We start from the raw sequence: 109,082 nt of genomic DNA, 5'->3' as shown, positions 1-109,082 counted from the left end.
CGAATCTACAGCGTGTCCTCACCACGAGTTTTACCGCCGGAATCGACCGAAGAGTCCAATTATGTCCGCATACTCATTTTGTTGTCAACATTATCCTGCCAAAACAGAGCCTTAATAGTGTTTCGACACCATTTAGTTAAAACGTTCATTTCCAGTCACGAAAACAGACTTGGATTAACAGCGCCAACCGAGGAGCTCGTCACTCTCAGATTTCCGCTCCACCTATTAAAGCATAGCGTGTTATATTTCTAGCGCTGTCAAGAGTAGGGTTTAAAAGAATAGGCGTAATCATTTTTGTAGAAAACCAAGGGTGCGACTTGTTCACTGATTACTCTGAGTGGCTGGTCCCTCGACGCCAAGTTGGAATAATTACTTTTTGAAATGATGTCATACGCGACAAGCAATCACGGAGTGTTATTAAAGTCATTTTAGAGTCCGCTTAGTTTTGCACGCACATTTGGGAAATCGAAACTGTAAAATGTTTCATTTCCAAAGGCCTATTTTCAATCAAGATTTTCTTGAACAAAATATAAACCTTTGCGTCAAATGTAATGTTCAGTAAAAAGCGGAAACGCAAATTGTAGATGGTTTTCGAACAAGTTTCAAATTCAAATTTTCGTCTTCTCAGGCTTTAAACCTTCGAGAGTTTGATATTTGTTTCTCATTTTCTTTAAATTTTAGCGGCTCAAAGTAAGAGCAATTGCGTTAATACGCCTTCTATAGTCAATTTTATTGATTTGATGCTTGTTTAATAATAATAATAATAATAAGAAAGCCAAATTCTTGGAAAACGTTGATTGAAAATGGCCCTTAATTTAAAGTCGGGAATAATATCTCATTTTACAGGCGAATAGTTGCAACAATAGCTTCGGTAATGATTGACCAAATTTCAATATAATACAAATTTCATCGAAAATCATGTTTTCTAAGGGTGAATCCGACTTTTTGGTGAGAAACACTAAATTTTCCCATAGAGATAACGTCGAAATTTATTTTCCAAGGGAGGGTAAAATAGGAGGTATAGTCCCATTGGACCGAAACCGCTTTTTGGTTTTTTATGGAGAGTATATTTAAATTTCCAGCCCAATGGCGGGTTTCTGCTGAATGGAAATTTATTTGAAAGAATTAGTTAATTAAATGTCTGTGAGGATTTCGAATCACCGCAGCAGCATAGTAGAATATCAGGCTTTTAATTCAGAGGCTCCGGTTCAAGCCCAGAGAAGGAAATTGTAAGTTTGGTTAGGTTAGGTTATTATCCTATTAATTATCTGCCACCTTTTCCAAAACATTCTCCTACTAATTAGCTGCTACCTTTTCCAAAATATTCTCCTAATAGTTAGCTGCCACCTTTTGCAAAACAATGGTTCCAATAATTCGTTGCCACCTTTTCCAAAATATTCTCCTATTAATTAGTTGCCACCTTTTCCAAAATATTCTCCTATTCATTAATTGCCACCTTTTCCATAATATTCTCCTATTCATTAATTGCCACCTTTTCCAAAATATTCTCCTATTCATTAATTGCCACCTTTTCCAAAATATTCTCCTATTCATTAATTGCCACCTTTTCCAAAATATTCTCCTAATAGTTAGCTGCCACCTTTTCCAAAACAATGCAATTCTCTCCATTATGAATCACTCTTAAAATTAAATTTTGCATTTCACACATCAATATATATATACAACGGAAACTGTAGGGTAAAAAAAATTCCTTAAAAAAAGAGAAAACGTTTGCTTTTTAAATTTTGATATATATTTTCCCAAAACCGCACATTTGGGCTGTTTTCGGTTGAATGGGAAACGCGTTCGGTTGAATGGGAAACGCGTTCGGTTGAATGGGAAACGCGTTCGGTCGAATGGGACACAAGGAAATAGGAACAGTTATGAAGACAAGTCACGTAAAAAATATTTCCGTATTAGCTACGTGTGGTTGGGGGTGGGGAGGGCGTGTTAGTTTCGTATGAGCTAATGTAATACATTATTCGTGTTATCTCTTTCCCTAAGGTAATATTCGAGATTACCCAACAGTTGGGGTACTTTAAGTTCTTACCACGCCTAGCTAAAAAGGTCTTTCGTCTATCCAGCCTCCACACACAATCCACAAACATACACACTCACAGATCATAATCTGAAATATCTTTCGTAGCTAAAAACCGATTACAACAACCGATTGAAGGGTCAGCGACAACTATAATAAATAACAGCAACACAGCCATTATAAATAATGAGTGCGTGATAACTGTTTATTTTGGAGAAGACGTTGTTGTATACGGGCATAAAAAACACTACCAAAGTAGAGCATAAAAAAATCATTCACTAGCTGTATTAGAAAAACTTATAACCATTGTATATACAGGGTGTTTGTGAAAGGTCTATCAATAATGAAAGGGCGTATTTATTGGGCCATTTTGAGTCGAAAATGTTCTATGACATTTTGCCGTCCGAGCCACTGTTTTCAAGTTATGATTGGAGTAATTTACGGATGACCCCTTAAATTTAATTAAGAAATTGAAAGACAGCGCTAATTTAATGAAGGGGTCATCCCTAAAATATTCAAATCATAACTCGAAAACCGTGGCTCGGACGGCAAAATGTCATAGAACATTTTCGACTCAAAATGGCCCAATAAATACGCTCTTTCATTATTGATGGACTTTTCACAAACACCCTGTATATATATGGACTCGCCTCTACAAAGAGGCAGTGGAACGGGAACGCAGATGTAATAAAGTCAGAGTTAATTTTAAACCAATCGCTGTATTATTATTGGGGGAACATGACTACAACAGACGTAACCTTAAATTTCACAAGCAACAAACCGTTAATTTAATGTCAATTATTCCATAATAATTAATATAATTTAATCATAGACTTAAATACGTTAAAGCGGTGAATTTAATTCCTGTTTGTATCGCTTTTTCTGTATCATTTCGCTTCGGTTAATTTTACGGTAATTTCTTAAAGTGTACGGACAAGATTAAATTTGTTTTTGCTTAGACGCGTATTTGAAGCAATTATTAACAGCTGAGAATTGTACTCCACTTCCATTTGCTCTTGGTTAACGGTTACCTGGCATACTTTACCGGAGATGTTTATTATTTTCAAATACGTAATAAAGCATTCTTTGGACAGAATATTTAGGAAAATCCCAAAGCGGCTAGGAAATTAAAATTTATTATACAATTAAATCTTATTTAAAAATTTTCAATTTCATTCAAATAAGAAGATTAAATTTAATATGTTATCATAAAGTTCACAACTATAGTCTGGAGCGCGGAATCTCAATGCGAAATTTCTTCAAACTCAAAAATCTCCGATGCACTATTTCGACAATCTTACAGCGTCAAGTTAACGTCACAACGAACACTATCTGTACAATATTCACAACTAAAACGTTTGCAGATATTGATAACTTACCTTTACAGAGTAAAGTTGTAGACGTCTTCTTCCATACGGAACGGGACATTTGGGCGCCGAAATTTAGGCGCCGGTCATTTAGGCACCGCCACTTAGGCGCCGGGACAGTTAGGCGCCGCGACATTTAGGCTCCGCGACAATTTGGCGCCGCGACATTTAGGCTCCGCGACAATTTGGCACCGAGACATTTAGGCTCCGCGACAATTTGGCACCGAGACATTTAGGCGCCGAGACAATTAGGCGCCGCGACATTGCCGTAAAATTTTCTCGAAAGATTTGAGATATTTAATAAAGGAACATGACAAGTACTTTAAGGCTTATATTCTTTTTATTCAACTGACATCAGAGTTCAACCATGTTGTTGTTTATCTTCATTGACTTCCCAAAATAATATGCCTTTTCCAAAATACTGTTGTTTATCTTCATTGACTTCCCAAAATAATATGCCTTTTCCAAATTATTGTTTATCTTCTTTATATGCCTTTTCCAAGATATTGTTGTTTATCATCCTTGACTTCCCAGAATAATATGCCTTTTCCAAAATATTGTTGTTTATCTTCATTGATTTCGCAAAATAATATGCCTTTTCCAAAATATTGTTGTTTATCTTCATTGACTTCCCAGAATAATATGCCTTTTCCAAGATATTGTTGTTTATCTTCATTGACTTCCCAAAATAATATGCCTTTTCCAAAATATTGTTGTTTATCTTCATTGACTTCCCAGAATAATATGCCTTTTCCAAGATATTGTTGTTTATCTTCATTGACTTCCCAAAATAATATGCCTTTTCCAAGATATTGTTGTTTATCTTCATTGACTTCCCAAAATAATATGCCTTTTCCAAATTTTTGTTTATCTTCTTTGACTTCCCAGAATAATATGCCTTTTCCAAAATATTGTTGTTTATCTTCATTGATTTCGCAAAATAATATGCCTTTTCCAAAATATTGTTGTTTATCTTCATTGACTTCCCAAAATAATATGCCTTTTCCAAAATATTGTTGTTTATCATCATTGACTTCCCAAAATAATATGCGTTTTCCAAATTATTGTTTATCTTCTTTGACTTCCCAAAATAATATGCCTTTTCCAAGATATTGTTGTTTATCTTCATTGACTTCCCAAAATAATATGCCTTTTCCAAAATATTGTTGTTCATCTTCATTGGCTTCCCAAAATAATATGCCTTTCCAAATTATTGTTTATCTTCTTTGACTTCCCAGAATAATATGCCTTTTCCTAAATATTGTTGTTTATCTTCTTTGACTTCCCAAAATAATATGCCTTTTCCAAAATATTTTGTTGTTTATCTTCATTGACTTCCCAAAATAGTTTGCCTTTTCCTAAATATTGTTTTTATCTTCATTGACTTCCCAAAATAATATGCCTTTTCCAAATAGTGTTGTTTATCTTCATTGACTTCCCAAAATAATATCCCTTTTCCAAATTATTGTTGTTTATGTTCTTTGACTTCCTAAAATAATATACATTTTCCAAAATATTGTTGTTCATGTTCGTTGACTTTCCAAAGGAGTATGCCTTTTCCAAAATATTGTTGTTTATTTTCATTGACTTCCCATCTTAGGTTAGGTTAGGTTATGTTTGTTTTTTTATTATTTTAGGATTGTTTTGTAAAAACAAGTAAGTTTTCGTGTCCTTTAATGGAGATTGCGATCATAGTCATGCAGTGACGCACAGGGACAATACACGGGTTGCCAATTGAGAGGTCATTACGGATTTTTAGAAGAAATAATGGAAAAATTATTGGCACGCAAATGTCTCGACGCCTAAATGTCGCGGAGTCTAAATGTCACGGTGCCTAAATGTCGCGGCGCCTAAATGTCACGGCGCCTAAATGTCGCGGCGCCTAAATGTCACGGCGCCTAAATGTCGCGGCGCCTAAATGTCGCGGCGCCTAAATGTCACGGCGCCTAATTGTCTTGGCGGCTAAATGGCGGCGACTAAATAACCAGCGCCTAAGTGGCGGCGCCTAAATGTCACGGACCGTCTTCCATATTTTAAGCAAATAGAAGCCCCTTGTCAAACAGCAAATTTATGCTAAACTTGAATACGCAAAATGATCGAATCTACAGCCTGTCCTCACCACGAGAAGTCAAAACGAGTTTTACCGCCGGAATCGACCGAAGAGTCCAATTAAAAATGCTCATTTTGCTGTTATCACTATCCATAATAGTGTTTCGACACCAGTTAGTTAAAACGTTCATTTCTAGTCACGAAAACAGACTTGGATTAAGAGCGCCAACCGAGGAGCTCGTCACTCTCAGATTCCCGCTCCACCTATTAAGGCATAACGCGTTATAATTCTAGCGATGTCAAGAGTAGGCTTTAAAAGAATAGGCGTAATCATTTTTGTAAAAAATAACGAGGGTGCAGACTTGTTCACTGATTACACTAAGTGGCTGGCCCCTCGACGCCAAGTTGGAATAATTACTTTTTGAAATGATGGCATACGCGACAAGCAATCACGGAGTGTTATTAAAGTCATTTTACAGTCCACTTTGTTTTGCACGCACATTTGGGATATCTAAACTCGACAGCGTTACGACGCCATGAAGTTAAAATGTTCATTTCTAAAGGCCCGTTTTCAATCAAGACTTTTTCGATAAGAAAATAAGTCTTTGCGTCAAATGTAATGTTCAGTCGAAAGCGGAAACGCAAATTGTAGATGGTTTTCGAACAAGTTTCAAATTCAACTTTTCGTCTTTTCACTGAGGCTTTAAACTTTCGAGAGTTTGATATTTGTTTCTCATTTTCTTTAAATTTTAGTGGCAATTGCGTTAATACGCCTTCTACAGTCAATTTTATTCATTTGATGCTTGTTCGAAAACGGCCCGAGTTGCGGCTATAGATATTCATTTTGTCTTAGGAAGCGCGACAAAGGTTCGAATAATAAAAAAACCAAAGCCAAATTCTTGGAAAACGTTGATTGAAAACGGCCCTTATCGGTAATGATGGCTCAATATTATAACAAGTTGGGAAACCAAAATAAACCTCTCCGAGCCGAGACGAATTTACTTTCCAAACACAGTTCCGCAAGCCAATGAGGCAAACCGGAAATACATAGTTCTAATCGGCGAGATATTGCCATGATCATTTAGTTTAAAGCGTTTTAATAATTTCCTGCGTATCCACAATAATTCTAATGAGGACCTAATATCTATCACTTAAATGTGTATTTAACTTTCGGCTCAATCTGAACCGTTAAGACCTCCTATAAGAGGACATGAAACAAGGTCAATTATGGTTAAGATCTAGGTTATCTTATCTCATAGACCCAGTCGTTTCAACACGTATGGAGAAATGAAGTATTAACATCCTTATTATTAAATGAAGCTAAAAGTTACGTTTACACTATATATAAATGTAGTAAAGATGAATTAAAAAGTAAACACCAAATTTTAAATGTTAATATCAAAAGATGTTCTTGGAATATTGAGATGAAACAGAGCTTTATAGCTACACAACTACTAAAAGAATCGTAATGCCGAAAAATATTTAAGTATTTCCATTTAATATTCTGCAAAAAGAAAATGTTATCGTCTTGTAAGAGATCTTTTCACCCTACTCGCTTTATATTAACTTTGATATGCGCGTACTGTTTCGATTCAGATGCAATCTTCATTACTCGTTCTATATTAACTCTCACTTGTGTCAGTACATAGAAATAAGTTTATCTTAAAAAATTAATTAAATATAAATGATATTAATTATTTTAATCGCCAGTAAATAACTTTAAAAATAGTTAAATCGTTTAAAATAAAGTTGTTCTTATTATCTTTCGAAACTTTGCTAATATTGACGTTTAAAGTGAAGGGTACCCCTCTTGCCCGCTTTCTTTAAATTTTGGGGTATATATACGATTCGTTTCCATTATAATAATAGATAAAAACGCATTCGCTTCAACCGATGGTGGAAGCCCTGCCATTGGGAGACTAGACGTTTCTCGTAACCCTAGGCGATCGCCGCGTATATCTTGAAACCAAACGTTGACGAAAGAAAAGAAGCCAGAATGGACTGACTGGCGTCCATGTGGAATGGACAAAGACCTGAAGATGGTGGTGCATAGAAGCTGGTGTCAATGTGGAATTGACGAAGAACAGAAGATGGTGGTGCATAGAAGCTGGTGTCAAGGTGGAATGGACAAAGACCTGAAGATGGTGGTGCATAGAAGCTGGTGTCAATGTGGAATTGACGAAGAACAGAAGATGGTGGTGCATAGAAGCTGGTGTCAAGGTGGAATGGACAAAGACCTGAAGATGGTGGTGCATAGAAGCTGGTGTCAATGTGGAATAGACGAAGAACAGAAGTTGGTGGTGCATAGAAGCTGGTGTCAAGGTGAAATTAACGAAGAACAGAAGATGTTTGTGCTTGGAAGCTAGCAAGTACAGACTAGTGTCCATGTGGAGTGGACGAAAACCAAAGCTGGTGGTGTTGGAACTCAAGTAGAATAGCCAGAGGAGACAAACCCAAATTCCCGTGAACTGTCAATGCAGTCCGGAAATTGGGAACACGTTTGCTCCGATACGAAAACTGCGAACGCGGTCACGTGGGGTCTGACAGACAGACACACACACAGACACGTCCGGTGTAATACCTCTCCGTGACGTCATCGTCACTCGGAGAGGTAAAAATAGCTATCATGCCGGTAACATGGATTAACTATCGCTAGGGATTGTTCACTAACTGTGTTTTCCATGTTTTTCTATCGCCAACTACATGTTCCGAATTATTCCTTGATTCCCCCTCTTCATTCCCCCAATTTATTGGACCAAAACGGATGTAGATATAACGCCATCTCTTTGCAAGAAAAAAATCGTTTTTGCGGATTTTAAAGATGGCAATGCCCAATTTAGGCGGGATTTTAATTTTGACGTGACATTTGGTCCAATTTTCTTATAACTTCCTGTTAGGGATTTTAGCTGCTGTTAGGGGGCGTTCCCCCTCCCGCTCCCTTGGGGTGCCCCCCCTTGGGCGCGGAGCAAAAGGCCTTGTCGTGGCGGAGGGGGCCCGAGTTCGGTGTGCCGGTTAGGATGGTTCCTTGGGCTTGCCCTTGGTTCGGACCTTTCCCTGCCCCGTTCCGCGAACGTTTTGCTCGGCCGCTTCGCCCCCGCCCAGGTGTTGCTATGGCTCATTCCCAGCTCTTGGCAACCCTATGGGGGCCGCGGATACACTTTTGGACCGTATGGCACTGCTGTGCTCGGAGGGCGATCCCCCGGCCCCTCGAGCCTTCTGCTGCCTTAGTCCGAGCCCTGTCACCGACCACCTCCTGGCTGGGCTCGCCGCTGACGGTGTCCCGCCTCTGTCACCTGCTTAAGGGGCGTTGCCGGGTCCGCTGGCCGATCCCGTATGCCTTGACGGCGGTTCCGCAGGTACCATTTTGTGCACAGGGATGAAGGCAGGAGGGGGCCGCTGTTGATGCCCTCGCGCGCAGGTGCAGCGCCTAATCAAATGCATTCTGAGTGTTAGGGGGCGTTTGGATCATGCATACTTCATTTTTTAAGGGGAACGTTAATCCATGCTCAAGGTAAATTTTAAGTGGCTTGGATTTTTGAATAGTAAAATCGAAGTCACAAATTTATCAAACTAGGGAAATAAAAATATTAAATGCATATCTTAAGTGAAGTCTTTTACGGACACGCTTTTAAATTTTTTTCCTCTCCGAGTGACGATGACGTCACGGAGAGTTATAACACTGGGCATGTCTGTGTGTGTGTGTCGCTCTGTCCGTCACCGTGTTCGCAGTTGGCAAATCAGAACAAACGTATGTGCAATATCCGGATCGCGTTCGCAGTTCACAGAAATCCGAAATTGTAATGTTAATCTCTATGGAGCTTAATCATTACGAGGTGGATAATTTTTTGCGAGCTCGACCCGAGGTTTCGCGACCAAGGGGGTACACTTTTTTAACAACCTAACTTTACAGCACTAGCAAAGACTGAAAAAGTATAGTATCTCATTTCTCGTAGTGTAAAGTTAAGTTGATATTTTTGTATGGGTTTTAAGAAAAAGACTTTTTAAACCAAGCGCTAGCTCACGCGCCAGCACGCGCGTTAATTTATTAAAAAATTCAATTCAAATGTCGCGCTTAATTTCACCATTTCAATCAAATTGAGATCACGTGATTTTTTCAAACCTTGTTTTTCCCCAAAAAGGGGGGTTTTGCTTCGCAGTACTTTAAAGCTGCATTTATACACAACCCCAATGACAGGGCTTCCACCAAAGGTTCACGTGACGCAATTGCGTCTTTTCTTATCATTTACAGTGAATCAATCGCTTTAAATACCCTGAATTTACAAATATTGTTAAAAAGGTGTTCTCTAGGAGTCATTCAAGTCAAACGTTAACAATAACTATGTTTCAAATGGTTTTAAGAATAATTTTCTTAAAACAACTTAACAAGAATTAAGGTAAATTACTGACAATTAAAATAATTAATTATCAATTATATTTATTTAATTATTTTTGAAAAATTCTTAATTGGGTAGATCACCCTCGTCGAATAGGTTTTTTTGCCTTCCCAACTTGTTAAAATGTGTTAAAGCAACAATGTTTTGAAATTCATAAATTCGCAATTTTATATTTTAAATTTAGAAGTTCAAATTATTCCCTAACATTCTAATAATCCCTCAGTCCCTTTCTGGGTTTCAAATTTCGCGGGGAAAACGAAACCCTTGCGGACCAATTTTTTTATTGCAATAAAAATTTTAAATTAAATAAATTTCGCGCCGTTTTACATTGGTTTTCCAGCAAACCTACTCCGTGGCCAGGACATAGAGATAGGAACATATATATAGGTATATATGTTCCTATCTCTATGGGGTCACTGGTCCCAAGGACTAGTTTAAAAATTATCCTTATTTCCCAGACTGCTCGCCGATGATGTCATTAAAAATGACGCAGGTTTCAATATGTCGTGTTGCTTAAGAATAACATCATCAAGCTGACTGGAACGGTGTTAATTTTAAAATACCTTTAAAATGATGAAAATTTACATTAAGTTGATTATAATCTGCCTAAATTTATTGCTTATTTTACGAGAAACATTGGGCTTACCCGATCAAGGCCAATGGACTTTTACTTTCAATCAGGTAGAGTCATCATTTGTTTTGGTCCAAGGCTTAGCACCTGCCACTATCATTGTATATAAAGAATAAGTTATCACTTTTTGACATTATGACATAAATTAACACGTGATCGTTTATTATATCATTTCGTGTCAAAATAAATGATTAATTCAACCTTATTGTCATTGAAAATTAATGTTACCTTTCAATATTCGTGTGGTTGCTTTTCGTTTTAACAGCAGTCGTCTTACGAGGGAGTAGCGAAGTCTCTTTACGAGGGTTCCGTAGTTTCTATTTCAAGTAAATACTTCTGGTTAAATATGGATTAAAAATTAGTCCTAATTAGTTTTAATTAATTAAATAAACATAGTTACGTGCACATCAAATAAACACGAAAATAATGATATAACTTTGGGTTGGATGATACGACAAACTCCGTGTTTCGACGAGTATTTGTCCCTCAAAAATCAGGTTGTAATATTTCTGTACCATGGAGTAATGGCACCCCATGTTATTTCCCCATAGAGATTAATACAGTCGAAGGCAGAGGGCTGCCATTACCCTATATTTCTGTACCATGGAGTAATGGCACCCCATGTTATTTCCCCATAGAGATTAATACAGTCGAAGGCAGAGGGCTGCCATTACCCTATATTTCTGTACCATGGAGTAATGGCACCCCGTGTTATTTCCCCATAGGGATTAATACAGTCGAAGGCAGAGGGCTGCCATTACCCTATATTTCTGTACCATGGAGTAATGGCACCCCATGTTATTTCCCCATAGAGATTAATACAGTCGAAGGCAGAGGGCTGCCATTACCCTATATTTCTGTACCATGGAGTAATGGCACCCCGTGTTATTTCCCCATAGAGATTAATACAGTCGAAGGCAGAGGGCTGCCATTACCCTATATTTCTGCACCATAGAGTAATGGCACCTCCCTGCCTTTGGCTACGTTATGTTATATGAGAAATTAACATGTAGTGCCACTACTCTACAGTATACAATCAATATTAACCTAATATGCATTTCAAGGATTACGAAGCGTATTACAACTGTCCTTACGCCAGCGTTCAATCAAAGAAAGTTCGTTATTTGAAAACAGAGTTAACGACAGTTCATTGCACACCAGCTGTCGTTCTCAAACCTTTAAATATTTCCTTCCAAGTTAAAGAAACCGGGGTATCCTAACCTAAACTTATTAATAATTAATTAATTTTAATTTCTTATGTTAATTATACTTTATTTTTTAATTAATTAGCCCTGCACCGAATCTTCAGGATTACGTTGGTTTGATAATCATTCAAAATCCGATTTGTCCCCTGAGAATGCGGGCATTGAAAAGGTAATGTTGGGGGAGTGCCATTACTCTAGAGAATAAATAGACTAATGGCACCCCATGTTAATTCCCATAGAGCTTAAAAGGGCCAAAGGGAGGGGCTGCCATTACTCTTGAGAATAAATAGACTAATGGCACCCCATGTTAATTCCCATAGAGGTTAAAAGGGGCCAAAGGGAGGGGCTGCCATTACTCTAGGGAATTAATGGACTAATGGCACCCCATGTTAATTCCCATAGAGCTTAAAAGGGCCAAACGGAGGGGCTGCGCTTACTCTAGGGAATTAATGGACTAATGGCACCCCATGTTAATTCCCATAGAGCTTAAAGGGCCAAAGGGAGGGGCTGCCATTACTCTAGGGAATTAATGGACTAATGGCACCCCATGTTAATTCCCATAGAGGTTAAAAGGGCCAAAGGGAGGGGCTGCCATTACTCCAGAGAATGAATAGACTAATGGCACCCCATGTTAATTCCCATAGAGCTTAAAGGGCCAAAGGGAGGGGCTGCCATTACTCTAGGGAATTAATAGACTAATGGCACCCCATGTTAATTCCCATAGAGCTTAAAAGGGCCAAACGGAGGGGCTGCCATTACTCTAGGGAATTAATAGACTAATGGCACCCCATGTTAATTCCCATAGAGCTTAAAAGGGCCAAAGGGAGGGGCTGCCATTACTCCAGAGAATGAATAGACTAATGGCACCCCATGTTAATTCCCATAGAGCTTAAAGGGCCAAAGGGAGGGGCTGCCATTACTCTAGGGAATTAATGGACTAATGGCACCCCATGTTAATTCCCATAGAGCTTAAAAGGGCCAAAGGGAGGGGCTGCCATTACTCCAGAGAATGAATAGACTAATGGCACCCCATGTTAATTCCCATAGAGCTTAAAAGGGCCAAAGGGAGGGGCTGCCCTTACTCTACGGAATTAATAGACTAATGGCACCCCATGTTAATTCCCATAGAGCTTAAAGGGCCAAAGGGAGGGGCTGCCATTACTCCAGAGAATGAATAGACTAATGGCACCCCATGTTAATTCCCATAGAGCTTAAAAGGGGCCAAAGGGAGGGGCTGCCATTACTCTAGAGAATTAATAGACTAATGGCACCCCATGTTAATTCCCATAGAGGTTAAAAGGGGCCAAAGTTAGGGGCTGCCATTACTCTAGGGAATTAATGGACTAATGGCACCCCATGTTAATTCCCATAGAGGTTAAAAGGGGCCAAAGGGAGGGGCTGCCATTACTCTAGGGAATTAATGGACTAATGGCACCCCATGTTAATTCCCATAGAGCTTAAAAGGGTCCAAAGGGAGGGGCTGCCATTACTCTAGGGAATTAATAGACTAATGGCACCCCATGTTAATTCCCATAGAGCTTAAAGGGCCAAAGGGAGGGGCTGCCATTACTCTAGGGAATTAATGGACTAATGGCACCCCATGTTAGTTCCCATAGAGGTTAAAAGGGCCAAAGGGAGGGGCTGCCATTACTCCAGAGAATGAATAGACTAATGGCACCCCATGTTAATTCCCATAGAGCTTAAAGGGCCAAAGGGAGGGGCTGCCATTACTCTAGGGAATTAATGGACTAATGGCACCCCATGTTAATTCCCATAGAGCTTAAAAGGGCCAAAGGGAGGGGCTGCCCTTACTCTACTTAATTAATAGACTAATGGCACCCCATGTTAATTCCCATAGAGCTTAAAGGGCCAAAGGGAGGGGCTGCCATTACTCCAGAGAATGAATAGACTAATGGCACCCCATGTTAATTCCCATAGAGCTTAAAAGGGCCAAAGGGAGGGGCTGCCATTACTCTAGGGAATTAATAGACTAATGGCACCCCATGTTAATTCCCATAGAGCTTAAAAGGGCCAAAGGGAGGGGCTGCCATTACTCCAGAGAATGAATAGACTAATGGCACCCCATGTTAATTCCCATAGAGCTTAAAGGGCCAAAGGGAGGGGCTGCCATTACTCTAGGGAATTAATGGACTAATGGCACCCCATGTTAATTCCCATAGAGCTTAAAGGGCCAAAGGGAGGGGCTGCCATTACTCCAGAGAATGAATAGACTAATGGCACCCCATGTTAATTCCCATAGAGCTTAAAAGGGCCAAAGGGAGGGGCTGCCATTACTCTAGGGAATTAATAGACTAATGGCACCCCATGTTAATTCCCATAGAGCTTAAAAGGGCCAAAGGGAGGGGCTGCCATTACTCCAGAGAATGAATAGACTAATGGCACCCCATGTTAATTCCCATAGAGCTTAAAGGGCCAAAGGGAGGGGCTGCCATTACTCTAGGGAATTAATGGACTAATGGCACCCCATGTTAATTCCCATAGAGCTTAAAAGGGCCAAAGGGAGGGGCTGCCATTACTCCAGAGAATGAATAGACTAATGGCACCCCATGTTAATTCCCATAGAGCTTAAAAGGGCCAAAGGGAGGGGCTGCCCTTACTCTACGGAATTAATAGACTAATGGCATCCCATGTTAATTCCCATAGAGCTTAAAGGGCCAAAGGGAGGGCTGCCATTACTCCAGAGAATGAATAGACTAATGGCACCCCATGTTAATTCCCATAGAGCTTAAAAGGGGCCAAAGGGAGGGGCTGCCATTACTCTAGAGAATTAATAGACTAATGGCACCCCATGTTAATTCCCATAGAGGTTAAAAGGGGCCAAAGTTAGGGGCTGCCATTACTCTAGGGAATTAATGGACTAATGGCACCCCATGTTAATTCCCATAGAGGTTAAAAGGGGCCAAAGGGAGGGGCTGCCATTACTCTAGGGAATTAATGGACTAATGGCACCCCATGTTAATTCCCATAGAGCTTAAAAGGGTCCAAAGGGAGGGGCTGCCATTACTCTAGGGAATTAATAGACTAATGGCACCCCATGTTAATTCCCATAGAGCTTAAAGGGCCAAAGGGAGGGGCTGCCATTACTCTAGGGAATTAATGGACTAATGGCACCCCATGTTAGTTCCCATAGAGGTTAAAAGGGCCAAAGGGAGGGGCTGCCATTACTCCAGAGAATGAATAGACTAATGGCACCCCATGTTAATTCCCATAGAGCTTAAAGGGCCAAAGGGAGGGGCTGCCATTACTCTAGGGAATTAATGGACTAATGGCACCCCATGTTAATTCCCATAGAGCTTAAAAGGGCCAAAGGGAGGGGCTGCCCTTACTCTACTTAATTAATAGACTAATGGCACCCCATGTTAATTCCCATAGAGCTTAAAGGGCCAAAGGGAGGGGCTGCCATTACTCCAGAGAATGAATAGACTAATGGCACCCCATGTTAATTCCCATAGAGCTTAAAAGGGCCAAAGGGAGGGGCTGCCATTACTCTAGGGAATTAATAGACTAATGGCACCCCATGTTAATTCCCATAGAGCTTAAAAGGGCCAAAGGGAGGGGCTGCCATTACTCCAGAGAATGAATAGACTAATGGCACCCCATGTTAATTCCCATAGAGCTTAAAGGGCCAAAGGGAGGGGCTGCCATTACTCCAGAGAATGAATAGACTAATGGCACCCCATGTTAATTCCCATAGAGCTTAAAAGGGCCAAAGGGAGGGGCTGCCATTACTCCAGAGAATGAATAGACTAATGGCACCCCATGTTAATTCCCATAGAGCTTAAAAGGGCCAAAGGGAGGGGCTGCCATTACTCCAGAGAATGAATAGACTAATGGCACCCCATGTTAATTCCCATAGAGCTTAAAAGGGCCAAAGGGAGGGGCTGCCATTACTCCAGAGAATGAATAGACTAATGGCACCCCATGTTAATTCCCATAGAGCTTAAAGGGCCAAAGGGAGGGGCTGCCATTACTCTAGGGAATTAATGGACTAATGGCACCCCATGTTAATTCCCATAGAGCTTAAAAGGGCCAAAGGGAGGGGCTGCCATTACTCCAGAGAATGAATAGACTAATGGCACCCCATGTTAATTCCCATAGAGCTTAAAAGGGCCAAAGGGAGGGGCTGCCCTTACTCTACGGAATTAATAGACTAATGGCACCCCATGTTAATTCCCATAGAGCTTAAAGGGCCAAAGGGAGGGGCTGCCATTACTCCAGAGAATGAATAGACTAATGGCACCCCATGTTAATTCCCATAGAGCTTAAAAGGGGCCAAAGGGAGGGGCTGCCATTACTCTAGAGAATTAATAGACTAATGGCACCCCATGTTAATTCCCATAGAGGTTAAAAGGGGCCAAAGTTAGGGGCTGCCATTACTCTAGGGAATTAATGGACTAATGGCACCCCATGTTAATTCCCATAGAGGTTAAAAGGGGCCAAAGGGAGGGGCTGCCATTACTCTAGGGAATTAATGGACTAATGGCACCCCATGTTAATTCCCATAGAGCTTAAAAGGGTCCAAAGGGAGGGGCTGCCATTACTCTAGGGAATTAATAGACTAATGGCACCCCATGTTAATTCCCATAGAGCTTAAAGGGCCAAAGGGAGGGGCTGCCATTACTCTAGGGAATTAATGGACTAATGGCACCCCATGTTAGTTCCCATAGAGGTTAAAAGGGCCAAAGGGAGGGGCTGCCATTACTCCAGAGAATGAATAGACTAATGGCACCCCATGTTAATTCCCATAGAGCTTAAAGGGCCAAAGGGAGGGGCTGCCATTACTCTAGGGAATTAATGGACTAATGGCACCCCATGTTAATTCCCATAGAGCTTAAAAGGGCCAAAGGGAGGGGCTGCCCTTACTCTACTTAATTAATAGACTAATGGCACCCCATGTTAATTCCCATAGAGCTTAAAGGGCCAAAGGGAGGGGCTGCCATTACTCCAGAGAATGAATAGACTAATGGCACCCCATGTTAATTCCCATAGAGCTTAAAAGGGCCAAAGGGAGGGGCTGCCATTACTCTAGGGAATTAATAGACTAATGGCACCCCATGTTAATTCCCATAGAGCTTAAAAGGGCCAAAGGGAGGGGCTGCCATTACTCCAGAGAATGAATAGACTAATGGCACCCCATGTTAATTCCCATAGAGCTTAAAGGGCCAAAGGGAGGGGCTGCCATTACTCTAGGGAATTAATGGACTAATGGCACCCCATGTTAATTCCCATAGAGCTTAAAGGGCCAAAGGGAGGGGCTGCCATTACTCCAGAGAATGAATAGACTAATGGCACCCCATGTTAATTCCCATAGAGCTTAAAAGGGCCAAAGGGAGGGGCTGCCATTACTCTAGGGAATTAATAGACTAATGGCACCCCATGTTAATTCCCATAGAGCTTAAAAGGGCCAAAGGGAGGGGCTGCCATTACTCCAGAGAATGAATAGACTAATGGCACCCCATGTTAATTCCCATAGAGCTTAAAGGGCCAAAGGGAGGGGCTGCCATTACTCTAGGGAATTAATGGACTAATGGCACCCCATGTTAATTCCCATAGAGCTTAAAAGGGCCAAAGGGAGGGGCTGCCATTACTCCAGAGAATGAATAGACTAATGGCACCCCATGTTAATTCCCATAGAGCTTAAAAGGGCCAAAGGGAGGGGCTGCCCTTACTCTACGGAATTAATAGACTAATGGCATCCCATGTTAATTCCCATAGAGCTTAAAGGGCCAAAGGGAGGGCTGCCATTACTCCAGAGAATGAATAGACTAATGGCACCCCATGTTAATTCCCATAGAGCTTAAAAGGGGCCAAAGGGAGGGGCTGCCATTACTCTAGAGAATTAATAGACTAATGGCACCCCATGTTAATTCCCATAGAGGTTAAAAGGGGCCAAAGTTAGGGGCTGCCATTACTCTAGGGAATTAATGGACTAATGGCACCCCATGTTAATTCCCATAGAGGTTAAAAGGGGCCAAAGGGAGGGGCTGCCATTACTCTAGGGAATTAATGGACTAATGGCACCCCATGTTAATTCCCATAGAGCTTAAAAGGGTCCAAAGGGAGGGGCTGCCATTACTCTAGGGAATTAATAGACTAATGGCACCCCATGTTAATTCCCATAGAGCTTAAAGGGCCAAAGGGAGGGGCTGCCATTACTCTAGGGAATTAATGGACTAATGGCACCCCATGTTAGTTCCCATAGAGGTTAAAAGGGCCAAAGGGAGGGGCTGCCATTACTCCAGAGAATGAATAGACTAATGGCACCCCATGTTAATTCCCATAGAGCTTAAAGGGCCAAAGGGAGGGGCTGCCATTACTCTAGGGAATTAATGGACTAATGGCACCCCATGTTAATTCCCATAGAGCTTAAAAGGGCCAAAGGGAGGGGCTGCCCTTACTCTACTTAATTAATAGACTAATGGCACCCCATGTTAATTCCCATAGAGCTTAAAGGGCCAAAGGGAGGGGCTGCCATTACTCCAGAGAATGAATAGACTAATGGCACCCCATGTTAATTCCCATAGAGCTTAAAAGGGCCAAAGGGAGGGGCTGCCATTACTCTAGGGAATTAATAGACTAATGGCACCCCATGTTAATTCCCATAGAGCTTAAAAGGGCCAAAGGGAGGGGCTGCCATTACTCCAGAGAATGAATAGACTAATGGCACCCCATGTTAATTCCCATAGAGCTTAAAGGGCCAAAGGGAGGGGCTGCCATTACTCTAGGGAATTAATGGACTAATGGCACCCCATGTTAATTCCCATAGAGCTTAAAGGGCCAAAGGGAGGGGCTGCCATTACTCCAGAGAATGAATAGACTAATGGCACCCCATGTTAATTCCCATAGAGCTTAAAAGGGCCAAAGGGAGGGGCTGCCATTACTCTAGGGAATTAATAGACTAATGGCACCCCATGTTAATTCCCATAGAGCTTAAAAGGGCCAAAGGGAGGGGCTGCCATTACTCCAGAGAATGAATAGACTAATGGCACCCCATGTTAATTCCCATAGAGCTTAAAGGGCCAAAGGGAGGGGCTGCCATTACTCTAGGGAATTAATGGACTAATGGCACCCCATGTTAATTCCCATAGAGCTTAAAAGGGCCAAAGGGAGGGGCTGCCATTACTCCAGAGAATGAATAGACTAATGGCACCCCATGTTAATTCCCATAGAGCTTAAAAGGGCCAAAGGGAGGGGCTGCCCTTACTCTACGGAATTAATAGACTAATGGCACCCCATGTTAATTCCCATAGAGCTTAAAGGGCCAAAGGGAGGGGCTGCCATTACTCCAGAGAATGAATAGACTAATGGCACCCCATGTTAATTCCCATAGAGCTTAAAAGGGGCCAAAGGGAGGGGCTGCCATTACTCTAGAGAATTAATAGACTAATGGCACCCCATGTTAATTCCCATAGAGGTTAAAAGGGGCCAAAGTTAGGGGCTGCCATTACTCTAGGGAATTAATGGACTAATGGCACCCCATGTTAATTCCCATAGAGGTTAAAAGGGGCCAAAGGGAGGGGCTGCCATTACTCTAGGGAATTAATGGACTAATGGCACCCCATGTTAATTCCCATAGAGCTTAAAAGGGTCCAAAGGGAGGGGCTGCCATTACTCTAGGGAATTAATAGACTAATGGCACCCCATGTTAATTCCCATAGAGCTTAAAGGGCCAAAGGGAGGGGCTGCCATTACTCTAGGGAATTAATGGACTAATGGCACCCCATGTTAATTCCCATAGAGGTTAAAAGGGCCAAAGGGAGGGGCTGCCATTACTCCAGAGAATGAATAGACTAATGGCACCCCATGTTAATTCCCATAGAGCTTAAAGGGCCAAAGGGAGGGGCTGCCATTACTCTAGGGAATTAATGGACTAATGGCACCCCATGTTAATTCCCATAGAGCTTAAAAGGGCCAAAGGGAGGGGCTGCCCTTACTCTACTTAATTAATAGACTAATGGCACCCCATGTTAATTCCCATAGAGGTTAAAAGGGGCCAAAGGGAGGGGCTGCCATTACTCCAGAGAATGAATAGACTAATGGCACCCCATGTTAATTCCCATAGAGCTTAAAAGGGCCAAAGGGAGGGGCTGCCATTACTCTAGGGAATTAATAGACTAATGGCACCCCATGTTAATTCCCATAGAGCTTAAAAAGGCCAAAGGGAGGGGCTGCCATTACTCCAGAGAATGAATAGACTAATGGCACCCCATGTTAATTCCCATAGAGTTTAAAAGGGCCAAAGGGAGGGGCTGCCATTACTCCAGAGAATGAATAGACTAATGGCACCCCATGTTAATTCCCATAGAGCTTAAAAGGGCCAAAGGGAGGGGCTGCCATTACTCTAGGGAATTAATGGACTAATGGCACCCCATGTTAATTCCCATAGAGGTTAAAAGGGGCCAAAGGGAGGGGCTGCCATTACTCCAGAGAATTAATAGACTAATGGCACCCCATGTTAATTCCCATAGAGGTTAAAAGGGGCCAAAGGGAGGGGCTGCCATTACTCTAGGGAATTAATGGACTAATGGCACCCCATGTTAATTCCCATAGAGCTTAAAAGGGCCAAAGGGAGGCGCTGCCCTTACTCTACGGAATTAATAGACTAATGGCACCCCATGTTAATTCCCATAGAGCTTAAAGGGCCAAAGGGAGGGGCTGCCATTACTCCAGAGAATGAATAGACTAATGGCACCCCATGTTAATTCCCATAGAGCTTAAAAGGGCCAAAGGGAGGGGCTGCCATTACTCTAGGGAATTAATGGACTAATGGCACCCCATGTTAATTCCCATAGAGGTTAAAAGGGGCCAAAGGGAGGGGCTGCCATTACTCTAGGGAATTAATGGACTAATGGCACCCCATGTTAATTCCCATAGAGCTTAAAAGGGCCAAAGGGAGGGGCTGTAATTACTCTTGAGAATTATTAGACTAATGGCACCCCATGTTAATCCCCATAGAGCTTAAAGGGCCAAAGGGAGGGGCTGCCATTACTCCAGAGAATGAATAGACTAATGGCACCCCATGTTAATTCCCATAGAGCTTAAAAGGGCCAAAGGGAGGGGCTGCCATTACACTTGGGAATAAATAGACTAATGGCACCCCATGTTAATTCCCATAGAGCTTAAAAGGGCCAAAGGGAGGGGCTGCCCTTACTCTACGGAATTAATAGACTAATGGCACCCCATGTTAATTCCCATAGAGCTTAAAAGGGCCAAAGGGAGGGGCTGCCCTTACTCTACGGAATTAATAGACTAATGGCACCCATGTTAATTCCCATAGAGCTTAAAGGGCCAAAGGGAGGGGCTGCCATTACTCCAGAGAATGAATAGACTAATGGCACCCCATGTTAATTCCCATAGAGCTTAAAGGGCCAAAGGGAGGGGCTGCCATTACTCTAGGGAATTAATGGACTAATGGCACCCCATGTTAATTCCCATAGAGCTTAAAAGGGCCAAAGGGAGGGGCTGCCATTACTCCAGAGAATGAATAGACTAATGGCACCCCATGTTAATTCCCATAGAGCTTAAAGGGCCAAAGGGAGGGGCTGCCATTACTCTAGGGAATTAATGGACTAATGGCACCCCATGTTAATTCCCATAGAGGTTAAAAGGGGCCAAAGGGAGGGGCTGCCATTACTCTAGGGAATTAATGGACTAATGGCACCCCATGTTAATTCCCATAGAGCTTAAAAGGGGCCAAAGGGAGGGGCTGCCATTACTCTAGAGAATTAATAGACTAATGGCACCCCATGTTAATTCCCATAGAGGTTAAAAGGGGCCAAAGTTAGGGGCTGCCATTACTCTAGGGAATTAATGGACTAATGGCACCCCATGTTAATTCCCATAGAGCTTAAAAGGGCCAAAGGGAGGGGCTGCCCTTACTCTACGGAATTAATAGACTAATGGCACCCCATGTTAATTCCCATAGAGCTTAAAGGGCCAAAGGGAGGGGCTGCCATTACTCCAGAGAATGAATAGACTAATGGCACCCCATGTTAATTCCCATAGAGCTTAAAAGGGCCAAAGGGAGGGGCTGCCATTACTCTTGGGAATAAATAGACTAATGGCACCCCATGTTAATTCCCATAGAGCTTAAAAGGGCCAAAGGGAGGGGCTGCCCTTACTCTACGGAATTAATAGACTAATGGCACCCATGTTAATTCCCATAGAGCTTAAAGGGCCAAAGGGAGGGGCTGCCATTACTCTAGGGAATTAATAGACTAATGGCACCCCATGTTAATTCCCATAGAGCTTAAAGGGCCAAAGGGAGGGGCTGCCATTACTCTAGGGAATTAATGGACTAATGGCACCCCATGTTAATTCCCATAGAGGTTAAAAGGGGCCAAAGGGAGGGGCTGCCATTACTCCAGAGAATGAATAGACTAATGGCACCCCATGTTAATTCCCATAGAGGTTAAAAGGGGCCAAAGGGAGGGGCTGCCATTACTCTAGGGAATTAATGGACTAATGGCACCCCATGTTAATTCCCATAGAGCTTAAAAGGGCCAAACGGAGGGGCTGCGCTTACTCTACGGAATTAATAGACTAATGGCACCCCATGTTAATTGCCATAGAGCTTAAAGGGCCAAAGGGAGGGGCTGCCATTACTCCAGAGAATGAATAGACTAATGGCACCCCATGTTAATTCCCATAGAGGTTAAAAGGGGCCAAAGGGAGGGGCTGCCATTACTCTAGGGAATTAATGGACTAATGGCACCCCATGTTAATTCCCATAGAGCTTAAAAGGGTCCAAAGGGAGGGGCTGCCATTACTCTAGGGAATTAATAGACTAATGGCACCCCATGTTAATTCCCATAGAGCTTAAAGGGCCAAAGGGAGGGGCTGCCATTACTCTAGGGAATTAATGGACTAATGGCACCCCATGTTAATTCCCATAGAGCTTAAAGGGCCAAAGGGAGGGGCTGCCATTACTCCAGAGAATGAATAGACTAATGGCACCCCATGTTAATTCCCATAGAGCTTAAAAGGGCCAAAGGGAGGGGCTGCCATTACTCTAGGGAATTAATAGACTAATGGCACCCCATGTTAATTCCCATAGAGCTTAAAAGGGCCAAAGGGAGGGGCTGCCATTACTCCAGAGAATGAATAGACTAATGGCACCCCATGTTAATTCCCATAGAGCTTAAAGGGCCAAAGGGAGGGGCTGCCATTACTCTAGGGAATTAATGGACTAATGGCACCCCATGTTAATTCCCATAGAGCTTAAAAGGGCCAAAGGGAGGGGCTGCCATTACTCCAGAGAATGAATAGACTAATGGCACCCCATGTTAATTCCCATAGAGCTTAAAAGGGCCAAAGGGAGGGGCTGCCCTTACTCTACGGAATTAATAGACTAATGGCACCCCATGTTAATTCCCATAGAGCTTAAAGGGCCAAAGGGAGGGGCTGCCATTACTCCAGAGAATGAATAGACTAATGGCACCCCATGTTAATTCCCATAGAGCTTAAAAGGGGCCAAAGGGAGGGGCTGCCATTACTCTAGAGAATTAATAGACTAATGGCACCCCATGTTAATTCCCATAGAGGTTAAAAGGGGCCAAAGTTAGGGGCTGCCATTACTCTAGGGAATTAATGGACTAATGGCACCCCATGTTAATTCCCATAGAGGTTAAAAGGGGCCAAAGGGAGGGGCTGCCATTACTCTAGGGAATTAATGGACTAATGGCACCCCATGTTAATTCCCATAGAGCTTAAAAGGGTCCAAAGGGAGGGGCTGCCATTACTCTAGGGAATTAATAGACTAATGGCACCCCATGTTAATTCCCATAGAGCTTAAAGGGCCAAAGGGAGGGGCTGCCATTACTCTAGGGAATTAATGGACTAATGGCACCCCATGTTAATTCCCATAGAGGTTAAAAGGGCCAAAGGGAGGGGCTGCCATTACTCCAGAGAATGAATAGACTAATGGCACCCCATGTTAATTCCCATAGAGCTTAAAGGGCCAAAGGGAGGGGCTGCCATTACTCTAGGGAATTAATGGACTAATGGCACCCCATGTTAATTCCCATAGAGCTTAAAAGGGCCAAAGGGAGGGGCTGCCCTTACTCTACTTAATTAATAGACTAATGGCACCCCATGTTAATTCCCATAGAGGTTAAAAGGGGCCAAAGGGAGGGGCTGCCATTACTCCAGAGAATGAATAGACTAATGGCACCCCATGTTAATTCCCATAGAGCTTAAAAGGGCCAAAGGGAGGGGCTGCCATTACTCTAGGGAATTAATAGACTAATGGCACCCCATGTTAATTCCCATAGAGCTTAAAAAGGCCAAAGGGAGGGGCTGCCATTACTCCAGAGAATGAATAGACTAATGGCACCCCATGTTAATTCCCATAGAGCTTAAAAGGGCCAAAGGGAGGGGCTGCCATTACTCCAGAGAATGAATAGACTAATGGCACCCCATGTTAATTCCCATAGAGCTTAAAAGGGCCAAAGGGAGGGGCTGCCATTACTCTAGGGAATTAATGGACTAATGGCACCCCATGTTAATTCCCATAGAGGTTAAAAGGGGCCAAAGGGAGGGGCTGCCATTACTCCAGAGAATTAATAGACTAATGGCACCCCATGTTAATTCCCATAGAGGTTAAAAGGGGCCAAAGGGAGGGGCTGCCATTACTCTAGGGAATTAATGGACTAATGGCACCCCATGTTAATTCCCATAGAGCTTAAAAGGGCCAAAGGGAGGCGCTGCCCTTACTCTACGGAATTAATAGACTAATGGCACCCCATGTTAATTCCCATAGAGCTTAAAGGGCCAAAGGGAGGGGCTGCCATTACTCCAGAGAATGAATAGACTAATGGCACCCCATGTTAATTCCCATAGAGCTTAAAAGGGCCAAAGGGAGGGGCTGCCATTACTCTAGGGAATTAATGGACTAATGGCACCCCATGTTAATTCCCATAGAGGTTAAAAGGGGCCAAAGGGAGGGGCTGCCATTACTCTAGGGAATTAATGGACTAATGGCACCCCATGTTAATTCCCATAGAGCTTAAAAGGGCCAAAGGGAGGGGCTGTAATTACTCTTGAGAATTATTAGACTAATGGCACCCCATGTTAATCCCCATAGAGCTTAAAGGGCCAAAGGGAGGGGCTGCCATTACTCCAGAGAATGAATAGACTAATGGCACCCCATGTTAATTCCCATAGAGCTTAAAAGGGCCAAAGGGAGGGGCTGCCATTACACTTGGGAATAAATAGACTAATGGCACCCCATGTTAATTCCCATAGAGCTTAAAAGGGCCAAAGGGAGGGGCTGCCCTTACTCTACGGAATTAATAGACTAATGGCACCCCATGTTAATTCCCAAAGAGCTTAAAAGGGCCAAAGGGAGGGGCTGCCCTTACTCTACGGAATTAATAGACTAATGGCACCCATGTTAATTCCCATAGAGCTTAAAGGGCCAAAGGGAGGGGCTGCCATTACTCCAGAGAATGAATAGACTAATGGCACCCCATGTTAATTCCCATAGAGCTTAAAGGGCCAAAGGGAGGGGCTGCCATTACTCTAGGGAATTAATGGACTAATGGCACCCCATGTTAATTCCCATAGAGCTTAAAAGGGCCAAAGGGAGGGGCTGCCATTACTCCAGAGAATGAATAGACTAATGGCACCCCATGTTAATTCCCATAGAGCTTAAAGGGCCAAAGGGAGGGGCTGCCATTACTCTAGGGAATTAATGGACTAATGGCACCCCATGTTAATTCCCATAGAGGTTAAAAGGGGCCAAAGGGAGGGGCTGCCATTACTCTAGGGAATTAATGGACTAATGGCACCCCATGTTAATTCCCATAGAGCTTAAAAGGGGCCAAAGGGAGGGGCTGCCATTACTCTAGAGAATTAATAGACTAATGGCACCCCATGTTAATTCCCATAGAGGTTAAAAGGGGCCAAAGTTAGGGGCTGCCATTACTCTAGGGAATTAATGGACTAATGGCACCCCATGTTAATTCCCATAGAGCTTAAAAGGGCCAAAGGGAGGGGCTGCCCTTACTCTACGGAATTAATAGACTAATGGCACCCCATGTTAATTCCCATAGAGCTTAAAGGGCCAAAGGGAGGGGCTGCCATTACTCCAGAGAATGAATAGACTAATGGCACCCCATGTTAATTCCCATAGAGCTTAAAAGGGCCAAAGGGAGGGGCTGCCATTACTCTTGGGAATAAATAGACTAATGGCACCCCATGTTAATTCCCATAGAGCATAAAAGGGCCAAAGGGAGGGGCTGCCCTTACTCTACGGAATTAATAGACTAATGGCACCCATGTTAATTCCCATAGAGCTTAAAGGGCCAAAGGGAGGGGCTGCCATTACTCTAGGGAATTAATAGACTAATGGCACCCCATGTTAATTCCCATAGAGCTTAAAGGGCCAAAGGGAGGGGCTGCCATTACTCTAGGGAATTAATGGACTAATGGCACCCCATGTTAATTCCCATAGAGGTTAAAAGGGGCCAAAGGGAGGGGCTGCCATTACTCCAGAGAATGAATAGACTAATGGCACCCCATGTTAATTCCCATAGAGGTTAAAAGGGGCCAAAGGGAGGGGCTGCCATTACTCTAGGGAATTAATGGACTAATGGCACCCCATGTTAATTCCCATAGAGCTTAAAAGGGCCAAACGGAGGGGCTGCGCTTACTCTACGGAATTAATAGACTAATGGCACCCCATGTTAATTGCCATAGAGCTTAAAGGGCCAAAGGGAGGGGCTGCCATTACTCCAGAGAATGAATAGACTAATGGCACCCCATGTTAATTCCCATAGAGGTTAAAAGGGGCCAAAGGGAGGGGCTGCCATTACTCTAGGGAATTAATGGACTAATGGCACCCCATGTTAATTCCCATAGAGCTTAAAAGGGTCCAAAGGGATGATAGAATAGGTAATAATTAAACAGGTTGTTGTTTGCAAGTTAATTTATAGTTTAATGAGTTAATTATTATAAACATTTCTTTATGATCCACTCTCGACAGAAGCAAAGTCTAGACTAACTTTTATATCCATAGTTGTTAGCAGCCGACAGTATCTATTGATATAGTTCAGTTCAGTTCTCAATATACAAAAATGGTCAAAGACGTTTTTTATAACATACTCTCCCTCTTTGCCATTTTTCTTATCACATTATACAATTATCGTTAATAAAAGTTTTATAAAAAAAATTAAATTAGTACTATTAAAGTTTAGTCTTAAGTATTATGATTTTATCCCTTTAGACCCAGTTTTGTAAGTAACGTTGTGATTGTTTGCTTGTGTAGGGCTTTCGTTAGGATATCTGCTAGATTCTCTTTCGTATTTACATACGATACTCTAAATATTTTCTGTTCAATTATATCACGTATAAAGTGATATCGTAAGTCTATGTGTTTAGACCTTTGGTTCTCGACGACGTTCTTTGCGAAATGAATAGCGGATTGGTTATCACAATAGAGTCTGGGCGTACTGTCATCTGTTGCACGAAATTGTACTTTGAGATCTTCTATAATGGGCATCAACCATAGTACTTCTTTCACGGCTTCTGACATGGCTATGTATTCCGCTTCCATGGTCGATAGTGCAATAGACTTCTGCTTAAACGAGCGCCAAGAGATAGGGGATGTCCCTATGCAACAAATATACCCGCATGTTGAGCGGCGAGTATCTCTATCAGCTCCCCAATCGCTATCGGAGAATATATTCAGTGTTTTGTTGACTGGTTCTTGTCTGTAGTGCAGACCAAAATGTGCAGTCGATATCACATATTGGGTCAAACAACATAAACGTTTCCAATGGCTGATACCCGGGTTTGAATTAAACTGTGAAAGAGTAATAACCGCATACAAGATATCAGGTCGTGTTTTCTGGGCAATAAAAAGCAACGCTCCAATAAGTGATTGATAAGGGTAGTCTTTCATTCTTGCTTTCTCTGCTTCAGTAGTAGGGCAATCGGCTCGTGTTAGTCCAATGCCAGGTGCCATTGGGAGGCCCACAGGTTCGTCCGTCAACTTATAAATGCGTTGTAACTCCTTTATATACGTGCTTTGATGTATTTTCACGCCCTTTTGTGACCATTCAAATTCCACCCCTAGTAGTTTAGTAATGGGTCCTAAGTTCTTGATATCATACACATTTGATATGGTGTTGTAAACTGCTTCTATTTCAACTTCGGATTTGGCTAGAACGACCAAGTCATCAACGTATACAAGGATAAGTGCTTCGTCTGGTATATAGTAAATGCAATTTGTTCCCAAGATTTTGTTAAAACCTAGCCGTCGAAACATTTTATCCAACTCCAGATACCATTGTCTTCCGCTCTGGGGTAATCCATAAAGAGCCTTTATGATTTTTACACATGTACTCTTAGATCCGGTATGATAACCTGGAATGTGTTTCATATACACAGGTTGTTCTAGTGTACCATACAAATAAGCATTTTTGACGTCGAAGTGTGCATGTGACCAGCCCATATACACAACGAATAGGAGGATGAATAGTCGGATTAGTGTGAAATTCACCACAGGAGAGAATGATTCCTCATAATCTGTGCCTGGTCTTTGATTGAAACCCTGCGCTACCAGTCGGGCTCTGTATCGTTTTTGCTTTCCTTCATTATTCTTAATGGCATATACCCAGCGACACCCGATGACTTTTCCCTTTGGTACCGGAACGGTTTCATTTCTCTCTCTAAGCATTGCGACTTCCTCATCCATAGCATCTACCCATTTGTCTTTATCAGGTGAGTGTAAGGCTTCATCATACGATTGTGGGACCGCCATTTCCATAAAATGTGCTTCATATGGTATCGCTAACGCCGGAAATTCAAATGCTTCGAGGTCGAACTGTTGGTGCGTTTGTTTCATGTACTCTTGTAATTCGTTTCTCGACCTTATTCGCTCACCTTCTGGATCACTGTAATAAACATCCATTTGTCCTTTCCTTGCCCCTCTTTTCCATTCCCCAACTACTTTCCGCCATCCCGGTGGTAGTCTAGGTTGATCGTCTTCGGAACTACTACTCCTAGGACTGCTTTCCTCTGACGTGGACTGTTCCGTGTTCTCTTGTTCATTCTCTGATGATGTAGCTGATTCTTCTTCTTGTATGGACTTATCTACTGTTTCATCTTGCTCATTAGCCCCTTTTCCTTTACTGCTGCTATTTTCCTCCTGATACCACCGACAGGGCATGATAGTTTCTATGCTCTTATCAAAATGATCCATTCCCAATTGATACTCGTCAAATTGGACATGTCGTGATTCGATCACTTTCTGTTCTGATGGTAACCATACTCTATATCCTCTTGTTTTGTACGAATATCCAAGCAGCACACCCATCTTGGCTCTATTATCCAACTTGTTTTTTCGTTTGGGTTTCGGCGTGTGAACAAATGCGAGACATCCAATGCGTCGTAAATGTCTCGCGCTAGGAATATGTCCAGTCCAGAGCTCACTTGGTACGTGGTTTTGGAGGCTCTTATGCTTTGATCTGTTCTTCAGGTAGACGGCGGTATGTACTATTTCTGCCCAGAATCGCAGTGGTAATTTTCCTTCTTCTAAGATAGTCAATGTGGCATCCATGAGTGTTCTATTTACACGTTCCGCCACACCGTTCATCGGAGGTGAGTAGGCATTCGTATATTCATGTTGGATACCCGAGTTGTCACAATAATCCTGAAAGGCCTTCGAACTGTATTCTCCTCCATTGTCGGTACGAAGACGTTTGACTATAAAACCTACTTGTCTTTCAGCATATGTGCGGTACGCCTTGAAACATGTTAAGACCTGGTCTTTTGTGGGAATTGTGAAAAGCCATATGTAACGGCTATAGTCGTCTATAAATGTGACATAATATCGTGCCCCCGCTGGGGATTCCACGGGAGCTGGTCCCCACACATCCGAGTGAACCAGTTCCAACGGTCGTTGGCTTCGAATTGCTCCGATGGGTTTATGCGGTTGTTGTGTACTCTTGACTAGTCTACATGATTTACAGGTCTGCATTGTACCACTTATTGGTGGCAACCCACGTAACATCTCGTGTTTTGACATGTATACAATATCTTGTTCCCCGATATGTCCCAATCTGCTGTGCCATAGCTCATTTCCATTTAGTTCCTGTTTTTCTACGGTATATGATTCGCTCTGTGGTGGACCATCTTGTAAAATCTTTGGGTGCAATGTGTAATGTAATCCATGCAATGCCGCAGTAAACGCTTCTGTCCCATCTGGTTTGTAAGCGATAAAGCGTTGATTCTGGAAAACTCCTTTGTATCCAGCTATATCCAGTAATCTAATAGCAATTAAGTTTTTACTCATTTTCGGGGTATAGATAACATTTTTGAGCACGTAAATGTTTGGTTGGCATTTAGTGCTTAATTGTATCCATATATCGCCTCTCCCTTCCGCCTGAGTAGCTCCTTCTCCTATCGTCACATGTTTCATCTCTGGTGTAAACGTGTGGAACCACTCTCTTTGTGTACAGAAATGGTGGGAGGCACCTGAGTCCAAAATCCAGCCTCCATCGAATTGTACAGTAAAGCATGCTAATGTAAAGAAAGCCCCATAATCAGTCTGTCTGCTTGTTACATATTGTTGTTGCCCTTGTAGTCGAGCATTGCGTTCTTTGCGACACTCTGCACTTTTATGCCCAAACCTGCCACAATTATAACACGCTCCAGGAAATTTTCTCTGTTTAGGCGCATCCCTCTTGTGTTCATTTATCGATGGCGGTTTGGAGTGTGCCGCGAAGGCTCCAGTCTGATTCTTTTCCTCTGATTCTTTCATTAATTCTTGTCGTCCATATTCGGCTTCCAGTTGTGCTTTAACATATGCAGATGTAAATGACGCCTTAGGCAATGCGTATAGCTGCGTAACTAGATGTTGATAGGAACTTGGTAATTGATCAATTAATTGATAAGCAAGTTCATCATCGTCAATCGTTTTTCCCGCGTTTTCTAATCTTCGCTTAATATTAGAGACTCGTCCAATAAACTGTGGCATGGTTTCACCAGGTTCCAAAGCGGCTGTGTAAAATGATCGCCGTAGAACAGCAATGTTGGCTAGTGTTGAAGGTTCATATACTGTTTCCAGTTTTTCCCAAGCCTCCTTGGCATTTGTGATGTTATCGATGACGTCACGAATCGTTGGTGATAAACCCATAGCTATTGTTGAAAACGCCTTGTGCTTCATTGCTTTATATCGGCGCACTTCCTCCAGATTCGACTCATCTGGGACTGGTTCTGTACCATCCACGACCTCCCATACACCTCTATCTTGTAGTAAAAGCCGCATACTATATTTCCAATCCTTATAATTCGTTTTCCCTTCTAATTTCGCAAACTGTCCAAATGGTATGTAACCCTCGGCCATCTCGATTGTCCGTATGTTTCAACCACGCTCTGCTACCATGATAGAATAGGTAATAATTAAACAGGTTGTTGTTTGCAAGTTAATTTATAGTTTAATGAGTTAATTATTATAAACATTTCTTTATGATCCACTCTCGACAGAAGCAAAGTCTAGACTAACTTTTATATCCATAGTTGTTAGCAGCCGACAGTATCTATTGATATAGTTCAGTTCAGTTCTCAATATACAAAAATGGTCAAAGACGTTTTTTATAACAAGGGAGGGGCTGCCATTACTCTAGGGAATTAATAGACTAATGGCACCCCATGTTAATTCCCATAGAGCTTAAAGGGCCAAAGGGAGGGGCTGCCATTACTCTAGGGAATTAATGGACTAATGGCACCCCATGTTAATTCCCATAGAGGTTAAAAGGGGCCAAAGGGAGGGGCTGCCATTACTCTAGGGAATTAATGGACTAATGGCACCCCATGTTAATTCCCATAGAGCTTAAAAGGGCCAAAGGGAGGGGCTGTAATTACTCTTGAGAATGAATAGACTAATGGCACCCCATGTTAATTCCCATAGAGGTTAAAAGGGGCCAAAGGGAGGGGCTGCCATTACTCTAGGGAATTAATGGACTAATGGCACCCCATGTTAATTCCCATAGAGCTTAAAAGGGCCAAACGGAGGGGCTGCGCTTACTCTACGGAATTAATAGACTTAATGGCACCCCATGTTAATTGCCATAGAGCTTAAAGGGCCAAAGGGAGGGGCTGCCATTACTCTAGGGAATTAATGGACTAATGGCACCCCATGTTAATTCCCATAGAGCTTAAAAGGGTCCAAAGGGAGGGGCTGCCATTACTCTAGAGAATTAATAGACTAATGGCACCCCATGTTAATTCCCATAGAGGTTAAAAGGGGCCAAAGGGAGGGGCTGCCATTACTCTAGGGAATTAATGGACTAATGGCACCCCATGTTAATTCCCATAGAGCTTAAAAGGGCCAAAGGGAGGGGCTGCCCTTACTCTACGGAATTAGTAGACTAATGGCACCCCATGTTAATTCCCATAGAGCTTAAAGGGCCAAAGGGAGGGGCTGCCATTACTCCAGAGAATGAATAGACTAATGGCACCCCATGTTAATTCCCATAGAGGTTAAAAGGGGCCAAAGGGAGGGGCTGCCATTACTCTAGGGAATTAATGGACTAATGGCACCCCATGTTAATTCCCATAGAGCTTAAAAGGGCCAAAGGGAGGGGCTGCCATTACTCCAGAGAATGAATAGACTAATGGCACCCCATGTTAATTCCCATAGAGGTTAAAAGGGGCCAAAGGGAGGGGCTGCCATTACTCTAGGGTATTAATGGACTAATGGCACCCCATGTTAATTCCCATAGAGGTTAAAAGGGGCCAAAGGGAGGGGCTGCCATTACTCTAGAGAATTAATAGACTAATGGCACCCCATGTTAATTCCCATAGAGGTTAAAAGGGGCCAAAGGGAGGGGCTGCCATTACTCTAGGGAATTAATAGACTAATGGCACCCCATGTATGTTAATTCCCATAGAGCTTAAAAGGGCCAAAGGGAGGGGCTGCCATTACTCTAGAGAATAATTAGACTAATGGCACCCCATGTTAATTCCCATAGAGCTTAAAAGGGCCAAAGGGAGGGGCTGTCATTACTCTTGAAATGAAAATTAACCAATAAGAATTGTTTTAAAGCTTCCAATGCCGCAATCTCGGAAAAAACGAGACGAAGAACCGAATGAACCTGCACGGGAAATGAAAAAAGATGAAGAAACTGCGGTTGCTAAAGATACTAAAGCCGTTAAGGTTAATAGTAGCGTTGAAATCGCCAAAGTTAATAAGGAAACACTAAAATCATCCGTAAGTATTAACTTAAGTTATTTTGTTAATTGAGTTTAGTAATGAATTAAGTAATTTGGATCTCATCTTAGAATCCCAAGGATGTAATGGTCATCGATCGAGATGGAGTTTATCTTTTGGTCATTTACGTCGGAGCCAACGAAGAAAATAACTTCACTGTCACTTGTGAGAATAATTATTCATTTTTTCTTTTTGTAATTAGTGGAAAGGGAATTAATTAAGGACAACTTCTTAATTGGAAATTTAATTTAATCAGGGAAGGTTTTTGATTGGGAGTCTTTGAAATTGAAATTTTAACTCTGGGAATTTGAAATTGTTACTCTGGGGATTTGAAATTGTTACTCTGGGGATTTGAAATAGTAACTCTGGGGATTTGAAATTTTTACTCTGGGAATTTGAAATTGTTACTCTGGGGATTTGAAATTGTTACTCTGGGGATTTGAAATAGTAACTCTGGGGATTTGAAATAGTAACTCTGGGGATTTGAAATTTTTACTCTGGGAATTTGAAATTGTTACTCTGGGAATTTGAAATTGTTACTCTGGGAATTTGAAATTGTTACTCTGGGGATTTGAAATTGTTACTCTGGGGATTTGAAATTTTTACTCTGGGGATTTGAAATTTTTACTCTGGGGATTTGAAATTGTTACTCTGGGGATTTGAAATTGTTACTCTGGGGATTTGAAATTGTTACTCTGGGGATTTGAAATTGTTACTCTGGGGATTTGAAATTTTTACTCTGGGGATTTGAAATTTTTACTCTGGGGATTTGAAATTGTTACTCTGGGGATTTGAAATTGTTACTCTGGGGATTTGAAATTGTTACTCTGGGGATTTGAAATTGTTACTCTGGGGATTTGAAATTTTTACTCTGGGGATTTGAAATTTTTACTCTGGGGATTTGAAATTGTTACTCTGGGGATTTGAAATTGTTACTCTGGGGATTTGAAATTGTTACTCTGGGGATTTGAAATTGTTACTCTGGGGATTTGAAATTGTTACTCTGGGGATTTGAAATTTTTACTCTGGGGATTTGAAATTTTTACTCTGGGGATTTGAAATTGTTACTCTGGGGATTTGAAATTGTTACTCTGGGGATTTGAAATTGTTACTCTGGGGATTTGAAATTGTTACTCTGGGGATTTGAAATTTTTACTCTGGGGATTTGAAATTTTTACTCTGGGGATTTGAAATTGTTACTCTGGGGATTTGAAATTGTTACTCTGGGGATTTGAAATTGTTACTCTGGGGATTTGAAATAGTAACTCTGGGGATTTGAAATTGTTACTCTGGGGATTTGAAATTGTTACTCTGGGGATTTGAAATTGTTACTCTGGGGATTTGAAATTGTTACTCTGGGGATTTGAAATTTTTACTCTGGGGATTTGAAATTGTTACTCTGGGAATTTGAAATTGTTACTCTGGGGATTTGAAATTGTTACTCTGGGAATTTGAAATTGTTACTCTGGGGATTTGAAATTGTTACTCTGGGGATTTGAAATTTTTACTCTGTGGATTTGAAATTTTTACTCTGTGGATTTGAAATTTTTACTCTGGGGATTTGAAATTGTTACTCTGGGGATTTGAAATTGTTACTCTGGGGATTTGAAATTTTTACTCTGGGGATTTGAAATTTTTACTCTGGGGATTTGAAATTGTTACTCTGGGGATTTGAAATTTTTACTCTGGAGATTTGAAATTGTTACTCTGGGGATTTGAAATTGTTACTCTGGGGATTTGAAATTGTTACTCTGGGGATTTGAAATTGTTACTCTGGGGATTTGAAATTTTTACTCTGGGGATTTGAAATTGTTACTCTGGGGATTTGAAATTGTTACTCTGGGGATTTGAAATTGTTACTCTGGGGATTTGAAATTGTTACTCTGGGGATTTGAAATAGTAACTCTGGGGGTTTGAAATTTTTACTCTGGGAATTTGAAATTGTTACTCTGGGGATTTGAAATAGTAACTCTGGCAATTTGAAATAGTAATTCTGGGAATTTGAAATAGTAACTCTGGGGATTTGAAATTGTTACTCTGGGGATTTGAAATAGTAACTCTGGCAATTTGAAATAGTAATTCTGGGAATTTGAAATAGTAATTCTGGGAATTTGAAATAGTAATTCTGGGAATTTGAAATAGTAACTCTGGGAATTTGAAATTGTTACTCTGGGAATTTGAAATAGTAACTCAGGGAATTTGAAATAGTAACTCAGGGAATTTGAAATAGTAACTCTGGGAATTTGAAATTGTTACTCTGGGAATTTGAAATTGTTACTCTGGGAATTTGAAATTGTTACTCTGGGAATTTGAAATTGTTACTCTGGGAATTTGAAATTGTAACTCTGGGAATTTGAAATAGTAATTCTGGGAATTTGAAATAGTAATTCTGGGAATTTGAAATATTAATTCTGGGAATTTGAAATATTAACTCTGGGAATTTGAAATAGTAATTCTGGGAATTTGAAATAGTAACTTTGGGAATTTGAAATAGTAACTCTGGCAATTTGAAATAGTAATTCTGGGAATTTGAAATAGTAATTCTGGGAATTTGAAATAGTAACTCTGAGAATTTGAAATAGTAATTCTGGGAATTTGAAATAGTAACTCTGGGAATTTGAAATAGTAATTCTGGGAATTTGAAATAGTAACTCTGGGAATTTGAAATAGTAATTCTGGGAATTTGAAATAGTAACTCTGGGAATTTGAAATAGTAACTCTGGGAATTTGAAATAGTAACTCTGGCAATTTGAAATAGTAATTCTGGGAATTTGAAATAGTAATTCTGGGAATTTGAAATAGTAATTCTGGGAATTTGAAATAGTAACTCTGGGAATTTGAAATAGTAATTCTGGGAATTTTAAATAGTAACTCTGGGAATTTGAAATAGTAACTCTGGGAATTTGAAATAGTAACTCTGGGAATTTGAAATAGTAATTCTGGGAATTTGAAATAGTAACTCTGGGAATTTGAAATAGTAACTCTGGGAATTTGAAATAGTAACTCTGGGAATTTGAAATTGTTACTCTGGGAATTTGAAATAGTAACTCTGGGAATTTGAAATTGTTACTCTGGGAATTTGAAATAGTAATTCTGGGAATTTGAAATAGTAACTCTGGGAATTTGAAATAGTAACTCTGGGAATTTGAAATAGTAACTCTGGGAATTTGAAATAGTAACTCTGGGAATTTGAAATAGTAACTCTGGGAATTTGAAATAGTAATTCTGGGAATTTGAAATAGTAACTCTGGGAATTTGAAATAGTAACTCTGGGAATTTGAAATAGTAATTCTGGGAATTTGAAATAGTAACTCTGGGAATTTGAAATAGTAACTCTGGGAATTTGAAATAGTAACTCTGGGAATTTGAAATTGTTACTCTGGGAATTTGAAATAGTAACTCAGGGAATTTGAAATAGTAACTCTGGGAATTTGAAATAGTAACTCTGGGAATTTGAAATTGTTACTCTGGGAATTTGAAATAGTAACTCTGGGAATTTGAAATAGTAACTCTGGGAATTTGAAATTGTTACTCTGGGAATTTGAAATAGTAACTCTGGGAATTTGAAATAGTAACTCTGGGAATTTGAAATAGTAACTCTGGGAATTTGAAATAGTAATTCTGGGAATTTGAAAGCTCATGGCTGTCTGGGAATTTTAGAATTGCCATAAACGTTAAAAGAATCTTGTGTGTAAAATGTTATGAACCATGACACTGTCCTTGTTCTTTTAATTAAAGTTTAATTCTAAACTATTTAATATCATTTAGGCGACATTAGTCTAAAAGGTCCTCATGGCTACTTATCAGCTGTTGATTGGCCACTTCTTCCGGTAAGTGTCTCATGATTGACACCCAATTACTAAATAGTTATTAAGACGCGACTAAGACCTTGAAGACCATAACCTTAAGGTTTCGCAAGCACAGTAGTCCGCCATGTTTCTGATGCGCGCGCCAAGGCTTAACGCTCAAATTTTAATTTCAATTCTGATGCAGAATTTGACCCATTTTAACTAGCAAATATATATATTTTACTGTCAGGCGGACGACTGGTCATTTCGACCAAGATTTCTGAGTTAAAATTGCAGGATGCGATAAGCCTTGGCACCTGCTATTTAGGGCCCCCAGATGTCCTATACTTCCTATAAAATCCTATATTTTAAAACTGTCCCATAAAATCCTATAATTTTGACTCAAATCGCCAAAAATCCTATTAAATCCTATAATTTTGAAATTTGAGCGAATTTTTAGCAACCCTTCGGTTAAACCAGGGACTCGGGTCTAAAAAATATCATAAAATGAGGGTGATTTCCCCAAGTATTGTGCTTAACTCGTTAAAAATAGCTCGGTATATTCCCGAATCTCTAATAGAACCAGAGTTACGAGCCTCCAAAGTTTAGTGTAATGTTATTCCTATGGAGTGTATGCTTTTGAACATTTTGCTAAATTACTCGGCCCCTGTTTGTCGTAGCAAAACGTTTTTAGTATGGTTGGATGGGGGCCAAATTGGACTATAACATACTAAAAGGACATCCCCGTATCTCTAATATAACCAGAGTTACGAGCCTCCAAAGTTGGGTGTAATGATATTCCTATGGAGGGGGGTATGTTTGTTTACGTTTTGCTTAATTACTCGGCCCCTGTTTGTCGCAGCCCTAAGTTTTTAGTACGGTTGGATGCGGGACAAGTTGGACTATAACATACTCGAAGGACATCCCCGTATCTCTGATAGAACCAGAGTTATGAGCCTCCAAAGTTGGGTGTAATGCCATTCCTATGGAGGGTACTTGTATGAACATTTTGCTTAATTACTCGGCCCCTGTTTGCAGTACAGGTTCTTTAAAAAAAATAAAAATTAATATTATAGTGTCCTATATAATCCTATAATTCTGGAAAACCGTCCTATAAAATCCTATATTTTCACGAAAAAATTCCTATAAATATTTTATAAATTCGGCTCAGGGCCCTGTGCTATATTTTCATGTTTATTTATTTCAGTTTTACGCTGTCATGTGCGGTATTTACGTCATTTATGCCGTCATCTGGTTGACGTTTTCGGCTTTGCATTGGCGCGAACTTTTGCGAATCCAGTTTTGGATCGGAGGCGTCATTCTCCTGGGGCTCGTTGAGAAGACGGTCTTCTACGCCGAATATCAGTACATTAATTCCACTGGTCAAGCTGGACACGGTGGAATGCTATTCGCTGAAATTCTCTCTTGCCTTAAACGCACCTTGGCTAGACTCTTAGTCATTATCGTTAGTTTGGGTTTTGGCATCGTTAAGTAAGTACTTAACATGTTACGATGGCCTGTATTGTAAATTGGCGGTAGATTGGGTCTTCGGGTTAAAGGTCAGGGTTGCCATAGGCCTGGGGAAGTCAGGGGATTTCAAAATTGGGGCCCTGAAGGCTGGGTTATTTCAAAATTGGGGCCCTGAAGGCTGGGTTATCTCAAAATTGGGGCCCTGAAGGCTGGGGATTTCAAAATTGGGGCCCTTAAGGCTGAGGGATTTCAAAATTGGGTCCTGAAGGTCGGGGGATTTCGAAATTGGGTCCTGAAGGTCGGGGGATTTCGAAATTGGGTCCTGAAGGTCGGGGGATTTCGAAATTGGGTCCTGAAGGTCGGGGGAATTTCGAAATTGGGCCCTGAAGGTCGGGGGATTTCGAAATTGGGTCCTGAAGGTCGGGGGAATTTCGAAATTGGGCCCTGAAGGTCGGGGGATTTAAAGTATCGGGGGTTAAAATGGGTATTGGTGACTGTTAAAATGGCGATATCAGTGACTGATATCCTCTGATTTCTCTTTTAATTAAGACCTAGATTAGGTCCGGCTCTACATCGAATTATCGGAGTTGGAGCTCTCTATTTCATTTTATGTAGCGTAGAAGGATGCCTTCGTGTCGTTAAGGTCAGTTATTAGACAAATTTGCCAAGAAATCAGGTGTGATAAGCCTGATTTCGGCTGCTTTAAGAACTTTTTGATGAATTTGAATGGTTGGCTTCATCTTAGCCCAAGAATGACACGGGAAATCACATGTTTTTTGCCGAAATTCCGCTGGCGGTTCTTGATAGCGGAATTTGCTGGTGGATTTTCAGCGCCCTCGTTCATACAACTAGAACGCTGAAGTTGAGGAGGAACGTAGTTAAGTTGAGTCTTTATAGACATTTCACTAACACGCTCGTCTTCTCCGTTTTAGGTAAGCAACCAAGTTCAATTTGTTCCTTCATTTTTAATTTTTGGTTTTGGTTAGCCTTTAGCGTAGGCTTAGTTTGGTTTTGGTTAGCCTTAAGCTTAGGCTTAGTTTGGTTTTGGTTAGCCTTTAGCTTAGGCCATGGCCAACTTAGATTACCGGTGGTAGAAGGCCTACCAGCTTTAGCCGAGCCCCATGTTAAAAAACGACTAGCAAAATCGGCCCTAGTTCCGACTTTCGCCGTTAGGTGCGCTACCAACCCAGTTTTCCTCCTAATGCTTTTTCTATGGGGAAAAAAAATCGGAAGTGGACTCGGTTTTAGAGCATTTTTAATATATTTACCGATCTTTTTCGTGGCCGAATTTTAAATGAGAAGTCAAGTAAGTTCTAATCTATATTTTGAGACCGATTTCATAATTTTCCGTCCGTTATTTGATGAATAATCAACATTGAAAGTTGGGGTTGTTTTTAAGGCGGATAAATTAAATTTCTCGGAAAACCTAAGCCTTCGTCCAACGGCGCCATTGAATTTTAATGTAAACTTCCTTCAAGACCGAGGCTTAACGCTAAACGGCGCATTTCTCCGCCTTAAAAACAACCCCAACTTTGAATGTTGATTACTCGTCAAATAACGGACGGAAAATTATGAAATTGGTCTCAAAATATGCATTAAAACTTACTTGACTTCTCATTTAAAATTCGGCCACGAAAAAGATCGGTAAATATATTAAAAATGCTCTTAAACCGAGTCCACTTCCGAATTTTTTTTCCCATAGAAAAAGCATTAGGAGGAAAACTGGGTTGGTAGCGCACCTAACGGCGAAAGTCGGAACTAGGGCCGATTTTGCTAGTCGTTTTTTAACATGGGGCTCGGCTAAAGCTGGCAGGCCTTCTACCACCGGTAATCTAAGTTGGCCATGCTTAGGCTTAGTTTGGTCACTACCTCCTATATAAGAATCAAGGCCCGAGTATGGGAATTTTTTTATCTTCGAAATGAGGCATTTTAATTCGCGGGATTTAGACGCAGCGCGGCGCTCGTTTCCAGACTTTGACGTCACAGCTATCACGTGTAGACGACGCCTTCGGCTTACGGAGAAATAGCTGGGATTGTAGATAACGGAGTAAATTTGAATCTAAACTACGATAAACTAAAATTATTGGAACTTAAAAAAGTTAGTAATAATATGGGAATTATATTTAAATCCTACTGGAGAAAACACATGCACATTGAAGCTTTAAAAAATTATAATATCGAAAATATTTCCCTTAATAACCAAGGCTTAGCGTCGGCTTCATAAATAATGTCGGTATCCAAGCAGGACCGGGCAAAACCACGAGAGCAACCCCTCAAAAAAGAGCGCTTTCCCCGCGAGGGCCGCCGATTCCCGACCAGGGTCCGATACCCACTAACGAAATGCATGTTACATTTCCCCGTCTTTGGAGTTCCAACATTTTCGATTTCTAACTCGTTCTCCTTTTCACAACAATTCTGTGAAATTTAATTTCCACTGTTTTACCATCCCTCTTTACTTTATACGACTGATTCTTACATCCCACCCACTACCATAATCCAGGCATAGTGCAAAGGCTTAAGAATCATATGAAAAAAAAATAATTGAACAATGTTACAAAAAGATTTGATAAGACAATTTTGAATTTTAATAGATATTGTTTTTATTAAAACTTTAAAATTAAAACTGATGCAATGAGTTTTAATAAAATTATTTTTCAACTTTAATAAAACCTGTTTTTTAAGCTTGCCTATAATTATAAATTAAAAGTATGAAACTGGTATTAATATTAAACATAAAATAGTTCTAATTAACCAATGTTGGCCAAATAGTCAAAGTCATTGTGCTAATGCGAACGGGCGTGATTTGAAATAAGAAATCCTGAAACGAGCTCCACCACACGGGGAAACCGCACAATTATATACAAGTCCAAATCCCCATCTGACGAGGGAGCATACTCGGGCCTTGATTCTTATATAGGAGGTAGTGGTTTGGTTAGCCTTTAGCGATTTTAGCTTAGGCTCAGTTTGGTTTTGGTTAGCCTTTAGCTTAGGCTTAGCTTTGGTTAGCCTTTAGCTTAGGCTTAGCTTTGGTTAGCCTTTAGCTTAGGCTTAGCTTTGTTTTCTTCATTTAATATGGTTATTTAATTCTAGTTAATCTTGATTAAAACTAAATTCTTAAATTTTGTTGTTTAGCCTCAGTTGTGTATATGACGTGGTCGTTGTACAATCATAAACTTACAAACTGCTTAAGCGTAAGTCAATTAGTAAATTGCGCTTAATTGTGAAAATTTTAAAGATAGAATGAAATTTCTAGAATGAACATTTAGATTTTAGTCGCTATTAAGGCGCAAAATTTTATGGCTAACGTTTTTTTGCGCCTAATTAGCTGACTAGTGGCTATTTAGGCCCAAAATCTGGGTGCATATAGGCTCTTGGAAATTTGAAAGTCGTCGTCCTATTTCATTCTCTCTTTAGAGAGTTGAATGGATCGAAAGTGAAATAATTGTTTAATTTAGGATTGGAAGGAATTGTGGGTAGACGAGGCTTATTGGCACGTACTTTTTTCATCGCTACTTCTTGTTATAATGGTCCTCTGGAGACCCACGCAAAATAATCAGAGGTCTGTTACCTTAAGTCAGGGTTCATACAAACCTGGAAAAGTCAGGAAAATAAATAGTTGACAAAAACCTCAGGGAAAACTCAGGGAAATTTAGAATTGTTAGTAAAATTCAGGGAAAACTCAGGGAAATTTAGAATTGTTAGTAAAATTCAGGGAAAACTCAGGGAAATTTAGAATTTTTAGTAAAATTCAAGGAAAACTCAGGGAAATTTAGAATTTTTAGTAAAATTCAGGGAAAACTCAGGGAAATTTAGAATTTTTAGTAAAATTCAGGGAAAACTCAGGGAAATTTAGAATTTTTAGTAAAATTCAGGGAAAACTCAGGGAAATTTAGAATTTTTAGTAAAATTCAGGGAAAACTCAGGGAAATTTAGAATTTTTAGTAAAATTCAGGGAAAACTCAGGGAAATTTAGAATTTTTAGTAAAATTCAGGGAAAACTCAGGGAAATTTAGAATTTTTAGTAAAATTCAGGGAAAACTCAGGGAAATTTAGAATTTTTAGTAAAATTCAGGGAAAACTCAGGGAAATTTAGAATTTTTAGTAAAATTCAGGGAAAACTCAGGGAAATTTAGAATTTTTAGCAAAATTCAAGGAAAACTCAGGGAAATTTAGAATTTTTTTGTAAAATTCAGTAAAATCAGGGAAGTTTGCGTCAATCAGGGGATGTCCTTTGAGTATGTTATAGTCCAATTTATCCCCCATCCAATAATACTAAAAACTTAGGGCTACGACAAACAGCTAGGGGCCGAGTAATTAAGCAAAATGTACATAAACATCCCCGCCATAGGATTAACATTACACTATACTTTGGAGGCTCATAACTCTGGTTCTACTAGAGATACGGGGATGTCCTTTGAGTATGTTATAGTCCAATTTATCCCCCCTCCTTCGTTAACATTTGCTCCATAGGATACTCCATATATGGGGAAAAACCTGGAAAACTCCGGGAAATTTGTTTTCCAAAAGTTGTATGAACCCCGCAAATTTATCTTTATTTAGACCTATTTTCTTTATATGGCCAATTTGGTTTCAGGTACGCGTTCACGGCTCTTTCGGACTCCGTAGACGAAGAGGAGGAAGACCTATTAGAAAAAGAGTCGACTTCCTTGAACGATGTCTATGGTATATGCGTGCTTTTTTAAAGAATTGTTAAGCTTAATGCTAGAAAAGCGTGCGTTAATTGTTATTTGATTAAGGCACTAAAGTCAGGGGAGCCAAGAATCAGTCGGCTTCCTCCGCCGCCAAAAAAGAACAACAGAGAAATAATGGCGCCCAGCAACCGGTGAGAAACTATAGTAATGCTTCTTTGACAGCTGGGGGCAAAATGGCTAGAAAACCGGAAGCCATTTAAAGTAACCCTGCCCCTCGTTTAAAGTAAAACCTGCCCAGCCCTGCCCCTCATTTAATGTAAAACCTGCCCCTCATTTAAAGTAAAACCTGCCCCTCATTTAAAGTAAAACCTGCCCTTCATTTAAAGTAAAACCTGCCCTTCATTTAAAGTAAAACCTGCCCTTCATTTAAAGTAAAACCTGCCCTTCATTTAAAGTAAAACCTGCCCTTCATTTAAAGTAAAACCTGCCCCTCATTTAAAGTAAAACCTGCCCCTCATTTAAAGTAAAACCTGCCCTTCATTTAAAGTAAAACCTGCCCTTCATTTAAAGTAAAACCTGCCCTTCATTTAAAGTAAAACCTGCCCTTCATTTAAAGTAAAACCTGCCCTTCATTTAAAGTAAAACCTGCCCTTCATTTAAAGTAAAACCTGCCCTTCATTTAAAGTAAAACCTGCCCTTCATTTAAAGTAAAACCTGCCCCTCATTTAAAGTAAAACCTGCCCCTCATTTAAAGTAAAACCTGCCCTTCATTTAAAGTAAAACCTGCCCTTCATTTAAAGTAAAACCTGCCCTTCATTTAAAGTAAAACCTGCCCCTCATTTAAAGTAAAACCTGCCCCTCATTTAAAGTAAAACCTGCCCTTCATTTAAAGTAAAACCTGCCCTTCATTTAAAGTAAAACCTGCCCTTCATTTAAAGTAAAACCTGCCCTTCATTTAAAGTAAAACCTGCCCTTCATTTAAAGTAAAACCTGCCCTTCATTTAAAGTAAAACCTGCCCTTCATTTAAAGTAAAACCTGCCCCTCATTTAAAGTAAAACCTGCCCCTCATTTAAAGTAAAACCTGCCCTTCATTTAAAGTAAAACCTGCCCTTCATTTAAAGTAAAACCTGCCCTTCATTTAAAGTAAAACCTGCCCTTCATTTAAAGTAAAACCTGCCCTTCATTTAAAGTAAAACCTGCCCCTCATTTAAAGTAAAACCTGCCCCTCATTTAAAGTAAAACCTGCCCTTCATTTAAAGTAAAACCTGCCCTTCATTTAAAGTAAAACCTGCCCTTCATTTAAAGTAAAACCTGCCCTTCATTTAAAGTAAAACCTGCCCCTCATTTAAAGTAAAACCTGCCCTTCATTTAAAGTAAAACCTGCCCTTCATTTAAAGTAAAACCTGCCCTTCATTTAAAGTAAAACCTGCCCTTCATTTAAAGTAAAACCTGCCCTTCATTTAAAGTAAAACCTGCCCTTCATTTAAAGTAAAACCTGCCCTTCATTTAAAGTAAAACCTGCCCCTCATTTAAAGTAAAACCTGCCCTTCATTTAAAGTAAAACCTGCCCTTCATTTAAAGTAAAACCTGCCCTTCATTTAAAGTAAAACCTGCCCTTCATTTAAAGTAAAACCTGCCCTTCATTTAAAGTAAAACCTGCCCTTCATTTAAAGTAAAACCTGCCCTTCATTTAAAGTAAAACCTGCCCCTCATTTAAAGTAAAACCTGCCCTTCATTTAAAGTAAAACCTGCCCTTCATTTAAAGTAAAACCTGCCCTTCATTTAAAGTAAAACCTGCCCTTCATTTAAAGTAAAACCTGCCCTTCATTTAAAGTAAAACCTGCCCTTCATTTAAAGTAAAACCTGCCCTTCATTTAAAGTAAAACCTGCCCCTCATTTAAAGTAAAACCTGCCCTTCATTTAAAGTAAAACCTGCCCTTCATTTAAAGTAAAACCTGCCCTTCATTTAAAGTAAAACCTGCCCTTCATTTAAAGTAAAACCTGCCCTTCATTTAAAGTAAAACCTGCCCTTCATTTAAAGTAAAACCTGCCCCTCATTTAAAGTAAAACCTGCCCTTCATTTAAAGTAAAACCTGCCCTTCATTTAAAGTAAAACCTGCCCTTCATTTAAAGTAAAACCTGCCCCTCATTTAAAGTAAAACCTGCCCTTCATTTAAAGTAAAACCTGCCCCTCATTTAAAGTAAAACCTGCCCTTCATTTAAAGTAAAACCTGCCCTTCATTTAAAGTAAAACCTGCCCTTCATTTAAAGTAAAACCTGCCCTTCATTTAAAGTAAAACCTGCCCTTCATTTAAAGTAAAACCTGCCCTTCATTTAAAGTAAAACCTGCCTTTCATTTAAAGTAAAACCTGCCCCTCATTTAAAATAACCCTAACCAAATTTAGACCAAGGGGAACCCTAACTGAACCTAAAATAACCCTAACCAAATCTTAAAAAAGGCAACCCTAATTGAACCCTGAGCAAATCTCAAGCTAACCATAATTATCCCCTGCAAAAATTTAATTGTCTGAATGAAGTTTTCGATTGAAACTAATTTAGCTTCATTAAATTTTCCATTAAAAGGATGATGACTTAAAATGGGTGGATGAAAATATTCCCTCTTCATTATCAGACACGTAAGTCTCGCCAGTTTCGGCCGCCCCCAAGATGGCGCTCATATCACCAATGTGTTTTCTTTAATTACTGATCTGTTTTTAGCGCACTACCCAGACTATTGGATTCCGATGAAGTAGGTTTCGTTCTAGGCCTATAAGGGTGTTCTTAAAAAAGGGTTACTTATGTGGGATTGTTCTATGGGCGATTTTTTTTGTGTCAAGAGTGTTTTATGGATGACCCCTTAATGTTAAATTAATTAATGGGATAATGAAGTAGAGCCTTGGTTGGTGTGCTCTAAATTAAGAAACTCTTGAAAGCAAGAGCCAAGGCTTAGTGTGTAACAGATGTTTTTGTCTTTAGAAAAGTGTTGGAAAGCGTCAAGGAACATGTTTTAGTCCGATTTCATAAGTTGATTCCAATAATAAGGCCGAAATTATGTTTAGCGACTCGAGCGTTGAAGTGCTCAAACTTAACGAGGTTAATTTAAAAATAATTGCTCTTGAGCATATCGTCTGCTGAAGTTTTAAGCCTTGGTTTCGAGTATTTGTCAAGTATTTAAGAAGTTAAAAACCTACTCGAATGTTTCTCGAGTAGTAATTCAATATGTTGTTCTCGAGTATCGAGTCCAGTACTAGAGTTAGAACTTAACGAGGTTAATTTCAAAATAATTGCTCATGAGCACATCGTCTGCTAAATTTCTCAGCTTTGGTTTCGAGTATTTAAGAAGTTGAAAAGCTACTCTAGTATTTCTATATGTCGTTATCGAGTATCGTGTCAAGTACTTGACACGATACTCGAACTTAAAGTTAATTTAAAAAAAAATGCTTATGAGCACATCGTCTGCTAAAGTTCTTAGCCTTGGATTCGAGTATTTGTCAAGTATTTGTGAAGTTGAATAGGTACCCGAAACTTTCTCAAGTATTTCAATATGTTGTTATAGAGTATCGTGCCGAGTACTCGGCTCAATACTCTTACTTAACGAAGTTAATTTCAAAATAAATGCTAAAGCTCTAAGCCTTGGATTCGAGTATTTGTCGAGTATTTATGAAGTTGAAAAGGTACTCAAACCTTTCTCTAGTATTTCACTATGTTGTTGTCATAGTATCATGTCGAGTACTCGGCTCGATAGTCGATACTCTTAACATAACAAGGTTAATTTCTTATGAGCACATCGTCTGCTAAAGTTATAAGCCTTGGATTCGAGTATTTAACAAGTTGAAAAACAACTCCAAACATTCTCGAGTATTTCAATATGTTGTTATCGAGTATCAAGTCCAGTACTAGAGTTAGAACTTAACGAGGTTAATTTCAAAATAATTGCTCATGAGCACATAGTCTGCTAAAGTTTTAAGCCTTGGATTTGAGTATTTGTGAAGTTGAATAGGTACCCGAAACTTTCTCAAGTATTTCAATATGTTGTTATAGAGTATCATGTCGAGTACTCGGCTCAATACTCGAACTTAACGAAGTTAATTTCAAAATAAATGCTAAAGCTCTAAGCCTTGGATTCGAGTAGTTAAGAAGTTGAAAAACTACTCAAAACATTCTCTAGTATTTCAATATGTCGTTATCGAGTATCGTGTCGAGTACTCGGCTCAATACTCTTACTTAACGAAGTTAATTTCAAAATATATACTAAAGCTCTAAGCCTTGGATTCGAGTATTTGTCGAGTATTTATGAAGTTGAAAAGGTACTCAAACCTTTCTCCAGTATTTCACTATGTTGTTGTCATAGTATCATGTCGAGTACTCGGCTCGATACTCTTAACATAACGAGGTCAATTTCTTATGAGCACATCGTTTGCTAAAGTTCTAAGCCTTGGATTTGAGTATTTAACAAGTTGAAAAACAACTCAAAACATTCTCGAGTATTTCAATATGTAGTTATTGAGTATCGAGTCGAGTACTCGAACTTAATGAGTACTCGCACACCTCTGTTCTTTATCCCTTTAAAATAATAATTAAAACACTCCTCCAATCAATCGGCACTTGCGTTAGGGCCCGCAATTGGTCATAGAATATGCATATTTTACCTTTTTTAGGAACGCCCTTCTTTTGCAACCCCATGCAGTTAAGTGAATTTAATTAAATTTAATACATTTAATTAAATTTAATACATTTAATTAAGGAAATTATGACAGTCCGTTTCGAAAGGAACAAAATGGAGTAAAACATAATGGAATTCAAATATTGCAATTGCGAAAATAATTAACTAAGAGTCTTGTGTATAACGAACGAACATCGGCGAATGAACAAGTTGTTTACAAAACAGACACACAAACACAGACAATTAACACACCTACCATATTTCATGTCCTAGTCAGGTTCCCTAATTATAATTATATTTGTTCCTTTAATCGTAATTAATATTTGTTAGTTTCAGAAAACGCTAATTAGTTTATCTTATTAATTATTTTTAATTATTTTGTAATAAATATCGCGATTCCGCCATTTCAGCACACAGTGACGCTAAAAAAAAGATCGTGGCTTCGGGTGTATCTTTAGTGATTAACATAAACTGATATGATATCGGCTAAAGCTTAATTTACCGATTTTTAAGTGTCATTTATCGATTTTTTTTTATCGATTTAAGCGTAATTTACCGATCATTCGGTTCGAGGTTATTTAATTGGTTAATGATTCGTTGATAATCGTTAAAAAACCAGCCGATATTGGTGAGAAATAAATCGATATCGGTGAAAAGTTAATCGATATCGGTCAGGAATTAGTCGATATCGGTGAGGAATTAGTCGATATCGGTCAGGAATTAGTCGATATCGGTCAGGAATTAGTCGATATCGGTCAGGAATTAGTCGATATCGGTGAGGAATTAGTCGATATCGGTGAAAAATAAATCGATATCGGTGAAAAATTGGTCGATATCGGTGAAAAATAAATCGATATCGGTGAAAAATTGGTCGATATCGGGGAAAAATTGGTCGATATCGGTGAAAAATTGGTCAATATCGGTAAAAAAATAAGTCGATATCGGTAAAAAAATTAGTCGATATCGGTAAAACATTAGTCGATATCGGTAAAACATTAGTCGATATCGGTAAAACATTAGTCGATATCGGTAAAACATTAGTCGATATCGGTAAAACATTAGTCGATATCGGTAAAACATTAGTCGATATCGGTAAAACAGTCGATATCGGTGAAAAATTAATCGATATCGGTGAAAAATTAATCGATATCGGCCCAAAATTAATCGATATCGGCGAAAAATTAATCGATATTTGCGAAAAATTAATCGATATCGGTTTTATTGAGTTAAATATTAAGTAAATCGGTATTGGTTCGATTAAAACTTCGGCACAGCTCTCAACATCAGTAAATTTACAAAATCGGCCATCACTAAATTCATCTTCTTTTTCACCAAAAATTTCCAAATTCCATCATCATCGCGAGCTTTTTTTTTTTAGTAAAACTTTTATTTTCGTTCAATTTAATTAATTCAATTAATAATAATTTCGCCCGTTTGATCAAAAGTGATTAACGTAGACCGTAAGTTCATAAGATATGTTGACCATAAGTTTGTCACAGCTTACAAACTGGAGCTTGTCATGAAGTGAGTGAGATAAAACGTCATAGATTCATGTTCAAGCGACGCCTGGTTTTGGCGCTGTCAAAGGCTTAGTAAGTTCAGACTAAATAGGAGCTAGATGGAACTTGGTCCTGCAAAATTAATTAACCACCGAGTGTAGTCTGCAATTCTTCTCGAACTGGCTCGTGCTGTATGTCTCCAGCATACTTACCGAACATTTTTATAAACTTACGCGTAGACTAATGGTACTCGGACTGCCACACAGCATTTCTTCGAAGCAAGCATGAACCAGTCTCGTTAAGTTGGCAATGAATTAAACCGTAATTTAATTATTTTCCAAAAATATCAGCTGTATATTACAGAATTGCCCTAATTTTTTGTTAATTATAATAATATCAATCGAGTTCAATTTATTTATGGTCAATAAAAAATCATGTACAAAATGGTACTTAAAGTGTTAGTGCCATAATTTTCGTCATCCACAAACTTAAAATGCGAAAAAAATCCTTGAAAAATCTAGTTTATTATGATATGTTTACTTTTTTATTTGGTTTCGTAGCAATTTGTAAAATTGCAATCAAAGTATTGGGTTTGGAAAAGGCCTAGTTAAAATTTTGTTTCGTTTGATGACGTAGTAAGGAGAAATTTTTACTCTAGATGTCGCTCACGTGACGCGCGTGTTAGTGTCTCAGCGCCGCGTTAAGCCTATTTTATTCAGATTCGCGCCGCATTAGTAGACTCGGGAGTCTCGCGCTTGGCTTTTCCGCGAGATGCCGTGAGTGACGTAGCAAGGAGAAAACCCGCCAAAAATCTTCTCCGCAAATTTGCTTTTGCCCCCCAAATTTCAAGTTTTCAAAGTGTTTTTCTGTGTTTTCCTTCATATTTAAATATTAATCAAGCATATTTTTGGAATCAGAAGAGTTTAAACTCTCAAAAAAGTAAGGTTTTCTTTAGATTTGAGATAATTTTTAAATCACGTCGCTATTCCTTTAATTACTTACTGTTAATTAGGGACAGACTTAATTTTCGAAGTATGAATGGAGAACGGAACGGTTAGTATTTACTTCAGTTATTCCGACTTATAGAGCGTACTCTCCCTCCAACACGTAACGAAGTTTAAATTATCTTATTGGCTCAGTTTTAAACTACGTTTTGATGACGTTGCTGACGGGGACGGTGGCGAAAAATAGTGACGTAATTCCTTTTTTTACCTCTGATACTATGGGGCCTCTTCTTTCATACCCCCTCCGTCCCATCCCAGGGAAGGAGGTCCGGGACTTTGACGCGCGCCCACATATTACTCTGTTCTCCATTCCTACTTCTAAAATTACATCTATCCCTGCTTTAAAATACTGTTTTAGTAGTAACGTCTCATTTCATTGTTCACAGCCAAGCCACTCACGACAAACAGGGGCCAAGTAATTAAGCAAAACGTAAACAGCATACCCCCTCCATAGGAATAGCATTACACCCAACTTTGGAGGCTCATAACTCTGGGGGCCTATTCTGTAAGCTTCGAAAGCAAGTTGTCGATCGACATCTCTCTCGATCTCGAACCGAGATCTCGAAAATCACAAAAATGGTATTCTGTAAGAAGTTGTCGAACTTAAACATCTCGATTATCGACAAAGTTGTCGAACTAGATATCGACAGGGTAGTAGCTGTCGAGATCGTCTTTTCGTTTCGAGTAACCCTTCTTTCATGAGTTTTAATCTTAGTGTAAATAGCTGCCCTTCTACATTTAGCTCGCTTTGAGTTAGATATTCAAGCTAGAGAAATTATTAGGTGAATTTTACGAAGACACCGTGTTGTCAGAAGTATATAAAATTTCATATATACCTCTGGTGTTGTAATGTTAACGCCCAGGCCAAACAGTCCCCCTTAAATTTTGCAGGGACGTTAAATAAATTGCTTTTAATCTATCTTGAAAAATGCTGCAAGAAATGTGGAATAATGTCTGCGCTTTTCAACTGATTCCCCGAACATTAGGTACACCGGTACACGGTATCAAATATACAGGCTTTGTGAGTTTTGGGGTATGATTTAAAACCATATTCTAAAATGGCGGCCCAAAAAGTAACAAAGATGTCCCGACGGGCAACGATGCTGAAATTTATGCAGGGACGTTACTCTTAAGTCGTAGGTGCACATCAAGAAATATGGCTTGAATGCACGGCCATCTTGAAAAAAGGCGGGGAGAAATATAACTATCCTTTCGGAATAACGTCCTACTCTCGAAACCGTTCGACTAAAAATAAAAAGTGTCTTACGGGTTTTCGGGTTTAACGTGCCGTCATCTTTTAAAATGGCGGTCGAAAAAGTAACACTAATGTTATGCCCCTTTGCTACTAGTTAGAGATAAATCTATACGTTTAGAGCAGTCGAATAAAATCTTTAGCCTGTAGATCATAGGTTATGGTTATGTAAATAATAATATGGTATTAGCCAAATTACTTTTAAATACTTATTTTTGTACTGTCTATCCTACTTCAAATTAGATCGCTTAAAACCTGCAAGAATTAAACTAAACACTCACATCCTAAACAAAAATAAACGATCTTATTTTTTCGTCCGCTAATAATAGTTTCAAGTTTCGCGCCTCCTAGAGTCCTATTATGATTGGTCCCATGAAACGGAAGTGCGTTACTCTTTCGACATCTATGCTGTTCTCGAAGATCGAGAACTCCGGTATCGAACTCGAACGATACATGTTATAGAATACCATTTTTCGTTCGAGAAGGATCTCGATCGATACGGCTATCTTCGAGATCGTGTTCGCTTCGAGATCGAGATCGACATCTAAGAAAATTACAGAATAGCCCCCCTGGTTCTACTAGAGATACGGGGATGTCCTTTGAGTATGTTATAGTCCTATTTGCCCCCCATCCAACCATACTAAAAACTTGGGGCTACGACAAACAGGGGCCGAGTAATTAAGTAAAATGTTCGTGAACATACCCTCCATAGGATTAACATTACACCCATCTTTGGAGGCCCATAACTCTGGTTATATTAGAGATACGGGGATTTCTCTTAAGTATGTTATAGCCCAATTTATCCCCCATCCAACCATACTAAACACTTAGGGCTTCGACAAACAGGGGCCGAGTAATTAAGCAAAACGTAAACAAACATACCCCCCTCCATAGGATTAACATTAAATAACTCAAACGGAAGGTTAAGGTTGGCACGGAAGTTATTGTCGATCATGTTTATTATTTAAAAAGTCCATTAATCTTAGAATAAATAAGGATAATTAACACTTAAATAATTTTAAAACCTTTTAATTAATTTTAAATGACAATCGTTAAAAACAAACTTAATTAGATTTAATATTAATTTTTAAAGAGTTAATTGAATAATCTCTCTCTCGTTGTTGTTTATATATACAGAAAGAAAACCTTAAAATTGGTTTAATATTTAATTAATTTGATTATTTACTAATTTACACATTCCCTAATTAATGTAATTATTAATCTCAGATTGTAGGGAAATTGTCGTTCTTAAATTTTTTGGGTTCCTCGACATTGTGAGGAGCTTCGCTGAACTCTTCCAGTTCCTCGGCCGTGTCCGAATCGTTGATTAGTTGGAAATATTGCTTGCTACGACTCGGCCATAACAGATGCGCCATTGTAGCGTAAGCCAGGAAGTCCGCGCTTGACGTAATACCTAATGGTAATGCGATTCATATTGACATTAGTCTTCTCTACTAGGCCTAATAACATCCGCAAAGGCTTAAGCTTTAACTAGCAGCTAAAGCCTGGTTTTCACTGGCCCAAAACGCAGGAAAAACCGCGTTCCGCGCCGTTTTTTCAGAGGTAACTTGCCGCAAAAATTTCGCGTTTTCTGTGCGGCAAGCACGGAATTGGTTTTCTATTTTTCCGCAAATTTTTACGGAAAGGAAAGCGGTGGCCAATAGGAATCGACGAATGCGTGACGTCATAGGCTTGGTTTTGGCATAGATATATTAAAAGGGTAGATACACAATTCAATGGGAGGTCGACGCGGAAGGGGCAACGAGCAGACAGCCGCTATTTTCTGGGGGTAGCCGTATAAAACGCCATCTATCGGTAACTTTCGAAACTAAATTAAAGGATGAGCTTAGAGTAGTGGCACTCTATGTTAACCCCCTATAGGGCATAATAAGTCAAACCCTCGGAGATGCCATTACTCCATTTTATACGAGCTAAGAGCGGAAAAACGTATTTTATAAATTTTACACCTGTAAAATATTTTAAAAAACACTTGGAACTTGTATTTCTACTTACTTTCGAGGAAATACCACTGTTTTCTGAAGGTAAGAGTCTTTTTTTTATACATTTATTAGTAATAAAAACATTTAAGGCGAGCTAAGCCTTGGTCTTGTAAAACAGGGCAGATTAGTGATTAAAAATTAAATTTTCCAAGTCACGAAAGTACAGCCTCTTTTCTCTATGTGCAAATCAAATCTACATTATGGCCATGACCAAGGCTTAGCTGGCCTTAATGTTTTTATTACTAATAAATGTATAAAAAAAGACTCTTACCTTCAGAAAACGGTGGTATTTCCTCGAAAGTAAGTAGAAATACAAGTTCCAAGTGTTTTTTAAACGATTTTACAGGTGTAAAATTTATAAAATACGTTTTTCTGCTCTTAGCTCGTATAAAATGGAGTAATGGCATCTCCGAGGGTTTGACTTATTATGCCCTATAGGGGGTTAACATAGAGTGCCACTACTCTAAGCTCATCCTTTAATTTAGTTTCGAAAGTTACCGATAGATGGCGTTTTATACGGCTACCCCCAGAAAATAGCGGCTGTCTGCTCGTTGCCCCTTCCGCGTTTTTTCGTTAAGCCTAAGCCAGCGAAGTGGATCTAGACCCTTTATAGTTTTACTATATCTATGGGTTTTGGTTAGCTCGCGAGGCTTTTTTTCGACGCCATTTTTATTTAATTGAAGGCGTTTGTGTGGTCGAGTTAAATTTATAAAAATGTATAGTTAACATTGGCTTAATTGTTATTTAATATGATAAAAATTAACGTTTTTACAAAGACGATAAATTAAATTTTAAGAAAATCGATAGGTTACTATTGGTGCATTTTCAATATAACTGTTAAGCCTTGGTCTCCGCGAGCTCGCACTCTTTCATGATATTAAAAGTTTTAGTGAAAACGTTTTGCCACCGTTTTTTTAAGGAATTTTCCGCAAAATTTTGCGGAATTTTTTTTACTGTTCCGTGAAATTTTCGGCAGTGAAAACCAGGCTTAACTAAAAGGTGTGCTGATCGCGAGTATTACCACGGAGCTTCTATTTACAGGGAGAAGTAGCTCCTCCCCCCTCTAGTACTGTAAACGCTCTTATTAAACGTAGACACTAATGGTCCATAAAATGGGGCACATATTTTAACCCCCCCCTCGGGTTTCGCTGGCAAAAAAAAGAAAAACAAAGATGGCCGCCTTCACTCGTTCGTTGGAGGTCTTGACGTTTTAAAATTATAATTTTTAAGTTTTGAATGGACTGCGATTCCAGTCTAATAGTTAGCGCAAAGGGGGGAGAAATGTGTATACCGTAGCTGCAGAAGCTATTAACGGTACAAATCATAATTTCATGGCAAGGAATTGAAGTTCCACCAAGAAAATGACGTCATACTTTGTTTACATGGGCTCGGGGGGGGGGGCGAGGAGCGAAAGCGTTGCGCAGAACTGAGCTACGCCATGGAAGAAAGTATGGAAGGCCGACTCAGCCCTTTTTTTGAAAGGTGACCAGTAGCACTGCATACTACAGCGCCCCTAGCTGTCATACTGAAAACAAACATGGCGGCGTCCTTATTTCTTTTGGTGAAAAGGGTGGGTTTATTAAGGGGATGGCGGGAAATTTGAAATTTTAAAAATCCCGCCTTTTTTGACAGCCTGGAAACTGTCGCTTTCAGTATGACGGACAGAGGGCGAACCCGTCGCTATTTTAAAACCACCTTTCACAGCCCAAAGGGAGAGTTGGCCTTCCATCCTTTCTTCCATGGCTACGCTAAGGGCTAGGGGGGGGGGGGAAGTCCGAGTTTCTCTCCCTGTAAATAGAAGCTCCGTGGTGTTAGGGCCGGCTAGTAGCGGTAGAGAGGGATGTAGACTGTATCCATCCATCTGGGGGCTCCCTTGTAAGAGGGAATACTGATACTGAGCTAAGAGTATGACGTTTGCATACGTAGTAGTGCCATTACCCTATTTGGGTCGGCTATTGGCCAGTATTAACCGCGACTACTTACTTATTTAATAGTTTATCTACTCCGTGAAAGAAATAGGCCATTAACCCATAGTCTTATCCTCAAGGACAATGGATTTAGTTAATATTAACTTAATTATAACTAAAAGACTTATTGAAAGACCCGGCAGTACTTCCAAAACTGCATTTAGCACGTACCCAATAACAGCTTCTGTCTCCATAAAGTTGAGACGTAGAGGGCGATGAGAGCGACCATGGGTAGGTAGAAGAACCAAACCAAGATTCCCGCTCCAAAATCCAAGTAAAAGCGTAGTTTCGTCTGCTCATTTTCGTCCAACATGGTCGATCGCAATTCGTACAGGAACCAAATCATGATTACCATTCGGAAGATCAAACTAATCCAACCAGGAATCGTCTGGTATTCCTCAATGTCTTCGATGACGTCAACTTCAGTCTGAAACAGGTGTCAAAGGTCAATCGAGAGAGAGGACGTGATAATAATGCGGTCAAAGGTTAATCCATTGAAATATAGACATTAAACTACAGACAAAGAACACGATGACAATGTAGGTGGGGTCAAATCAAGGTCAAAGGATTGGACAATGTAAGGTAGCCAAAGGTCAACCCATTCAAGTATAGACGTTGGACATTATATTACGCTATAGACAAAAGAACATCACAGTATAAATGGACAAAGGACATGATGACAATGTAGGAGGGGTCAAATCAAGGTCAAAGGACTGGACAATGTAAGGTAGCCAAAGGTCAATCCATCCAAGTATAGACGTTGGACATTATATTAAGCTATAGACAAAAGAACATCACAGTCTGAATTGACAAAGGACGTGATGACAATGTAGGAGGGGTCAAATCAAGGTCAAAGGACAGGACAATGTAAGGTGTCGAAGGTCAATTTACAAAGCACACGATAACAATGTTGTTGGGTTTAAAAGACAAATGGCAAGAGTCTAACTGGGGTCAAAGGTCAATCGAAAAAGGACATGATAACAATGTAGTGGGGTCAAATCAAGGTCGAAGGACTGGACAATGTAAGGTAGCCAAAGGTCAATCCATTCAAGTATAGACGTTGGACATTACATTAAGCTATAGACAAAAGAACATCACAGTCTAAATTGACAAAGGACGTGATGACAATGTAGGTGGGGTCAAATGAAGGTCAAAGGACCGGACAATGTAAGGTGGCCAAAGGTCAATTTACAAAGGACACGATAACGATGTAGTTGGGTCAAAAAGCAAATGACACAAGTGTAAATGGGGTCAAATGATGGTCAAAGGATCGGACAATGTAAAGGATCAAAGGTCAATTTACAAAGCACACGATAACAATGTAGTGGGGTCAAAAAGCAAAAGACACAAGTGTAAATGGGGTCAAACTAACGAGGAGACATGATGGGATAGATGGCTCAACATTACCCTGTTCCAAATGTACAGGAAGATATTGATGCAAGTGTAGATCAACCATAAACAGAAGACGATGGCCTTCCAAGTGACCTCTGGTCGAGTGATGGCCCAACCTTTAGCCAATAGGAGCAGCAACAACATGAAGAGTGACTGGGAGATCAAGTAGACGACGGTTCCAATCAGGTCCAGGGTTTCCACCCCTTCACCGTCAACCGCGAATTTGAATTTATGGACAAGTTTGCAGAAGAAGGCCAAGAGCTGACAGATCAGGGACAGAGTGAAGAGACACGTTAGTAGGTGATGGTATCGAAGAGTGGCGTAGATTTGAATGGCCACCAGGAAGATGTACAGGCCAAAGAATACCAAGTAAATCTCCACCGTGTCCTGCAATAAGACAGGGGAATGGATGCCTTTGTAATTCCGATTTCAAGTCATCATGGGACCCTGATGAGGTGTTCAAGGTCCAAACACATGCCTAGAAGCGTCAGACATGACCTTGAAAATGCTAATTCAGGGTTCATACAACTTTTGGAAAACAAGTTTCCCTGAGATTTCCATGTTTTTGAACATTTTACTTAATTACTCAGCCCCTGTTTGTCGTAGCCCTATGTTTTTACTACGGTTGAATGGGGGTCAAATTGGACTATAACATACTCAAAGGGCATCCCAGTATCTCTAGTAGAACCAGAGTTACGAGCCTCCAAACTATAGTGTAATGTTAATCCTATGGATTGGATGTTCACGAACATTTTGCTTAATTACTCGGGTCCTGTTTGTCGTAGCCCTAAGTTTTTAGTATGGTTGGATTGGGGGCAAATAGGACTATAACATACTGAAAGGGCATCCCCGTATCTCTAGTAGAACCAGAGTTATGAGCCTCCAAAGTTTAGTGTAACGCTATTGCTATAGAAGGAATGATCACGAACATTTTGCTTAATTATAGCGTTTTTCTTTGAGGTAATCCGAGCGCTCCCGGAGTGCTCCGAAAAAAAAACGTCTTTCATTGGAAAAAAACGAGCTGCTCCGAGAAGGAGGCGCGTCTTACATTGGCCCAGTCGCTCCCTCCCGGTTTGCTCCCGGATTGATCCCAACCCCTACGACTCTAGAGACGAAGAGACCAAAATGGAGCGCCTGATGACGTCACAAAACCGCTCTGAAAAAACTTTCGTCTTTCATTGGGAGCAACTACATTCGGTCCTCCGAGCTAGAGCGATGACGTAGCACGAAAATATGGAGCGATCTCAGGCGACCACAAAGGAAAACGCTATTACTCGGCCCCTGTTTGACGTAAATTTCCCTGATTTCCCTGAAATTTAGTAAAATTCGAAATTTCCCTGAGGTTGTTCCAGGTTTCCCAGGTTTGTATGAACCCTGTAAATCTTGGACTAGTTGCAATGACGCGGCGTGTACCTTGTCTATTTTGTAAATAACCTTGGCCGCGCGACGCTTGCTATTTATAACACCAAAATATTAGGGCTCCTTTAAATTACCCCCCCCCCTGTAGCTGTGACGCAATACCGAATAAAGAAGCAGTGTATTAATTACCTGGCTATCAAAGGAAAACTGAAACTCAAAGGGATTGCTTTTTAGTTTATCAGGATTGCCATTGACAAGCCATATATCGTATTCGAGTTCAAAGTCAAGGTCGGTTGAGGCTGTCCAATTACAATGAATGTCTCGGTAGCAAGCTGCCATGCTGATATACCAGAATCTACAATCAAACATTTAATTAAGGAATCCGAATTAATTTCATCCCCCTAATTCTTAATTGCTCCAAATTTCATGGGAATATAATTAACAACAATTATTTTTAACCCTCATTTCTTGAATTTAAAAACTGGTCCAATCAATTAATAAACTGGTCCTTGGACCAGATGAAGTGCGCTGCTATTTCCCAGAATGTTTCACTCATCGCCAGTCTGGGCTTGAAGGAGAGAGGAATGGAGTGGAAACCCCCATACCTATAGCGATGCCTCTTTACCCCCACCTACGGAGCGGCACCGTAGTCTTCCCAGCATCCTCGGCGGTTAGGTAGGGTCGTACCGGACGAAATTGTAAAGGGCGCTCCCTCTATCTTAAAAATAGAAGCTAATTCTCGTACATATAAAATGGCGCTACGCGGCAGCACTTGGCAATCGCCTACCGAAGGGTAGGGGCGTGCGCGAGGTACACTGGGAGAGATACGGTGCCGCAGGTCGCCCATCATCATTTCCAATCCATCTCAACTCCCTTATCCCTGGTCTGGGAAATAGAGGCATACTTCCTCTGGTCAAGGACCAGTTTATTAATTACTTGGACTAGTCTTTAAATTCAAAAAGTGGGGGTTACTGGTCCTCTGGATATCTATAACAGGATAAAGGTTGGGTCCAATCCAGACACCAGTTTATTATTTTGGACGCTAGGGGGGGTCACTGGTCCCAAGGAGTTGTTTAAAAAATATCCTTTTTTCCCAGACTACACATCGCCCTTGTGGGGTTTATTGCATCATGGACCAGTTTAAAAATTGCATGATTGGGGGTTAACTGCAGTCTGGGAAATAGGGATGATTTTTAAAACTAGTCCTTGGGACCAGTGACCCCCCTTAAGTGTCCGAAATAATTAACTGGTCTCTGGACTGGTCCCGCCTTTGTTCTCCAATATATTTGCAATTAATAAACTGGTCCCGAGGACCAGTAACCCTCACTTTTTGAATTTATAAACTACTCCAAGCAATTAATAAACTGGTCCTTGGAACAGAGGAAGTGTGCTATTTCCCAGAATGTTTCACTCATCGCCCATGTGGGTTTATTGCGTCATGGACCAGGCTGAGAAATAAGGTGATGTCCACTGGGCCAGTTTAAAAATTACATGCTTGGAGGTCACTTAATTAAAAACATTCCTAGATTTCACCATTTTAAGTGGCCAATATCCAGTTTTTTTAATTAATTTATAGTAAAGCTATACTGGTCATATGGCCAGTTTAAAAATTACATGCTTGGGGGTCGACTGGTCCAATGGCCACTTAATTAAAAACGTTCCCAGATTTCACCATTTTAAGTGGTCAATGTCCAGTTTTTTTAACTAATTTAATGTAAAGTTATACTGGTCATATGGCCAGTTTAAAAATTACATGTTTGGGGGTCGACTGGTCCTATGACCACTTAATTAAAACATTCATAGATTTCACCATTTTAAGTGGCCAATGTCCAGTTTTTTTAATTAATTTAAAGTAAAGCTATACTGGTCATATGGCCAGTTTAAATAAGTGTCAAACTGTGACGTCACTTTTACCTGGCTTGAAAATTGTCATGTACAAAGTAGGTGAACTGGTAATTCGGTACTAATTGACTGGGCTGGTCTTCATCTTCGCATATTTGACCTTTCGGACAAGGAATTTTACGTATAAAATCCTGCGTTCCGTCTTGGTAGCAATGCTTGTCGTAAGCCACAGTGTTGATCTTGCTAAACATTTTTTGGCAGGCATCATTTTGATCTCGGATGCTACGATTTCCGTAATATTCTAGAAAATACTCTCTATCGACTACTAGAAGCGTGGCGAAAGTCTCGTTGTTCGGTGGCAAGTTTTTCAAGGTCTTCAACGTAATATTGCCGTAAATGTAACCCAACGTATTGGCATCGTGCAAATCCGTTTTTTGAAAGCCGAATTTTGACAAAAATCGAAAGAATTCGCCACTTTTCCAAGTTCCTTTTAAATGTAAAGCGTCTACTGTCCCGTAATTAACCAAGCAAATCGTGAAAAGGAGAGTAATTACTCTCGCTACCCAACTTGTTTTTAGGTGCATTATATAGAGTAATGGCAGCTTTCTGCCTTCGACTGTATTAAGCTCTATGGGGAAATAACATGGGGTGCCTTTAGTCTATATTTTGGCTAAGGCTTAGCGAAAGTTTCTAGACCCAAAATTCATTAACTAAACTGACATATATTAGTTTCTAATTTAATAAGGTTAGTGGATTTCACGAATAGGTAAAAGTTACATTTCTTATCCTTACAAAACAACAACGAACTGATAAAAAACCTGAACCATTTTTTACGATTACGGATTACAATGGGAAAAAACGATTACCCCTTTTTCACGGCATTGAATGACAACTCACGACTATCGCACCATTTATTACCCCCCTGTATTTAAATTAGAAAAAGTATCGTATCTTTTAGGCCTTTTCCACTACAAGTTACGTTGCTTTTGCTCTAAGATAAAGCTTTATTGTCCCGTTTTTTTCATGAATGGTACCAAAGTGTGTTCAGTGCAATTGAGCAGAGCTACTGTTCAAAACCATGCAAACAATCATAGAGAAAAACGAAAAGTGTACTTCGATGAAGCTTGCTCGCTCCCTATCAGTGTCGACCCCTTCTGCATATAGTTTGCCCATATTAAGCCCCCCTCCAAATTTCAAACGCTAGTGCAGGACCAGAAATAAGCACAGGACACTGGATGGTGTTCAATAAAGTTATAAAATGTCCCATAATATTTTTAAAAAATAAGGGGGATCACTGGACACATGTCATATTGGAAATTTATCTTATAGGACATATGTCCAGTGATCCCCCCTTTGAAAGGAAAATTTATAGGACATTGTCCACTGGAGTGCGCAAAAATTGTGTCTCGTCTTCATAGTCAAACTATCAAAACTTCTAAAAAATTTACTGGTCAACCGTCCAGTGACCCCCTTACAGTCTGGGAAGTAGCACACTTCCTCTGGCCCAAAACCAGTTTATTAATTGCTAGTTTCTTAATTCAAAAAGTGGGGGTTACTGGTCCACAAGAGCAGTTTATTAATTGTAAATCTATAGGAGAACAATGGCGGGAACCAGTCCTGAGACCAGTTAATTATTTAGAACACTAGGGGGGTCCCAAGGACTAGCTTAAAAAATATCCTTATTTCCCAGACTGCCCCCTTAGTTTTTAAAAATTTATGGGACATTTTAAAATTTTATTGGACAATGTCCAATGTCCTGTGCGTATTTCCGGCACTGAATTAGCGCGAGCAGCTTGTAACTTGCGTGATCGAGTGGGCTGTGACTAAACATAAGAAAAAAACACGCACTACGCTTGAAGGAGAGAGTCATACTTAGGTTATTATACTGATTAGGTTATTTGTGATATAATGAACAAACACTGAGAGTTACGCCTTGAAGGAGAGAGGAATGGAGTGGAAACTCCCATACCTATAGCGTTGCCTGTGTACCCCCACCTACGGCACCATAGTCTTCCCAGCATCCTCAGCGGTTAGGTAAGGTCGTACTGGACGAAATTGTAAAGGGCGCTCCTTCTATCTTAAAAATAGAAGCTAGTTCTCATACAAATAAAATGGCGCTTCACGGCTGCACTTAGCAATCGCCTACCGAACGGTAGGGACGTGCGCGAGGTACATTGGGAGAGATATGGTGCCGCAGGTCGCCCATCATCATTTCAAATCCATCTCAACTCCCTTATCCCCCTGGCTCCTGTAGCGCCCCTAACCATAGCCCACTCGATCAGCGCTGCTATATATATGTTCCTATCTCTATGGCTGTAGCGCGAGCAGCTTGTGCCGTGATGCGCCTAATCGAGTGGGCTATGCCTTAACAAATTTTTACTATTTTATTTTATTATTTTATTTTGATTGCTGCGCTCCCCTTACGAGGGAGCCTCCCTGATATTAAAGGGTGTATTTTTACTTATACGGCAATAAAGAAACCATGAAAAAACACGCACCACGTATTAGCTCCTTCGTGTCGTCTGCTAGAAGCAAAACGGTGCCATGGTGCATTTCCTTTTTTCTTATGTCCAGTACCGCCGTTGTATTTTTCACGCAAGGCTTTCCAGCTGTGTTGCTAAAACTAAACTAGAACTAACCTGAAACTAGACCAACCTTTGTGTCAGCCATCTTTAATATCTCGGGCCATTTATAACAAAGACGTGCGGAAATTGATTCCGATTGAATTCTTTTATAAATATTTTATTGCAAGCAATAAGACTTTTATTCAATAATAATAATAATAGAAAGAGGAACTTTAGTTATAAATAATCCTTGGCAGTTTGTTAGTGTTAAATAAAGGCGAAAAAATGTCGGATGAAAATCCTTACGCTAGAGGATGTGGTCGTGGTGGTAGAGGTGCTCTAATTAAAGAAGCTATTGAAAAATCGCAAAGAAGACAAGTACCTTTACCCGTTGTTGCGGAAAAACCTAAAGAAACACGCGTTTTGGAGGCTGCATCGCCTCTAGACACTTCGCTCCCAAGCACGTCGTCTCCGAAAGAAACGGACAGTGGAAGTGACTCGGGCGCAGTTACTCCTAAAGGTAGGGCCTTACTTCTTGGACGGGGGATTAGTATTCCATCTTCGGCATCGTCCTCAACATCTTCCGGATTAACATCCGTTGGACGAAGCGGCTTGCTTTTGGCTGGAAGAGGAAGTTCGTTACTACCAGATAGCGGCAGAGGTTCGGTGTTAAGCGCAGCCTTGAGTCGGGGATCCGCTCTCGTCTCTCCCACCACTGGTGATTCCTCACGATCAGAAACTCCCTCAACTTCTCAAGTTAGCTTGCCTATTCAAGATCTAGTAATAGACCAACCACGAGGAACTGATGGAAAACCGTAAGTACCAATCATCGTTATTGGGTATAAACTGCTTAAGTGATGGATGGGGTAATGTGCCGTTTATTTTCATTTAATTTCAGTTGCAAGCTGCAAGTTAACTATGTTAGACTCAGAACAAAACCTGGCATGGGTGTATTTGAATATCACGTTAATTTCAACCCTCCGATTGACTCCGTTAAACTTCGTTATAAGATTATGAAGAGTGACGAAGTTCGGGCCGTTACCGGTCAAACTTGTTCCTTCGATGGTGCCAAATTGTGCCTGCCGTTTAAACTACCCAACTTGGTGGGTTTAGAGACTATTAGAGCCATCTCGGTAGTCTTAGTGTGACGTCACCCATGCTATTTGCCCATAGAACCAACCAAAGTGGTACCCAACATGGCCACCGCCCACTGTCAAACCTAAGCCCATGACGTCACAACTAAGATAGCTCTATAAGCTTCGTTATTATTATTTCTTTGTAAAAGTGTTGTAAAGTAACGTTTTTTCTCCATTTTAGATGACCGAAGTGACCAGTACACTTCCGACTGATAACAGCTCCGTTATGATTCACATTAAGTTTGTGGGTCAAGCTGCCCAACTTAATTTGATTCAACATTACAATGTTTTGATGAGGAAGATCATGTACAAGTTGAAGATGACTTTGGTTGGAAGGAATTACTTTGATCATAGAGGCGGGATCGAAGTGCCGCAACATAAGTACGGGTTTTTTAAAAGACCTTTTGGTTTGAAGTCCAAGTACTCGCTAGTCCAATTTGCAGGGTTTATACAAACCTCAGGGAAAAATTAGGGAAATAAATAGTTGACAAAACCTCAGGGAAAACAATAGTTGACAAAAACCTCAGGGTAAAACTCAGGGAAGTTTATGGTTGACTAAAACCTCAGGGAAATAAATAGTTGAAAAAAACCTCGGGGAAAACTCAGGGAAGTTTGGTTGACTAAAACCTCAGGGAAATAAATAGTTGAAAAAAACCTCAGGGAAATAAATAGTTGAAAAAAACCTCAGGGAAATAAATAGTTGAAAAAAACCTCAGGGAAATAAATAGTTGACAAAAACCTCAGGGAAAAGTCAGGGAAGTAAATTGTTGACAAAAACCTCAGGGGAAAACTCAGGGAAATAAATTGTTGACAAAAACCTCAGGGAAAGCTCAGGGAAATAAATAGTTGACAAAAACCTCAGGGAAATAAATAGTTGACAAAAACCTCAGGGAAGTTTAGAATTTTTAGTAAAATTCAGGGAAATTTGCGTCAAACAGGGGCCGAGTAATTAAGCAAAACTTAAACAAACAACCCCGTCCATTGGAATAGGATTAACATTACACTTTACTTTGGAGGCTCGTAACTTTGGTTACATTAGAGATACAGGGATATCCTTTGAGTATGTTATAGTCCAATTTTCCCCCCATCCAACCATACTAAAGACTTAGGGCTACGACAAACAGGGGCCAAGTAATTAAGCAAAATGTTCACAAACATACCCTACATCCCTACATAGGAATAGCATTACACTAAACTTTGGAGGCTCATAACTCTGGTTACATTAGAGATACAGTGATGCCCTTTGAGTATGTAATAGTCCAATTTGCCCCCCATCCAACCATGCTAAAAACTTATGGCTACGACAAACTGGGGCCGTGTAATTAAGCAAAATGTTCGTGAACATCCCCTCCATGGGATTAACATTACACCCAACTTTGGAGGGTTATAACTCTGGTTCTACTAGAGATATGGGGATGTCCTTTGAGTATGTTATAGCCCTATTTGACCCCATCCAACCATACTAAAAACGTGGGGCTACGACAAACAGGGGCCGAGTAATTGAGCAACATGTTCGTAAACATCCCCTCCATGGGATGAACATTACACCCAACTTTGGAGGGTTATAACTCTGGTTCTACTAGAGATATGGGGATGTCCTTTGAGTATGTTATAGCCCTATTTGACCCCATCCAACCATACTAAAAACGTGGGGCTACGACAAACAGGGGCCGAGTAATTGAGCAACATGTTCGTAAACATCCCCTCCATGGGATGAACATTACACCCAACTTTGGAGGGTTATAACTCTGGTTCTACTAGAGATATGGGGATGTCCTTTGAGTATGTTATAGCCCTATTTGACCCCATCCAACCATACTAAAAACGTGGGGCTACGACAAACAGGGGCCGAGTAATTGAGCAACATGTTCGTAAACATCCCCTCCATGGGATGAACATTACACCCAACTTTGGAGGGTTATAACTCTGGTTCTACTAGAGATATGGGGATGTCCTTTGAGTATGTTATAGCCCTATTTGACCCCATCCAACCATACTAAAAACTTACTGCTATGACAAACAGGGGGGCGAATAATTAAGTAAAACGTAATAATAATTGATGATTGCGAATGGTTTTAGGTTGGAAGTTTGGCCTGGATACGTCACAGCCATTCAGGAATATGACGACGGACTAATGCTGAATTGTGACGCGTCATTCAGAGTGCTGCAGACTGTCACTGCCTTTGATTTGTTGTACGCTTGTATCTTTATTTATTCACTAACAGTTGTTTTTTAGGATTAGTCCTTTTTACTTCGTTAACATTACTAATTAAGGTCTCTTTTGTTAATTATTCGTTTAATGAAACAGGAAAGAGTGCCTTAAGGTTAAAAGAGATACTTTCCGTGAAGAATTCGCGAAGAAAGTCATTGGATGCATTGTCTTGACCAGATACAACAATAACTCTTATCGTATCGACGATGTCCAATGGGACAAGTCCCCAAGTGATTCTTTCAAGTTTCGTTCCGGGGAAGAAATCACTTACGTCAATTATTACAAGTAAGTATAGGCCTATTTGAACAAAACGAGCGCCATCTATCGACGGAAACATTGCAATGCGCGTTACTAATAAGTAATAATGTTATCTTTATTAAAAATGTAGGAATAATTATGACATCACCATTAAAGACCCAAATCAGCCGCTTTTAATTCACAATGACAAACCTAGAGGTCGCGACAAAGACGCCAGTAAACCCGTTAGTATCCCCGTTTATTTATTTATTTATTTATTAAGGAGGGAATGGTGGTGCGCGAGTACTCGGTCGGTTCTAGTATCGATTAGTACTCGATAAGTAAATATTTGGGACTCGATAAATGGGGAAACTCGGCTCGAAACCGAGAAAAACGGGACTCGAACTCGGCTCTCGAAAGCGAGAAAAACGGGACTCTTAACTCGGCTCTCGAAAGCGAGAAAAACGGGACTCTTAACTCGGCTCTCGAAATGGAGCAAAAACGGGACTCGAACTCGGTTCTCGAAAGCGAGCAAAAAACGGGACTCGAACTCGGTTCTCGAAAGCGAGCAAAAAACGGGACTCTAACTCGGCTCTCGAAAGCGAGAAAAACGGGACTCTAACTCGGCTCTCGAAATGGAGCAAAAACGGGACTCGAACTCGGCTCGAAAGCGAGCAAAAACGGGACTCGAACTCGGTTCTCGAAAGCGAGCAAAAACGGGACTCGAACTCGGTTCTCGAAAGCGAGTAAAAACGGGACTCGAACTCTGCTCGAAACAGAGTAGAAAACGGGACTCGAACTCGGCTCGAAACCGAGTAAAAAACGGGACTCGAACTCGGCTCTCGAAACCGAGTAAAAAACGGGACTCGAACTCGGCTCGAAACCGAGTAAGAAACGGGACTCGAACTCGGCTCGAAACCGAGTAAAAAACGGGACTCTAACTCGGCTCGAAACCGAGTAAAAAAAATGGGACTCTAACTCGGCTCGAAACCGAGTAAAAAAAACGGGACTCGAACTCGGCTCGAAACCGAGTAAAAAAAACGGGACTCGAACTCGGCTCGAAACCGAGTAAAAAAAACGGGACTCGAACTCGGCTCGAAACCGAGTAAAAAAAACGGGACTCGAACTCGGCACGAAACCGAGTAAAAAACGGGACTCGGCACGAAACCGAGTAAAAAACGGGACTCGGCACGAAACCGAGTAAAAAACGGGACTCGGCACGAAACCGAGTAAAAAACGGGACTCGGCACGAAACCGAGTAAAAAACGGGACTCGGCACGAAACCGAGTAAAAAACGGGACTCGGCACGAAACCGAGTAAAAAACGGGACTCGGCACGAAACCGAGTAAAAAACGGGACTCGGCACGAAACCGAGTAAAAAACGGGACTCGGCTCGAAACCGAGTAAAAAACGGGACTCGGCTCGAAACCGAGTCAAAAACGGGACTCGGCTCGAAACCGAGTCAAAAACGGGACTCGAACTCGGGTCTCGAAACTGAGCAAAAACGGGACTCGAACTCTGCTCGAAACCGAAAGAAAAACGGGACTCGAACTCCGCTCGGAAACGGGACTCGCGCGCACCACTGTAAGGGATTTGCTTTTAAATCATTGGGGTTTTATTTTGGTTTAGTCGGAAGGAAAAATGATTTGTCTGATCCCCGAGTTGTGTTACATGACTGGCTTGACCGATGACATGCGGTCAGACTTCAAGGTCATGAGGGACATCGCCGTCCACACTCGCGTCAGTCCTAATCAGAGACAACTGTGCCTTCAAAAGTACATTGACAACGTGAACGGAACCCCGGAAGCGAAGGAAGTTTTGAGCAGTTGGGGACTCGAGTTGGACACCAAGCCCATGAGTGTCAATGGGCGACAATTGAATTCTGAAATGATAGCGGTCGGACGAGGAGTCAAGTTCCAAGCGAACCGAGAAGCTGATTGGGGTCGAGAAATGGGAAGAGAACACGTCTTGAACCCTGTAAGATCATTTTAACCGGGCCTTTGTTTTCAGGGGTTCATACAAACCTGGGAAACAGGGAAAACCGCAGGGAAATAAATCGTTGACAAAACCCTCAGGTAAAATTCAGGGAAATTTAGAATTTTTAGTAAAATTCAGGGAAATTTAGAATTTTTAGTAAAATTCAGGGAAATTTAGAATTTTTAGTAAAATTCAGGGAAATTTTGAATTTTTAGTGAAATTCAGGGAAATTTGCGTCAAACAGTTGCCGAGTAATTAAGCAAAATGTTCATAAACATAGCCCCCTCCATAGGATTGACATTACACCCAACTTTGGAAGCTCATAACTCTGGTTCTACTAGAGATAGGGGGATGTCCTTTGAGTATGTTATAGTCCAATTTATCCCCCATCCAACCATACTAATAACTTGGGGATCGAGTAAACAGGGGCCGAGTAATTAAGCAAAATGTTCGTGAACATCCCCTCCATAGGATTAACATTACACCCAACTTTGGAGGCTCATAACTCTGGTTGTACTAGAGATACGGGGATGTCCTTTGAGTATGATATAGTCCCATTTGCCCCCCATCAAGTGATACTAAAAACTTGTGGATTGAGGAAAATGTTCGTGAACATTCCCTCCATAGGATTAACATTACACCCAACTTTGGAGGCTCATAACTCTGGTTGTACTAGAGATACGGGGATGTCCTTTGAGTATGATATAGTCCCATTTGCCCCCCATACAACCATACTAACAACTTGGGGATCGAGTAAAATGTTGCCGAGTAATTAAGCAAAATGTTCGTTAACATCCCCTCCATAGGATTAACATTACACCCATCTTTGGAGGCTCATAACTCTGGTTCTACTAGAGATAAGGGGATGTCCTTTGAGTATGTTATAGCCCTATTTGCCCCTTTTCTTCTTTCGTTAACATTTGTCCCATAGAATACTCCATATACGGGAAAAACCTGGAAATCTCGGGGAAATTTGTTTTCCAAAAGTTGTATGAACCCTGGGTATTTTAATTAGCGCGTGATGCTTAATGTTACGTCTTATACTGTAAAGATTCCGCTGCGAAAATGGGTAATTATTTACACGAAACGCGACTCGGGAAAGGCCCAAGACTTCAGCAGGATGATGCTGAACGTCTTACCACAAATGGGTGTACAAGGGGCGGTGGCTGATATGCGCGAATTGGCCAATGACAGAACCGAAACTTACCTCAAAGTAGCCAGGGAAGCGGTGGACCCTTCGGTCCAGCTTCTCGTCTTCATTATGCCGACTCCTCGAGATGACCGTTACAACGCGGTCAAAAAGCTCTGTTGCATCGAAATGCCGATTGCCTCTCAAGTTATCAATGCCAGAACCATCGCCCAACCTCAAAAATTGAGAAGCGTCACTCAAAAAATTGCATTGCAAGTTAACTGCAAGTTGGGTGGAGAGTTGTGGGCCGTTAATGTTCCATTGGTAACTAACCATTCTTAATTAGGGTCATCGAAGTGTTTTATATTCAATTTATTGTTTAAAATAGCAAAAGACAATGATCTGCGGATGCGATGTCTACCATGATCCTAGTCGAAAGGGCAAATCCGTTGTTGGATTCGTTTCTAGTCTGAATAATTCCTATACGAGATGGTACAATGTCGCCGCTTTTCAAGATGCCGGACAGGAGTTGGTGGATTGTCTAAGGATCGCTCTGTTGTCATCTTTGAAGAAATACGATGAGGTATGAGTTGTAAAAGGACACAAGCAATAGCTAGGCTTAGTGTGGACATTCCTTCATAGACAAAACTTAAGATTATTATTATTATTATTACTATTAGGCCTATGCGAGTACTTCAGGGTTCATACAAGCCTGGAAAACAGGGAAACCCTCAGAGAATTAAATAGTTGACAAAAACCTCAGGGAAATTTCGAATTTTTAGTAACATTCAGGGAAATTTGCGTCAAACAGGGGCCGAGTATGTTCTTAAACATCCCATCCTTAGGATTAACATTACACTTTACTTTGGAGGCTCATAACTCTGGTTCTAGTAGAGATGTGGGGATGTCCTTTGAGTATGTGATAGCCCTTTTTGCCCCCCATCCAACCATACTAAAAACGTAGGGCTACGACAAACAGGGGCCGAGTAATTAATCAAAATGTTCGTGAACATACCCCCCTCCATAGGATTAACATTACACCCATCTTTGGAGGCTCATAACTCTGGTTCTACTAGAGATACGGGGATGCCCTTTGAGTATGTTATAGTCCAATTTGCCCCCCTTCCAACCATACTAAAAACTTGGGCACCATTGTTGCTAACCCCCTTTTTACATCGAAAATAATAATGAACCAAATTAATATTCAAAAAAATAAGCCATTTATTAAGAAAATTAGGCCTACAATGAGATTCTTTATAAAAATATTTCAATGGAAAAATATATCAAGTATAAATCTTGGGTTTGGGTATATTTTCAGATCAACCACTTCCTTCCTGACAAAATCATCCTATTTCGAGATGGTGTTGGTGAAGGACAATTGAGAATGGTCCGCGATTACGAAGTGGACCAGCTGAAAAAGGCCTTCGAACATTTCAACGGAGGCTACAATCCAGCCCTCGTTGTTATCATCGTGTCCAAAAGAATCAATACTCGATTGTTCCTCGACTTGGTAAGTAATCAACTGCGGTGTGATATTGACGGATGTAGTTGGGTTGGTGGGCCGGGCTAATATACTTTTCTTTGGTTTTCGTTTGAAGCAGGGAAACAAAGGACTCGAAAATCCGCCTCCAGGAACCGTCTTGGATCATACGGTCAATAAGAAAAATTGGTTTGATTTCTTTTTAATCAGCCAACACGTTCGACAAGGAACCGTCTCACCCAGCCATTACATTGTCGTTCACAACCAATCTCAACTGAAGGCTGATCACCTTCAGAAACTCGCCTATAAGATGACCCACATGTACTACAATTGGCCGGGAACTGTTCGAGTTCCTGCTCCCTGCCAAGTAATTAATATTTATTTATTTTTATTTTAATTTTAATATTTTAGGCCTTGGTTAATTAATAATTGGGTTTTTCTTTCTCAGTACGCGCATAAACTGGCCTATTTATGCGGACAAAATATTCATAATCCAGCCAGCGTAGCTCTTTGCGAGCGCCTCTTTTTCCTTTAAAAACAAAGAATACAAAATGAACGACTTTTCCTTCTTAAAAGTATAAAGGATTAAACAACGAACAAAAAAACATTTTTTTTTTTTCATTTTCATTTTCTTCTTTTGAGTTCTTAAATGTGCATTTTTTTTTTTTTTCATTTTCGTCTTTTTGAGTTCTTAAATGTGCATTTTTTTTTTTTTTCATTTTCATTTTCTTCTTTTGAGTTCTTAAATGTGCATTTAGAGCTTTAAGTGCACACTGTTGAATTATGAATAGTTCAACAATTATTTACTTATTTCAGTTATTTTTCAATATTTCTTGTAACAAAAGAAAAAAAGAGTACAAAAAGTCCACAGTATTTTTCCATTGAAATATTTTTATAAAGAATCTCATTGTAGGCCGAATTTTCTTAATAAATGGCTTATTTTTTTGAATATTAATTTGGTTCATTATTATTTTCGATGTAAAAAGGGGGTTAGCCACAATGGTGCCCAAGTTTTTAGTATGGTTGGAAGGGGGGCAAATTGGACTATAACATACTCAAAGGGCATCCCCGTATCTCTAGTAGAACCAGAGTTATGAGCCTCCAAAGATGGGTGTAATGTTAATCCTATGGAAGGGGGTATGAGCCTCCAAAGTTGGGTGAGACGTTAATCCTATGGAAGGGGGTATGTTTTTGAATATTTTGCTTAATTACTCGGCTCCTGTTTGACGTAGCCCTACGTTTTTGTTATGGTTGGATGGGGGGCAAGTAGGACTATAACATACTCAAAGGGCATCACCGTATCTCTAGTGGAACCACAGTTATGAGCCTCCAAAGTTGGGTGTAATGTTATTCCTATGCAGGGGATGTTTTGAACATTTTACTTAATTACTCGGCCTCTGTTTGTCGTAGCCCTTTGTTTTTAGTATGGTTGGATGGGGGATAAATGGGACTATAACATACTCAAAGGGCATCCCAGTATCTCTAGTAGAACCAGAGTTACGAGCCTCCAAAGTTATAGTGTAATGTTAATCCCATGGAGGGGTATGTTAGTGAACATTTTGCTTAATTACTCGCCCCCTGTTTGTCGTAGCCCCAAGTTTTTAGTACGCTTGGTGGGGGCAGGGAGGAAAGGGAGAAGCCGCCTAATGCTAACAGAACTCGTATCTAGCGGGAAGGGGTTGAAAACGGGGGTATGAAATACTATGTTCTCTCTCTCTCCCTGGGTCATTCGGTGGATGATTGAGCATGCGCGAAGTGACATCACGAATAGTTGCTACATGAGATAAAAATTTTGGATTTTGCGCAGTAGAGCTCGCGGTGGCCCGGGCGATACTACCCCCGTTGGCTGGGAAATTTACTTCCCCCACCCAAAAGAGAGACACCTCGCGCTATTCACGCGGCATCTCCCTTTCCTCCCTGGTGGGGGTAAGTCGATACTAGCGCCGCCTGGTTACCTGGCAAATTCTATATTAGGGGCCGAGATAATTTGGTTTTTCTCCTTTTGCAGGTATAATATTAGTGACTATTTTTGAAGTCGTTTTATAGGTCTGAAGCAATTTTTCCGTCGTGAGTCCTGCATAATTTTCATTGTGCTGATTCTGTTGGGGTCTTGGGGAGTAACAGCCCACTCGATCACGCAAGCAGTCTGGGGAAATAAGGATGTTATTTAAACTTGTCCTTGGGACCAGTGACCCCCCTAGTGTCCGAAATAATAAACTGGTCTTCGGACTGGTCCCAGTCTTTGTTCTTCTATCTATTGGCAATTAATAAACTGGTTCCTTGGACCAGTAAACCCCACTTTTTGAATTTAAAAACTTGTTCAAGAAATTAATAAACTAGTTTTGGACCAGAGGAAGTGTGCTATTTCCCATACTGCACTCAAGTGCGACTGTGCGCGTGCAACTTGTGTGATCGAGTGGGCTTTGCTTAAGTACATTTTAATTTACACGCGAGACTTTTCAGCGCTCGTATCGACTTGTTTACTTTTTAGTATAGGGAGTTGCACACTTGCACATCCTATAGACAGGGCCGAAAATAAGAAAAATTTCTTATAACACATGTGTCCAGTAATTGACAGGAAAATTTATGGGACATTGTCAGGGTGGGAAATAAGGATTTTTTTAAACTGGACATTGGGCCAGCGACCCCTCTGGTCTGGAATAAATAAACTGGTCCATGAACACTGACCAGGACGCGTCGTCTGCTAAATTGAAGAAGTGGATTTTTAAAATATATTAGCTAATGTCTGGATTCTGGAAACCCTTGAATTTTCTTAGTGGTCCTGTGGACCACTGACCCCCTCCGATTTAATTTTTAAACTGGTCCAGGCAATTTTTAAATTGGTCATTTGCCCTGTGCCACCGCCTTATTTCCCACTCTGCTGGAAACTGTGAACGAAGGATACTTTTGATACTTTTCAGTGAACTTTTGGTATCAGGAAGGACCGTATTGTTAAGGGGAGGACTGGCACTGAACGCACTTTGTGTGTATGCGGAAAAGTTAGTCAGGGATGAGGAAGCAAGCCGTTAAGTCATTGCTCTCAATCGATGTTTTGTAGGAAAGTGTTTTAATTTTGCATTGATTTAAATGAAATCTCAAGATGGATTTTAAGAAAAGACGGAATAGAGTTTGCGCGCATATTACGAATTAAAGTTTCGTAAATGAATTTGAAAGTTTGCGCCTGAGGAGAAATAAACATTGCTCCAGGGAAAGAAGACAATGAGGATTTTTAAGGTCATTCATTAAGCCTTGGTCAGTCATTATCTTTGTTTTGATCTTGGGATTGGGAAAACACTTTGTTTTCTGACTCACTCGAAGTTGTAAGCTACAAATTCATTGTAAAATGGCTTCAAGTTCAGTTCCAGAGTTCATGAAAAGCGCCTTGGTGTCGTGGGTAAGTCATATTTTGTTACTAACGCGGCATCTGCAGCTGCGATGCGTTCAGTTTGGAGTTGGAGTTGCGCTGACTGTGCAAATGCAATTGATGGTCGCTGATTTAGATCATTTGCAAGTACTGTGTTAATTCAATTGATTGTATTTATGTTTTGGCGTTTTGTAAAAAAAGGTCAAAGCAGTAGAAGGTGAAGGTTGTGTTCTCGATTACAAATCTTTGTGTAGTGGAGGAGCGCTGAATAATATCTGGCGACAAATGTTAGTATTACGGTTAAGTTCTAGAGGGGTTAGACATTTGGCAGAATCTCCCAAAATTTGTTTCAAAATCTTTGAGTTTGTTTCTAAAATATTTTTGAATTTGCTTCAAAAAATGTCTTTGAATTAGTTTCAAAAAATCATTTAAATTGGTTTCAAAAAATCTCTTAAATTGGTTTGAAAAAATCGTTTAATTTGGTTTCAAAAAATCATTTAAATTGGTTTCAAAAAATCTTTTAAATTGGTTTCAAAAAATCTCTTAAATTGGTTTGAAAAAATCATTTAATTTGGTTTCAGAAAATCGTTTAAATTGGTTTCAAAAAATCATTTCTTTGAATTAGTTTCAAAAAATCATTTGAATTGGGTTCCAAAAGTCATTTGAATTAGTTTCAAAAAGTCATTTGAGTTAGTTTCAAATAATAATTTGAATTTGTTTCCAAAATCATTTGAATTCTTTTCCAAAAATCATTTGTTTCCAAAAATCATATGAATTTTTTTCCAAAAATTCTTTGAATTTGCTTAAAAAAACCGTTCAAATTGGTTTCATAAAATGGTTTAAATTGGTTTCATAAAATCGTTTAAATTGGTTTCAAAAAATCGTTTAAATTGGTTTCAAAAAATCGTTTAAATTGGTTTCAAAAAATCATTTAAATTGGTTTCAAAAAATCATTTAAATTGGTTTCAAAAAATCATTTAAATTGTTTCAAAAATCATTTAAATTGGTTTCAAAAAATCATTTAAATTGGTTTCAAAAAATCATTTAAATTGGTTTCAAAAAATCATTTAAATTGGTTTCAAAAAAATCATTTAAATTGGTTTCAAAAAATCGTTTAAATTTATTTGCAAATAACCGTTTAAATTTATTTGCAAATAATCGTTTAAATTGATTTGCAAAAAATCGTTTAAATTGGTTTGAAAAAATCGTTTAAATTGGTTTCAAAAAATCGTTTAATTGGTTTCAAAAAATCGTTTAATTGGTTTCAAAAAATCGTTTAATTGGTTTCAAAAAATCGTTTAATTGGTTTCAAAAAATCGTTTAATTGGTTTCAAAAAATCGCTTAAATTGGTTTCAAAAAATCGCTTAAATTGGATTCAAAAAATCGCTTAAATTGGATTTAAAAAATCGCTTAAATTGGATTCAAAAATCGCTTAAATTGGTTTCAGAAAATCGCTCAAATTGGATTCAAAAAATCGCTTAAATTGGATTCAAAAAATCGCTTAAATTGGATTCAAAAAATCGCTTAAATTGGATTCAAAAAATCGCTTAAATTGGTTTCAAAAAATCGTTTAAATTGGTTTCAAAAAGTCGTTTAAATTGGTTTCAAAAAATCGCTTAAATTTCGTTTCAAAAAATCGCTTAAATTTCGTTTCCAAAAATCGTTTAAATTTCGTTTCAAAAAATCGCTTAAATTTCATTTCAAAAAATCGCTTAAATTGGTTTCAAAAAATCGCTTAAATTGGTTTCAAAAAATCGCTTAAATTGGTTTCAAAAAATCGCTTAAATTGGTTTCAAAAAATCGCTTAAATTGGTTTCAAAAAATCGTTTAAATTGGTTTCAAAAAATCGTTTAAATTGGTTTCAAAAAATCGTTTAAATTGGTTTCAAAAATTCGTTTAAATTGGTTTCAAAAAATCGCTTAAATTGGTTTCAAAAAATCGTTTAAATTGGTTTCAAAAAATCGTTTAAATTGGTTTGAAAAAATCGTTTAAATTGGTTTGAAAAAATCGTTTAAATTGGTTTGAAAAAATCGTTTAATTGGTTTCAAAAAATCGTTTAATTGGTTTCAAAAAATCGTTTAATTGGTTTCAAAAAATCGCTTAAATTGGTTTCAAAAATTCGTTTAAATTGGTTTCAAAAAATCGCTTAAATTGGTTTCAAAAAATCGTTTAAATTGGTTTCAAAAAATCGTTTAAATTGGTTTGAAAAAATCGTTTAAATTGGTTTGAAAAAATCGTTTAAATTGGTTTGAAAAAATCGTTTAATTGGTTTCAAAAAATCGTTTAATTGGTTTCAAAAAATCGTTTAATTGGTTTCAAAAAATCGCTTAAATTGGTTACAAAAAATCGCTTAAATTGGATTCAAAAAATCGCTTAAATTGGATTCAAAAAATCGCTTAAATTGGATTCAAAAAATCGCTTAAATTGGATTCAAAAAATCGCTTAAATTGGATTCAAAAAATCGCTTAAATTGGATTCAAAAAATCGCTTAAATTGGATTCAAAAAATCGCTTAAATTGGATTCAAAAAATCGCTTAAATTGGTTTCAAAAAATCGCTTAAATTGGTTTCAAAAAATCGTTTAAATTTGTTTCAAAAAATCGTTTAAATTTCGTTTCAAAAAATCGCTTAAATTTCGTTTCAAAAAATCGCTTAAATTTCTTTTCAAAAATTCGCTTAAATTTCGTTTCAAAAAATCGCTTAAATTTCGTTTCAAAAAATCGCTTAAATTGGTTTCAAAAAATCGCTTAAGTTTCGTTTCAAAAATCGCTTAAATTGGTTTAAAAAAGTCGCTTAAATTGGTTTCAAAAAGTCGCTTAAATTGGTTTCAAAAATTCGCTTAAATTGGTTAAAAAATCCCTTTCTAAAGCTTGTCATAAATCAGGGAATACCTGAAATTAGGAACATTTTAATTTGGCAAACTTAATTTAATTTAATGAAATAGAAAACTGTTACCAAATAAAAAATAACTTATTAGAAGTTATTTAAATTAGGCCTATGTCCTATATATTAAATTAGAATTGTTAAAGATTTTGCGAGATAATGCATTCAAATAAATCATGTTCAAACTTCGTGAACCAATTGAATATCTTAAAAAATACGATTATGAATGCCAAATGTCCAAATGTCCAACCCTCAAAACCCCAATTGTCTTCGCTTCTAAAACCAGCGGAGTTTTTAATGGAAGTTTCCTTATCAAAATGTAGAGATCCAAAACCCCCTCATCCCGTCACAATCACTCGCAATAACGATGACATGATAGGCAGAATCCGCAATTTGCACGCCATTTTGAAAAACATCAAAGTCTTCTACGAAGTAAGATTCGCGTTAACTTCAATTTTGGAGATGATGGCCAATTAACGTAATCTTTAACTTCAGGATGTTTTGGGTCAAATGGTCGTCATGAAAATGCCCGATATTATTAAACTGGGGAAAACACCCGAAGAAGGTTTGTTCTCAATTTTGAAATCCTGACTTAATAGGGTTCCCCTAAAATCGGGGAAAGTCGAATTAAGGCCTTTAGTACACGGGGAAAGTCGAATTAAGTCCTTTAGTACTCGGGAAAAGTCAAATTAAGGCCTTTAGTATTCGGGGAAAGTCGAATTAAGGCCTTTAGTATTCGGGGAAAGTCGAATTAAGGCCTTTAGTATTCGGGGAAAGTCGAATTAAGGCCTTAAGTATTCGGGGAAAGTCGAATTAAAACCTTTAGTACGCGGGGAAAGTCGAATTAAGGCCTTTAGTACGCGGGGAAAGTCGAATTAAGGCCTTCAGTACGCGGGGAAAGTCGAATTAAGGCCTTCAGTACGCGGGGAAAGTCTAATTAAGGCCTTTAGTACGCGGGGAAAGTCGAATTAAGGCCTTTAGTACGCGGGGAAAGTCGAATTAAGGCCTTTAGTACGCGGGGAAAGTCGAATTAAGGCCTTTAGTACGCGGGGAAAGTCGAATTAAGGCCTTTAGTACGCGAGGAAAGTCGAATTAAGGCCTTTAGTACGCGGGGAAAGTCGAATTAAGGAATAACTACCCATAGAAACTAATACAGTCAAAGGTGGGGAGGGTTTTGTTATTCTCTGAATAAAGTTGAAACAATTGGTCAGATTCGAGTTTGGACGAAATGAACGCTTTGTTACTGCTGATCTTGGGATCGGCTGTTCAATGCGAACAAAAGGAAGTCTTCATCGAGAACATCAAGAAGCTTGATTTGGAATCGCAACACACGATTGTCGAATGCATCAAGAGAGTGAACGAGAACCCCGAGTCAACCTGGTCCATGGATTGGAACGATTTGTGTCGACTCTCTCCCGGTGATCAAGAACAAATGTTCTTCACGCTCATTCAAAATGTTAAGAGGCTCGTTGATGAACGCGATGATATTATACAGGTAATCATGATCGCTTTAATACTTTCAATTTTTCTATCCTGATTTACTTTAATACAATAAGTAAGGCCTGTAATTTTTGCACCTATAAAGTCCTATATTTTCGCGGAATGTTCGGGAATTTCCAAGAATACCACCCACCTCTCAGATTATATTGTGGTTTGGTTTTTTGGAAAGTATATGAGGTGAGAAAAATTATGGTGTAAAAATGTTTGGCCGGAAATGAATAGGAAAAAAGTGAAGAGCAAAAAGAAAATTTCTCACCTCATATACTTTCCAAAAAACCAAACCACAATATAATCTGAGAGGTGGGTGGTATTCTTGGAAATAGCCGAATGTTCTATAATATTCTTTGTTTTCGCGGAATGTTCTATAATATTCTGTGTTTTAGCGGAATATCCTATAATATTCTGTGTTTTAGCGGAATGTCATATAAAATTCTATATTTTCGCGGAATGTCCTATAAAATCCTTTATTTTCGCGGAATGGCATATGAAATCCAATATTTTTGCGGGATATTCTAAAAATCCTATATTTTTGCGGGATATTCTAAAAATCCTATATTTTTGCGGAATATTCTAAAAATCCTATATTTTTGAGGAATATTCTAAAAATCCTATATTTTTGCGGAATGTCCTATAAAATACTGTATTTTCGCAGAATATCCTATAAAATCCTATATTTTCTCGGAATATCCTATAAAATCCTATATTTTCGTGGAATATTCTAAAAATCCTATGTTTTCGCGGAATATCCTATAAAATACTGTATTTTCGCAGAATATCCTATAAAATCCTATATTTTCTCGGAATATCCTATAAAATACTATATTTTCTCGGAATATCCTATAAAATACTATATTTTCGCGGAATGTCCTATAAAATCCTATATTTTCGCGGAATGTCCTATAAAATCCTATATTTTCGCGGAATGTCCTATAAAATCCTATATTTTCGCGGAATGTCCTATAAAATCCTATTCTTTCGCGGGATGTCCTATAAAATCCTGTATTTTCGCGGGATGTCCTATAAAATCCTGTATTTTCGCGGAATATCCCATAAAATCCTATATTTTCGCGCAGTATCCTATAAAATCCTATATTTTCGCGGAATATCCTATAAAATCCTATATTTTCGCGGAATATCCTATAAAATCCTATATTTTCACGGAATATCCTATAAAATCCTATATTTTCTCGGAATGTCCTATAAAATTCTATATTATCGCGGAATATCCTATAAATTCCTATATTTTCGCGGAATATCATATAAAATCCTATACTTTCGCGGAATATCCTATAAAATCCTATACTTTCGCGGAATATCCTATAAAATCCTATATTTTCGCGGAATATCCTATAAAATCCTATATTTTCGCGGAATATCCTATAAAATCCTATATTTTCGCGGAATATCCTATAAAATCCTATATTTTCGCGGAATATCCTATAAAAAATGAAATCCTTAACCTGGTCAAAGTTAGTGACAGAATTTCTTTGAACGTTGATGTTTGATGCAGAGGATGGTGAATCTTGTGCTGGAACACGAGATCTGCGGTTCTCTGGACACCGAGAGCAATCCGATTGACGCGGGATTACTCAGCCCTACTTCGTTTTCTAGTCCCGAGGGTTCCAGACTCGTTGTTGAGTTAGCCGAAGTCAAATCCAAACTAAGGCGACTTCTTCAAGAATTGTAAGCATTTTTCCTCTCATCCCCCCCGCTTACTATCAATGTGAAATTAGCTATAAATTACCGTAGTTAAAATCAAATAAATAAATAAATTACCGATTCTAATTTTTGGAGAAATAAAATTTAAATTACTGTCGGTAATTTATTCTTTTTAAGTGCGACGATATTTGGTAAGTTAACGGTGATTATGCGGCGGTATTTTGTAAATTTGGTTAATTATTGGTAACTTGCGGCGGAATTTGGAAAATTATCGGGAATTTTCGCCGGTTCTTGTTTAATTATCGGTAATTTGCTGCGGTATTTAGTGAATTATCGGTTATTTGCTGCGGTATTTGGTGAATTATCGTTAATTTGCGACGGTATTTGGTGAATTATCGTTAATTTGCGACGGTATTTGGTTAATTATCGGTAATTTGCTGCGGTATTTGGTGAATTATCGTTAATTTGCGACGGTATTTGGTTAATTATCGGTAATTCGCGGCGGTATTTGGAAAATTATCGGTTATTTGATGTGGTATTTAGTGAATTATCGGTAATTTGCGACGGTATTTGGTGAATTATTTGTAATTTGCGACTGTATTAGGTAAATTATTGGTAATCTGCGCCGGAATTTCGATTATTATCAGTTATTTGCTGCGGTATTTGGTAAATTATCGGCAATTCGCGGCGGTATGTGGTAAATTATCGGTAATTCGCGACGGAATTTGGAAAATTATCGGTTATTTGCTGCGGTATTTATTGAATTATCGGTAATTTGCGGCGGTATTTGGTGCATTATCTGTAATTTGCGACGGTACTTGTTTAATTATCAGTAATTTGCGACGCTATTTGTTCAATTATCGGTAATTTGCGGCGGTATTTGGTGCATTATCGGTAATTTGCGACGCTATTTGTTCAATTATCGGTAATTTGCGACGCTATTTGTTCAATTATCGGTAATTTTCGCCGATATTTGATAAATTACCGAGTGACATCTCTACCGCTTACTAAAGACGTTATAATTTGTGTTATGCGTTTGTAGGGAAGAAAAGAACGAATCGATTGCGGAGCTGAAAGAAGAATTGGAAACGCATAAAAATCTATCAAACCGACTTAGAAACGAAGTTAGTATCGACAGAAAATGCCAAAAGAAAGTTCAAATTCGATATTTAAATTTGTTTATTTAACGTTTTTAAGAATTTGGAATTGGTGCAAGGCGCCAGAACGGCCAAGGCTTACCGAGACGAAATGGATATTTTAAAAGAACGCGTTCACAAAGTAGATAAACTCGAGAGTGAAATTCAACGTTACAAAGATAAAATGAAGGAGTTGGAATACTACCGATCCAGAATGGAGGTATTATTGGTTTTTTTTTAATTAATAATTAATGCTGGTGCCAAGGCTTAACAGCGAAATCATTTTTAACTGACAAATGCCAAGGCTTAACGCGAAATCGTTTTTGAAGGAAAAAATGCCAAGGCTTAACGCGAAATAATTTTTAACTGAAAAAAAAACCCAAGGCTTAGTTCGAAATCATTTTTAACTGAAAAAAATGCCAAGGCTTAGTTCGAAATCATTTTTAACTGAAAAAAATGCCAAGGCTTAGTTCGAAATCATTTTTAACTGAAAACAATGCCAAGGCTTAGTTCGAAATCATTTTTAACTGAAAAAAATGCCAAGGCTTAACGCGAAATCATTTTTAAATGAAAAAAATGCCAAGGCTTAACGCGAAATCGTTTTTAAATGAAAAAAATGCCAAGGCTTAACGCGAAATCGTTTTTAACGGAAAACAATGCCAAGGCTTAGTTCGAAATCATTTTTAACTGAAAAAAATGCCAAGGCTTAACGCGAAATCATTTTTAAATGAAAAAAATGCCAAGGCTTAACGCGAAATCGTTTTTAAGTGAAAAAATGCCCAGGCTTAACGCGTAATAATTTTTAACTGAAAAAATGCCAAGGCTTAACGCGAAATAATTTTTAACTGAAAAAATGCCAAGGCTTAACACGAAATCATTTTTAACTGAAAAAATGCCAAGGCTTAACGCGAAATAATTTTTAACTGAAAAAATGCCAAGGCTTAACACGAAATAATTTTTAACTGAAAAAAATGCCAAGGCTTAACGCGAAATCATTTTTAAATGAAAAAAATGCCAAGGCTTAACGCGAAATCGTTTTTAAGTGAAAAAATGCCCAGGCTTAACGCGTAATAATTTTTAACTGAAAAAATGCCAAGGCTTAACGCGAAATAATTTTTAACTGAAAAAATGCCAAGGCTTAACACGAAATCATTTTTAACTGAAAAAATGCCAAGGCTTAACGCGAAATAATTTTTAACTGAAAAAATGCCAAGGCTTAACACGAAATAATTTTTAACTGAAAAAAATGCCAAGGCTTAACGCGAAATCATTTGAAATTAAAAATACCAAGGCTTAACGCGAAATCATTGTTAACTGAGGAAATACCAAGACTTAATGCGAAACATTTTTAACTGAAAAAACGCCAAGGCTTAACGCGAAATCATTGTTAACTGAGGAAATGCCAAGGCTTAATGGGAAATAATTTTTAAATGAAAAATGCCAAGGCTTAACGCAAAATCATTTTTAACTAAAAACTCTGATTTAAAATGATCCTTTGACTTATAAATTTAATTAAATTGGCTTAATTTAATTAAGCCTACATTTTTTAATTAATCTTTTTTAGGAAATTCGTGAAGACAATAAGATTCTTACAGACACTAAAATCATGTTAGAGGACCAGCTGGAAAGTTGCCGCAAAAGATTGGATCAAATTCCCGAATTGGAGTCTGAATTGTTGAAGTTTCAGAGTAAAACAAATGAGCTCGAAACGGTAATTAAACTTTTATCTTTCGTATTTCTTTCTACTCCATGCTTAATCTCCTCTAAGAGCTTTCATTACTCTGATTAAAGGGAGGGTGAAAGGGAAAGTCAAGTGTTTTTTTTTTATTATTATTAATTCTTCCACTAATTATAAGACTATTTAAGCCTAAATTTTCAACCTAAATATCCTGTTACTTTATGAGTACTATTTTCACTCAAAATTTGGACCTAAATACCCAAAGTCTGTTTATGCTCAACAATTTTAGGCCTAATTCGAGGGGTCGGACGTTCGGAATTTTAGTGTACGGGATTTTGAGATTTCAAGATTTTGAGATTTCAAGATTTTCACCAAGATTTTGAGATTTCAAGATTTTGACCAAGATTTTGAGATTTTCCCCAGATTTTGAGATTCTGACTGAGATTTTCGAAATCTTGAAATCTACTCCAAGATTTTAAGATTTCGGGATTTTCAATGAGATTTTCAGATTTTGAACGCGATTTCCAGATTTTGAAGGAGATTTCGGGATTTGGAACAAGATTTTTAGATTTTGAAGGAGATTTTCAGATTTTGAAGGAGATTTTCAGATTTTGAAGGAGATTTTCAGATTTTGAAGGAGATTTTCAGATTTTGAGGGAGATTTTCAGATTTTGAGGGAGATTTTCAGATTTTGAGGGAGATTTTCAGATTTTGAGGGAGATTTTCAGATTTTGAGGGAGATTTTCAGATTTTGAGGGAGATTTTCAGATTTTGAGGGAGATTTTCAGATTTTGAGGGAGATTTTCAGATTTTGAGGGAGATTTTCAGATTTTGAGGGAGATTTTCAGATTTCGAGGAGATTTTCAGATTTTGATATTTTAGGGTGAGATTTCGGGATTTTACGTTAAGATTTCGGGATTTTACGTTAAGATTTCGGGATTTCTAGATTTTAGGGTGAGATTTCGGGATTTTACGTTAAGATTTCGGGATTTCTAGATTTTAATGTGAGATTTCGGGATTTTAATGTGGGATTTCGGGATTTTAGGTGAAGATTTCGGGATTTTCAGATTTTGAGGTAGGGATTTTGGGATTTTCAGATTTTGACGTGAGATTTCGGGATTTTGAGATTTTAAGGGTAAGATTTCGGGATTTCGAGATTTTCGAGAGAGATTTTAATAGATTTTAAACGAACTGTACGGGATTTTGACAAACGTCCGACCTCTCGGCCTAATTAGTGCACATGAGATATCTATATAAATCAAAGTCCTGACTGACTGATAATGAACGCCCAGCCCAAACCGCTTGCCCCCTAGTAGGCTGAAAATTTGCAGGATCGTTACTCATAAGTAGTAGGCGCGTACTAAGAATGATTTCCCCCCAATCCTCCGCCATGTTAAAAAATGGCGCCCAGAAATGTAAAAAATCTTCTCTACGCAACAAAGTCCGCTCGCGTTTCAACCGATTTCGCAAATATTTAGTACAATGGTTTCCTTTAACCTATAGACGGGCTGAATGGTCTTTCGGGTTGGATTTGTTGCCATCTTTTTAAATGTCGGCCAAAAACTTAAAAACCCCTCTTTATGGAATAATGTCCGCGTGAAAAGTAATAAAAGAAATGTGCCGACGGGCTGACGGGCAACGCCGAGTGCCTTAATTCGCTCCTAGGGTGCTACAAAAATATTAGTCGAATCAGTAAAATCTACCCAAATTAGAGGCTATATTTAGGCCCGAATTAGAGGCTATATTTAGGCCCCGAATTAGAGGCTATATTTAGGCCCCAAATTAGAGGCTATTAAGGCCCCAAATTAGAGGCTATTAAGGCCCCAAATTAGAGGCAATTTAGGCCCCAAATTAGAGGCTATTAAGGCCCCAAATTATAGGCTATTTAGGCCCCAAATTATAGGCAATTTACGCCCCAATTAGAGGCTATTTAGGCCCCAAATTAGAGGCTATTTAGACCCCAAATTAGAGGCTATTTAGACCCCAAATTAGAGGCTATTTAGGCCCCAAATTATAGGCTATTTAGGCCCCAAATTAGAGGCAATTTAGGCCCGAATTAGACGCAATTTAGGCCCGAATTACTGTGCCCTCTTTCCAATTCTCATTTCGTCACTCGATTCTTGAAAAGATTCAATCGAGCAACAAAGACAGAATTGAACTGTTATTGGAAGAAAATGCTCAACTTCATTTCGAGAAGAAAGCTTGTCTCGAAGAGCTTCGTTTATCGCAGACGGAATTGACCAATTTGAAGTGCCAGAATAATTTAGGTAAGAATCGTGTTTTTATTTCAAGCATGGATGGATGTCTCGGTGTTGTTTTGTAAAATGGTGTGGCCCCAATAACCGCGCTAAAGCAGGTCAAGGTGTTAATCTTCAAGATCAACTGAACGCCGATGCCCAAACCCGAGCCCTCTATCTCGAACTGGAGAACAACAAACTCAGGATGGAGGTGGAGAACAGTAAACAAAATAGCCCCCTCGAGGAGGAACGGAATAATAAGGAGATGGAGTTGCTGAAGGACTTGGAGGAACATCGACAAAAAATATCGGTCCTTGAAAATCAGGTTAGTTAACGCGGTTTTGAGTTTTTTATTAGCGAGTATTCGAGGTTAGTATTCTTCGGTATTCGAGGTTAGTATTCGTCGGTATTCGAGGTTAGTATTCGTCGGTATTCGAGGTTAGTATTCGTCGGTATTCGAGGTTAGTATTCGTCGGTATTCGAGGTTAGTATTCGTCGCTATTCGAGCCTAGTATTCGCCGGTATTCGAGCCTAGTACTCGCCGGTAATTCGAGCCTATTATTCGCCGGTATTCGAGCCTATTATTCGCCGGTATTCGAGCCTAGTACTCGCCGGTAATTCGAGCCTATTATTCGCCGGTATTCGAGCCTAGTACTCGCCGGTAATTCGAGCCTAGTACTCGCCGGTATTCGAGCCTAGTACTCGCCGATAATTCGAGCCTATTGTTCGCCGGTATTCGAGCCTAGTATCCGCCGGTATTCGAGCTTATTATTCGACGGTATTCGAGCTTATTATTCGACGGTATTCGAGCCTAGTATCCGCCGGTATTCGAGCCTTGTATCCGCCGGTATTCGAGCCTAGTATCCGCCGGTATTCGAGCCTAGTATCCGCCGGTATTCGAGCCTAGTATCCGCCGGTATTCGAGCCTAGTATCCGCCGGTATTCGAGCCTAGTATCCGCCGGTATTCGAGCCTAGTATCCGCCGGTATTCGAGCTTATTATTCGACGGTGCTCGAGCCTAGTATCCGCCGGTATTCGAGCCTAGTATCCGCCGGTATTCGAGCCTAGTATCCGCCGGTATTCGAGCCTAGTATCCGCCGGTATTCGAGCCTAGTATCCGCCGGTATTCGAGCTTATTATTCGACGGTGCTCGAGCCTAGTATCCGCCGGTATTCGAGCCTAGTATCCGCCGGTATTCGAGCCTAGTATCCGCCGGTGTTCGAGGTTAGTATTCGTCGGTATTCGAGCCTAGTATTCGTCGGTATTCGAGCCTAGTACTCGCCGGTATTCGAGCCTTGTATCCGCCGGTATTCGAGCCTAGTATCCGCCGGTATTCGAGCCTAGTATCCGCCGGTATTCGAGCCTAGTATCCGCCGGTATTCGAGCCTAGTATCCGCCGGTATTCGAGCTTATTATTCGACGGTGCTCGAGCCTATTATTCGACGGTGCTCGAGCCTAGTATCCGCCGGTATTCGAGCCTAGTATCCGCCGGTGTTCGAGGTTAGTATTCGTCGGTATTCTAGCCTAGTATTCGTCGGTATTCGAGCCTTGTATCCGCCGGTATTCGAGCCTAGTATCCGCCGGTATTCGAGCCTAGTATCCGCCGGTATTCGAGCCTAGTATCCGCCGGTATTCGAGCCTTAGTATTCGCCGGTATTCGAGCCTTAGTATTCGAGCTTATTATTCGACGGTATTCGAGCTTATTATTCGACGGTGTTCGAGCTTATTATTCGACGGTGTTCGAGCCTAGTATCCGCCGGTATTCGAGCCTAGTATCCGCCGGTATTCGAGCCTAGTATCCGCCGGTATTCGAGCCTAGTATCCGCCGGTATTCGAGCCTAGTATCCGCCGGTATTCGAGCTTATTATTCGACGGTATTCGAGCCTAGTATCCGCCGGCATTCGAGCCTAGTATTCGCCGGTATTCGAGCCTAGTATTCGCCGGTATTCGAGCCTAGTATTCGCCGGTATTCGAGCCTAGTATTCGCCGGTATTCGAGCCTAGTATCCGCCGGTGTTCGGGCCTAGTATCCGCCGGTGTTCGGGCCTAGTATCCGCCGGTGTTCGGGCCTAGTATCCGCCGGTGTTCGGGCCTAGTATCCGCCGGTGTTCGCAGGGTTGGCACGTTTTTGCCAGGGGTGGAAAAAACCGCGGTTTTTACCTGGAAAAAACCGGGCGGCAAAAACCAGTTTTTGCCGCGGTTTTTTCCACGTGGTTTTTTCCAGGTAAAAACCGCGCGGCAAAAACCTTTTTGCCACGGTTTTTTCCACTTTATGTGGAAATAACGAACTAAATTTAAAAAAAAAAAATTCGGGTTTGAAATGAAAATAAAACGTCCAAAATTCTACCATAATTGTATAGGCTTGTGAAGTGGGTTACATTCTCAGTATAAAATAGAGAAAAAACCGCGTGGCAAAGAACGTTTTGGCTTTGTTATACAAATAAATGAAAAATCAGTCCTTATTTTTCGCTCAACACTATTTTTTTCAACTCGCTAATTTTGAGATTTCGAAACAGATTGTTGCTAGAAACTGCTTAAAAATTATTGTTTAGTTATCAAATGCGAAGCAACCAGGATCATTGGAATGTGAGCAAAATTTCATAATTTGTATAAGTTTAAAGTGGATTTAGCTCGAACGTTTAAAACACAATAAATGTTATAAAAATGATTAAGATTGAGACATATTAGCTGTTGGAAGACCTATAATAACACGAATGACAAATACAAAGCCAAAGTTAGCATTTCTAATTATCATTTCAATAGGGAAAAGGTTTTTGCCACTTTTTGCCGGTTTTTTCCGTTTTTGCCGGTTTTTTCCACTTTTTGCCACGTGTCCCGGCAAAAACTAGTTTTTGCCGGATTTTTGCCAACCCTGGGTGTTCGGGCCTAGTATCCGCCGGTGTTCGGGCCTAGTATCCGCCGGTGTTCGGGCCTAGTATCCGCCGGTATTCGAGACTAGTATGCGCCGGTATTCGAGCCCAGTATTCGTCGGTATATTCGAGCCCAGTATTCGTCGGTATATTCGAGCCCAGTATTCGCCGGTATTCGAGCCTAGTATCCGCCGGTATTCAAGTATGCTAACCGACACGGCTAACCCTGCCTAAGCCTTTGCTAATTACGAAACAGGTTAGCAACTTGAAGCGAGACGAAGAAGAGGCTTGTAAAAAGACGCTAACCCTCGAGAACAAGAAGAAGGAATTAGAGGCGACTGTCCAATCGATGGAAGCTCAGATCAAGACGCTGAAAAGCGCGGAGGTCAAGCATCAGGCGACGGAACAGACGGTGTGCGGACTGAACTCGGAGAACCATCTACTTCATCGCACCGTTAAGACACTCCGCGACAAGTTAAACGAAGCTCAACAGGAAATGCTCTCTCTCGAAAATGAGAATTTGAAACTGAACACGACGCTGGAAAGTTTCAAACTCTCGATTCGCAAGTATCACGATTTGGAGAAGGAAAATACCAATTTGGAAGCCGACAATCACAAGTTGGAGCAAGAGAAAAAGTACTCCGAAAAGGAGGTCAAGAGATTGAGGAACGCTGTTGAGGTAATGACCCCTTTATTTATCTTGTTTTAATTATGGGTAATTAGTTTATGATCATGTTAGGTTTTAACTGATTTGCTGTGAAAGATAGGGTTCAGGTTGAAACAATGAGCTTAGGACAGAATATTAAGTTTCAACTCGTTTTTTATATCATACCAGTTCTAGCCAATAGAGGGCGCGCAAAAGTATAATCTGGCCGGGGCCATCTTGTTTAATCCGTGTTCTCACGCGTTAGTAATACAAACAATGTAAAAGTGTATACAGTGGATAAGTGATCGGGCCGGACTATGGATGTAGCTTGTTGTTGAGGGTAGAGTGTTTCTTGGACTACTGTAGTGAGGGCACAAACTGGGAATGTTAACGCGTGTAGACAAGTCATAACCAATTGATCACTGAATTGTCTATCCCGCAACTAAACAAGGTCTTAGCTTAGAAGCTGAATACAGCCCACAGGCTACCACATTAGCCAAACGTCTCCCAACTAACACCATCACAACTGTTGCTTATCTTTAGTACATACTTGCCCTAGCTCGGTATAAGGGGCGCATAGAGATAAGATAAGAGGAACAGGTGAATTTTCCGAGGGGGTAGACGCTCCGGATCTCTGTGTACACCAGAGTTCAAAGAGTTCAGCTTTGACAGTGCGTTGAGTTCAATGCCTTCGGAACTCACAGATCAACTTTGACAGTACATTGAGTTCAAGACATATTGTACACCTGAGTTCTCGAGTGTCTACCCCCTCGGAATTTTCTACGTTGAGCACGGGTCTGTGGGAGAACCCCTTTTGCGTGTGTGATACGTAGAGTCGTTCGTGGCGCCATCTACTAACACAGTGGTAACACTCGCAAGGTAAGCAGCGTCGTGCTCTGTCAGTAATTGGAAGGGAGAACGCGGGTTCGAGCCTGGACATAACTATTTTTTTTTTTTATTAATTTTCGTATTATTGAAGAAAAGTGTTTCTAGGATGCAGAGACGTTTATTAATTAGCCTTATTCCTGATCAGCGCCATCTACCCATAGCGGTGACTTTGAGAACTACTGTAAGCGGCAAGCCAACCAGATGTCGCTAAAATCTGGTGACGTCATTTTTGGTAAGACCCGAGAGTGCCAGTCAGTGACGTCACCAGATTTTAGCGACATCTGATTGGCTTGCCGCTTACAGTAGTTCTCAAAGTCGCCGCTATGGGTAAGTGGCGCTGATCAGGAATAAGGCTAATAGAGAATTTTTAAGATGAAACGTTGCGGTATTTGTTTATTGTTCAAGTTTAACAGTTCATTCGCTGGTCGATAGGGGCGCCACGTACCATTTACCCTATCACAAAAAGGCGCGAGACCCGCCTCGAAATAGTTTGTCTAGGATTCTTAATACACGTTCCAACGTCTATGACTGAAGGTGCCGCCTACTCAAGCTAGTTTCTGTTAGCACGCGTGGGAATTGGTTTAGCCGTCAGTGGCTTTATTTGAGGATGATCCCCTACTGGTTCATTTACGCTTAGATTAAAGACTCTACGATTGAAGAACTGTCTTCGCGAACATCGAGTCTCGAAAGGGAGAACAAGCAACTAACCAAAGAAAAAGAAAACCTGAGTTACTTGTCGGTCCGATGTCGCGAGCAGGAGAAGGAAAATCGGGAATTGGTGCAACAGGTCACCTTAACGAAGAAGACACTAGCCGCCTTACGACAGGTATCTAATTGCTTGAAGCTGGAAGGAATAATTAGTTTCAAATCGGGTTAATTAAAACTTAAATTGAATTAAATTAAATGAAGGATCTTGTAAGCGAGAAAATTCGTAATCAGCAAGTTAGCAGCGAGATTGATCGGTTAATTATGCTCCAGCAAGAAAGTGTCAAAGAAGAAAAAGAGTAAGTCATTTTATCTATTGCTTGAATTGTCATAAGTCTACGCGTAACTTTATAAGTGATATGTTCCTTCCATAAGTATGACGTCACTACCAATATAAGTTCGTAATGCTAGCTAGGGACTTAGGAAGAGCTAGCTAGGGACTTGGTGAGAGCTAGCTAGGGACTTGGTGAGAGCTAGCTAGGGACTTGGTGAGAGCTAGCTAGGGACTTGGTGAGAGCTAGCTAGGGACTTGGTGAGAGCTAGCTAGGGACTTGGTGAGAGCTAGCTAGGGACTTGGTGAGAGCTAGCTCGGGACTTGGTGAGAGCTAGCTCGGGACTTGGTGAGAGCTAGCTCGGGACTTGGTGAGAGCTAGCTCGGGACTTGGTGAGAGCTAGCTCGGGACTTGGTGAGAGCTAGCTCGGGACTTGGTGAGAGCTAGCTCGGGACTTGGTGAGAGCTAGCTCGGGACTTGGTGAGAGCTAGCTCGGGACTTGGTGAGAGCTAGCTCGGGACTTGGTGAGAGCTAGCTCGGGACTTAGTGAGAGCTCGAGAATGACTAGCTAGGATTGACTAGGCCTACACTCGGTGGTGGTTAATTTTGCTGGTACTATTTAGTCTGCATTACTAAGCCTTTGACAGCAGCGCTTTACCCTGATTCTATGACCTACCCCAATCACTTCGTTACAAGCTTATTCCCGATGTGTTTGCCGAGGCTTAACGCGCGTTTTTCAGCTAGCTGACAAATCTGTGTCAAAATGACGCGTTGTCTGCTTCAGAATCGAAACTTTCAATATTTACGGTTTCAACTCGGATTTGTCAGTTCAAAATCGCCTTGGAATCAAATTCGGGTGGATTGTTTTTATCTCAAATGAAGGTTTAATTCTTAAAGCGAAGTTTACAAAGGCCCCCCTAAAGAGAGAATTAGTCGTTAAGCCTTGGCACCCTTATCGGGAATAAAGTGGGTTGTTTTATTTTATTTTTTTTTTTTTTGCCAAAACGAAGTTTATAAAGGCCTTCGAGAGAATAAGGCTTAAAGCTAGCTTATGATTGGTTGCATTTTGTTGGTAATTAAGAGTTCAAGTTCGTCTGTTAAAAATCACGTGTTAAGCCTTGGCACCCTTATCGGGAATAAGATGGACTGTTTTTTTTTTTACCAAAAATGAAGTTTACAAAGGCCTTAGAAGAGAGAATTAGTCTTAAAGCTAGCTTATGATTGGTTGCATTTTGTTGGTAATTAGAGTTCAAGTCCCCGAGTTCAACGACAACGTCTCTCTATTGGAGGAGGAGCTGCAATGCGATAGCGCTAACGCGTTAGAACTTAAAGAACCGAGTTCCTTAAAAAGCGAAGATAGCGATCGGGAGTACAACCCGAAAGAGATCAGTTCGCTGAAATCGACCGTGGCTAGTCTGGAGCGCAAGTTGGTCTTGCTGGACGAGGAGAACCGCAATTTCCGGAATCAGGCCACGACCCTAAAAGATCAGAACGCCACCTTGACCAACGAGGTGGAAGTGATACAACAAAAACATTCCAGTATCAATAAACAGAACACTGAGCTGCATTCGAAGCTGGCCAAGTTGGAGGTTGAGACGTCTTTGCTGAAGTCCCAGAATTCCTCCCTGACTTCACAGAATACCAATTATCAGTGTCAGGTTGCGGCCTACGAAGATCGCGTCAAATTGGTAAGTTGTTACGTCATTTTTCTATTTTTCCGTTTTGGTTTAATTTGAGGGTTTGTTCGGTTTGATTTATTGGGAATTATCAGGGTTCATACAAGCCTGGAAAACAGGGAAAACCTGGAAAAATCCCGGGAAATAAATAGCTGACAAAAACCTCAGGGAAAATTCAGGGAAATTCCGAATTTTTAGTAAAACTCAGGGAAATTTACGTCAAACAGGGGCCGAGTAATTGAGTAAAACCAGGAGTTCATAATAACCCCCCTCCATAGGATTAACATTACAGTATGTATACTTTGGAGGCTCATAACTCTGGTTCCGCTAGAGATACGGAGATGTCCTTTTAGTATGTTATAGTCCAAGTTATCCCCCATCCAACCATACTAAAAACTTAGGGCTACGACAAACAGGGGCCGAGTAATTAAGCAAAATGTACAAAAACACAGCCCCCTCCATAGGATTAACATTACACTATACTTTGGACACTCATAACTCGGGTTCTACTAGAGATACCGGGATGTCTTTCGAGTATGCTATAGTCATGTTTGCCCCCCCCTTTCATTAACATTTGCACCATAGGATACTCCATTTACGGGAAAAATCAAGGAAATATATGGGGTGAAAACCTGGAAATCTCAGGGAAATTTGCTTCCCAAAAGTTGTATGAACCCTGATTATTCTCCCATGGGTCTCGGGAAATAAGTTTTCACGGCCAATGGGAAAAACATAGGCTTACGAAACCCATTCCATTGAAAACTTCGGATGTTTCTTTTCAAATTAAACACTTTAAACGCCAGGTTAGGCCTAAAAATTATTGAGAAAACTCGAATAGAAAATATGTCTTCATTTGCCTAAAATGGAACACTCCGAAACACGAAAATTTACTTTATCTTTTTACATCCATAACTAAATGATATGGTGCGACGCTAATTACGCTGGAAAACGCGTACGATACGCAACGCGCTCATGCGTAGTAACTAGTAAGCTTAAAGGCGCCCAGCCAGCAAGGTGCTGCGCGATACTTTTGCAGCATTAAAAGCGCAAAAGTAAAAAGGTTACGTTCTTAACCGTAAACTTCTGAAGTAGTTAATTTGAGTTTGAAAAGGTTAATTGCGGCAATCCTTAAGTATACAAGTAACTAGTAACCATATAGGCGTCCAGCCAGCAAGGATCTGCCCAATACTTTTGCAGCCCCAAAAGCGCAAAAGTAAAAAAGTTACGTTCTTAACTGTCAACTTCTGAAGTAGTTAATTTGAGTTTGAAAAGGTTAATTGCGGCAATCCTTAAGTATACAAGTAACTAGTAACCATATAGGCGTCCAGCCAGCAAGGATCTGCGCGATACTTTTGCAGCAACAAAAGCGCAAAAGTAAAAAAGTTACGTTCTTAACTAAAAACCCAAGTAGTTAATTTGAGTTGAAAATGTTAATTAGGCAATCCTTAAGTACATTTTGCGATTGAAATAGCGATTCAATTGAGAGAGAAAATATATTATTTCTCTGTTAGCTTCAAAGCAGCATTACGGAACTTCAAGATATTCAAAAATCGTTACTAAACGATCACGAAACTCTACAAAAACTGCATAATCAGCTAACGTTGGATTACGAAAATTTGGCCGCCAAATATACGACGTTGAAAGCGCAACACCGGCAATTAAAAGTTGATCACGGGGTACTTCAAGTAGGACCACCTCTTAATGTAGAAATAATTTCCGAAAAGGCCTAATTAGTAAACGGTTAATTAGGATAAGTTTCAAGCGGTTTCAATCTCGCAAGAAGAAGTTGCGAGACTCCGGGAAGTCCTGGACGAAAACCCCAAAGTTGATCCGAAAAGTTTGATTTCGTTGCGATTGCAACATTCGCAATTGAAGGAACATTTGAAAACTCTCAGGGACGAGAACGAGAAACTTCAAGTTGATAATAACAGTTTGATCGAGTCCAAGAAGGCCTTGAAGACCGAGAATAACGAGTTGAAGTTGAAGTACACGAGACTGCAAGGGGAACTGGCCGAGTCCAAGGGTCATTTAACGTCCGTGGGGGTCGAGTTGAATCGATTGAGCAGCAACTGTGAAGTAAGTGGTGGTGGTGTTCAATTTGATCGTGTGTGTGGGGTTAAATACGGACTAGTTTGAATTGGTTAACCGAAATTTGAAATTACGCGGGTGAATTTGAAAATAGGTCTAAAAAGCGATGTAAAACATGAGAATAGGCATATAAAGTGGTGTAAAGCATGAAAATAGGCATAAAAAGCGGTGTAAAGCATGAAAATAGGCATAAAAAGTGGTGTAAAACATGAAAATAGGCCTATAAAGCGGTTTAAAAATTAAAATTTTCCTATAAAGTTATGCAAATAGGTCTAAAAAGAGATGCAATTAAGTATGAAAATAGGCCTGAAAAGCGATGCAAAACATGAAAATGGGTCTAAAAAGCGATGCAATTAAGTATGAAAATGGGTTTAAAAAGCGATGAAATGTATGAAAATGGGTCTAAAAAGTGATGGAAAGCATGAAAATAGGCCTAAAAAGTGATGGAAAGCATGAAAACAGGTCTAAAAACGATGCAAAATATGAAAATAGGCCTAAAACGTGATGCAAAACATGAAAATGGGTCTAAAAGTGATGAAAGGTATGAAAATGGGTCTAAAAAAGCGATGCAATTAAGTATGAATATCAGCCTGAAAAGTGATGCAAAACATGAATATCGGCCTGAAAAGCGATGCAATTAAGTATGAATATCGGCCTGAAAAGCGATGCAAAATATGAAAATTGGTCTAAAAACGATGCAAAATATGAAAATGAGCCTAAAATGTGATGCAAAGTATGGAAATAGGTGGGTCTAAAAGGTGATGCAATTAAGTATGAAAATAGGTCTAAAAAGCGATGCAATTAAGTATGAAAATGGGTCTGAGAAGGGTTGAATTATGCGCGCGAATTTGAAAATAATGTAGAAATTAAGTTAGTTTAAGGTTTGAAATTTCAAAATATCTGTAAATGGCTAAGGGGAAAATTTGAAAATGGGTTCATATAATAATAGTAATAATGGGTAGCGCGGGGGATTTGAAACCCTAATAGTCTGAGAATTTTAGAAATAAAACCTAGAAACCTATGGACAAGACTGGGAATTGGAAAATTGACCTTATGCGAAAGACAATTAAATCTAAATGTTTAAATTCTAAGACTATGGATGCCTTTTTTTTGTTCTCTCTCCCTCGTGTTAGGAATTAAACAAGCTGAATTCTTCGTTGAGCGAAGAACGTAGCTTTTTAATGCAACGCGTATCTAGTCTTTTAGCCGAATATCACAGTTTGTTGGAGAGATTCGTCGAGGACACTCTGCACGATGATAATAACGCCCTCATTAAAAAGTTGAAAGACTTGAGTTGGCAAAGGAATAAACTCGAACAGAAGTTCCTTGAGAGTGTCGAGCAAAATTCCAGGTTCACCCCTAAGAGGTAAAACAACTGAACTTTTTATTATAATTATTATTATTGTTTCATTTAAAATTTTATTATTGTTTCATTTAAACTTTTATTATTATTTCATTTAAACTTTTATTATTATTTCATTTAAACTTTTATTATTATTTCATTTAAACTTTTATTATTATTTCATTTAAACTTTTATTATTATTTCATTTAAACTTTTATTATTATTTCATTTAAACTTATTATTATTTCATTTAAACTTATTATTATTTCATTTAAACTTATTATTATTTCATTTAAACTTTTATTATTATTTCATTTAAACTTATTATTATTTCATTTAAACTTATTATTATTTCATTTAAACTTATTATTATTTCATTTAAACTTATTATTATTTCATTTAAACTTTTATTATTATTTCATTTAAACTTATTATTATTTCATTTAAACTTATTATTATTTCATTTAAACTTATTATTATTTCATTTAAACTTTTATTATTATTTCATTTAAACTTATTATTATTTCATTTAAACTTATTATTATTTCATTTAAACTTATTATTATTTCATTTAAACTTTTATTATTATTTCATTTAAACTTTTATTATTATTTCATTTAAACTTTTATTATTATTTCATTTAAACTATTATTATTATTTCATTTAAACTATTATTATTATTTCATTTAAACTTTTATTATTATTTCATTTTACTTGTTTATTATTATTCCAACTTTCTATTAATTTTATTTTCTATTGTTTGATTTCATTTTTTATTATTTAATTTTCCATTGTTTAATTTCATTTTTTATTATTTAATTTTGTTTATTTTATTTTTTAATTTATTTTTATTTATTTAATTTGTTATATTGTTTTAATTTATTTTTTATTTTTTATTTATTTTTATTTTTTTAATTTGTTTTATTTTTTAATTTTTTTTTAATTTTTTTAATTTATTTTTTATTTTTTATTTTTAATTTATTTTTTATTTTTAATTTATTTTTTATTTTTAATTTATTTTTTATTTATTTTTATTTTTTTTTAATTTATTTTTAATTTATTTTTATTTTTTTTTTAATTTAATTTTTATTTTTTATTTTTTTTTTCAATTTAATTTTTATTTTTTATTTTTTTTTCAATTTAATTTTTATTTTTGATTTATTTTTATTTTTTAATTTTTTTTAATTTATTTTTAATTTCTTTAATTTTTTATTTTTAATTAATTTTTTTAATTATTTAATTTTACCTTTTTTTGATTTATTAACTTTATTTAGGTATCAATCGTTACTTATTTGTTTTAATTTCTATTTTCCTGAAGTGGTTTTGAGCATCGGCGGTCCCGGCAACAATCTTCAGCCCAAAGTATGAGACGAACCAAATCGCAGTTATTGTCCAATTCAAAGGTAAAATAATCTATTTTATTCTTTTAATTTTTAATATAAAATTCGTAAATACGATTCTATTTCAGATTGGTTCGGGAGAGTTTAGTAAAGATCTCGCCGCCAAAGAACTCAATAGGAAGAATCTTGATCGAAGTAAGTTTCATTCATTCTTCATTGACCAAGTGTAAAAATACGCGTGCTTCTGAGCAATTGAGTGAGCGTGTGTGGTCAAAAATTTGAACTCTCGCATGAACATGATTTATCAAAATGTTGAGACGTTGTTTGGTCGAATTCACTTAGCTAGGCCTAGTTTATAAGATATGTTCCTTCCATAAGTAATACGACACCACCTATGCGAATTCGTAATGCTACTGAGAGACTTACAGCTCGAGCTAGTTGGAGGGAGAACGACAAGCGAGGATTGAAGTCCTACACTCGGTGGTTAATTAATTTTGCTGGACTTCCTATTTAGTCTGCATTACTAAGCCTTTGACAGCAGCGCCTCACTTACCAGGCCTCCCTCGCTTTACCTCCTCGAATCTATGACCTCCCCCCTCACTTACTTCATGACAAGCCCCATTTTGTAAGTTACCAGTGACAAACTTATGGGAGGATCATATCTTATGAACGTATGATATCTATCGTGTTCGCGAGAAATAATTTAGGAACGCGCTGGCGAGCATGCGCGATTGAAGCTGACGCACTATTCCGTGCTTAGTCTCGTTAAAATTTCTAAGAGTTCTCGGTCAAATTTGTGATGCGTGTAAGCGAGAATGCTTGTTTGGAGTATGTTACAAAAACAATGTGTTTTACAACAGAAAGCTACAATGGTTTTGGCGAAAATGACGAGATTCCCGTTCGGGATGTTGGTCCTTTAACCCCCGAGGATCCAAATGCAAATATTAACTCTGTAAGATGCCCCTCTTTTAAGTTCCATTTCCATCATTATTCAGCTAAGGGGTGTTCCAAAAAGAGTGGTAACTAGGACAGTGGGATGGTTCCACAGAAGTTACATAAAAGACTTAAATTCGCCCTTAGAACCATCCCACTGTTCTTCGATTAAACCACAGTGCACCCTTTTGGGAACACCGGCCCTTAGCCTCAATTATTTTCTAACATTAATTCCAATTGCCACCTACGCCCTAAGACTACAACATTACCACCAAGTAACGAGATTGGTAACAACGGCGAAAACAGCAACAATGGTCTTCCACCATCATCAAAATTTCCTCATTCGACATCAGTGGAAAATTACACTACAGTCAATTTCATTACGAACATCAGTCCCGAACATCTTTCAAAACGTCAGGGTCAGGGTCAAGGTCAAACTCCTCCCCAAGGTAACAACGGACCAGTTCCTTATCACCATTCCCCAAATAGACCAGCTTCCACCATTTTATGCGGAGTTCAAAGCGATGGGTCCTCGACACCCGTCTTTGGAAGTATCATGCCTCGAACGGGACTTCGGTGTAGTCGCAATTTTGGTAAGAATCGACTCGAGCAACAACGGAATTCGCCCACTAATAATTTGAACAGTAACGTCGCGAATACCGCCGCGGATTCCGACGACGTTAATTCAATCGTCGGTTCGCAAAATCCGCAAAGACATAGTTCGCCATTAAATTCAAATAACGGCAATTCTCCATCGACTAAGGATAAAAGTAAGAGCTCCGTTTGGTACGAGTACGGGTGTGTTTAACCGCTATTACCGTGGTACAAAATTGTACTGTTTCTAGCAACGGATTTTAGTTTAAGTTTAAATTTATTCGGTTAAGTCGGCTGTGGCGATTTGCCAAGGCTTAAGAAGTGTTCGTTGTTAGTTTCTTAAAGGGGCTGTTACCAATGAAAGCAAATATTGTGGTAGGAAACCTAGTACGTGTTATAAGGTTTTTATTAGTTTAATTTAAATTCAATTAGGTTCGTATCGTCAGATGGCGTGACTTGACAAGGCTTAAAGGGGCTGTTACCCCCTCAGTTGTGTCATAACGCTAGGCATAGTTCGTCCCCCCCAAAAAATAAGGCATGAATGTTCAAAACGCCCCCTAGCAGCAGCTACTATCCCTAACAGGAAGTTATGTGAAAATTGGACCAAATATCACGTGTTTTATGACGTCAAAATTGAAATCCTGCCTAAATTGGGCGCCGCCATCTTTAAAATCCGCAAAAACAATTTTTTTTGCCTGAGATGGCGCTATATCTACATCCGTTTTGGTTCAATAAATTGGGGGAATCAAGGAAATAGAGAGATTTCAGTAGGCTGAGTAGTACGTCACACCCTCCTAAGTCTTACCAAGGTTTTGGCAGCCATATTGGTGGGTTTCAGCTTATCTTCTGGGTTGAACCTACCAGTATGGCCGTGTATATTATCTCACGCATCTTAGCTCCTCCTCCAACTAAAAGCCCTCTATTGACCCAAAGCGGTACCAAACATGGCCGCCGCCCACAGTCAAAGCTGAGCCCGTGACGTTTTACCTAGGCACTGACGTCGCAACTGACCTAGTTCTATTAATAACCTTTGTCTTAGGGAAACAGCCCCTTTGAAGTGTAGTAGCGTAGAAGCCACAATTTCATAATCATTCTATGATTATTTGAGGCATTTTTTTCTTATCTTCCGGTTACAATAAGATATAGGCCTAGGCCTACATAGTTTTTATTTACCACAAAAATTCTTAACTTTATATTTCTTCACCAAAAACAAACAAACATACAGATTTAAATATTTACGAATTAATTCATTCATTTATATAAATAATAATAATAATAATAATGAGAATATTTAGGATATTTCTATTTATTGAACTCTATTTTTAATAATTCTTTGAAAGAAAGAAAGCTATGAGGGGCTTTTAAAATATGGCACAATTCGATATGTACGAGTACGTTCTTAAATTAAAAAGTTCTCTCTCAAATGACACCGGTGAAATTAGTGACGTTGTATTAGAATGTTTCCTGAGAATAGGGACTTGGCAATTTAGGCTTAACTCCGCCCCCAGCGCCATTACGGTATGTCCTCGGGACCAGTTTATTAATTGCAAATCTATAGGAGAACAAAGGCAGGGACCAGTCTGGTCTGGGAAATGGCATGCACACTTCCTCTGGGCCAAAACCAGTTTATTAATTACTTGGATTAGTTTTTAAATTTAAAAGAAGTGGGGGTTACTGGTCCTCGGGACCACTTTATTAATTGCAAACCTATAGCAGAACAAAGGCTGGGACCAGTCCGGAGAGTCTCCGGAGACCAGTTTATTATTTCGGACACCAGTTTATTATTTCGGTCCCAAGGAATAGCTAGTTTAAAAAATATTCTCATTTCCCAGAGACTGCCATAAGGACTCCTGTGGTCTGCAATAATTAAACTAGTCCCAAGGACCAGTGCCTCTTACCCTGCTAACAAAGGACTTAATAATTAGATCATAAGCAAATAACAGTATCAGTTACTCTAGATTCATTCTCTTCAACGTTAAGTTTGAGAAGAACTTTTTACGACAGAATTTTATAGTTTCTCGCGATACTTAAGCCTTTGTTGAAGAAAGGGACTCTCTATTAACGCATGGACCAATGAAACACAATGTAGTTAATTGGGTTGACATATCATAAGGCAAAACGGCGATAAGCTAGAAAAAGAAATAAATGCAAGAAAACAAAGTGATAAATTCAATATTAGCTTAAATTAATTAAGATTAAAATTAAAATTACTAATGGGACATTATAAAATCTTATAGCCCCTTCTTAGATCTTCGCAAAAATTCAATATCCACGCAATAATGTAATTAAATTGATTGCCAAAAATTAATCTAATTAAACTTCTAATTCTTATGCTTAAAACTGAACATACAACTCTTTGGTTTTAATTTTTTTTAACGCAAAACTTAGGGTAATTTTTTTTCATCATAAAACTTAGGGTAATTTTTTTTCATCATAAAACTTAGGGTAATTTTTTTTCATCATAAAACTTAGGGTAATTTTTTTCATCATAAAACTTAGGGTAATTTTTTTCAAAGCCTTAATCTTTTTTTGAATCTTTCTTTAAGTAACTTAATTGCAATTTAATTAAGGTTAATATATTCATTTTAACAAATATTACGCCTTCCATTAACAAACGATTGAAGCTTAATTAACGTAAATCGACCAATGAAGTATGATACAGCCCCGAAGAAATAAATAAAATAAAATATCCTATTTCCAACCATAATTCACATCGTGTAAAAATTCCAAAAACTTCTTTCTTTCTCTATAGCACTGTGAAATGTCTGTGTCTGTCTGTCTGTCTGTCTGTCTATGTTAAAACAATAAAACCAATACACGTATCTATATCCTAAATAAAATTTAAAGCGAAATTTCATTCTTTGTGAGGAATAACTATAAAGCGCCATCTACTTCAGCCAAAAGTTAGAATTAAAAAAAATAAAATGAAATTACGGGAAAATTTTTAATGTAAAGAAATTCTCATAGATGGCGCTGAAGGCAAGTATCCTAACTAAAATTTAAAGCGAAATTTCATTCTTTATGAGGAATAACTATAAAGCGCCATCTACTTCAACCAAAAGCTAGAATTAGAAAATTAAATGAAATTTCGGGAAGATTGTTAATGTAAAGAAATTCTCATAGATGGCGCTGTAGGCATGTAATCCAATGGTGTTATTTAATTATGATTACTGGTTACTCAGTAAAAGTTATGCATTTTTAATTACTATTATTCCAATCAGCTCTAAGCCTTTTACTGGGTGAAATTACTGTCATTTTGAAAATTATAATTTAGCAACTAACTTCACATTTTCTCTTGCAATAATCACTTTCAAAATCGGCGATAAAAACCCTTAATTTTTTTGGCATTTTCCTAAATATGTTAAGACTTAAAATTAAAATTGAAATGAGAATGAAGTCTCACTTTAATTTGAAAAAGCAAAAACCATCAACCGGCCAGCCAGCCAGCAGGGGTCAGACCAATACTTTTGCAGCCCTACTCGGCGCAAAGTAAAGAACCCGTTAATGTTTCCCTGTGTACAGTAAACCATACCTCATTAACAGAAGAATGTGGTCGGAATAGTTAATATAGCACCCAAATAAAAATAACTACCACTGCCTTCCCTATATTTCTGCGGGGGTAAATAATTGTGGACTGGACAATTAACGACTTTTAAGTAGTTACTTAATTAATGACAATTCTCAATTAGAAAAATAAAATATATGATACGATATTCGCTTGACTATAAAATAAATGAGCTATAATAAATATGGTAATAATTAAAATGACGGTGGAATCAAATATAAATGACCTATGACCTATAAGTAGCTAGCTCCAAAAAATTCGGCTAAATTCACTGCCTTTTTGTAAAGTAAATTTAGTGTAACGACCTTAGTTTTAAAACTAACCTACAATAACTTAAACACCAGAGTAATGTAACCAGATTCCTTCAAATTGTTCCTTTTTGAACAAGCTAGTCGCGAAATTATTTCATTCAGTGCAACAGGTTGGTTTATTTTGTTTTATTATCTACGTGTCTGGTATTTCCCAACACTAGTATACTATGGGATGCTTGTTAGTGAGTTTGTGGTATAGTGTGTTTGTGTATGAAAGCTAGGGAACACGAAAAGCGTGTTTATTTGAGGAAGTAGTTAAAAATTCGCTACCAGCGTGCATTTCGAAAGAAATATGGGAGAATTATACAGGTTTCACACCGACATTTGTGACGTCGTGCTACTCCTTTCCATATGGGATGAGTGTTAGTGAGTTTGTGGTATAGTGTGTTTGTGTATGAAAGCTAGGGAACACGAAAAGCGTGTTTATTTGAGGAACTAGTTAAAGATTCGCTACCAGCATGTATTTCGAAAGAAATATGGGACAATTACAGCTTTCACACCGACATTTGTGACGTCGTGTTACTCCTTCTTTCCATTAACAATGGTTTATTTCGTGCCAGCTCCAAGAGGGGAAAATGGCAGTCATGCTTAAACTGTTTAACCCCTAATTTAGGCAACTTTTTTGACACTTATTCTATGGTTAGGTTTTGATTTGAACTGATTTTCCAGTTATAAAGAATTTAAATATAACCATATCTCAAATAATAAAAAAAATCCACGAAAATTACGAGGTTTACTTAAGAAATAATTTGGTTACATTATTTAAATACGATGTTTAAGTTATTGCGCATTTAATTAACGACCTATCCTAATTACTTCTTAATTTGTAAATAGATAAATATGGCCTGTAATTAGTGTATATTTATTACAATACAACCAAATGGTCCGGAGCAGACGAAAAATGTTTAAGTTTCCTTTTGGCACTATTTTGTAGGCACAATCCAATGGTTCCTTATATTTTAGATATTCCCTAAAAACATTATTATAAAATTAAAATATTGATATTTTTAGTTTTCACGTTAGATCTCAACCAGCCGTAGAGGTCGGACCAATACTTTTGTCACCTCCAAAGGGCGCAAAAGTAAAAACGTAAAACTATGAAATAAATGATACAAAAACAAATCGGTACGGTCAAATTTGGCTCATAATAAACTAACTTAATGGTTGTGTAATTATATATATATCACGTTGAATATTCGGTGTCAGAGGTCAAACAAAGAAACAAAATCATAATGTACAACAAATTGAAATTATACATTGTTGAAAATAATTAAAGAATAGTGAAAATTCATTTAGGGTTAGAATTAATTATTCATTATTAGCAACGGCTTCACTTCAAACCGTATGGTTGTGGCTTGGCGAATTAAATGTAATAAATTAACGTGCGTATACGTTTTAATTGGCGAAAGATTTTTAATGAAAATTATTAATTATTATAGGCATTTTAAAGTATTTTAATTCAATTTAATATTAGTTCAGAAACAGGGTTAAATTCGGGAAGTTTTTATGGTGAATTCAGTTATCTAGTTGGAACCGAAACGCAATTTTAATTGGTTTATATCTCAAGTAAAACTGGTTTTTAATTGGTTCATTTAAGGCATTGTAATTTTCTAATTGGTTGACACGAACTAAGCTGGGTTTTAATTGGTTGACATGAACTAAGCTTATTTTTAATTGGTTGACATGAAATAAGCTTGTTTTTAATTGGTTGACGATGAACTGAGTTTATTTTTAATTGGTTGACGATGAACTGAGTTTATTTTTAATTGGTTGACGATGAACTGAGTTTATTTTTAATTGGTTGACGATGAACTAAGCTTACTTTTAATTGGTTGACGATGAACTAAGCTTATTTTTAATTGGTTGACGATGAACTAAGCTTATTTTTAATTGGTTGACGATGAACTAAGCTTATTTTTAATTGGTTGACGATGAACTAAGCTTATTTTTAATTGGTTGACGATGAACTAAGCTTATTTTTAATTGGTTGACGATGAACTAAGCTTATTTTTAATTGGTTGACGCGAACTAATTTGAGTTTTAATATTTGAAGCAAACTAAGCTGAGTTTTAATTGATTGACAATGAGCTCAGCTGATTTTTAATTGGGCTAGCTTTTTAATTGGACAGGTTCTAATTTCTAACATAAGTAATTGCAATTTTTAATTGTCGTACTAATGCTAGGCTATTTAATAATTTACCCACAAGTTATTTTTAATTCGGCTTATTTTAAATTACCGAAAAATATGGCTTGTCTAATATGAACTTCTCTTATTTCGTAATTTATTCAGCATAAGCATAGCCCACTCGATCACGCGAATCACGACGCAAGCTGCTACAGCGCGAGCAGCGTCCTGGAGCGCGGATGTTAACCTAAATATATTTGCATTAAACATATAGCCAAGTAATCAAATTCTAAAAAAACCCTAAAAAAAAAAAACAAGCAAGGCGTGGTTCCAACTAGAAATACATAATTCACCTTAAAAGCTTCCCCGGTTATTTTTAAAAATCATTGAGTAAAAAGGCTGTATCATCGTGAAACTTGATATCGTTGGAGCCTTTTCTTAGAATAAGAAAAATTTTTTCAAACGCGATGGAGTTCAAAATAATACGGGAAAAAACAACTTCCCATATTAAACAAAATAAAAAAAACATCTTCCAATTAACTGTGCCTCAATAGACTTCATTTTAGCTGCATTTAAAATAATGAAAATAAATAATTAAGTCTTAGGTTTTAACCAATATATCTTCCATGCCAGTGCAAGTTGTAGTCGCATCGCGTCTAAGTTGGTGAAAATGTAGAATTGGGGTGAAGTAATTGTATGGCCGGCGTCAGACTCATGAAGTAACTGAAATTATTTTAGGGCCTGTCTCAGACTCATTTAATTCCACGATATTATTGTAAGAACTGCGTCAGACTCAATAAGTACGATGAAATAATTGTATGGCCGGCGTCAGACTCATGAAGTACTCTGAAGTTATGTTAAGGCCTGTCTCAGACTCATGAAGTATCTGAAATTATTTTATGGCCTGTCTCAGACTCATGAAGTACCGTGAAATTATTTTTATGGCCTGTCTCAGACTCGTGAAGTAAATGAAATTATTTCATGGCCTGTCTCAGACTCGTGAAGTAACTGAAATTATTTTATGGCCTGTCTCAGACTCGTGAAGTAACTGAAATTATTTTATGGCCTGTCTCAGACTCGTGAAGTAACTGAAATTATTTTATGGCCTGTCTCAGACTCATGAAGTATCTGAAATTATTTTATGGCCTGTCTCAGACTCATGAAGTACCGTGAAATTATTTTATGGCCTGTCTCAGACTCGTGAAGTAAATGAAATTATTTTATGGCCTGTCTCAGACTCGTGAAGTAACTGAAATTATTTTATGGCCTGTCTCAGACTCGTGAAGTAACTGAAATTATTTTATGGCCTGTCTCAGACTCGTGAAGTAACTGAAATTATTTTATGGCCTGTCTCAGACTCGTGAAGTAACTGAAATTATTTTATGGCCTGTCTCAGACTCGTGAAGTCCGTGAAATAATTTTATGGCCTGTCTCAGACTCATGAAATTCCATGATATTGTAAGGACTGCGTCAGACTCAATTAGTACGATGAAATAATTGTATGGATTGTGTCAGACTCATGAAGTTCTATGAAATAAATGTATGGTCTTTCTAACACTCAAGAAATATAGTATGGGCTTTCCCAGACTCATAAAATAATTGTATGGCTTTTCTCAGACTCCTAAAATAATTCTATGGCCTTTCTAAGACTCCTAAAATAATTTTATGGGCTTTCTCAGACTCCTAAAATAATTTTATGGCCTTTCTCAGACTCATAAAATAATTCTATGGTCTTTCCCAGACTCCTAAAATTATTTTATGCCCTTTCTCAGACTCCTAAAATAATTTTATGACCTTTCTCAGACTCAAAGTTCGATGAAATAATTTTATGGCCTGCGTCGGACTCATGAAGTACAATAATAATTGGGGAATCAAAAGGTTGTAAAATATGTTATGTCTTGATTAGAATTCTCAACCTTAAGAGTTTCAACCTAGACAATATAAAAATTCACCAACTTGCGTTGTGAGACTACCACTTTAATTACTAATTAATTATAATATTCACAACCCGCGTGATTAATTTAAATATAATTGTAAATATTTTTAGTGAGTTTCCTTACCAACCTTGACCGATATTTAAAGAAAAAAAAATATTTTACAAAAATGGTTTTAATTGAATTTGTAATTCTTGTAAATTTTTAATGAAATCCGTGTCACGATGTTTAATTTTGCGGGCACTTATCCTAATTGTATTTAATTCTTTTCACTTTTGTATTAGTATTTTTATCATCACTTTCGACGAGAGCTTTCTGTACTTTTTAGTTACAAATTAAAATGATAAAATCTACACTTAATCTGTCTTAAATTCAACATATCTATGCGAGCATGTAAAATGCATAGTGTTACCTGGAAATGTCAGGGAATTTAAAAATGGGCCAAAAAGGTCAGGGAAAAGTCAGGGAATTTAAAAATGGGCCAAAAAGGTCAGGGAAAAGTCAGGGAATTTAAAAATGGGCCAAAAAGGTCAGGGAAAAGTCAGGGAATTTTATAAATTTTAGCAGAGTCAGGGAATTTTATAAATTTTAGCAGAGTCTGGGAATTTTATAAATTTTAGCAGAGTCAGGGAATTTTATAAATTTTAGCAGAGTCAGGGAATTTTATAAATTTTAGCAGAGTCAGGGAATTTTATAAATTTTAGCAGAGTCTGGGAATTTTATAAATTTTAGCAGAGTCAGGGAATTTTATAAATTTTAGCAGAGTCAGGGAATTTTATAAATTTTAGCAGAGTCAGGGAATTTTATAAATTTTAGCAGAGTCAGGGAATTTTATAAATTTTAGCAGAGTCAGGGAATTTTATAAATTTTAGCAGAGTCTGGGAATTTTATAAATTTTAGCAGAGTCAGGGAATTTTATAAATTTTAGCAGAGTCAGGGAATTTTATAAATTTTAGCAGAGTCAGGGAATTTTATAAATTTTAGCAGAATTAGGGAATTTTATAAATTTTAGCAGAGTCAGGGAATTTTATAAATTTTAGCAGAGTCAGGGAATTTTATAAATTTTAGCAGAGTCAGGGAATTTTATAAATTTTAGCAGAGTCAGGGAATTTTATAAATTTTAGCTGAGTCAGGGAATTTTAAAATTATAGCAAAGTCAGGGAATTTTAAAATTTTCAGCAAAGTCAGGGAATTTTAAAATTTTCAGCAAAGTCAGGGAATTTTAAAATTTTCAGCAAAGTCAGGGAATTTTAAAATTTTCAGCAAAGTCAGGGAATTTTAAAATTTTCAGCAAAGTCAGGGAATTTTAAAAATTTTACCAAAGTCAGGGAATTTTAAAAATTTTACCAAAGTCAGGGAATTTTAAAAATTTCACACAAGTCGGGGAATTTTAAAAATTTCACACAAGTCGGGGAATTTTAAAAATTTCACAAAAGTCGGGGAATTTTAAAAATTTCACAAAAGTCGGGGAATTTTAAAAATTTCACTAAAGTCGGGGAATTTTAAAAATTTCAGAAAAGTCGGGGAATTTTAAAAATTTCACAAAAGTCGGGGAATTTTAAAAATTTCACAAAAGTCGGGGAATTTTAAAAATTTCAGAAAATTCGGGGAATTTTAAAAATTTCAGAAAAGTCGTAATTTAAAAAATTTCAGAAAAGTCAGGGAATTTGATTTTAGCGGGTAAAATTTCTGGGGATGAGTCTTTATTGAAAGAGTAATAAATGTTTCTCCTCATCCTCTCTCTTAACACAGAGTGAACTCTAGAGCAATCCTTAAAAATGCTCTAGACTGTTATTTATAGTTATAATGTTTCTTATTCATTTTGGTGCAACAAATACATTGGAAAACGTAATGTAGATCGAGTTTATTTAAAATGTCCTGTTGTAAACATTTACACCTTCGGCCTAAAAAGGTTAGGGAAAACCTGGTGGAAAAGTCAGGGAATTTGGATATGAAAATTCCGTAGCAACCCTGTATTTCAACAAAATAAAAAATTCAACGGTCCGCCGACGACTTTACAGATCCTTTAACTGGTAAAGTGACAAGAATTTAAAAGATAAATTAATTTAATTTAATTAATAATCATTAATGACTTAATAATTAAATTATTCAACGGTTCGCCGACGACTTTACAGACCCTTTAAAGGTAAAGTGACAAGAATTTAAAAGATAAATGAATTTAATTAATAATTAAATTATGAAGCAAAGGACACTGCGCCTCTCTTTTGGAAAAGTTCTATACTTAATTAAATGAAGTTAGGCCTAAAGAAGTTAGGTAATAAGATAGTTTTATAGCTTGCCTAAGTTGGGTAAGATTTCGATTGATTTTCTCTCGCGTTAATTAAACGAGTTTCTTCGTTTATAGTGGCCGAGAAGAAGCTCCAATTAATTGAGGGATCAGTAAGCCTTGAAAGATTTTCCCCTGCTAATGTAATTTGTTACTTGCCTTTGATTGAATTTATTTAGTTGCCTTCATTCGTCAAAGAAACTTTGTAGGCCTAATTAAGTTTACTTTACAGTTCGTTTCTCGTAGCAGCTAGTAACACTATACGCCAGACCATAAGTTCATCAGATATGTTCCATTCATAAGTTTGTCACTGGTAACTTAGAAACTGGAGCTTGTCATGAAATGAGTGAGGTAGGTCATAGATTCAGGGTAAAGCGAGTGAGGCCTAGTGAGGCGCTGCTATCAAAGGCTTAGAATGCTGACTAAATAGGACCTAGATGGAAGTCCTGCAAAATTAATTAACCACCGAGTGTAGGACTTCAATTCTCGAACTACCTCTCAGC

The 109,082-nt window shown here is 38.8% G+C and overlaps 4 protein-coding genes across 9 annotated transcripts; 3 read left to right on the top strand and 1 right to left on the bottom strand.

The window, feature by feature from the left end:
- Nucleotides 1-10,296: 10,296 nt before the first annotated feature.
- LOC149629924 (Golgi-pH regulating cation channel) lies at nucleotides 10,297-49,444 on the top strand. 3 transcript variants are annotated; one of them, XM_089851591.1, is made up of 18 exons: nucleotides 10,297-10,529; nucleotides 10,745-10,805; nucleotides 10,876-10,976; nucleotides 11,544-11,690; nucleotides 11,770-11,853; nucleotides 32,758-32,922; nucleotides 32,994-33,087; nucleotides 36,691-36,752; nucleotides 37,918-38,201; nucleotides 38,730-38,823; nucleotides 38,926-39,112; nucleotides 41,313-41,371; nucleotides 41,636-41,739; nucleotides 42,775-42,863; nucleotides 42,938-43,023; nucleotides 45,417-45,469; nucleotides 45,552-45,582; nucleotides 47,578-49,444. In XM_089851591.1, exons 1-18 carry the CDS (start codon nucleotides 10,419-10,421, stop codon nucleotides 47,617-47,619), a joined length of 1,854 nt encoding a protein of 617 aa, XP_089707717.1. In that variant the 5' UTR covers nucleotides 10,297-10,418; the 3' UTR covers nucleotides 47,620-49,444. The 3 variants fall into 3 exon arrangements, with proteins under 3 accessions (XP_089707717.1, XP_089707718.1, XP_089707719.1); XM_089851592.1 differs by having other exon boundaries at nucleotides 10,309-10,529; nucleotides 10,748-10,805; XM_089851593.1 differs by having other exon boundaries at nucleotides 10,309-10,529; nucleotides 42,947-43,023.
- A 2,730-nt stretch (nucleotides 49,445-52,174) lies between these two features.
- On the bottom strand, nucleotides 52,175-60,741 carry LOC149629923 (transmembrane protein 145). Its single transcript, XM_089851594.1, has 5 exons — nucleotides 59,884-60,741; nucleotides 58,159-58,324; nucleotides 56,626-56,997; nucleotides 55,390-55,645; nucleotides 52,175-52,665 (listed from the first exon to the last, which is right to left on the bottom strand). The coding sequence occupies exons 1-5, from the start codon at nucleotides 60,393-60,395 to the stop codon at nucleotides 52,475-52,477; spliced, it is 1,497 nt and encodes a 498-aa protein (XP_089707720.1). The 5' UTR covers nucleotides 60,396-60,741; the 3' UTR covers nucleotides 52,175-52,474.
- Nucleotides 60,742-62,397: 1,656 nt separating this feature from the next.
- Nucleotides 62,398-71,501, top strand: LOC149629922 (piwi-like protein Ago3). Of its 2 annotated transcripts, none has more exons than XM_089851590.1 (12): nucleotides 62,398-63,190; nucleotides 63,274-63,478; nucleotides 63,693-63,892; nucleotides 65,591-65,704; nucleotides 65,820-66,008; nucleotides 66,112-66,205; nucleotides 67,590-67,937; nucleotides 68,989-69,390; nucleotides 69,455-69,649; nucleotides 70,385-70,576; nucleotides 70,668-70,913; nucleotides 70,995-71,501. In XM_089851590.1, exons 1-12 carry the CDS (start codon nucleotides 62,661-62,663, stop codon nucleotides 71,079-71,081), a joined length of 2,802 nt encoding a protein of 933 aa, XP_089707716.1. In that variant the 5' UTR covers nucleotides 62,398-62,660; the 3' UTR covers nucleotides 71,082-71,501. The 2 variants fall into 2 exon arrangements, with proteins under 2 accessions (XP_089707716.1, XP_089707715.1); XM_089851589.1 differs by having other exon boundaries at nucleotides 62,399-63,190; nucleotides 70,665-70,913.
- Nucleotides 71,502-73,498: 1,997 nt separating this feature from the next.
- Nucleotides 73,499-106,645, top strand: Girdin (protein girdin). Of its 3 annotated transcripts, none has more exons than XM_089851585.1 (22): nucleotides 73,499-73,940; nucleotides 74,112-74,197; nucleotides 77,117-77,225; nucleotides 77,289-77,358; nucleotides 78,005-78,288; nucleotides 79,804-79,976; nucleotides 80,995-81,076; nucleotides 81,150-81,308; nucleotides 82,653-82,799; nucleotides 84,895-85,033; nucleotides 85,144-85,328; nucleotides 88,129-88,551; nucleotides 90,044-90,232; nucleotides 90,316-90,410; nucleotides 91,630-92,071; nucleotides 93,571-93,744; nucleotides 93,809-94,135; nucleotides 95,281-95,513; nucleotides 96,809-96,893; nucleotides 96,959-97,025; nucleotides 97,691-97,782; nucleotides 98,020-106,645. In XM_089851585.1, the coding sequence occupies exons 1-22, from the start codon at nucleotides 73,890-73,892 to the stop codon at nucleotides 98,569-98,571; spliced, it is 4,164 nt and encodes a 1,387-aa protein (XP_089707711.1). In that variant the 5' UTR covers nucleotides 73,499-73,889; the 3' UTR covers nucleotides 98,572-106,645. The 3 variants fall into 3 exon arrangements, with proteins under 3 accessions (XP_089707711.1, XP_089707710.1, XP_089707709.1); XM_089851584.1 differs by having other exon boundaries at nucleotides 73,500-73,940; nucleotides 85,123-85,328; XM_089851583.1 differs by having other exon boundaries at nucleotides 73,501-73,940; nucleotides 85,120-85,328.
- Nucleotides 106,646-109,082: the final 2,437 nt, after the last annotated feature.

This window comes from Phalangium opilio, unplaced genomic scaffold, assembly GCF_054372755.1.
Source record: "Phalangium opilio isolate 3A_F unplaced genomic scaffold, DU_Popi_V2 ptg000105l_1, whole genome shotgun sequence".
Taxonomy (NCBI): Eukaryota; Metazoa; Arthropoda; class Arachnida; order Opiliones; family Phalangiidae; genus Phalangium; species Phalangium opilio.
Note: the sequence above shows the minus strand (reverse complement) of the source record. Positions and strands in the feature narration are given on the sequence as shown.

Coding starts and splice junctions, on each gene's coding strand:
- LOC149629924 (XM_089851591.1), top strand. CDS start 10,419: ATGATGAAAATTTACATTAAGTTGATTATAATCTGCCTAAATTTATTG. Junction 45,470..45,551: donor CCCTCTTCATTATCAGACAC/GTAAGTCTCGCC, acceptor ATCTGTTTTTAG/CGCACTACCCAGACTATTGG. Junction 45,583..47,577: donor GACTATTGGATTCCGATGAA/GTAGGTTTCGTT, acceptor CATTTAATTAAG/GAAATTATGACAGTCCGTTT.
- LOC149629923 (XM_089851594.1), bottom strand. CDS start 60,395: ATGCACCTAAAAACAAGTTGGGTAGCGAGAGTAATTACTCTCCTTTTC. Junction 56,998..58,158: donor AGTTTTCCTTTGATAGCCAG/GTAATTAATACA, acceptor GTCTTATTGCAG/GACACGGTGGAGATTTACTT. Junction 55,646..56,625: donor TCCTGTACATTTGGAACAGG/GTAATGTTGAGC, acceptor CACCTGTTTCAG/ACTGAAGTTGACGTCATCGA.
- LOC149629922 (XM_089851589.1), top strand. CDS start 62,661: ATGTCGGATGAAAATCCTTACGCTAGAGGATGTGGTCGTGGTGGTAGA. Junction 63,479..63,692: donor CGTTTAAACTACCCAACTTG/GTGGGTTTAGAG, acceptor TCTCCATTTTAG/ATGACCGAAGTGACCAGTAC. Junction 69,391..69,454: donor GGGCCGTTAATGTTCCATTG/GTAACTAACCAT, acceptor TGTTTAAAATAG/CAAAAGACAATGATCTGCGG.
- Girdin (XM_089851583.1), top strand. CDS start 73,890: ATGGCTTCAAGTTCAGTTCCAGAGTTCATGAAAAGCGCCTTGGTGTCG. Junction 73,941..74,111: donor AAAGCGCCTTGGTGTCGTGG/GTAAGTCATATT, acceptor TTGTAAAAAAAG/GTCAAAGCAGTAGAAGGTGA. Junction 96,894..96,958: donor AGTTATTGTCCAATTCAAAG/GTAAAATAATCT, acceptor ATTCTATTTCAG/ATTGGTTCGGGAGAGTTTAG.